This window comes from Jaculus jaculus, chromosome 6 (assembly GCF_020740685.1).
Source record: "Jaculus jaculus isolate mJacJac1 chromosome 6, mJacJac1.mat.Y.cur, whole genome shotgun sequence".
Lineage (NCBI taxonomy): Eukaryota > Metazoa > Chordata > Mammalia > Rodentia > Dipodidae > Jaculus > Jaculus jaculus.
Window position 1 is genome coordinate 155445006 of NC_059107.1, and position 138654 is coordinate 155583659.

General features: G+C 51.2%; 6 protein-coding genes and 1 pseudogene across 7 annotated transcripts; 3 read left to right on the forward strand and 4 right to left on the reverse strand.

The window, feature by feature from the left end:
* Positions 1-1365: 1365 nt before the first annotated feature.
* Positions 1366-14633, reverse strand: Ankrd54 (ankyrin repeat domain 54). Its single transcript, XM_004650296.2, has 8 exons — positions 14253-14633; positions 11508-11555; positions 5899-5997; positions 3844-3915; positions 3322-3369; positions 3121-3245; positions 2853-2960; positions 1366-2417 (listed from the first exon to the last, which is right to left on the reverse strand). Exons 1-8 carry the CDS (start codon positions 14575-14577, stop codon positions 2343-2345), a joined length of 900 nt encoding a protein of 299 aa, XP_004650353.1. The 5' UTR covers positions 14578-14633; the 3' UTR covers positions 1366-2342.
* A 4999-nt stretch (positions 14634-19632) lies between these two features.
* On the forward strand, positions 19633-40910 carry Eif3l (eukaryotic translation initiation factor 3 subunit L). Of its 2 annotated transcripts, XM_045152339.1 has the most exons (13): positions 19633-19754; positions 20198-20246; positions 20948-21158; positions 25319-25398; positions 28089-28150; positions 29433-29502; positions 29978-30051; positions 31794-31965; positions 35247-35401; positions 36581-36751; positions 38413-38910; positions 39911-39991; positions 40727-40910. In XM_045152339.1, exons 1-13 carry the CDS (start codon positions 19722-19724, stop codon positions 40763-40765), a joined length of 1695 nt encoding a protein of 564 aa, XP_045008274.1. In that variant the 5' UTR covers positions 19633-19721; the 3' UTR covers positions 40766-40910. The 2 variants fall into 2 exon arrangements, with proteins under 2 accessions (XP_045008274.1, XP_045008275.1); XM_045152340.1 differs by lacking the exons at positions 19633-19754; positions 20198-20246; positions 25319-25398 and having other exon boundaries at positions 21080-21158.
* Positions 40911-57834: 16924 nt separating this feature from the next.
* Positions 57835-102498, forward strand: Micall1 (MICAL like 1). The gene is made up of 16 exons (XM_045151424.1): positions 57835-57980; positions 66007-66055; positions 66430-66571; positions 75072-75160; positions 76793-76935; positions 82547-82986; positions 84497-84554; positions 85693-86060; positions 87061-87503; positions 91584-91718; positions 92245-92371; positions 92484-92574; positions 92722-92795; positions 95060-95174; positions 95365-95411; positions 97746-102498. Exons 1-16 carry the CDS (start codon positions 57835-57837, stop codon positions 97865-97867), a joined length of 2589 nt encoding a protein of 862 aa, XP_045007359.1. The 3' UTR covers positions 97868-102498.
* Positions 78904-80293, reverse strand: LOC105943874 (annotated as a pseudogene).
* Positions 99920-107432, reverse strand: C6H22orf23 (chromosome 6 C22orf23 homolog). The gene is made up of 7 exons (XM_004650297.2): positions 107321-107432; positions 107041-107155; positions 106340-106402; positions 101657-101839; positions 100801-100932; positions 100539-100639; positions 99920-100434 (listed from the first exon to the last, which is right to left on the reverse strand). Exons 1-7 carry the CDS (start codon positions 107411-107413, stop codon positions 100363-100365), a joined length of 759 nt encoding a protein of 252 aa, XP_004650354.2. The 5' UTR covers positions 107414-107432; the 3' UTR covers positions 99920-100362.
* Positions 107433-107493: 61 nt separating this feature from the next.
* Polr2f (RNA polymerase II, I and III subunit F) lies at positions 107494-117767 on the forward strand. Its single transcript, XM_004650298.2, has 5 exons — positions 107494-107614; positions 109912-109981; positions 111314-111444; positions 117327-117398; positions 117600-117767. Exons 1-5 carry the CDS (start codon positions 107595-107597, stop codon positions 117688-117690), a joined length of 384 nt encoding a protein of 127 aa, XP_004650355.1. The 5' UTR covers positions 107494-107594; the 3' UTR covers positions 117691-117767.
* A 3337-nt stretch (positions 117768-121104) lies between these two features.
* Sox10 (SRY-box transcription factor 10) lies at positions 121105-130727 on the reverse strand. The gene is made up of 4 exons (XM_045153727.1): positions 130536-130727; positions 129492-130018; positions 124952-125220; positions 121105-122868 (listed from the first exon to the last, which is right to left on the reverse strand). Exons 2-4 carry the CDS (start codon positions 129941-129943, stop codon positions 122165-122167), a joined length of 1425 nt encoding a protein of 474 aa, XP_045009662.1. The 5' UTR covers positions 129944-130018; positions 130536-130727; the 3' UTR covers positions 121105-122164.
* Between the last annotated feature and the right edge of the window lie 7927 nt (positions 130728-138654).

Here is a 138654-nt window from a genome sequence, read left to right on the forward strand (position 1 = left end):
CCCCAGCTGCCCAAGTAGGGGAACCCCTATCAGACCTGGCTCTTTGGTTGTGGGCAGCAGCAGAGGTAGGAGCTAGGCCCACCCAGAGCAATCCCAGTCAGAGCCAGTGCTCAGTCAAGACTGCTTGCGGGAACACAAAGTGAGGGCGAGAGCAAGGGCTCTGTGCCCAGGCGCAGTGGTCATGGCCGCCGAGCAGCTGGCCACAGAACCAACCTCTGAGGACAACTTTGGCTGAAATCTTTTATGCCTCCTGCCTAGTCCAGCGCCCAGGGCCCACTTGTGTGTTTTCTGACTCACTCCAATGTCTGGGGCCAACTTTATCTGGCTGGCTCTTCAGACGTATTTGGGTTTAGAGGAAAAACACCCTGGCTGGAAATGAGACTGGGTAGACCTGGGCATTTGTCGGTCGATGCCTGACCTAGAAGCCGCCTTCCTGCATGGGGCCCCCTTCGCTGTCTGCACAGATACAGAGCAAGTTAACAGTGTGTACCACAGCCAGGGCCAAGGGTGCGTTTGTGACCTCGATCACAGCTCCAGGGGTGCAAGGTGCCTTCTCTCTCACCCCCATGTCCCCACTACCTGCTGTCTGGGAAATGCAGGATCATCTGGGGCAATCCCAGTCCCAGCACACCCTCTCCTCAAGCTCACAGCAGCAGCCTGGAGAGAAGGAACCCGCAGCCCCCACCTCTCCTGCTGCCGCCACGCCTCTGAAGCAAGAGTTCCCGACTTGTACGAATGTGGGTGCCACTACCGAGGAGCACTGCGCACTTCTCAGAATGCAGGCGCTTGGATCCAAACCCGGCCTATTTTGGAGTTTATGCCCTTCCCTAAAGGCCTGAGGGCCAGAAACTGGCCCCACTCACCTAGGTTTGTGAGGTGAGAAGCGCAATGAAGCAGGTGCTCAAGGGGGTCACCCTGAGTTTGAGACACCTTCCCTCCTACTCAGCCACTCCTCTGCCCTGGGCTCCCCCCTGCCATGTCAACCCCAGGTCATGGGTACACTCCTGGGCCCCAAAAGGACAGGCTAGCCTGGGGGGACCTGAGGCACCTGGGCAGACACGGAAAAAAAGGCTCCCCTTGCTGCTCCGGGAACAAGCTTGAGATGGTGGGAACACGTGAGCACTTCCGATGGTCCCTCTCCAGGCTTGGGGCTTCCTGCCCCAGCCCACTTTGGGGTCCTTGGGCTTCCTTCCCCACAGGGCACTGGAGGTGGATGCCATGTTCCTTCCTTCTTTTAGGGTCTGGGGAGTTGTTCTAAATTCAATTCAGACCTGAATGGTACCAAGCTGGGGTCTGGGGACAGGTTCTCCTCCTCTCTTTGGTATCACTCTGCTTACAAAATAAATAAAAAGGCACCACAAACAGTGGCTTAAAACAACAGATTTATTCTCATGGTTCTAAAAGACCTTAAACCAGTCCTGCTTAGCTTAGGTCCAGCAGAGCCCTTCCTGCTGGAAGGTCTGAGGCGGATTCATTTGCTCATCTTCTCTGCCCCCTGGAGGGGCCTGCACTCCTTGGGTGTGACCTCTCCAACCTTTCACACCCACCTGGCAGCAGTCTCCTACTTCCTCTCTCACAGGTTCCCTGTGGCTGCATCCAGAGTACCTAGATACTCCAGGACCATCTCTCCTCTAAAGATCTCCAACACATGCACAGTGCCTCTGATTTACCATGAGGTTCACAGGCTCTTGGAGCGAGGACCTTGCGCCTGGCCTACTACGCACCTATGACAACTAGGCAGCAAAATGCACCCCCGGGGGGTCAGTGACCAGGAGAGAAGGGTTTGGAGATTTTCTGCTTTGAGCTCAGAGGGTCCTTCCTAACTTGTGAAGGCCTCTTGAGACCACAGGAACCCATGCAGTGTCTCCTTGAAGGTCAGGCACTGAGCTACCCTCAGTCCTGGTGAGAGGGGCAGGGCTGGCCTAGAGGCTTACAGCAACGCAGGTGACCTGAGGGTGACTGGCCAAAGCCAGCCCATGGCAACAAGGCCGTGGCTGGGACAGAATGCAGAGAAGGCTCTGGGGCCTGCAGAGGGCACGGGGAGACCTCAGGAGGAGAGAGGATTGCGGGACAGGCAGGCCAGCAGAGCTGCAGTGAGGCTGCAGAGGCCAGCCTAGCACAGCAGGGGATGGGGCTGTGAACCAGTCCACGGAGGTGACAGACTGCTGGGAACAGTTCTGAGTTTGTAGAGAGCACATCTGGGCCCCCAGCATCTGAGGGTAAGCGCAAGATTCTCCCCAAAACAGTGGAGCCCCAAAGCCTCCTGGGCTTTTTCCTTGTAAAGAGAGAGCAGAGGGGGCAGGGCAGGAAGGGCAGCAGCGCAGGAAGCCAGAGCCTCTCTGCTACCTCTTCTCCAGGCTCTGCATGTGCAGGCTGAGAGACGTGAAGCTGGCCAGGAGGTCGGTCACTTCATCCACCTGCAGGACGACACCCGGGCTGTTGTAGGAGGCCAGCACCCCAGGCCTCCTATCCCACAGGCAGGCATTGCCTTCCCTCCCAGGACATGCAAAATGGTTTCCCTGCTCCTAGGTCTGAGTGACAGAGGGGAGGGGCTGGAGAGGTCTGCTTGTGGTTCTGCAGGGTCCTTCCTTGTAAAGGCCTAGGCATGAGCAACCCTTTCCTGACTTCTCTCTGCTACAGGACAGGTTCACCCTGGATGCCAGTTGGTCTCAGATTACCCCAGAGGGCAGGGCTGTGAGCACACACTAGCCAAGCTGACTTCAAGGAAGTGGACAGGAGCTGTGAGGACTGTGGTGGGCTGCAACCCTACAGGCGCAGCCTATGATACGAGGTGTGGCTACACTGAAGCGGCTGGACTGGCCCTGAGGCTCCCGCTCGAGGCTGCGGCTCACCTGCTCTTTGGTGCTCGTCATCTGGAGGCGGGTGCAGAGGTCATCCAGCCGTTCCCGCTGTTCATGCCGCCCTAGGCGCTCCAGGTACTCCCGCAGCATGTGGATGATCTGCAAGGAGAGTGGGCTGAGCTGCTGGCTGAGGCGCACACAGAAGCCCGACACACAGGGCGCGGGGCTGTGGAGGTCAGTGTGAGCTCAGGGAGCAGACAGGCAGTCTGTTACGCTGTGTGCACGGGCCAGGGCTCGGCGAGGGTCGGGTCGAGCTCACCTGCTTCACCTCCAGGCGCACGGCCTCCAGGCAGTGGGAATGGCCCTCCTGCAGGATGTGCAGCTTTGACTTGGCCAGGTGTAGGGGTGTGCGACCAGCTCGGTCCAGGGCATCGACGCGAGCCCCTGTGGGAACAGGCCGGGGGCTGGAAGCATGGTGGGGATGAGGATGAGGGGGGAGGAAGGAGAAGGAGCCACATACCTCCTCGAAGCAGTGTGGTGATGACAGGGACATGGTTGGTGCAGGCCGCTGAGGAAGAAGAAGAGACTTAGGACACCAGGAGTGCAGGGACGAGGGAGCAGGGCTTTCTCTAGCATGCTGGCGCCACACCACCTCCTGGGGATGTGTCACTAGCACAGTGTGCTCTACTGGGCAGGACTCAGCAACCAGTTCCACTTCCTCCTCATACTATGGGGAAACTGAGGCCTGTAGAGGGACCTCACTCACCACAATCCATGGTGAGAGTCAGTGGCAAGGCTAGAGCCAGCCAACGGTCTCACAAGGCATTTCCTAGCAGAGGTGCTTTAAGGCAAGTCCCGGCTGCTCGAGCAGCTTTGGTGAGGAGGGCACAGCTAACTGCTGAGTGGCTAGACAGTGCACGGGGCCCAGGCTGGCGGGGAGTGGACCTGGGGCTCAGGCTCAGGCTCCATGGGGTGCTGGGAGCCAGCAGAACCCCAGGCTCTACGTCCTAGAAGACTGTTCTGATGGCTTCTGAGGACGTACCCAGGTGCAGTGGTGTGTTGCCCAGGCCATCCCGCTGGTTGGGGTCAGCACCGTGGTCCAGAAGCAGCTGCACTGGAGAAAGGGAACACAGGTGCACCGTTGGAGGTTTGCCCCAGCACGAGCGCCCCCAAGCCAGCTCCACGGCTTGCGACGAGCAGCCTAAGACGTGCAAGTGCAGTGCTGTTCTTCCTCTCACGCACCCCGAGGGGTTGTGAAGGGCCAGGAAGTGACGGCTCCAGAAAGGCTTCCTGGCCTCTGCAGGTGCTATGCAACTGAGGCCTTAAGGTCAAGGAAAGAGCAAGCAAAGGCTCCTAAACGCATTTTCTACTCCTCCCATGGTTAAAAGCCACCATGAGAACCAGGCCACTAGACTTCCTCAGGATGGGCCATGCTATTGCCGGGGTTGCCCATGACCCGGCTGGACCACACCCGGCTAACGGGGGCTGACGGCACTGGACGGGGGGGCAGGGCTGGGGTCACACTCTCTACAGGGGCGTGCAGGTCACGCAGGCCACTGCTAGTCAACAAACCACTTGTGCTGAGAATGTGTATAGAATTCCTACCAGTCCGTGAGGAAGAGACAACTTGCTTGGAAAAATGGGCACAAAACTTGTATGCTGCACAAAAGACAACATAAAAATGGCTGGTCTATGCATAGAGGTAGGTGTTCAACATCACTGACTATCACAGGAATGCAAGTTCAGCCGCAGTGAGATACTACAGAATGGCCAAATGAAAAAGAACCAACACTCAGCATGGACACAGGGCAACGTGCAGAGCTGTGGCACGGCTGGCGGGAGGTGTGGCACTGGCATACCCTCCGTGGGACCTGCTGTGACTAAACATGCGTGTTCCCAGGCAACCCAGCAATTCCACTCCTACTCTATGCCCACACAGAAGAGTGCTGCCAGCCACCAAACCACAGGTGCAAAAATGGTCACAAAAGCTGTGTGAATAATGCCAAATCCTGGAACTGTGCAAATGTCCATCGCCTGGGCTGGAGAAATGGCTTAGCAGTTAAGGTGCTTGGCTGTGAAGCCTAAGGACCCAGGTTCGATTCCCCGGTACCCCTGTAAGCCAAATGCACATGGTGGTGCATGCATCTGGAGTTCATTTGCAGTGGCTAGAGGCCCTGGTGTGCTCATTCTTTTTCTCAAATAAATTTTTTTTTTTTTTTTTTTTTTTGAGGTAGGGTCTCACTCTGGTCCAGGCTGACCTGGAATTCACTATGGAGTCTCCGGGTGGCCTCAAACTCATGGCGATCCTCCTACCTCTGCCTCCCCAGTGCTGGGATTAAAGGCGTGCGCCACCACACCTGGCTATAAAATATTTTTAAAAGCCCATCACCAGGAAAGGTGCTGAGTACACACGGTGAGATGCTAACCAGCATTGGGACCAGTGACAAATCCAGACAGCACTCACTGTTGAACCCAGGTATGTAACTTTGAGTGAATTCAGAGTATTCACAAAGACACACATACCACGTGCTTCCATTTATGAGAAACAAGAGAGCAGGCAACCCTGTCTCTGGTGAACAGGCCCAGAAGGAGGTGAGTACTGACAGGGCGGTGGCGCTGCGGGAGACCCCCGACCTGTGGGGGCCACGCCCTGTCAAGCCACATGCACCGCTCATCGTCTGGAAGCTATGCCTCAACTTAAAACCATGAAGAAAGCTAAAGAAAGCGCTAGGTCAGCCTGGGCTAGAGTGAGTCACTACCTCAAAATAAAATAAAATAAAATAAACAAAAGACACACACAACAAACAAAATACTACAAATAAGGTTGTCCTGGCGCTGTGGCTGGGACAGACTGAGTCATCTGCCTGAATGTCTCAAAGGCCTGGGCCTTGCTATCTCCAGCTCGTTCACTGGAGGCTTCCCTCACTTGGAATCAAATGCATTCATTTTCCACCTGGCAGTGCTGGTCCAGTGGCCAAGGTGCAGGAACCTGTGAATAGAGCCAAGCCTCCCTCATCCTGAAGTTCACAGACAGCAATTCTAACCCTGTGACTGCTGGAGATGCCAGCTGCCTTGCCCTGCTCCTCCAAAAACTCACCAATCTGGTCATTGCCATTGCAGGAGGCGAAGTGGAGGGCTGTGCGGCCCTTGTCATCAGCTGCGCAGGGGTCCGCACCATCTTCCAGCAGCTGCTGCACTGACACCACCAAGACAGGGGAGAAAGGGTGAAAGAGCCGCGTGAGCTGTGCTGCGGTCCCCAGGGATGGGCGGGGAGGCGCAGGGCTCCCTCCTGGATGCTGGCCCCACGGAGACCACGATCAGGGATTTGTTCTCCTGAGGACCATGAATTCACTGTGTCTAAGGACTGAACATTGGAGCAGGCTCTTGACCCTCAGGGTCAGGAATTCCAAAGTCATGTAAGTCCCCAGCATGTACCATGGGCCCCTCTCTCCTGAATCCATGCCCACTCAGCTGGATACAGCTGCCTAGTTACTAGCAGGTACTTATCTGGCTCCCTTTAGAGAGACAGAGCCCAGGCTCTGGGGGCACACCATGTCCCAGGCAAGAAGTGAAAGAACGCGCTGCCATTAGGTGAGGCAGTGGCAAGGACTGCGCTGGGCATAAGCACAAAGGCCTGGACTTGGGCCACAGCTCACTGGCAAATGGGCATCACCTCTGGCCTGCCCATCTCCAGAGTGGCTGTGATGACGATAATGGATGCGCAATCCCTTCTCTGACAAGCACAGAGGCACTGGAGAGTGGAGGTATTACGCATTAATGTACATGTCTAGTAGAAGTGCAGAAAATTGCTGCCCAATGGCATTTTAGAGGCACAAACATTTTAGTCACATTCCCAGCAAACCTCTCAAAGATATGAAGGCGGCTGTAAGAAGTCCTTCCAGCCCAAGTCCAAAATTTTCCTCCAAGCAGCTCTTCTCAAGCTAAGCCAGCCCCTTCCCTTCTCTCACACACCTCGCCAATATCCTGCTCTGGGACAGCAAGAACCTGTACCATTCTAGAATGATCCTTGTCATACTCTGGGCACCAACCAGGCATCAGGCACTTGACTGGATAGTTGAGCCTTACAACAGCTATGCAACCCAGAATGACCTTCAGCTTGTTTTTTACCACATATGTACGTACACACACACACACACACACACACACACACACAAGATTTAAGAGAGAGACAGAAAGAGGCAGGCAGAACGAGAGAGAGGCTGAGTATAGGCATGCCAAGGCTTCTTGTCACTGCAAACAAACTCCATACGCATGAACCTTTTTGTGCATCTGGCTTTAAGTGGGCACTGGGGAATGGAACCTGGGCAGTTCGGCTTTGCAAGTAGCATCTTTAATCACTGAGCCATCTCCTCAGCCCCTGTTGTTCTCCATAACCAATGCATTACTCTTAATCAGTAGAAGTTATGCCATTCAATTTCACTCCCAAGTTAATTTTATGAGAGACAAGATGGAATTGATCTGACCTAAGGAAAGAGAGGGAGTCATTGGCTCCCTTCTGCTCTCTTGTTCATGCAGCCCAGGGCTGGGGTGTGGCTCCCCTCCCAGGCCTTCAATGTCCCCTTAAGCTGACTAGCCATGCAGAGCCCTGAAGACAGACTTGGGGCCACCACCCCACCCCACCTGGAAGTGCCTCTTCCTGGTGCAAACACGCTCCAGAGAAGCCAGCAGTGGTGCAGTGAACCCAGCCCCTGGCTAAGAGGAGACCAGCCTAGAAGCCTCTCCTAAAAAGCCCTTGGTCCTGCTGGCTCAGACTGGCCTCGAACTCACGGCAATCCGCCTCCCTCTGCCTCCTGAGTGAAGGGATTAAGAGCATGTGCCACCACACCTCACCTTGTGTCATGATAAAAAAAAAGAAAAAGCTTGAATTGATCTGAAATCCTATTTCAGGGGGAACATAGGATGTAGGAAAATATAGAAAAACATTCAATAACAGAATTAATTTACTACAATATTCTAAAATGTGAGATAGAATGATAACACAGGTGTTAGCTTTCACTTAACTTATTTTTTATTTGAGGCAAGCCCAACAGACTGGCCTTTTTTAAAAAATGTGTGTGTGTGTGTGTGTGTGTGTGTGTGTGTGTGAGAGAGAGAGAGAGAGAGAGACACAGAGAGAGAAAATTGGCACACCAGGGCCTCCAGCCACTGAAGTCCAACACCAGATGCGTGTGCCCCCTGCTCACACGTGTGACCTTGTGCACTTGCATCACTCTGTGTGCCTGGCTTACGCAGGACCTGAAGAGTCAAACACGAGTCCTTAGGCTTCACAGGACATCTCTCTAGCCCTCACTTAAGTTTTTATTTTTGAGAATCAATCACAGCTGCCCTACAGGACTGGGGTTACAGACATGTGTGGCTATGTCCAGCTGTTTAGAAGGGTCCTGGGGACTGAACTCCAGTGGTCACTCAGTCTTCCTCAGGCATTTATGCCTCACAGAAGTACTCTTAAAAGCTGAGCTATGGGGCTGGAGAGATGGCTTAGCGGTTAAGCGCTTGCCTGTGAAGCCTAAGGACCCCGGTTCGAGGCTCGGTTCCCCAGGTCCCACGTTAGCCAGATGCACAGGGGGGCGCATGCGTCTGGAGTTCGTTTGCAGAGGCTGGAAGCCCTGGCGCGCCCATTTTCTCTCTCTCCCTCTATCTGTCTTTCTCTCTGTGTCTCTTGCTCTCAAATAAATAAATAAAATATTTAAAAAAAAAAAAAAAGCTGAGCTATTTCTCTAGCCCTCACTTACCTTTCCCATGCAAATCCAGTTCCATTTTTCTAGCCCAACATATCATGTTACAAACATATTTCTCAGGCTGAAAAGATGGCTCAGCAGATAATGCATTTGCCTGCAAAGCCTGACAATCCAGGTTCAATTCCCCAGTACCCATGTAAAGCCAGATGCACAAAAGGGCGCATGCATCCAGAGTCCTTTTATAGCAGCTTGAGGCCCTGGCATGCTTATTTTCTTTATCTCTCCCTCTTTTCTCGTCTGCTTGCAAATAAATAAAAATATTTTTTTTAACCCAGTGTGGTGGCGCAATCCTTTAATCCCAGCATTTGGGAGGCAGAGGTAGGAGGACTGCCGTGAGTTCAAGGCCACCCTGAGACTCCATAGTGAATTCCAGGTCAGCCTGGGCTAGAGTGAGACCGTACCTCAAAAAAACAAAAAAAAATTTTTTTTTAAATTTAAAGTCTGAATTAGGGGCTGGAGAGATGGTTTAGCAGTTAAGGTGCTTGCTGACAAAACCAAAGGACCCAGGTTGGATTCCCCAGGACTCACATAAAGCCAAATACACAAGGTGGCGCATGCGTCTAGAGTTCATTTGCAGTGGCTGGAGGCCCTGATATGCCCATTATTTTTATCTCAAATATATAAATAAAAATATATTTTTAAATTTTATTATTTATTTATTTGAGATAGAGACAGAGAGAGGCCTTAACTCAGCTATTCAACAAGGACTTTTTCAGTTGACCTTGAACTTCTGATCTTCCGGCCTCCACATTCTGAGTACTGGTGTTATAAAAACACACCCCCATACTTGCTTTTATGCAGTGCTGGTGATCAAACTCAAGGCTTGGCACATGCTAGGCAAGTGCTCTACCAACTGAGATGATCCGAGTCCATGATGGTTCATCTTGACTGTCAACCTGACTGGACTGAGGAGTGCCAAGGGAGATACGGATGAGGAGGGCTCCCAGAGAAGATTAAGGAAGTGGGGAAGAGCCACTGAGCATGGGCAGCACCATCCCACAGGCTAGGGGTCCAGAGGGAACAGGAAAGCACAGGCATGCTCTCTACTTCCTTGCCACCATGACCTGCTCTGCTCGTCTCTACCTTCCCAGCCAAGACAGATACCTATGACATCTGCCTGCATTTTGTGTTGCTTGAAAAAGTCTCCCTGTGTGGCTCAGTCTGTTCTAGAACTTAATGTGTAGGCCTGCCTCTATCTCCTGAGTGCTGGGATTATAGGCATGTACCACCATGCCTGGCTAACAACTGGAACCTCTGAAATCATAAGCCAAAATAAATCTTTTTTCCCTTGGTTGATTTACTCAGGTCACAGTGACAAGAAGCTTGACAACATAGCAGCTACAACAAACTGATACATCACTGTTTCCTGACTTAAAGGAAGATTAAGCTTAGCATGGTGGTGCACACCTTTAATCCTAGCACTTGGGAGGCAGAGGTAGGAGGAGCCCTGTGAGTTAGAGACCACCCTAAGATTACATGGTGAATTTCAGGTCAGCCCGGGCTAGAGTGTGACCCTACATTGAAAAATTTAAAAAAAAAAATTTTTTTTTTTTAAAAGGCAGGGCATGGTGGCTCACACCTTTGACCTTAGCACTCAAGAGGCTGAGGTAGGAGGATCGCCATTAGCTCAAGGCCACTCTGAGACTACATACAGAATTCCAGGTCAGCCTGAGCCAGAGACCATACCTTGAAAAAAAAGAAAGATTAAGTTAGTGGATAAATTTTTTTTTTTTCCTAAAAGCTGTCCTTGTACCTTTAAAAAGATAAATTTTAAACTGGGCATGGTGGTACACACCTTTAATCTCAGCACTTGAGAAGCTGAGGTAGGAGGGTTGCTGTGAGTTTGAGGCCAGCCTGAGACTACACAGTGAATCCCAGGTCTGCCTATGTTAGAATAAGACCTTACCTCAGAAAAACCAAACAAACAATTTAAGTTTTGTGTACTTTGCTATTTACTTTATTTTGTTTATTTTCCTACCTCTGCCTCCCTAGTGCTGGGATTAAAGGCATGCGCCACCACGTCCGGCTATTTATTTATTTTTGTAAAGAGAGAGAGAGAGACAGAGACAGACAGACAGACAGACAGACAGACAGACAGACTGTGGCCATGCCAGGGCTCTTACTCATGCAAATGAACTCCAGGCACATCCGCCACTTTGTGTATCTGTTTTCACATGAGCACTGGGGAATCGAACCCTGGCCAGAAGACTTTGCAAGAAGCACCTTTAGGGCTGGAGATATGGCTTAGCAGTTAAGCGCTTGCCTGTGAAGCCTAAGGACCCCAGTTCAAGGCTCAATTAGGACCCACGTTAGTCAGATGCACAAGGGGGTGCATGCATCTGGACTTCGTTTGCAGTGGCTGGAGGCCCTGGAGCACCCATTCTCTCTCTCTCTCTCTCTGCCTCTTTCTCTGTCTCTCTTAAATAAGTAAATAATTTTTTTTTTTTTAAAGAAGAACCTTTAACTGCTGAGCCATCTCCCCAGCCTCTGTCCTTGTACTTAATGCTATTATTACTACCTCATCATTGGGACAGCATTAACAGAAAGCCAAGGTGCCCTGTATGGAGCTCCGCCCACGCTTCTCAGATGCTCTGTCAACTAAACAGGTGTCAAATGATCACCTGGCAGGCAAGGTGGAGTGTTCACTCCTGGTAGCCAGAAGTTCCAAAATGAGCACTTGCTTCTTGCCTAGGCTATGCAGGGTGTCCGCCATACAAAAGCGGACATGGTCTCCCCATAGGCAGGTTCCCACAGTGACGACTGCTATGACACCAGGAGGTTCAGGGTGACACAGGACGACAGTGTGTGAGTACTTAAGTCTAGACCTTCTGCAAGACGCCAGCAACGTCAGGGAGGAACTATAGCTAGCTTACTACCAGGGGGCAGGTACGGATCACCTGCCTCTTTTCTTCCCCACCTGCCCATAGGTACCACTGAGCACACTCACCTGTTTCTACATCATTGGCATTGGCAGAGTCTCTCAGCCTCTTCAGAGCTATGGAGAGACAAAAAAAAAAGATGACCATAATGAAACAGAAGATGAGTGGCTTCCCAGCTTTCCCTGTTAACCCACCCTTGGGTCACCACAGCATTGAAAGGTAAACAAAGGTACTAGGATAGAAGACACTGCCCTGGGAATAGGAAACTGGAGCAGGGCGTGGTTGTGCACGCCTATAATCTCCGGAGGCAGAGGCAGGAGGATCACCATGAGTTTGAGGCCACCCTGAGACTACATAGAGAATTCCAGGTCAGCCTGGGCTATCTCAGAAAAATGAAAGAAAAAAAAAAAAGATGAAACTGGAGCTGGACTCCAGCTCAACTAAAGTCCACTTTCTGTAGCAAATCTGACTTGTACAGCAGGATCTGATTTCTGCTACTTGTAGCTGGTGGCCTTGACCAAGCTAGTTACCCACTCTGGGCCTCAGCCTATCATCTCTGAACAAGGCTGGGTTGTCCTGCCAGCTGAGATTAAGACAAAGAAAATCCCCAGAATGTGGTTTGAATAGACGCTGATACTCCTCTACTAGTCTCCAGTGACTTCCCAGCACTTGGTGGTTCCTACACAGAAACTTTCTTCCTGTCTAATGTCCCTACCTCTGTATTAGAGCTAACCAAAAGCATACCTTTGTGGTCATAAAAACTGCAACTCAGGAATAACAACTGTATACATCTATACAGGGTCTCGCTCTGGCCCAGGCTGACCTGGAATTCACTCAGTAGTCTCAGGGTGGCCTCGAACTCATAGTGATCCTCCTACCTCTGCCTCCCGAGTGCTGGTATTAAAGGTGTGCACCATGAAGACATGGAGTGACTCCAAACTCACTGGAGAAGAGACCCTAAAACTCCCCATTCTTAGTCCTTCAGAGCCTCGTTTTCCATGCATAACCTGTAGAAGACAACACAGTAGCCGTACCAGAGTAGGAATCTGAGCCTGGCTGACCAGGGTTCTAATACTAACACAACCACTTTGCATGTGACAATTCCTCTGAGCCTCAGTTTCCTCATCAGCAAAATGGAAACAATATCTGTAACTCAAAGAATTCCTGCCATTATGGCCATTCTCACTCTCCCCCCTCTGTCCCTAGTAAACAAAATCTTAAAAACAACAATGACAAAAAAGCAAACAATAAGCATAGGAATTTAAGCCAGCCAATTTACTTGATGTGTTTCTGCAGAAATTTAGAAACAGCTGGCAAAAGTGATGCCAAGTCTTAAGGTCAATTGAAGTCATTACTGTCCCTCAAAATGGCAACAATATAATGCTCAGGTGATTGAATACGACTTTAAATTTTACTGGGGGCTGGAGAGATGGCTCAGCGGTCAAGGCACTTGCCAGCAAAGCCAGAGGACTCGGATTCGATTTCCCAGGACCCACATAAACCAGATGCACAAGGTGGTGCATGTGTCTGGAGTTCATTTGCAGTGGCTGAAGGCCCTGGTGTGCTCATTCTCTGCTTCTTTTCCTTTCTCACTCAAATATATACATACATATATTATTATTATTATGTTTTTTTTGGTTTCTTGTGGTAGGGTCTCACGCTAGCTCAGACTGACCTGGAATTCACTATGTAATCTTAGAGTGGCCTCCAACTCACGGCAATCCTCCTACCTCTGCCTCCCGAGTGCCGGCTAAAATGTATATTTTTAATTACTGTCACATACCTGGGTGTGCTGGCACATACTTTTAATCCCAGCACTCGTGTGGCAGAGGTAGAAGGATTGCCGTGAGTTGGAGGCCACCCTGAGACTACACAGTGAGTTCCAGGTCAGCCTGAGCTACAGTGACACCCTACCTTGAAAAATCAAAAATAAAAAGTTACAGTAACTTGTTCTAAGATTATGAAACTTTAAAAAGTTAATAGACTGCATGAAAAAAAAATGTAGCTGTCACACCATATCTCTCACAAGGAGAATAAAAATTAAAGGGGTCGGGTGTGGTGGCCTACTACACCTTTAATCCCAGCACTCAGGAGGCAGAGGTAGGAGGATCGTTGTGAGTTCAAAGCCACCCTCAGACTACATAGTGAACTGCAGGTCAGCCTGGGCTAGGGCCAGACCCTACCTTGAAAACACAGGGGAAAAAAAATTAAACGGGAGAGGGCAGAAATCTCATAGCCCCCAGCACTGTTTGAAACACCTCAAAGGCAGCGTAACACTACACACTCACACCCCTGTCAAGACAAGTAATGTCCCCACTCTACAAATCGAAAACAGTCGCTTGAGTTAGCCTAAGGGCTAAGCGTGCCGTCTGTGCATTCAAACAAGTTGGTGCAGCTTGGCTGGGCTGTGGCCTCCCTTCTGAAATAATGAGTATTCTCCAGTGCCCTACACATTGCTACCTACTAATAAACACCCACACTCATGGAAAGTTTCTGTCCAGGAATCACCAAGTGCACGGTCCTCAGCAGCTGCAGTAGTAACAATTACTACTAGCCAGGCGTGGCGGCGCACGCCTTTAAACCTCAGCACTCGGGAGGCAGAGGTGCGAAGATCACCACGAGTTCGAGGCCACCCTGAGACGACATAGTGAATTCCAGGTCGATCTGGAATACCAATAATAATTACTATTAGTAGTAGTCATTATTACTATTACTATCACTGAGAGGAGACCCAGGCCTGGGCGCGGATGTGGGAGGAGCCCCGGTGGCGGGGCGGGGCGAGACCGGGAGTGGGCTCCCGCAGGCCAGCTCACCGTGCACCTCCTTGCCCGTGGGCCCGAGGCGGCGGTGGGGCCTGGCGGCGCGCCGGAGCCGCCCGGCGGGGATCTTACAGCGCAGCTCGTCGCGGGGCTCCGCGTCCTGCTGCCACAGGACGTGCAGGTAGCGCAGCGGGGACTGGGCCCCGCCGGACGCCCGGCTCGGGAGACTCGCGCCGCTGCCCAGAGCCGCCCCGAGGTCGGCGAAGGAGAAGAGGCCCTCGGCTTCCGTCAGCGGCTCCGGCGCCACGGCGCACTCGCCGTCCGAGCTCGAGCGGCCCGAGCGCGACTCATCGTCCGCGCCCCCGGCGGCGGCTGCCATGGCAACGGCTCTGCGCGGGCCCGGCAGCCCGAGCCTCGTTCCGGACCGACCCACGGACCCTCTTCCCTCCTGCCCGAGTGTCGCTGTCAGCGAGCTAGAGAGCGAGGGAGCGAGAGAGCGAGGGAGCAGGCGGGTGGGCGGGTCCGGCCCGCTACCACGGCAACCGAGCGGGAGGGCGGGAGCTGGCGCGGCTAGACCAATGGAAAGCCTCCATCCCTGCACCAATCGAAGAGGGAAGGCAGAATACGAGCTCGAGGATTGGACAGCGTTTCCAGCAGTATGACTGACGGACGTATGAACCAATCAGAAATTGGAAGTGCCAGCCGACCCTCACCGAGTGTCGCTAGCGGAGCCAATAAGTGAGCAGAATTTTTTTTTTCTTTTCCATTTCTTCCCATCGGATCATGGGAAAGACAAAGGCAAGTGCTTTAGCCAATCACGTTGAGCCGACCTGCAACCAATCGGGAAACGAAAGGAAGAAGCCTCACTACGCATTTATAAATGTGTTTTTGATCAATGAGCAAAAAGAAGAGAAAAACCAGGCGTGGTGGCGCACGCCTTTAATCGTAGCACTGGGCAGGTAGAAGAAGAAGGATGACTGTGAGTTCGAGGCCACCCTGCGACTATATAGTAAATTCCAGGTCTGTCTGGGCTAGAGCGAACTCTACCTTGAAACAACAGTTGATGGTAACACCATGAACTGGGCAGTAATAGCTTCTAAATGAAATCGATTTCCTTTCGTCAGGGTTCTCGTTAATCCCGCATTGATTACTAGCTAACCAAGAATTGTTTTGTAATTATACCCGAGCAATCCTGCAGTATGGAGTTTGACGCAGTTACTGCTCAAAACATGTTAGCTAGCCTAGCTAGTGGTGGCGCATTCCTTTAATCCCAGCACTCGGGATGCAGAGGTAGGAGGATCTCCGAGTGTGTGAGGCCACCCTGAGAATATATAGTGAGTTCCAGGTCTTTCTGGGCTAGAAGGAGACTCTACCTTGAAACCGCCTCAACCCCCTCCCCATTATTTTTATTTTAATTTTTTGCAAGCAAAGAGAATGGGCCCACCGAGGGCCTCTTGCCACTTCAAATGAACTCTGGACTCATGTGCCACTTTGTGTACCTCGCTTTACATGGATCCTGGGGATTAAAACCCATCAGGCTTTGTTTGAAAGCAAGGGCCTTTAACTGCTGGTCCATCTCTCAAGCCCAATTTTTGAGACAGAGTCTTGTGCAGAGGCTGGTCTCAAGCCCACTATGTGACTATGACCTTGGAGTTCTGATCCTCCTGCCTGTACCTCTCAAGTGCTGGGATTACAGGCTGACCTGGAATTAGTCTCAGGCTGGCCTTGAACACACAGAGATCCTCCTACCTCAGCCTCCAAGTGCTTTGCTTTTGATAAAAAGGTCTCAAAAAAAAAAAAAAAAAAAAAGAATTCAACCGGGCGTGGTGGCACATGCCTTTAATCCCAGCACTCAGGAGGCAGAGGTAGCAGGATTGCCATGAGTTAGAGGCCAGCCTGAGATAGCATACTGAATTCCAGGTCAGCCTGGGCCAGAGCGCGGCCCTACCACGAACCCTCCCCCCCCAAAAAAAAATTCCAGGGGTGGAGAAGATTGCTTAGTGGTTAGGGCACCTGCCTGCAAAGCCTAAGGACTCATGTTCTCTACAGATCTCATGTAAACCTTCTGGAAGCACAGAGGTTAGGCAAGCGCAAGGTCTCACATGCCCACTAGATGGCACAAGCATCTGGAATTCAATTGCAGTCCTGAGACCCTGGCTGTGCCAATTCTCCCTCCCTCCCTCCCTCCCTATCTCCCTCTCTCTCTTTCTCTCTAAAATAAAAATTTAAAAAAGCAAAACAAAACCCAGACAGAAAAGTGGACAGTTTATTTGTGACCAAAAACAATAGTTTTCAATGTCCAAAGACAGAATGTAAGATGCAGTCAGGATACAGCCTATTCCTTCACTGGCCTTTTTTTTTTTTAATTTATTTATTTGAGAGTGACAGACACAGAGAGAAAGACAGATAGAGGGAGAGAGAGAGAATGGGCGCGCCAGGGCTTCCAGCCTCTGCAAACGAACTCCAGACGCGTGCGCCCCCTTGTGCATCTGGCTAACGTGGGACCTGGGGAACCGAGCCTCGAACCGGGGTCCTTATGCTTCACAGGCAAGCGCTTAACCGCTAAGCCATCTCTCCAGCTCTGGCCTTTTTTAATATCGAGAGTGCCTCATTTTTGTTTGATGGATCCTACATCAGAGGATCCATAATGAGGCTTCTAGCTGTGATGTGAAATGTGCAGGTGCAGTATGGCAGGTGGGAAGGGGCTTGAGAGATTGCACTCAAGAGAGAAACAAAGCCGGGCGTGGTGGTACACGCCTTTAATCCCAGTACTCGGGAGACAGAGGTAGGAGGATCACTGTGAGTTCGAGGCCACCCTGAGACTGCATAGAGAATTCCAGGTCAGCCTGAGCTAAAGTGAGACCCTACCTCTAAAAAAAAACAAGAGAGAGAGAGAGGGAGAAACAAATAGGACAGTAGGTGAGCTACAAGCCAGCCCCACACTCATGAAAAGTGCAACTTCATAGGCATCCAGCTGAATAGCCCGCACAGGCTAGCAACTGTGACTAATGGCGTTCCTGAATGAAGCAATTTCCTACCTCAAACCCCAGGCAAAAGATCAAGAGAAAAAGGCATTTCAGCGGCTCAGACCCTCTTCCAGCAGCTCTGGGCTGCTCGGTGCCTTCTCCTTTGAAGTCCTGCTGTTCCATGAACAGAGAAGCCTTGCCCAATCAAACATGCTGTCATCAGACATTTCATAGTCTGTAATGGGCTTCTGTCCTAATGGACTTAATGTGCTGCCAAGCAGTGGACCAAGTCTCAATACAAATGCAATCTTGAAAATAGGGTTACAATAGAAACAGGAAGGCCAAGGCAGCTGTTTTGATACAGGTAAGCTGACAGGGGCCTGGACCAGAATGGCAGAGATGAAGTGCTAAGACCTGAGAGGGTGGGAATATTTCTGGAGGTAGATCTGACAGGATTTGTAGATGCATTTATTGAAAATGGGGTATGGTGGCACACGCCTTTAATCCCAGCACTCAGGAGGCAGAGGTAGGATGATCACTGTGAGTTCGAGGCCACCCTGAGACTACACAGTGAATTCCAAGTCAGCCCCTACCTTGAGAAACCAAAGTGGGGGGGAGGTCATTTTCAGGGATTTTACTATTATCTGTATTGTAGTTCTCTAAAGTGTATGTTGTTCTAGAAGAGGTTAAAAGTGACAGCAGCCAACTGAAAAGATGGCTCAGTGGTTAAAGGTGCTTGCTTTTAAAGCCTAACTGTCAGTGTTTGATTTCCCCAGGACCCATGTAAGCCAGATGCACAAAGTGGCCTATGTGTCTGGAGTTCGTTTGCAGTGGTAAGAGGCCCTGGTGCGCCCGCACTCCACCTATCGTCTCTTTCTTTCAAATTAAATAAAAACAGTTTAGAAAAAAGAAGTGGGGACCAAAGAGATGGCTTGGCAGTTAAGATGCTTGCCTGAAAAGCCTAATGAGTCGGGTTTGACTCCCCAGCACCCATATAAGTCAGGTGCACAAAGTGGGGCATGTATCTGGAATTTGTTTGCAATGGCTGAAGCCCTGGCATGTCTATTCTCTCTCTCTCTCCTATCTCTTTCTGCTTGCAAATAAATAAATAAAAATTTAAAAACATGATACCTATGTAAATATTTACTAGCTAGATTGTTACAAGTAGGGATCCAAGTTTGTGATGATTGATGCATATATGAAGAACAAAAAGCTGGATGTGCACACTAAAATCCCAGCCGAGGCAATTTAAAGTTGGAAGCCTACCTGGGTTATACAGTGAGAACTTATCTCAAAAAAAAAAAAAAAAAGCGGGGTGGGGGGGGAAGAAAAAAAAAAAGCAAAACAGAGGGGTTATGATAGACAGTGGAGTTGGGATAGGGAAAATGGGGGGGGGGTTAAATTATGGAAGTTGTCAATAAAATAAAAACAAAATTTAAACCGGGTGTGGTGTCACATACCTTTCATCCCAGCACTTGGGAGGCAGAGGTAGGAGGGGTGCCAGGAGTTCGAGTCCACTTTGAGACTACATAATGAATTCTAGGTCAGCCTGGGCCAGAGCAAGACCCTACCTCAATAATTTTTTTTGGTGGATGGAGCTTGTTTTTAATCTTTTGTGATGATCATGTGGCCAGTCTGCCTTCTTTAAAAAAATTTTTTTTAATTAAAAACAAAAAGCTGGGCATGGTGGCACATGCCTTTAATTCCAGCACTGGGGAGGCAGAGATAGGAGAATCACTATGAGTTCGAGGCCACCATGAGACTACATAGTGAATTCTAGGCCGGTCTGGACTAGAGTGAAACCCTACCTCAAAAAAAAAAAAAAAAAAAAAAAAGGATTGGGAAGATGGCTCAGTGGGAAAGAGGGTTTGCTTTGCTGCCCAAGCATGGGGACCTGAGTTTGATCTTCAACACCCATGTAAAAAGTCAGGCATGGCCGCACAAGCCTGTAACACCAATGCTGAGAGTAGCCAGGGGGATCACTGAGGCCCACTGGTCAGCAAGTCTTACAGAAAAATGGTGTATGTTCCAGGTTCAGTGAGACTCTGCCTCAAGGAAATAAGGCAGAAGAGGACACCTGCTGACATTCTTTGGCCTTTGCACCCTGGCGCACAGGGTGTACACATCCGTGCTTCTATACAGACACACACAGTCCTAAGACAAGTTGGGACTATAGCTCAGTTTTATAGTACTTGTGGTAGGATGCTTGCCTAGTGTGTGCAAGGGTCTGGGTTCAATTCCCAACATGGGGCAAAAAGTCACAACCAACACAACCAAACCAAACAATACTAGGACCTGAACCTGGGCCTTCACAGGTGCGGGGCAAGCACTTTATCCACTGAGCCATCTCCCCAGCCTCTCACCCGACTTCTCTAGCCCAGACTAGCGGCTAGTAGGTTTCATTACTTCCTCGTAGCAACCTCAGATGGCCTGCGGCCCCTTTAAGACTTTCGGTTTCCCGGCAGGCCTCGGCGGGGCGGAACTTCCGGTCTGTGCTGCCAGGCCTGCGCGGAGTGTTCCTTCCTCCCTCTCCCGCGGGGTCTGGAGCGCCGCAGCCATGTCTTACCCCGCCGATGACTACGAATCTGAGGTACTGTGCCCGTAAGCACCGGGTGGGCTCCGCGCCGGGGGCCCGGCTCTGTGGCTCCAGGGCCTCGGGGTGACGCTGGTCGGGACGTGCCCCGGCCTCGCCTGGGCCGCGATCCTCCCTCCCGGCCTGCCCGCCCCCACGGCGTGGGCCTTCGATGCCCGAGACGGCGCGGGCCAAAGAGCCTACCGAGCGTTTCAAGCCGAGCTCTTTGGGGCCGGGCTGCATCCGGAGCAACTTCTCCGGTCCTGTGCGTTGCTTTGTCCTCTCGGTCGCAGCCGTGATGCCCTGTGGTCGTTGTCTGTGTCCCCTCCACTCGCAGGCGCGCGAACTCCCCCCGAGGTAGAAACTTGCCGTAGCTGCGTTTGTATCTTTAGCCGTAGGGCAAGCGTTTGGGGTTCGTCAGTTGGAGACTCTTGCCGACTGCGTTTTTCTTTGCTTTATAGGCAGCCTACGATCCCTATGCCTACCCGGGCGACTATGATATGCACACAGGTGAGCTCAGTCCTCCCAGGGGTGGGCACCGCTTGCAAAGTCTCAGAACCAGCTCTGACAGGCACCTCTTCAAAACTGCTCCGAGTGGAGAAGTGGGAGAGGTGTTACAAAGCCCATAAACCAAGCCTTTTTTTGTGGTTCACCTTACAATTTCAAAGGGGGAAGATTACTGACCTGGCTGTGTTTTATGTATGTATTTAACTTTTTGGTCTTTTGAGCACCACCATACCTGGCTGTATCGGTTTTTAAAATTTTATTTCAAGCAGAGAGAGAATGAGAATGTGGGCACACAGGGCGTGGTGGCACATGCCTTTAATAACCAGCACTCAGGAGGCAGAGGTAGGATGGCTGTGAATTGTAGGCTACCCAGAGACTAGTGAATTCCAGGTCAGCTTGACTACAGCAAGACTGTACTTCAACAAGCTAGAGAGAGAGAGAGAATGTGGGCAGAGCTTCTTGCCACTGCAAATGAATTCCAGATGCATGCCCCACCTGGTGCATCTGGCTTTATGTGGATATTGGGGAATGGAAATTGGGCCATTCCTTCCTCCCTTCCCTATTTCCAGTACTAGGGATTGAACCCAAGGCCCTGCACATGCTGGGCGAGTGTTCTATCACTGAACCGTGTTCCCAGCCCTGTGTGGCAATCCTGTCCTTGTGTTCCATCATATGCATGGACTCTTTTTCATTGTCTACCTTAGGAGATCCAAAGCAGGACCTTGCTTATGAACGTCAGTATGAGCAGCAGACCTATCAGGTGATTCCTGAAGTGATCAAAAACTTCATCCAGTATTTCCACAAAACCGTGTCAGACTTGATAGACCAGAAGGTGTATGAGCTTCAGGCCAGTCGTGTCTCCAGTGATGTCATTGACCAGAAGGTGTATGAGATCCAGGACATCTATGAGAACAGGTATGGATCATAGTGATGTCTTTCTGGGTAGCGCTGGTCTGGTTATACACCTCCTACAAAATGTGCAATACTTTTCTGTAAGGAGGAATAGGGGGAGCTTTGATTCCTTGGGACTAGGGACTTACTACTTAGTTATTCTTGGTACCACTAGAAACTTACAGAAGGCATAAAGTAATGTCTTTATTCACAATTGTAATCACACTTAGCATGTGTTGTCAGTATATCTCAAACAGTATTCAGAGTGGTTTTTTAAAATATATTATTTGTTTGCAAGCAGAGAGAGACAGAGAGAATGGACATGTCAGCCAGGGCCTCTGGCTGCTGTAAATGAACTCCAGATGCATGTGCCACCGTGTGCATCTGGCTTTATGTATTTACTGGGGAATCAAACTTAGGTGGATAGGTTTTACAGGCAAGCACCTTAACTGTTAAGCCACCTCTCCAGTGTTCAAAGTGTTTGTGTGTTTTCTGTTTTGCCCTTTACTCTAAATCACATTGCTAATTAAGTGCATGTGCTGAGTTCTGAACCTGACACCAGAGCCTGATTTTTTTGGTTGTTGTTGTTTTTCAAGGTAGGGTCTTGCCCAGGCTGGCCTGAAATTCACTATGTAGTCTCAGGATGGCTTCGAACTCACAGTGATCCTCCTACCTCTGCCTCCCAGGTGCTGGGATTAAAGGCATGTGCCACCATGCCCGGATAAGTAGAGCCTGATTTCTAAACTGCTGTACAACTTCTCAGTGCATTCAGTGTGAATCAAGCTCTGGAGTGTGCACTAGATTCCACACATCAGCCAGGGATGAGACAGAAAAGACCAAATTCAGGCCACTTCTGCACATAACCAGATACCTGGAGGATCCGTGACTAGGAGTCGATCTCACCTGTGTTACAGATTGCTGGGGTTTTTCTTTGTAGTCTGAATACTCAAGAAATGAAGCAGGGGAGTGGAGAGGTCAAGGCCCAAGTGTGAAGTGGAAATTTATCTATTTCTAGAGTTTGGGATGGTGGTACATACCTGTAATCCTAACACTCTGCAAGGTGAGGCAGGGGGATGGCTATGAGTTTGAGGCCATCCTGGGCTACACAGCAAGTACCAGGCAAGCCAGGGATCTATAGTAAAACTTTTGTCTCAAAAAAAATAACTGAAAATTGTACAGGTAATCAGCGTTTAATATTTGTTTTGTTTTATTTTACTCTAACCCAGGCTGACCTGGAATTCACTATGTAGTCTCAGGGTAGCCTCAAACTCATAGCAGTCCTCCTACCTTTGCCTCCTAAGTGCTGAGATTAAAGGCATGTACCACCATACCCAGCTCTAATTTTTGGTTTTTGTTTGTTTTTTTACATACTTTATTTAGGAGAATGGGCATTTCAGGGTCTCTAGCCATTGCAAACGAACTACAGATACATGTACCACCTTGTGCATATTGCTTACATGGGTACTGGGGAATTGAACCAGGGTCCTTAGGCTTCTCAGGCAAGCACCTTAACCACTAAGACATCTCTCCAGCCCCTATTTTTTTTGGGGGGGGGTATTCTCTTTTATGATTTTTATTTTATTTTTCATGGAAAGAAAGGGTTTAAATAAACTTACAGCTTTTTTTCCAACCTCCATAAATACAGACAATATAATATCATAATCCGCTTCTACCGTCTTCTTTTTTAACCTCCTGAATCCCCCTCCACTGAAACCCTTCGGTCCAGTTAGTCTCTCTTCTATTCTGACGCCATTGTTTTCTACCTCCTATCATGTGGGTCTTGTGTAGGTAGCATCAGCCACTGAGGTCATGAATACTCAGCCATTTTGTGTCTGGAAAATAGTATTGTAAAGCATTCCTTCCCTTCCTGAGACTTTTACATTTGTTGGGAGCTATGAACCAAACCTCGGCCATGTTAACAGAAACCGCCATATAGCAAGTTAAGTTCCTACTTCCTCACCTAATATTCAACTACCAGAAACAAAGGGATCGTACGCTTGGCTGAATACTCCCATGCTTCACCATGCTGATGAAGAAACAAAGGCATTGCGGCTTAACCAGTAACTCTGTGATCTTTGGCCTGATTACATCCCCTTCCCCCTACAACCTTATATAAACCTACATGTAAAAATAAAATCTCGAGGCCTTGACAAACACCTAGCATGGTCTCCTTGTGTCTGTTTTCCTTCTCCCATTCAGGTTAACTTCTCTCGGGTCCTTGTTTAACTCCCCGCTGGCCAGGGCATACATTCTTTTGGCAATGATCTTTGTCATATTTTTTTCCCCCTGAGGTATGGTCTGGCTATAGCTCAATCTGACCTGGAATTCACTATGTAGTTTCAGGGTGGCCTTGAGCTCATGATGATCCTCCTACTTCTGCCTCCTGAGTGCTGGGATTAAAGTCATACACCACCACATCTGGCCTTCGATTTTACTGGTTTTTTTTGTTTGTTTTTGTTTTTTTAGTTTTCTATTCAGCAAATACAGGCAGTTTGTTACCATTATTAGGCTCATCTGTGGCCTACCACCTCCCCATTGACCCTGCCTTGTTGAGGTATATGGGTCGTGCATTGTGGAGTTAGCCCACAGTTATTGGTACGATAAATGTCTCTGCATATCAAGACCCAACATGTGGCTCTGACATTCTTTCTGCCTCCTCTTCCGCAAAATTTCTCTGAGCCATGTTGGATTCATTTTTGGTCTGCTTCAGTGATGAGCTGTTGGGGGCCTCTGGGGCTCTGGCTCTCTGAATTGGTAGGAGTTGATTTTTCTCTGTGTTGGTCTTCCCCCTTGTGCTGGTATCCGGTTCATCAGGAAAACAGCACCCTTGCTTGTTTCGCCAATTTTCCTTAGTTTCAGTCGGGGCCCTTTTGAGGTATGATGGGGTGGCTCTCTCTTTAGGATCTGCATCTATCTTTCTTTCCCCGGGATTTGCAGCGCAGCTAGGTGGTCACCATCTTGGCTGGAAGTCCCTATTTTACTTCTTGAGAATGGTCTCATTCTGTAGCCCAGGCTTGTCTGAAACTTCCCATCTCCCTACTTCTCTCTACTGAGTGCTGGGATTACAGGCATGGACCACCACATGTGATAACATAAAACTAACTGAGCTGGGCATGGTGGTGCATGCCCTTAATCCTAGCACCTGAGAGGCTGAGCTAGGAAAATTGCCATCAGTTTGAGGCCAGCCTGATCTACTACATGAGTTCCAGGTCAGCCTGGGCTAGAGTGAGACCATGCCTCAAAAACAAACAAAACTAATACATTAAAGATCAGCTCTTGGAGGCTAGAGAGAGATAGCTTAGCAGTTAAGGCACTTGCCTGCAAAGCCTAAGGACCCAGGTTCAATTCCACAGGACCCACATAAGCCTTGCTGGGCATGGTTGTACATGCCTTTAAATCCCAGCACTTGGGAGGCAGAGGTAGGTGGGTGGATTGCAGTGAGTTCAAGGTCAGCCTGAGACTACATGGTGAATTCTGGGTCAGCTTGGGCTAGAGCAAAATCCCATCTCAAAAAGGGGGGGGGCAGTTAAATTGGGCAAATTATAAAGGTTCCATGGTAACTTTTGTAAGGTCTTTTTCCCTGAAATGCTGGAAGCAACAGCCAGGTGGCAGAGTTGAAAAGGACTTGGTAAACATAGAGCCTGACTTGGCCATTGGGAAAGTAATAAAGTGGCTCTTCATTTTTTGGGAGGGGGATACAGTTGTTAATGTGGCGGACAACTGTTCCTGCCTTTTGACTATATGCTGTCATGCTAGTGCCCAGGTTTCGGGTTTTAGAGCATTGAATTTCTAGATCGGAGTCTTCAAACCATGTATCTGTGGTATATATGTACTTACGTAGTTACACAGATTTGTTTTTGTTTTTATTGTTTGTGTGTGTGCATGTGCTATGGCATGCGTGTGGATGTCAGAGGACAACCTCTAGGTATTTTTTCCTCTCCCTCCACCTTTTAAATCTGGGCCTTTTTTGTCACATTGCATACATAGACATAGACAAACAGTAATAAGGAAGGTAGGTAGGCCTGAGGGCCGAGTCAGGATGAGGAATGTTGTAGCCTTTGAGAGATGAGTTCTGTTTCTGTAACATCTTCCCATCTCTGAGCCTGGGTCTTGGTCAGTGAAACATGAAGGTTGGTCTAAAGGTCTTCTTTTAGAGTTGTAGAATGTTTCTGTTTGGTTTTCAGCTGGACCAAGCTGACTGAAAGATTTTTCAAGAATACGCCTTGGCCTGAGGCTGAAGCCATTGCTCCGCAGGTTGGCAACGGTAGGTATGAATGCTTGGTCTCGTATGCTGAATAGGATGCTGTGACCTGTTCATTAAACAGAAGTTCAAGAAGGCTCGGCTGTGCTTTGCTCAGCGTTTCATCTCCCCAGAGCTTAGGATGTAGTTGGTTGTTAGTAAATTGCATATCAAGTGAAGGCTGTATAATTTGGGAGAGGAAGGAGCTCTCTCAGGTATGGACAGAACTAAAATTGAGCTTTGTCCTAACGCGTTTCCCTTTACCCCTAATTGGGGTCTGAGTTTCATTACAGCTTGCTAGCCTCTTCATTTTTGTAGATGGTGCCCTTTTTCTGTAACAGATGAGGTCAGCATATGTCTTACTTTTTTTAAAGTATACTTTTTATTGATAACTTCCAGAATTGTCAACAATATCCCATGGTAATTCCCTCCCTGTCTGTCTTATTTTTTGTTGTTTATTTATTTTTATTTATTTGAGAGCTACAGATAGAGAAAGAGGCAGAGAGAGAGAGAGAGAGAATGGGTGCGCCAGGGCTTCCAGCCACTGCAAATGAAGTCCAGATGCATGGGCCCCCTTGTGCATCTGGCTAACGTGGGTCCTGGGGAATCGAGCCTCAAACCAGGGTCCTTAGGCTTCACAGCCAAGCGCTTAACCACTAAGCCATCTCTTCAGTCCTGTCTTATTTTTTATTTGATTTTATTTTTAATATTTCTATTTATTTGAGAGAGAGAAAAAATGGGCATGCAGGGCCTCCAGCCACTACAAATGAACTCCAAACTCATGTGCCACCTTGTGTATCTGACTTATGTGGGTCCTTTGGCTTGGCAGGCAAGTGCCTTAACCACTAAGCAATCTCTCCATCCTGTCTTTTAAAAATTTTTTTTCAACTTTATGCCCATCCCACCCTTGTGTGCCATCACGCCCCCTCTGGATCCCCAAGTTGCCCTGCTCCTCACCAGCTTGAATTGGTTGTTGACTCAGACTACTTCCTTCCGTGCGCCCCTGGGGTGCCAGCTACCCCACCAGATGCTTGCTCTGGTCCTCCTTCCTCCTTATCATCATCATCATCATCATCATCATGGAGGACAAACTGCAGGGTGTTGGGTCACAGGGGTTCCTGGCCACCCTGTTCCCCTTTCAGCCTCTGGAGGATCTGGCGCAGCATAGGACCTAAGGATTTTCCATCTGGGACGAGGGAGAGCAGAAGAGTACCAGTGTGCCTGTGCATCCGCGACAGGCTGTGCCCATCTTTTATTTTTTATTTTTATTTACTATTATTTTTTTTTTGTTTATTCTTATTTATTTGAGTGCCACAGAGAGAGAAAGAGGAAGACAGAGAGAGAGAGAGAGAGAATGGGCACGCCAGGGCTTCCAGCCTCTGCAAACGAACTCCAGACGCATGCGCCCCCTTGTGCATCTGGCTAATGTGGGACCTGGGGAACCGAGCCTCGAACCAGGGTCCTTAGGCTTCACAGGCAAGCGCTTAACCGCTAAGCCATCTCTCCAGCCCTACTATTATTATTTTTTGTTTAGTTTTTCGAGGTAGGGTCTCACTCTAGCCAGGCTGACCTGGAGTCTCAGGGTAGCCTCGAACTCGCAGTGATCTTCCTACCTTTGCCTCCCAGCGCTGGGATTAAAGGCGTGTGCCACCACACCCAGCCCCATTTTTATTTTTTAAATTGTTTATTGAGAGAGAGTAAGAGAAAGAGAATGGGTGAGTTCCAGATGCATGCATCAACTTGTGAATCTGGCTTACATGATTACTGGGGAATCAAACTTGGGTCCTTAGGTTTCACAGGCAAGCACCTTAACCACTAAGCCATGTCTCCTAACAGGTGTATCTTGCTCTTACCCTTTCTTCCCTCCCTCCCTCTAACCCAGGTCTGCACAGATGCTAGGCAAGCACTATAACATTAGGCTATTCTTCCAGAACCCAGCACTCTATTTATTTATTTATTTTATTTTTGTTCTTTAAAGGTAGGGTTTCACTCTAGCCTAGGCTGACCTGGAATTCACTGTGTAGTTCCAGGTTAGCCTTGAACTCTGCCTTCCAAGTGCTGAGATTAAACGCACCAACCTTCAGTTTGAAATGATTGTTCTTTTCCTCCATTGAATTATTTTGGCATACTTGTGAAGTTAAGTGATCCTATACTTTTCGATTCATTTCTCTTTCTTTTAAATAAATTTATTTATTTGAAAGAGAGGTCGAGCCAGGCATGGTGGCACACACCTTTAATCACAGCACTTGGGAGGCAGAGGTAGGAGGATCATCGTGAGTTGCAGGCCACCCTGAGACTACATAGTGAGTTTCAGATCACCCTGGGCTAGCGTGAAACCCTACCTCTAGAAACTTTTAAAAAAGAGAGAGAGAAAAAGAGGCAGATAGAATGGAAAGCCAGATTTGGTAGCATGTGCCTGTAATATCAGCATTTGGAAGGCTAAGGCAAGAGTGAAAATAAGTTTGAGGCCAATCTGGGATACATAATGAGCTTCTCATCAACCTACGTCCAGAAGCCCTATCTTACACTGAGACTAAGGTGAGGGCACAGAGTAGATGAGAAATGACCTCGCCCCCTGTGTGTATTCTTGGAATTCAAGCCTAAAAGCTTAGATGCTAGTTAGTCTCTAAGGGTCTCTCTTCCCCCAAGGTGACAGCTCCAGAAGACCTCCATTGTATGATGGACTCCTAGTGTCTCTTTGCCATCTCTTTCAGATGCTGTGTTCCTGATTTTGTACAAAGAATTATACTACAGGCATATATATGCCAAAGTCAGTGTGAGTATCTTCTACAAATGTTTTTAGCACTTTTGAGATTTTAGTTAATTTATTTTTTAGAGAGAGAAAGAGAGTGGGCACATCAGGGCCTCTAGTCCCTGTAAACGAACTACAGATGCATGTACCACCTTGTGGACCTGGCTTACATAGGTATTGGGGAAGTGAACCTGAGTCCTTAGGCTTTGCAGGCAAGTGCCGCTAAGCCATTTCTCCAACCCTTAAATGATTTTTGATTTTGAGGGTTTTTTTGAGTCAGGGCCCCACATTACCCCACGCTGACCTGGAATTGACATAATCCCCCTATCTCAGTCTTCCAAGTGCTGCGGTTAGTGGCAGATGCACCATCCCCAGCCGCTTTTTAAACTTAAAACAAAAACCCTTTCATGCCTAGAACGTAGTCACTGGTTTGTTTTTTAATATTTGTTTATTTATTTGAGACAGAGAGGAAGAGAATGTCCATTCCAGGACCTCTAGCCACTGCCAACCAACCCCACATGCATCTGTCACCTCGTGCATCTAGCTTACATGGGTACTGGGGAATCAAACATGGTCCTTAGTCTTCGCAGGCAAGCGCCTTAACTACTAACCATCTCTCCAGCCCAATGACTATAATTTTTATTCAGTCCATGTCCAAGAGGGGTTGTTGAGCTTCCTTTGAAGAACCGGGGCTCTCAACCCCAAGGCTGCTTGTACCTATCCCAAATGCATGGTTTGCATGCATATTGCTCTCCTTCAACTGTCAGTTTCCTCAGCAGTAGAAACTCTAAATCAGGCTCAGGAGCTGTGTGGTGGGCCAGCTAATTAACTATGGAGCAGGTAATGGAGTGCATTTGTTGATCTCTGGGATACTTATCTTTGGCACTGTAAAACCTCTCTAACCCCGGCCCACTTCAGCCCAGTGCAGCCTTGTCTCTACTTCCTGACCTCCAGGTGCCGCAATTTGACCTGTCATTGTTAGTGCAGTTTTTCCTGAAGTACCTTCCCTTCTCTGTACCAGATCTATCTGCACACCTGTTCTTTGTCGGTTAAGGTCTGTGCTCATAATCCCTGGCCCTGTGGCCAAGTGTTCTGTGCCCCTGCGGCTGTAGCACCTCGCTCTTCTTCAGTGCTCTCCCATGCCAAAGGACAGCCCCTGTTCTCAGCAGTCTCCCATGCCAAAGGACAGCCCCTGTTCTCAGCAGTCTCCCAATCCAAAGGACAGCCCCTGTTCTTAGCAGCCACGGTAGGCCGCGAGCGGAGCGTCAGTTAGCTGTGTGTCCTGAAGTCTGTGTTCTCTTTACAGGGCGGACCTTCCTTAGAGCAGAGGTTTGAATCCTATTACAACTACTGCAATCTCTTCAACTACATTCTCAGTGAGTCTGAGTTTGGGCCAATGGAATGAAGTTAGGAGGGCTCCCAGGTTTTAAGTTTTGGGTTTTTGGGGGGAGGGCAGGGGGGAGGGACTCACTCTAGCTCAGGCTGACCTGGAACAAATTCTGTAGCTCCAGGCTGGCCTTAAAATTCCTAACTCAGTCGGACGTGGTGGCGCCCACCTTTAATCCCAGCACTTGGTAGGCAGAGGTAGGAGGATCACCATGAGTTTGAGGCCACCATGAAACTGCATAGTGAATTCCAGGTCAGCCTCGGCCAGAGTGAGACCCTACCTTGAAAAACAAAAACAAAAAACTCCTAGTTCATCTTCCCCATTGGGTTACTGTGCCCGGCTCTCCCAACTTGTTTTAGGAGGATTTTATGTGCAGGTGGTAAGGGGAGAGAGCTTGTGATTCATAGGCCTACTGAAATGGCAAAGTCGTTGCCTTGAATCTGACATTCCTGTGATCTGTACAGATGCTGATGGACCTGCTCCCCTTGAACTACCCAACCAGTGGCTCTGGGACATCATTGATGAGTTCATCTACCAGGTATCTGACCAGCTTCGGCCTTAATTTGAGATAAGTAGTTCAGCAAGGAGCAGCCATAACCATTGTGTGACAGTATCCCCAGCATAGTGTAAAATGCCATGGCAGTATTCTTCTGTGTCACGTGGTTTTTCTGAAGCAAATAGTAAAGCCTTAGTCCTCCAGCCGTGAATTTAGATGTCATAGAATTGAATTGAGCAACTTGATTCCACCAAGTTCATATCTGACCTTGAGAGCTGGCCTAGCAGGCACATAGACCCTAGGTCTCTATCAAAAATAAAGTCGCATGCATCTGGAATTCATTTGCAGTGGCTAGATGTTCTGGCATGCCTTCCCTCCCTCCCCCCAGCCCTCTCTCCCTCCCTCTTTCTCATAAATAAAAAGTAAGCTGGGTGTGTGGTGGCTCATGCCTTTAATCCCAGCATTTGGGAGGCAGAGGTAGAAGGACTGCCATGAGCTCAAGGCCACCCTGAGGCTACATAGTGAATTCCAGGTCAGCCTGAGCTAGAGCAAGACCCTACCTTAGAAAACCAAAAAAACCCAAAATGTTATTTGAGGTCCACACACTCAACTTTGTGAGTCCAAAGTGCTTGTGAATTGTGGTTAGTGAGCTGAGACATCTTCATAGGGCTTTTTTTTATTGGGGGGTGGGGTTCAAGGTAGGGTCTCACTCTAGCTCAGGCTGACCTGCACTTCACAATGTAGTCTCATTGGCCTCAAACTCACAGAAGTCCTCCTACCTCCACCTTCCAAGTGTGGGGATTACAGGCGTGCGCCACCACGCCCGGCTTCATAGGGCTCTTTGAGAGTCATGCTCAAGTGGAGGTTTCAGTGCCATTCATGGTGGAAGCCACGTGCCACACTTGCCTTGCTTGGCCATCTCTGGCTCCTTGGCTGTCAGTCTCCTACTTGACATAATTTTAGATAGTTGGCAGCCCTGTGATCCTCTGCAGATCTTCATCCCTCTCAGAATAAGCGTAATCCCCCGCTGAGCTGGTGTTCTCTTATTAACGAGCTTATAGGCTTTGCAATCCATAGTGGCTGACTGAGGGTCAGTAAGCACCTGTGTGTGTCTTCTGGCTAAATAGATGGCTCACAGGGTAAGGGGCTCTTCTTCCCCACTCTTCTTTTACATTTGCTGGTTTGTTTTGTTTTGTTTTGTTTTTCAAATTAGGACTTCACTGTAGGCTGACCTAGAATTCACTACTTAGTCTCAGGGTGACCTCTAAACAGTGATCCTCCTACCTCTGCCTCCCACGTGCTGGGATTAAAGGTGTGCGCCACCACGCCCGGCTTCATTTCTTTTCCTTGATGCAAATACTGTGTGGACGTGCTGTTAGTACCAAGAAGTTTTGTTTTCTCAAACTGCGGATGAAGTGAAAGTGCCTGTTCCCTTGCTTTGCAGGCTCTTCAGATCGTATCTGGAAGGAAAGTCAGGCTCCACATTGGTTCTTGGGAGTTCGTATAAACCTGTGCCTATAGAGACATTACTTAACAATGCCGTGCTCTGTCCTGTGCCATTTGCTGTGACTTGGAATGCTTAACCTTTTGGAGGCTGAAGCAGTTAAATGGAGAGGTTGAGGATGGCCTGGGCTCCATAGATAGACTTGGCTCAGGGTTTAGAACAGGAAGTGAAATCCTACTGTCACCCTTGTCCAGACAGAACTCGGGTGTCACCTCATTTCAGGCTGTGCCCCTGGATTTGCCTTTGTGTTAATGTCCCGGCTGCATTTTTTTTTTAACAGTTCCAGTCATTCAGTCAGTACCGCTGCAAGACTGCCAAGAAATCAGAGGAGGAAATTGACTTCCTTCGTTCCAATCCTAAAATCTGGAATGTTCACAGTGTCCTCAATGTCCTTCATTCACTGGTGGACAAATCCAACATCAACAGGCAGCTAGAGGTGTACACCAGTGGAGGTGAGTGTGACGGACTGGTTGTGAGAGTCCAGCTGCTTGTGTGGTCTCAGTTAACCACTGGATCACTGTGAGGTTACGGGCTACTGATGTTCCGAGGTGTGCGGGTGTGAACAAGGAGCTCGGTGCTGGTGCTGGTGCCTGCAGACTGAGCCTCGTTGACACCTGCATTTGTTTCTTCTGTTTCCAGGGCTTTTGCTTGGATTAGCACATCTCAAACTTTTTGTTGTTAGGAACACTTACTTTGACTGATTATTTTGAGACAGGGTCTCATGTAGCCCAGGCTGAACTTAAAACTCACTATGTAGAGCCGGGCGTGGTGGTGCACGCCTTTAATCCCAGCACTCGGGAGGCAGAGGTAGGAGGATTGCTGTGACTCCAAGGCCAACCTGAGACTACATAGTGAATTCCTAGAGTGAGACCTTACCTCAAAAAAAAAAAAAAAAATATATATATATATATATATATCACTAAGTAGCTGAAGATGACCTTGATCTTTGGGTCCTCTTGCTCTCACTACCTGAGTGGTAGGATTTCAGGCATACACCATCACGCTTGATTTATTCCGTGCTTGTTGGGTGAACCCAGTACTTAGTACATGTTAAACAAGCACTCTACAAATTAAGCCATATCCCTAGCTCTTGTTTTGTTTGTGGTAGTGTTTTATTGTGCGGGGGGGAGGTGGTATGGTGAGCAGGAGTCCTTGAGATCACACATACTAGGCAGGAGTTCTCCTGAGCTTAATCCCAACCCCTGTTTGATTTTTTTTTAATTAGTTAATTTATTTATTTATTTTGGTTTTTCGAGGTAGGGTCTCACTCTAGCCCAGGCTGACCTGGAATTACTATGGAGTTTCAGGGTGGCCTCGAACTCACAGTGATCCTTCTACCTCTGCTTCCTGAGTGCTGGGATTAAAGGCATGCACCACCACGCCCGACAGTGATTTTTTTTTTTTTTATAGCAAAATATGCACTTTGTACATCTGGCTTTATGTAGGTACTGGGGAATGAACCCAGGTCAACACTGCCAGCAAGCATATTTAACCTCTGAGCCATTCCCTGTTTGTGGTTTTGAGACTGGGCCTAATTATTTAGCATAGACTGGCTTTGAACTTGCAACAAGCATCTGTAACCCCTAAATTTTACTTTTTGTTTGTTTGTTTTTCAAGGTAGGGTCTCACTCTAGCCCAGGCTGACATGGAATTCATTATGTAGTCTCATGGTGGCCTGAAACTCATGGTGTTCCTCCTACCTCTGCCTTCCAAGTGCTGGGATTAAAGCTATGCACCACTGTGGTTTAAATCTTACGATTTTTAGTTTTGCTTAATTCAATTTTTTTTGTTAATAGCTAGACGGATGTCAGTTTTCTTTGAAGTCTTACAGATCACTTTTTAAAAAAATTATTTATTTGACAGAAAGAGGGAGAGGAAGAGAGAGAAAGAGAGAATGGGTGTGCCAGGGCCTCTAGCCACTGCAAACAAACTCCAGACACATGCGCCCCAGTGTGCATCTGGCTAACATGTGTCCTGGGGAATTGAAACTAGGTCCTTTGGCTTTGCAGGCAAATGCCTACAGATCACTTTTTTTGTTTTTGAAAAAGTATGCCAAATACCTAAACTTAGTAACCATGGTTTTCCTTCCTTTTTTCTTTCGGTTTGCTTGTTTTTAAAATATTTTATTTATTTGAGAATGAGGTAGAGAAAGGGAATGGGCATGCCAGGGCCTCCAGCCACTGTAAATGAACTCCAGACGCATATACTACCTTATGCATCTGGTTTAGGTGAGGAATCAAACCTGGGTCCTTAGGCTTCTCAGGCAAGCACCTTAACTGTTAAACCATCTCTCCAGCCACTATTTTTGTTTTTCAAACAGGGTTTCATGATATATACTAGGCTGGCCTCAAATTTACTATGTAGCTGCGGCTGGCCTTGAAGTCCTGATCTTCCTGCCTCCTCTTCCCAAATGCTGGAATTACAGGTATATGCCATTATGGTTTTGTGTCATTTTTCTTTTCTTTTTTTCATGTGTCATGCATTTAAAAAAAATAATTTTGTTTGAGAGCTGGGTGTGGTGGCACACGCCTTTAATCCCAGCACTTGGGAGGCAGAGGTAGGAAGATTGCTTTGAGGTCAAAGCCACCCTGAGATTACATAGTCCAGGTCAGCCTGGACTAAAGTGAGACCCTACCTCAAAAAGTGTGTGTGTGTGTGTGTGTGTGTGTGTATACACATACATCATACATACATACATACAGACAGACAGAAAGACAGACACACACACACACGTATATATTAGAAAGAGAGGGAGTTAGGGCCAGGTAGGTACAGAGAGATTGGGTGTGTCAGGCCCTCAAGCTACTGCAGACAAACACCAGGTGAATGTGCCACCTTGTGTATCTGGCTTACTTGGGTCCTGGGGAATTGAACCTGGGTCCTTTGGCTTTGCAGGCAAATGCCTTAACTGCTAAGCCATCTCTCCAGCCCAGTGTGTCATGCATTTAAGTAAAAATGGTACAGGTGGTAGCCCACGCCTTTACTCCCAGCACTCTGGAGGCAGAGGTAGGATTGCCGTGAGTTCAAGGCTACCTTGAGACTACATAGTGAATTCCAGATCAGCCTGAGCTAAAGTGAGACCCTACCTCAAAAAACAAAAAAGAAGAAAAGAAAACAAAAGGTACAGGTATGTTGCAGAGTGCAAGCAATGCAGTGTGGTGTCTGGTATGTCACTGCCTGGTTCAAAGATGTGTGTGGCTCTGCCCAGCCTCATGTTTGCATTGTCAGTGCAGTTTGACAGGGACTATCGCCTGATTAGGAAAATAGCTTTGGCTTCCTGGACTCCCCGAAAGTTGCTGCTTGGAGTAACTTATGAGAGGCCTGTCTCCTAGTCGAAGTAGATTGAGACAAACAAGTAAACTGCCACCCTCCAAAGCCACCATTAGCAGTTTAGCAGACCAGGCACTGTTTCTTCATCCTGCTTCCCAGGTAGGTATTCTGTCTTCAGGGAACTTAAAAGCTGACCACAGGGCTGGCGAGATGGCTTAGAGGTTAAGGCCCTTGCCTCCACAGCCTAAGGAACCAGGTCCACTTCTTCAGTACCCACATAAAGCCAGATGCACAAGGTGGCGTTTGAGTCTATAGTTCATTTGCAATGGCTATTCTCTGTCTCTCTCTCAAATAAAGGAGAAAAAAAAAGTTGACCCCAGGTGAGAAGATTTCTAAATGATATTGAAAGGTCAGGTGTGCCCTCAGTGACCTCCTCCTGCTGAAGTGTATTTGTTCCTCTCAGGTGACCCTGAAAGTGTGGCTGGGGAGTATGGAAGGCACTCCCTCTACAAGATGCTCGGCTACTTCAGCCTGGTGGGGCTGCTGCGCCTGCACTCCCTGTTGGGGGATTATTACCAGGCCATCAAAGTGCTGGAGAACATCGAACTGAACAAGAAGGTAAATGACCTGTCCCCTCTGGTATGACTCCCCAAGGCTGAAATGCCTGTCTGCTTTCAATGGAACTTTGATTTCTCAGGACACAGGTTTCTAGGAAACAGGATCTTTCCTCCCCACCCCCAATCCAGGCAGGTTAAAAGTCCAGTGTGAACCTGTGCAAACCACTGAGGTGTAACTGGACATGACTGTTGGTGGTTAGTGATGCTGAGATTACTGCAAATTGCAGGCTAGCCTTGTTTTCCTAGCAAGTCCCAGGCCAGCCAGAGCTCTGTCTCAAAGAACAAAACGAAACAAACAGCAACAACAACAAAAACAAAGGCTGAGTTCTGAAGTGTGTATCTGTTGATACATGATTAGTGTGATGTTTTCCCTGGCCTCAGGAGGAGGCACTTCTGTGTGGGGTGGGGGTGGCACACGTGCCACACATGTGCCACTTTGCTTTCAGCTTTATGTGAGTGCTGGGGAATCGAACCCTATTGGCAGGCTTTGGATGTGAGTGCTTTTTTGTTTGTTTTGAGGTAGAGTCTCGCTTTAGCCCAGGCTGACCTGGAATTCACTACGTAGTCTCGGGATGGCCTCGAACTCATATCAGTACTTCTACCTCTGCCTCCCGAGTGCTGGGATTAAAGACATGTGCCACCACACCCAGTGCAAGTAAGTGCTTTTAACTGCTGAGCCATCTCGCCGGTCCCAGGAGGAGGCACTTTTTAATTTGCCATTTGATTTGTTCACAAGTGTGTGCTTCTGTCCTTTGTCCATTTCTACATAGGGCTGAATTGGAAGAAGCAAGGAAGACACAAATGTTGAAGTGAAGAAGGTTTTAGGGGTCACTTGATCTGGTTTCTTTGTGTCACATTTAAGAAAGTAGGGCCTCTGCTGGGCGTGATGGCACGTGCCTTTAATCCCAGCACTTGGGAGGCAGAGGTAGGAGGATCACTGTGGGTTCGAGGTCACCCTGAGGCTCCATAGTGAATTCCAGGTCAGCCTGAGCTAGAGTGAGTGAGACCCTACCTCCAAAAACCAAAAAAGAAAAAGAAAAAAGAAAGTGGAGGCTCTGGGAAGTTCAGGGTCCTGCATGAGGAGATCTCCATTTCCACCCCAGCTGCCACTAAACCCCACTGACTTCACCCTGTCTGGAGCGGGCTCAGGACTCAAGGATGTTTCTTCCACCTTCTGCAGAGCATGTACTCCCGTGTGCCCGAGTGCCAGGTCACCACATACTACTATGTTGGTTTTGCCTATTTGATGATGCGTCGCTATCAGGATGCCATCCGTGTCTTTGCCAACATCCTCCTCTACATCCAGAGGACCAAGAGCATGTTCCAAAGGACCACATACAAGTATGAGATGGTAAGGAGAACTCTGCTCATGGCCTTCACATTGCTGAGTCCTTGGTTCCTATGCCAACTAATTCATGTGATGTGGTATTGTATGGTGTGTGGTGTACCCAAGTATGAGCAGATGAATGGGTCTTTATGGCAGAGACCAGGGGATTAGGATGGATATCTGCCTCTGTTACTAGTCCCCATGCCCTTGAGATGAGTGTCTCACTGAAGCCAGAGCAGCAGTTTTCGTAAGTCTCAGCGATTCTTTGATCTCTGCCCCCCCCCCCCCGCCCGTCCCTACTCATCAGGTTGGAGTTGTGTATGGTCATGCCCAGCTGCTTTCATTACATAGGTGTTGGGGAATGAAACTCCGAATGAATGAGCCCTAATGCTTGCAAGGCAAGTGCTCTTATCCATGGAGCCTTCTGCCCAGCCCCAGCTTCGCAAGTGTTTTTTTTGTGTGTGTGTGTGTTTTTTTTTGTTTGCTTTTTTGGTTTTTCATGGAAGGTTCTCACTCTGGTCCAGGCTGACGTGTAATTCACTATGTAGTCTCAGGGTGGCCTCGAACTCACAGCGATCCTTCTGCCTCCCCAGTGCTGGGATTAAAGGCGTGCACCACCATGCCTGGCCATTTGTATTTCTTTGTGTTGGAAATCGTCAAACTCCTTGCATCTAGTTCTTTGTCCATATAAGTTGATATAAACTGTCCCTCTGTTCTGCCTTTGAACACCTAATTCTTTTTCTTCCTATCTATTTGGTGCCTGTTCTCTGATCTACTCTCCCCTGCACCTTGTGACCATTATTCAAGGTCTTGATAGGCAGCTCTAGCTGGCCTAGTACTCATTGCTAAGACCGGCTTCTAAGTTGTGGCATCACCCTGCTTCAGCCTCCCTCCTGCTAGCGTTACAGGCAGGCAACACCATGCATGCCCATTACTCTGCATTCGTGTGTGTATATGTGCGTCTTTGAACCTAGGGCCTCGTACTTGAATGTATGGTGGTACTATAGCACTGTAAATTGGCTTAGGTGAGTGGCAAGGAAGAGTTGGGAATTGTGGCATTAGGTTCTGTAGTAACTTCTTTTTTTTTAATTTTTAATTTATTTTTATTTTTGGGTTTGGTTTTTTGAGGTAGGGTCACTCTGGCTCAGACTGACCTGAAATTCACTATGTAGTCTTAGGGTGGCCTTGAACTCTTGGCGATCCTCCTACCTCTCTACCTCCCTGAGTACTGGGATTAAAGGCGAGTGCCACCATGCCCTGCTTGCCTGAGTTTTTTGTTGTTGTTGTTGTTTGTTTGTTTTCTAAGGTAGGGTTTCACTCTAGCTCAGGCTGACCTGGAATTCACTATGTATTCTCAGGGTAGCCTCGAACTCTCGGTGATCCTGCTACCTCTCTGCCTCCCGAGTGCTGGGATTAAAGGCGTGCGCCACCACGCCCGGCATTGCCTGAGAGTTTTGATAACTGATCTTAGCTTGTGTAAAAGAATTGACACTCCAGTTACATGTGGTCCACACTGGGTAGCTGAGGCACCAGAGTGGGGTTCTAGAGAGCTGGGGAGGACTGTGGGCTACCCTGGGAGAGGTCGGTGTACATTGTGTGTGCAGGACAGCATGAAACATGGAAGCTTTATGCAGCTGGGAGTGCAGTGGGGCCTCAGTCAGTGCATCTCATTGCTCTCCCCTCAGATTAACAAGCAGAATGAGCAGATGCACGCGCTGCTGGCCATCGCCCTCACCATGTACCCCATGCGGATTGATGAGAGCATCCACCTGCAGCTGCGGGAGAAGTATGGGGACAAGATGCTGCGCATGCAGAAAGGGGACCCGCAGGTCTACGAGGAACTTTTCAGCTACTCATGCCCCAAGTTCCTGTCACCTGTAGTGCCCAACTATGACAACGTACACCCCAACTACCACAAAGAGCCCTTCCTGCAGCAGCTGAAGGTGTTCTCGGACGAAGTGCAGCAGCAGGCCCAGCTCTCCACCATCCGCAGCTTCCTCAAGCTGTACACCACCATGCCCGTGGCCAAGCTGGCCGGCTTCCTGGACCTCACAGAGCAGGAGTTCCGCATCCAGCTTCTCGTCTTCAAGCACAAGATGAAGAACCTGGTGTGGACCAGTGGCATTTCGGCCCTAGACGGCGAGTTCCAGTCCGCCTCTGAGGTTGACTTCTACATCGACAAGGCAAGGCCCCGCGTACTCTGCTCAGCGCTCAGTGAAGGGTGTGACAGTTACGACAGCCACGTGGTACATAGGTGTTGCCAAGTACTGCACTGAGGAAGGCAAGCAGTGTAGGAGACACAGCTTACACACAGAACATGCTTAGGGAAAAAGAAAAGAGCCAGGTGTGGGGGGCGCATGCCTTTAATCCCAGCACCAGGGAGGCAGGGGTGGGAGGATCACCGTGAGTTTGAGGCTAGCCTGAGACTCCGTAGTGAGTTCCAGATCAGCCTTGGCCAGAGTTGAGACCCTACATCAAAAACAAAACTGAGTCAAGCATGGTGACACACACTTTTGATTCCAGGTCAGCCTGGGCTAGCATGAGACTCTACCTAAAACAATAAAAAAGACGGCTGGAGGCTGGGTGTGGTGGCACAGGCCTTTAATCCCAGCACTCAGGAGGCAGAGGTGGGAGAATCACTGTGAGTTCAAGGCTAACCTGGAACTACATAGTGAATTCCAGGTCAGCCTAGGCTACAGTGAGACCCGACCTCAAGAAAAAAAGAAACGTAGAAAGAAGGCTGGGGGACTAGAGAGATGGCTTAGTGGTTAAGCACTTGCCTGTGAAGCCTAAGGACCCCAGTTCGAGGCTCAATTCCCCAGGACCCACATTAGCCAGATGCACAAGGCGGCGCACACATCTAGAGTTCGTCTGCAGTGGCTAGAGGCCCTGGCGGGCCCATTCTCTCTCTCTCTGCCTCTTTCTCTCTGTCTGTTGTTCTCAAATAAATAAAAAATAAACAAAAAAAGATTTTAACAACAAAAAAAAAGAAGGCTGGGGACGTAGCTGAGTGGTTGAGTGCTTGCCTAGCTTGCGTGAGACCCTGTGTTTAACTCCCCATAGTGCAAGTAAGCGAAGGAAGGGTCTTCTGTAGCACAAGGCACATGTGATTTGCAAGGAAATGCTTCTGGGCCTGGTGGTCCTGCGGCTCCACATGCCCTTCACCGTCTGCTCTCCCCACAGGATATGATCCACATTGCGGACACCAAAGTTGCTAGGCGCTATGGGGATTTCTTTATCCGTCAGATCCACAAATTTGAAGAGGTAAGAAATCTGAGAAAGTGGCTTATTGGCTGAAGATAGGGATGAGAGCTATTGACTTTTTCATTCCTCATGTCTGTTTTTAAGAAAACCTGTGATTGCCTTTTAAGTTTCTGAGCTAGGCTGTCTGGCAGCTTGGGGGTGGGGTGGGCCTGTAGGAGTTGCTGTGTCAGCCCTCTCTGGGGCATCTCTTTCCAAGATCTCCATCTGCCTCTGCCAGTGGCTGTTCTCTTCCCTCCCTGGTTTTTCCTAATATGGGTGGATTTGATCCTGTCCTCACAAGCCTCCTCCCTCCCCCTTGGGTTGTTCTGCAGCTCAGACAGGTCTGGCTGGTGCCTGCGCGCTGGGGAGCGGGAAGCTCTGTAGCACTCACTGTCCTATCCTCGGAAAGGTCTGAAGAGCTCGGGTGTGGGACCTCCTTATGGCTGTCACTAGTGCTGGGAATTCGCCAGCAGAGGTCAGACTCCTGCAGGATTGTGACCAAGCCCAGAGCTGTTTTTACCTTCTAGCCATCCAGGGAAAGAAAGAAGAAAGCTAAGACTCAAGGCAGAGCGGAGTGAGGTGTGGGCTCCTGAGTGTGAGGGCAGATGAACAGCGCAGAGCTTAAGGCTTTCCACACACAGTGGACACCTCCACAGTGCCCTCCCTGACCTCACCTCACCTCAGCAGGGCTGCTGTGTGTCCATAGCAGTGATCATGGAAGACCCCATATTTAATTTTGCTTTTCTTCCCTCCTAGCTTAATCGAACCCTGAAGAAGATGGGACAAAGACCTTGAGGGCATTCATAATTAGCCAGGGACCTGCTTGGTTATTGTACGTGGGAAGCGTTCTTGTCACCATGAAGCCTTTTCTCAGATCAGCCATCAGCTGCTCAGGACTATAATGTTGTCAGGTGACGTCAGTAAAGCATCTTTGTTTGGAGCTGGACTCATCGTCTCTTTATTGTGGGGGAATCTGGACCTGACAACCAGCCGTCATTTCCCGTGCCCCGTGCTGTCGTGGTGCCTTTCTGTTCTGTATTTCCTTGAGTTCATGTAGTACCACGTAGCTTACAGGGCACTTGCACAGTCTTGTGTCTGAAAATCCCAGGAGATTTAAATATCCTGCCATAATTTACTTGCCAATTTAGTGACAGTGCAGGATCCTGAGAAGAAACTGTTGGGGACATTTCCTACTGCCAGGAATTTTCCAGAGACCTCCATAAATAGGCTCTCCCTTTACAACCTGGTCTCACATTTGTAATCCTGCCTTGGCTTGGTGATTGTGGTGACTTCTGATGGTTGACAGGGACTGGAGTTGGGCTAAGTGGCTTCCCCCTCCCTGGGTTCTAGTGATGTACCCGTTACACTAACATGGACATCAGAATCCCTTTTGGAATAGAAACCTTGTTTAAAAGTCAGTGCCCCTGAGCATGGTAACTGTTCAGAGTGAGTGTTGGCATCCCTCTCCTTTCTGAGCACTGGGGTGGAATGTTTGGTGCCATGCGGTGCCAGGCCTACCTACAGTGGATGATCGCTTGTTTATCCCTCCCCACACATTCTCATCTGTGTCCTTGTTTCCCACGGATTTGCTGAATGCTACAGGAGATGCCAGCAGTGATCCCTGGGAAGACAGGGCTGTGTCCTGACCCTGCAAGCTGTCGATGGATGAACAAATGAAGATTTTTTTTTTCTTTTAAAGCATTAGAAAAGCTGTGGGTAGATATTTTTATTTTTATTTATTTATTTTTTTTTGAGGAAGGGTCTCACTCTAGCCCCAGGCTGACCTGGAATTCACTATGTAGACTTAGGGTGTCCTCAAACTCATGGTGATCCTTCTACCTCTGCCTCCCAAGTGCTGGGATTAAAGGCGTGTGTCACCATGCCTGGCTAGAAAAGCTGTTTATTTTTTATTTGGGTGGGTGGGTGGGGGGAGGCATACTCATGCCTAGAGGTCAGAGGCAACCTCAAACTGTCTGCACCATTTACTTGAGACAGGGTCTCTTACTGCAATGTGCAAACCTCAAGCTTCAGATTCTCCTGACCCTGTCTCCCATTGATACTCATCTTAGGTTCACAAACACGTGTGACATCTTTACATGGGTGCTGTGGAATTGAACTTGTGATAGCAGGCTTTGCAAGCAAGCGTCTTCCCCCCACCCCCAGGTAGGGTTTCACTCTAGCCCAGGCTAACCTGGGATTCACTGTGTAGTCTCAAAGTGGCCTCGAACTCCCAGTGATCCTCCTACCTCTACCTCCCAAGTGCAAGATTTATATTTATTTATTTATTAGAGAGAATGGGCATGCCAGGGCCTCTAGCTATTGCAAAAGAACTCCAGACGCATGTACCACCAGGTGCATCTGGCTTATGTGGGACCTGGAGAATCAAACCTGGGTCCATAGGCTTCACAGGAATGTGCCTTAACCATTAAGCCATCTCTTGAGCCCTAAAGGATCTTCTTCATAATTTGCAAGCAGAGGGCTGGGGAATGATCCTGACAGGGCCTCTTGCCACTGCCAATGAGCTCCAGATGCATGTGCCACTCTTTGTGTCTGGGTTTACATGGGTCCTGGGGAATTAAACTCAGGACATCCGGCTCTGCAAACTAGTGTCTTTAACTCCTGCTAGAGTGAGACCCTCACCTTGAGAAAAAAAAATAAATGGATCTTGCTTCAATGCTTGCTGGCATGGGTTCAATTCCCCAGTACCCACATAATACTAGGTACACAGGGGTGTACACGCATCTGGAGTTTGTTTGCAGTGGCAGGAGACCCTGACGTGCCCAGTCCCCCACCCCTTTCTTGTAAATAAAATATACTTAGTTTGGCCTTTAATCTCAGCACTAGGGAGGCAGAGGTAGGAGAATCCTTGTGGGCTTGAGGCCAGTACAGAGCAAGTTCCAGGTCAGCCTGGTCTAGAGTGAGACCCTACCTTGAAAAAAATGAGAAAAAAAAAAGTTAATGACCATAGATTATCTAAAGGAACTCTAAATTCAATAACAAGTATCCTTATAGGAGCCTCACTAAGGAGACCCCCCCCAAAAAAAAAAAACTGGGTAAGACAGGAAGACTTTCCTCTAGAGCTGACTGCCATCTTGACTTTGTCTTTTGGCTTCCAGAACAATGAGAAGATTTCTGTTTTAAGCCACTAAGTCCATGGTTAGTTACAACAGCCCTATTGTGTATTGGGGACATGGTGAGATTTATTTATTGAACAAAGACTGGATCCTTTTTCTGTGAGTAAACCAAGCTGGTGCTGTTAGGAGTGGGGGAAATCATCGTGAAGATAAGCCAGATTTCTATCTCTGAAGGGTGTGTAGATAAATGGGGATGAATATGTTTACTTGAGTGATTGAGTGATGGCATGTGCTAGGATGAATAAAGGTACTGTTAACAACCACAAGTAGCTTTGAGGGGCTGGAGAGGTGACTCAGCAGTTAAGGCACTTGCCTGCAAAGCCTAATGACCTAAATTTGATTTCCCGGTACCCTCATAAAGCCAGCTGCACCAAGTGGCGCATGTATCTGGTGTTCTTTTGGAGTGACTAGAGGCCCTGACATTCCCATTATCTATCTATCTTTCTCTGTGTGCAAATATATTTTTTTTTCTTTTCTTTTTTTTTATTAACATTTTCCATGATTATAAAATATATCCCATGGTAATTCCCTCCCTCCCCACCCCCACGCAAATATATTTTTTAAGTAGCTTTGAGTCTGCTGTGGTGGGCACATCTTTAATCCTAGCACTTGGGAGGCAGAGATAGGAGGATCACTGAGTTTTAGGCCACCATGAGACTACATAGTGAATTCTAGGCCAGCCTGGGCTACAGTGAAACCCTACCCTCAAAAAAAAAAAAAATAGCTTTGAGCCAGGTCTGGTGGTTCATACTTACAATCCCAGGACCTGGGGCAGGAGGATTGCCAAAAGTTCAGGGCCAACTTAGACTACATAGTGAGACCCTGTCTCAAGAACTGGAGAGATGGCTTAGTGGTTAAGGCCCTTGCCTACAAAGCCAACAGACCCAGGTTCGATTCCCCAGGGCCCACATAAGCCAGATACACAATGTGGGGCATGTGTAGTGGCCCGAGTCCCTGGTACACTTGTTTTATTTGCCTGCCCCCCGCACTTTGAACTAAGTTAAAAAAAAAAAAAAAAACAAAAAACAAAGCTGCTGGGCATGGTGGTAAACACCTTGAATCACAGCACTTGGGAGGCAGAGATGGGATCACTGAATTCGAGGCTAGCCTGGGACTGCAGAGGTTCAGGTCAGCCTGAGCTAGAGTGAGACCCTATGTTGAAAAAAAAAACAAAAGAACACCTTTGGTGTGGTGCACACCTTTAATCCCAGCACTCTGGAGGCAGAGGTAGGAGGTTTGCTGTGTGTTTGAGGCCACCCTGAGACTACTGAATGAATTCCAGGTCAGCCTGAGCTAGAGTGAGACCCTACCTTGAGAAACCAAGAAAAGAAATTATATATATACACACACACATTTATATATAGAACTGCAGGGTGTCATTTGAGCAGAGGCCTGAAGGGAGAGAGGAGACAGATGTGCAGGTTTGGGCCAGGATTTTCCCAGCAGACAAGTGCGCTTGGTCCTGGGGCAATGTAGAAGGGCAGATGGGTCAGTGGGAAGGGGAAGAGATCGAGGCTGGAAACCGGGTGAGATTTCTAGATGACAGTTTGAGTGAGGGAAGAAGCCATTCCTTGCCTGAGAGATCCCAAGAGCAGGATGGGGCCAGGCTTTGAACCCGGATCAGCCCAATTCTAAAGTCTATGCTGTCTCTGGACTACAGCCCCATTTCCCAAAGGAAGAAAGAGCTAAAGTATTCTCTTCCTTACTGTGGACTATGTCCAAACTAGTGAAACTTGGTGATTTTCCAAGCACTTCACCTGTGGCTATTGAGATCTGCCAGTTGGAGTTCCTTACCTGACAACCCCCATCCCCTGTGTCCACTGCTGTTTTCTGGCTTAAAATACGTCCTTGGTCCCATGGTGTCCTTCCATCAAGGCTGGCTCAGGAATTCACTCACCTGAGCAGCCAATTCCCTGAGTTGTTTTCAATAAATACAGGAGTTTCACAGTCCATCAAAGTCTTTCTCCTAATAGAGAATTTAGCCCGATTGAAGTGTGCTGTCTGAAATGGCTTCTCAGCCTTCCTTTTGCTTTGCCCAGGGTCACACAGACCCAGTGTGTGTGAGTGCCTGGCTCCAGGCCATTGCCCAACCCCACGGTTCTACTTGGCCTCCAGCAGCCCTTGTGGGGGGCAGGCACAGCTGAGCTCTGCCTGGCACCACAAAGAATGTAGCGTATTCACCAGCTGCGGCCAACTCGCGAGGGCTTGATTTCTGTCTTGCCCAGAGCAGAGCAAGCAGGCTCAGAATCCTGCCTTGCACGCCCAGAGCAAGGCTTGTGCTGTCAGAATGGGGAGCTCTGGGTGGAGCTGCTTAGTTCCCGAGTCAGTAAGCGGGAGCATAGCCTAGCGTGGGTGTGGTCAGACCTGGGTCTGAGCCCCTGACTACCTCTTGCTGTGTTGACTGGCCCAGGTTACTTTCAATGCCTACATTTCTTATCAATAAAATGGAAATGGCGCCTGCCTCAGGATTATTCTGATTAGATTACATAAAGCTCTTAGCACATGAGCTGGAGAGATGTCTTAGCGGTTAAGCGCTTGCCAGTGAAGCCTAAGGACCTCGGTTCGAGGCTCAATTCCCCAGAGCCCACGTTAGCCAGGTGAACAAGGGGGCGCACGTGTCTGGAGTTCGTTTGCAGTGGCTGAAGGCCCTGGTGTGCCCATTCTCTCTCTCTCTCTCTCCTCTTTTCTCCCTCTTTATCTCATTCTGTCACAAATAAAAATAAACAAAAAAAAATTTTTTTTAAGTTTTTAGCACATCATATAGTGTCTAATTAGGAAGTGAAGGCCACTTGGCAGAGTCCTAGCTGATCACGGTGTGCAACTTGGTGGTGGAGCTGGGACTTGAAGCCTCCAGACACCACCCAAAGCTTTATCTACTGCCTGGTCCTCTGTGGACCAAAGGGATGGACAGGGCCAGAGGCCCTCAGCGGTAGAGTACATGCTATCTTGGTTCCAACCCCGGCACCAAATGGAGGGCCAGAGCTGAGGCTGAGGTACAATCTAGAACAGCCCAGCAGAGGTTGTGGAGAGAACCTGGGGAATCAGGTGGTCTATTGTAGAGTGTCAGAGGACCTGCATGGTGGGGGGGGGGGCGCTGTCCGGTGGGAGAAAAGCCCGGTTCTTTGGCTTGTGCAATGGGGTGATGGTGGAGCCAAGGAGCTGGAGATGATGCTGAGACGGGATGGGAACAGGCAGCCTATGCGGTGGTAGAAAGACCATAGGAGATCAGGGCCAGGCGCCCAGGGTGTCATCACAACTTGACGAGAGGCAGTGAACATCTGGGGCTGAAACCCTGATTTTTTTTTCCCACCTCCTCACCCTGGGCTAGAGCTAGATTCTAAACACATAGCCTGGTGGCCTTGATTCCTTTCCTCATGATTTTTCTCCTTTTTCCTCTCTCTTCCTTCCCCTGCCCACTCACCCTGTCCTTTATTTATTTATTTATTTATTGGTTTTTCAAGGTAGGGTCTCACTCTGGCCCAGACTGACCTGGAATTTATGGAGTCTCAGGGTGGTCTTGAACTCACGGCGATCCTCCTACCTCTGTCTCCCGAGTGCTGGGATTAAAGGCGTGCACCGCCATGCCCGGCACCCCGTCCTTTTTTGATACTGCACTGTGAACCTAAGATGGGGCTTTCCTCCCAACATGGCCCAGACCCCCGTGGTCCTGATTGCCTCTTCTGCCCGCGAGGCGGTGCAGATGTGTTCTTGTCTGAGGACAGTGGTCTTGCCGTTCTAGAATTCTGGGTAACATGAGGATCTAAATGACCCCCGCAGCCCTGTGAACACCTGACGAAAGAGGCAGCACTTGGTAGAGGGGCCCAGGCAGGAAGAGGTCTTGGTGAATGAGTGACTGAGGATATACAGGGGAGAAGCGAACGAGCCAGTATCGGTGGGAAAGTGGTGGGTGCCTGAGGGCCACACTGCCCGTCCCCATCGCGACCCGCCCTGCTGGAGAGGCCCCTGAAGCTGGCCTTGGGTGGCGGACAGGCCTCAGGAAGAGGCCAAGAGGGAGGCAGGGAACTGGCCAATGTCAAGGTCCAAGGCCTGACCAGCAATTTCCTGAGGTTTTCCGGATGGAGTGGGTATGGGAAACAGCGGTGTCCTGCAGTCTGTCAGTGCATTCCTGTCCAGCGGGTTGTAAAAACTAGGTTTTTTGCTTATTTTCTGACCCCACCCCGTCCTTGTCCAGATTCCTACCTCTTGCACTTACCGACCCCACCCTCACATCTTGCCCTGGGGCCTTTGGATCCTGAGCGATAATCTCCTCCCCTGGTCGAGGTCGGGACGCCTCCCTGCCTTCAGAGTTCCTGACACTGCTGCCTCGCACTGGCATCGACTTCACTGAGCCGCTGCTGCCACCACTGAGCTGGAAAAATGGAGCCGCTAAGCCCCCTCACCTGGGCCTTCCAATCAGCACCCAACTCCAGAAGGGGTGCTGCAGCTGTGAGGTGTTCCTCACATCCCACAGGTGTGTCCCAGGTCACCTGGAAAGTGCCTGGCTAACGCCTGCCCCATTTAGGGGAGAAGCAACTCCTGGCTGTTTGTGACAAGAAAGATCTACTGGCTCACGGTGGCATACCCAGGCAGGTACCTGGGAAGCAAACAGGCCTTTTCCGGTGTGTGACAGCCCCTTCCATTGTCACTCAGTCCTCAGAGAGGGCCACCTTCCTGTGTTGAGAAGGTTCGGAAACCATTTCCGCTCTGCCTGTTATTAGACTTGTGGAGGGGCCAGGTTATTTGGAGAGGGAGAGGGGATACCCCTGGGCTCCCTCAAACTATAGGCAAAACATAAACAGTGATCTTGCCATGCGGTCTAAGCCCAAGTCCTTCTATCCTGCCACGTTGGTGCCCCAGATTCCTTCTGCAGAATAGTAGGAGCCCAGCTCTTAGGACCCTGAGCAGAACACTGCATTCGTCCCAAACATCATTCCTGCCAGCTTCAAAGGAAAACCCATTGCCACGAGACTGGAAGCTCATGGAAGACCAAAGCTGGAGGCGCAGCTCACGCATCCAGGGGCTGTGGAGCAGAGACTCTCAGGTCGTCTCTCATTCATCAACTCCCAGGAAACTAGCAATGAATGAAGTCTCCGTGACCACCAGGTAAAATGGTAGACACAGTCTGCCTTAATTCACAGGAAGAGATCTTGGTGGTGAAGAAAACTTATCTTCTTTTTTCTTTATCCAGGTAGGGTCCTGCTCTAGCCCAGGCTGACCTGAAATTCACTATGGAGTCTCAGGCTGCCCTCAAACTCATGGCGATCCTCCTACCTCTGCTTCCCGAGTGCTGGGGTTAAAGGTGTGAGCCACCACGCCCAGCAAGAAAGCTCTTTGTGAGGTCTTAGAGGGTGACCTGAATCCTGACTGCAGTGCTGACAGCTATGTGGCTCCTGACAGGTCTCCCAGGACCTCACCCCCTCATGGGTAAGTGATGGGGATGGGGTATGTGGTGGAGTCTGACTTCCACAGCCATTTTGATGAATCAGCAAGGTAGTGCATGCTGACAGCAAAAACTAGAATTGGGGCTGGAGAGACGGCTTAGCAGTTAAGGCATTTGCCTGCAAAGCCAAAGGACCCAGGTTTGATGCCCCATGTAAGTCTGATGCACAAGGTGGCACATGCACCTGGAGTTCCTTTGCAGTGACTGGAGGCCCTGGTGTACCCATTGATTCTCTCTCTCTCAAATAAATAAATAAATAAAACTTAAAAAACAGCCAGGTGTGGTGGCACACACTTTTAAGCCCAGCACTCAGGAGGCAAAGGTAGCAGGATCGCCATGAGTTCAATGCCACCCTGAGACTACAGAGTGAATTCCAGGTCAGCCTGAGCTAAAATGAGACCCTACCTCGAAAAACAAAAACAAATAGACAAACAAACAAAAACTTACCTCCCCCCAAAGCTAGCTGGGCATGGTGGCACACTCTGGAGGTAGGAGGGTCACTGTGAGTTTGAGGCCAGCCTGAGACTACATAGTGAATTCCAGATCAGCCTGGGCCAGAGCAACACCCTACCTCAAAAAAACAACAAAAACAAAACAAAACAAAACAAAACAAAACAAAACAAAACCCGAGTTGGTACCCAGTAAGGATTAGCTGTATTAGGCATCTCACAGTTTGGTGGGCAGAAACCCCTATGTACAAATCATGCCATGCAATGTGAGTGACTGCTTGAATGCCTTCTCCATGCAGCCCTCTGGTTGACCCTGAATGTCATGCAGGAGAGGACCTGACAGGACCTCTGGAGCACTCTGTCCATCTCGCATGTCGCTCATCACCTTTGTGTGAAGGTTGGTTGTGATTGCTTACAGATCTGTCTTCCACGCCTGCGGCCAGTCCCTCCAGAGTAGGTGTGTTGGGAATCCCTCCCTGAACTCAGTAAGAACGTTCCCTCGGGCCCATCTCATTCTAAGGGTGGGTTCTGTCTGCTCCTGTCACAGAAGGCTTCTGGGAGGAGGTGGCATCTGAACCGGGTCTGAGAGCCAGGATACAGTTTGGAAAAGCAGCGATAGGCTTTTCATTGCAACTAAAAGTGGGGAGACAGGGCTAGAGAGATAGCTTAGCAATTAAGGCGTTTGATTTTCCAGGACCCATGTAAGGCAGATATACAAGGGGGTACATGCATATGGAGTATGTCTGCAGTGGCTGAAGACCCTGGCACGCCCATTCTCTCTCTCTTTCTCAAATTAAAAAAAGAAATTATATATCTAGTGGGGAGACAGTCTGGAGCACCCAGAACACACGCCATTCCTCCCTGGGCTCAGATTCTCAGTAAGTGGAGGGCGCTTGCTACATCAGGGAGGTGGAAGGTTAGACCCATCAGGAGATTCTTTGACCTGACAGTCCTGGATGGCTTAGTCAGTGAGCATCCTGCCTCCCTACGACACAGAGGTGGTCCTTCCTCTCCTGTAGGTTTGGTTCTATATGCCCAGTCTCAGGAGCATGTTCTGGAACATGCGCAGGTGTGGGAGGCTTGTTTCAGAACAGCTGCCTGTCTTCAGGCACAGCTAGGGTTCCAGAACCCAGGGCTCCTAGCAGGGGCTGGCAGGTGACATCCTTGCACTCTCAGGAGGATGATGGGAGGGAGATGGCTGCCATTCCTATTGTGGAGCTTCCCACATGCCAGCCTGCTGCTGGCCCCCGCCTGATCCCGAAGGCCCCACAGGGCTCCTATTGTCCATTACTGTGCCAGTCTGCCCCCACAGGGAGAGCAGTTCAGAGCCCAGGGCCTGGGCACCGCCTCATTCCTGGGTACAGCCTGGATGGAAAAGCTGAGGAGGCATACCACACAAGAAACTGTGGAACTTGGAGAATTCTAGGCAAGAGCCTTGGAATCTGAGGGTCAGGGGCACTTAGAAGAATGCAATACAGAAGCCAGGAGTGGTGGCGCACGCCTTTAATCCCAGCATTTGGGAGGCAGAGGTAGGAGGATCACCATGAGTTCAAGGCCACCCTGAGACTACAGAGTGAATTCCAGGTCAGCCTGAGCTAGAGTGAGACCCTACCTTGGGGAAAAAAAAAAAAAAAAGCAATACAGGAATTTGAGAGACGCATCAGTTCTTGCTTGAAAAAATGTAATATTTGTCTGGAGAGATGACCTAGTAGTTAAGGTGCTGGCCTGCAAAGCCAAAGGACCCAGGTTCAATTCCCCCAAACTTAAGCTAGATGCACAAGGTAGCTCATGAGTCTAGAGTTCCTTTGTAGTGTCTGGAGGCCCTGGCACGCCCATTCTTTCTATCTATGTGCCTCTTTCTGTCTCTCTCTCTCAAATAAATTAAGAAGAAAAAAAAAAGCAGCTGGGTATGGTGACTCACACCTTTAATGCCAGCACTTGGGAGGCAGAGATAGGATGATTGCTGAGAGTTTGAGGCCAGCCTGAGACTACATAGTGAATTCCAGGTCAGCTTGGGCTATAACGAGTCCCTACCTCAAAAAAAAAAAAAAAAAAAGAAAAAACCCAAAAAAAGAAAAAAAAATCAATATCTACTAGAAGTCCACAGGTGCCCTTCAGTCTGTCCAGCCAGAGGGACAGCGGACAGCGGGATGCTTCTGTGCACATGGGTCCACTCCCTTCTTTTTTTTTTTTTTTTGGCTTTTCAAGGTAGGGTCTTCCTAGCCCAGTCTGACCTGGAATTCACTATGTAGTCTCAGAGTGGCCTCAAACTCACAGGGATCCTCCTCCCTCTGCCTCTCAAGTGCTGGGATTAAAGGCGTGCGCCAGCATGCCTGGCCCCTGTCATTCTTTTAAGCAGCTTGTGGTTTTGTATTGTCTGCTTTACTAACACTTGACTGCCCAGGCCCCGTGTAAATAACAGTCAGGTCATTTCCAGTGCTTACTTTAGTGAGCCATCAACATGGCTATGTGTCCTTGGGTCCACCCTGGGGTACCGCTTCTGGAAGCCATAATCCGGGAAACAGGCCTGCTGAATCACAACCAGCAAATCCTCACCTACGAATGTTGACGTTGGACCTCGGGCAGGTGACATATTTGCCTAGGGACTTTCCAGCAAATCGTGGTAAAATAAGCAGGTGGTAGGTGAATGGGCCAGTCAGGTGCCTGCTCTCACCCCCAGGAACAGACATATGCACCTTTGGCATTGAGATAAAAGGAGCCTCTGAGCAGCCGCAAAATCAGGGGGCAAAAGGTTCTTGTGTGGTAATGATAACCTTTGTCTCAAAACCCCTCCTTTCCAGGCCTCCATGAAGTTCCTCTCCCTTTTCTCTCTCTATTTTATTATTTATTTGTTTTATTATTAATAGTTTTGGTTTTTCAAGATAGGGTCTCATTCTAGCCCAGGCAGACCTGTAATTGAATTCACTATGGAGTCTCAGGGTGGCCTCAAACTCACGGCAATCCTCCTCCCTCTGCCTCCCCAAGTGCTGGGATTAAAGGCGTGCGCCACCACGTCCGGCTTTTCTTTTCTTTTTTTTTTTAAATGTGTGTTTGGCTTTTGAGGTAAGTTCTCTCTCTAGCCCAGGCAGACCTGGAATTCACTAGGTAGTCTTAGTCTGGCCCTACCTTGTAAAAAGCAAACAAACAAAAACCAAATAGGCTCTCTCTTTCTCTCCGGAATGGGCCCTCATGCTGGTAAGATCTCTCTCTCCCACCCTGCCTGGCAGCTATGCTGGGTAGGAAGAGACACTTTTTACTTTTAAAAATCTTTTATTTAACTTAACTTATTTATTTACTTATTTGAGAAAAAGAGAGGCAGATAGAGATGGACGGAGAAAGAATAGGTGCACCAAGGCTTTTAGCCACTGCAAACAACACCAGACACATGCGCTGTCTTGTTCTGTCTTATGTGGGCACTTTAGAATTGAACCTGGGTCCTTAGGCTTCACAGGCAAGTGCCTTAACTATTTAGCCATCTCTCCAGTCCTAGCTACTTTTTTATTTGTTTATTTATTTTTTAGTTTTTGAAGTAGGGTCTCACTCTAGCTTAGGCTGACCTGGAATTCACTATGTAGTCTTGGGGTGGCCTTGAATTTACAGTGATCCTCCTATCTCTGCCTCCCAAGTGTTGGGATTAAAGGTGTGTGCCCCCATGCCAGGCTCCACTTTTTATTTTTATTTTTTCAAGGTAGGGTCTTACTCTAGTCCAGGCTGACCTGGAATTCAGTATGTCTCAGAGTGGCCTCGAACTCACAGAGATCCTTCTACCTCTGCCTCCCCAAGTGCTGGAATTAAAGGCGTGCGCCATGACACCTGGCTGCTTTTTACATTTTATTACTGTCTTCATTTTAATCTTTTTGGATCCATGTTTGTATCTGGGCCCCTGGGCTCCACAATCTTCCTTCTCTCCAGCTTCCCTTCCCATCTTCAGCCCTTTTCATTGTGACATCTGAATAAAGTGTGTTATTTTATTTTAAATATTTTTAATTATTTATTTGAAAGAGAGAGAAAGAGGAAGGGAGAGAGAGAGAGAGAATAGGCATACCAGGGCCTCCGGCCACTGCAAACAAACTCCAGATGTATGGGCCACCTCGTGCATCTGGCTTTATGTGGGTCCTGGGGAATCGGATGTTTGGCTTTGCAGGCAAGAGCCTTAACCACTAAGCCACCTTTCCAGCCCAAGTGTGGTATTTTAAAAATAATTCTCTTGAATGTGGAATTGTCAATTCCTTGGTTAGTTTGCAGATATGAAATCAGGTGTTGGGGTTACAGGAAGGATCCAGAACCCCAAATTCCCCCACTATAGAATGGAGGTCCCAGGGAGATGGTTTGAGAATGATTTTTATATAGTCACTTTTTTTTTTCAGTTTCCCCTTACTAAAACTTCTATGGGCCACCTGTAAATACCCTCTGCCACTTCTATCTGCTGTATGGACACTTCATGCCATTCGGGGGGAAAAAAATCAAATCTCCAGATTCCATATAAAGCAGCTGGGCATGGCCATGGGTGTCTGTAACCCCAGTGCCCAAGAGGGCAACAACCCAAGAATCCTCACAGTCTGCAGCCCCCGGTGAGCTCTGGAGTGAAAAGAGACTGCAACTCAACTCGGGACCCAGTGAAGAGTGAACTCCAGATGTATGTGACACCTTGTGCATCTAGCTAACATGGGTCCTGGGGAATCGAGCCTGGGTCCTTTGGCTTTGCAGGCAAATGCCTTAACCGCTAAGCCATCCCTCCAGCCCTGGCATAAAGCTTAATTTATTTTGTTTTTCTGAAGTAGGGTCTCACTCTAACTCAAGCTGACCTGGAATTCACTCTGTAGTCTCAGGGTGGCCTTGAACTCATGGTGATCCTCCTATCTCTGCCTCCCAAGTGCTGAGTAAAATTTTTAAAAAATATTTTATTTATTTATTTATTTATTTATTTATTTATTTATTTATTTATTTGAGAGAGAGACAGAGGAAGGGGCAAAGAGAAAGAGAGAATGGGCACACTAGGGCCTCTAGCCACAACAAAAGTAGCTGGTGAGTCAGGCATGGTGGCTCACACTTTTTTTTTTTTTTAGGCTCACACTTTTTTTTTTTGTTTTGTTTTGTTTTTTCGAGGTAGAGTCTCACTCTGGCTCAGGCTGACCTGGAATTCACTATGTAGTCTCAGGGTGGCCTCGAACTCTCAGCGATCCTCCTACCTCTGCCTCCCGAGTGCTGGGATTAAAGGCATGCGCCACCACGCCCGGCCCTAGGCTCACACTTTTAATCCCAGCACTTGGGAGGCAGAGGTAGGAAGACTGCTGTGAGTTCGAGGCCATTCTGAGACTACCTAGTGAATTCCAAGTCAGCCTGGGCTACAGTGAGACCCTACCTTGAAAAACAAAACAAAAGTAGCAGGTGAATTCTGTCTTTCTTTTCATCTTGCAGTTATCCCTTCCTCATAGCCCTCCTCCTGCGAGAAATGTTGGCTGGCAGAATGGGCAATGGAAGGCACATCCCTGCCCAAGTCAGTGTGGGGGGGCTCTGTTTCTTTCTGCTTGCCCTCCCCAGGCCAGCCAGCACTTCCCTGCCCACCATGCCCCACTGTGGGGACCCCAGCTCATATCCAATTTGTTTTCTTGGCAGATCAGGGTCATTCAGTTCCATGTTGTAACACAGAGTATCCCCGCGAGCTCTCAAAGCACTTTTTCTTTTTTCTTCAGTGCTCAGGGCCAGCCTGAGACTACATAGTGAATTCCTAAGCTGCCTCAAAAACACAAAAAATTAAAAAAAAAAAAACCAGAAAACAATGGAGCTGGGGGATGGCTTAGCGGTTAAAGGGGCTGGCTTGCAAAGCCTGTCACACACACAAACAAAAATAAATAAATAAAAATGGAGCCAGCTGTTGTGGCGCACATTTTTAATCTCAGCACTTGGGAGGCTGAGGTAAGAGGATTGCTGTGAGTTCGAGGTCAGCCTGGGGCTAGAATGAATTCCAGGTCAGCTTGAGATAGAGTGAGACCCTGTCTTGAGAAAACAAAATAATAATAAAAAATAAGTCGGCTGTGGTGGCGCACTCCTTTAATCCCAGTGCCAGGGAGGCAGAGGTAGGAGGATCGCTGAGAGTCTGAGACCAGCCTGAGACTACAGAGTGAATAATTCCAGGTCAGCCTGAATTAGAATGAGACCCTACCTCAAAACAAACAAACAACAACAATAACAAAAAACCCAAACCAAAAACAAAATAAAATACAAAACATGGGCCTGGGATGTAACTCGTTGTTAAAGTGCATTCATCACATGCTTCGAGGCCCTGGATTTGATCTCCAGAAATACAAAAACACATATCCATGCATACATAATCAAAAACATTAAAGACCCTCAGCCCTGATCCTGAAATCATGGCCTGACTTGGGCCAAGTGGCTGGATCTGCCCATCTGTCTGTGGCTTCTGAGCTCACCTGTAAACACGGGCGCACCCTCCACCTCACCCACCATTATCTCACCTGACTACCCACAGCCCTGGAACTCAGGCAGAGCAAAGATTACTGTCCCACCTTACAGGGTGGGACATTGGGGCTAGGGAGTGAGGTGTCTGGCCTGCAGTTACCCAGCTCTGGTCATGCTGGTCCTCCCTTCACAACGTGATGAGCTGACCCAGTGCATGGGTTTAGGAAGCCCACAGATGGCTGATGGGGGACCAAGGGCTGTGCTGTGTAAACTTACTAGGGTAGTGGGAGAGACCAAGGTCAGATCCAGAATAGACAGGAGCCCCTGGAAGAGGAGTCAACCATGCCTGGGATTCTTGTTTGGTATATTTATTTATTTATTTTCAAATTTTTATTAACAACTTCCATGATAATAAAAAAATCCCATGGTAACACCCTCCCTCCCCCCACTTTCCCCTTTGAAATGCCATTCTCCATTATATCCCCTCCCCCTTCTTGTTTGGTTTTGAACAGGGTTTCTCTTCCTAGCCTAGGCTGACCAGAAACTAAAGATCCTCTGGGGGTGGGGGTTGTTTGCTTTTGTGTTTTGGAAGTAGGTTCTCACTCCAGCCCAGGCTGGCCTTGAACTCATGTTGATCTTCCTACCTGTCTGCCTCCCAAGTACTGAGATTAAAGGCGTGCACCACCACGTCCAGATTGGTTTTAATGTTTTATTTCATTTATTTTATCTCTTTTTCAAGGTAGGGTCTCTCTCTAGCCCAGACTGACCTGGAATTCACTATGTAGTCTCAGGCTGGCCTTGAACTCACAGTGATCCTCCTACCTCTGCCTCCCGAGTGATGGGATTAAAGGAGTGTACCCACACCTGGTCCCCCACCCCCACCCCGGTAGGGTTTTAGTGACAACCCTGGAAGACATTTGAAGGCCAAAGCGGCTGAGTCAGGATCCTGAGCCCAAGACCCTGATTTAATGTAGGTGCCCATGACCCTGATTTTCTGGAGGGGCAGGAAATGGAAATGGTGGATCAGGGCTGGTGGAGAACCAAGAGCGCTGGACAGGTAATTGGGCCCTGGCAGCCCCTCCCCAGTTTCAAGATGTGTAAACCAAGGTTCAATGACTCAGGGAGCATATGGCTGGGGAGTGGGGGAGCTGAGATTTGAGCCTGGGTTGAGAGGACTCCCAAACCCTGTTCCAGATGACTGGGACTCCATCCTTCCCTCCAGGGGCAGCCCCATTCCTACCAGCTATTGCTCCAGTCAGAGTGATGTCACTGCCGCTGCAGCCGAGCCAAGGCTGATTCATAGGCCTGGAGTGAGTTAGGGGAGGCCTCTGGGGGAGGGGTCCACAGGTCAGTCTTGGAGGGACCAGCAGATGGGCAATGAGGCTGGTGTGGGGGGGGTATTCCAAAGCCACATGTGTACGGCCTATATTCCCCACCAGAGACAGAAAATGCTGGTTTCCCTTGGTACTTCCAGTGGGCACCCAGCCCTGTGCTATTACGACCAAAGGCTAAAAGGACAGGGTCCCAGAAGAATGTGTAACGGGGGGATCCCCGAGTTTACGCTGTGGGTGCAGGGGAACTGGCCACGATCAGCGGGCTAGTCTCCATCCTGTCACCGCATAGGTGTCTGGTCTGATGGTGGCGGCAGAGGGGTTGGTGTGTGTCGGGGGTGGGGGGGAGAGGGCTGGAGCTCAGGGGTGTTGTAGCATGTAGAGTGGGGTGATCCTGGTGGTCATTAGGGGAGGAGGACTTGGGGTCTGCAGGGGAAGCACTATGACACGTTCAGGCCCCGGGGTGGGGGTGGGTGGATTAGTTCAGCAAAGTCAAATCTTGGAGGGGCCCAGAGGGAGGGGGAGGGCTCCCGGGGAGCCGCCGGGTGGTGGTCACGGGGAGGGGCCAGCTTGCAGTGGGCCGTCCCAACTTTCTTCCAGGGGTTTGCCTCCAGGGATCGGGGAGGACAGAGGGGTGATGAGACGCCCGCCGGGGAGGATGGCGGGGTGGGGTGGGGTGGGGTGGGGTGGGGGGTGGGGGTCCGCGGCGGGGGCGGGGCCAGCGCTGGGTGGGGCGCCGGCTCCCCCTTCCCGGCTCCCGGGCGGCGCGGGCGGGTCCCGGGCGGGGTTGGAGGCGGCCGGCCCACACGGAGGGCCAGCGGAGCCGCGGTGAGTAAGCGGCGGCCGGGCCGGGCCGGGCCGGGGCCACGCGGGCGGGCGGCGGCTGCACGGGCAGGTCGGGGCAGGCCGGGCGGGGGCGGCGACGAGCTCAGCCCGCGAGCCCGCAGCCCTCCGCCGCGGCCGGGCGAGGACAGCCAGGCCCCGCCCCCGGCCGCCGGTGAGCGTCCCCGGGAGCAGCCGCAGCCGGAAACCGGCCCCCGGGTGCCGGAGCGGGAGCCCGGGCGTCGCCACCCACCTCGGAGCCCGGGCCATGGCGGGCCCGCGGGGCGCGCTGCTGGCCTGGTGCCGCCGCCAGTGCGAGGGTTACGGCGGCGTGGACATCCGCGACCTGAGCGGCTCCTTCCGGGACGGCCTGGCGTTCTGCGCCATCCTGCACCGGCACCGGCCCGACCTGCTGTGAGTGCCCGGGGCGCGCGGCGGGGCGGGCGGGGCGCTCGGGGCTGGGGACCGCCGCCCCCCTCAGTGACGCGGTGCCCGGCGCCGCCCCGTGGGGGTGGGGGTGGGGTGGGGGGGAACCGAGACCCCCGACCCACGCAGCCACCCTTCCCCCACCGTGTTGCCCTGACCTCGCCCACGCCGCCTCCAACCCAGCCCGACCTGGGGGAGCCTGAGCCCGCCGTGGGGACACTGATTTTCCGTGCCCTCACCTCTTCGAAGGCGCACTGATCAGCCCCCCCACACCGCACCCCTTTTGGGGGGATCCTCCTAAGTTAACCTCTCCAAGCAGACACACTCGAGGCCCCCCCCCTCTTCTGCCATGCAACCCCAAATTTGTAGAGGCTTTGGGTAAGACAGTCCAATAGACTTGACACTTGAGCTGGTGTGAGCAAAAAAAAAAAGACCCATCCCGTGCTTTGGTGAAAGAAATTTACATCTGTAAGGGAAATCTACTGGAAAGTCGCAGAAAGAATGCTGCCCCAGTTAACTTACTACCTGAGAGACCTGCCCGTCTAGCCAGCTTCGGTCCCCTCCCCCTGAACCCTAAACTCCTGTTGCCTTCTTTGGGCCTGGATTCTGTCATCTGACTCGCCAAGTCCTATCTTTTGTGGGACCCCCATGGGGACGTGGATCATTTTTTTTTTCTTCTTTTCAACTGCTTTACATCCGATTCATAACCTAGCCAAAGGACCTAGAAGGGTGGAGGGACGTCAACCCTACAGTAAGGCACAGAGGGGTTGGTTATTCTGTGGAACCCCTTGCTCTGTGAGGACAGTGAACCCTTACTTCTGATTTCCTACTAGGGCACTAGCCCCGATCCTGGTAGGGAGGAGCCCCTAGATTCTGGCTGCTGAATGGTGGGGGGTACACAATCTCCCCTGGCACCTCCTTGATGTGTGCCATATCATGGCTCTGCTGTCCCTAGTGGGGCATGGAAGTGGGACAGGGAAGAGGAGTCAGGCAGGGTGGCACGCCAGAGACTCAATCCCATCGAAAACCACCAATTTATTGCTTCAGGCTGGGAAGTGACCCTTTCCTGTCTGGAGCTGCCCAGTGAGATTCTCCTGGGGAAAGGTGTTCATACTCCCAGACCAGTGGACATGGGGGGGGGGGCCTTCTATCTCTGTGCTGTGCCCTGGGTCCTGGAGCCTCATTCATTCATTCTTCTCATTCACTCACTCATCTACCCTTGAAAGCTCACTGGGCACCCGCTGGAACCTTTCCCAGGACACAGCATGTGGGGGTGCTTTAAAAGGATTGCCCCATTTCAAAGCACCTGGTTTACCTTGTGTTCAGTGGTACAGTGTTGGTGGGGCTCTGAAGAGGGTTTTGGGGGGTGTGGATATAGAGGGGAACCAGGTGACATTAGGTAGGTTGTTGCCTTCTGAGGAGCATGTGACCCTAACTACTAAGGGAGGGAGGCATGGGGGTGGGGCCGCAGTAGAAGAGGCCTCTGGGATTGTACCCTGTATTGTACCTCAGGCTTTAAGGGTAAGGGGTCTTTTTTTTTGGGGCTGAGGACCAGTGCTGAGGTAGGAAGCAAGTCTCCAGGGAGATGGCGTCAAGGTTGATGTCGAGCTTTTGTGTCCTGAACCCTGTAAGCCCCAAGTGCAGGTGCCCTGGTGCTTAGGTTTGAAGCCTGGGGCAAATCACTGGGTCCCTGTAGGCGTCTGGAAGACCTACCTGGCAGCAGAGGGGCAAGGAGGACTGTAAATGGGGTAATCAGCATGCAATTACCACTAGCTAGTATAAGAGGCCCTATTAAGCAGTAGGGGGAGGAAGACTGTGTAACCCCTTCATCTTCAAGGAGTGCTCAAGTCACTGTCCTGTGCTGGACATCGTGTCCAGCCATGCAGACGGAGATAGAAGACAACAATGTAGTATCCTACGCACTGTCCCACACTTGTGGGGCGCCCAGGTGACTAAACAATGACGCCTGGTCAGAATGACCAGAGGGCTGCCCAGGGGAAGACCTTCAGGGAGAAGAGGTGAGGGCTAAGGTCAGCTGAAGGTCCCACCTGAGCAGAGACCCTCAGCCTGAGGGGTGTACAGAGAGCCACAGGTTGTATTTTTTATTTTTATTTTTTTAAAGGTGTGCACCACCACGCCTGGCTCTGATTCTTTTTTTTTTTTTTTAAGTCGGGCAAGGTGGCACACGCCTTTATTTTTTGTTTATTTTTATTTATTTATTTGAGAGCGACAGACAGAGAAAGAGGGAGAGAGACAGAGAGAGAATGGGCATGCCAGAGCTTCCAGCCACTGCAAACGAACTCCAGACGTGTGCGCCCCCCTGTGTATCTGGCTAACATGGGTCCTGGAGAATCGAGCCTCGAACCAGGGTCCTTAGGCTTCACAGGCAAGCGCTTAATCGCTAAGCCATCTCTCCAGCCCAGGTTGTATTATTTTTTGTTGAACCCAAGCACCAAACAACCAGTCCACTAATAGGTTGGACATGTTGTTGAGGGCCTCGATCGGTTGGCTAAACGGGGTGGTGGAGCCACCGAGAGCCGCGTGGGTTTGGACCCAAGAAAGAATGCGGCTGGCGAGACTCTGGAGGGCAGGGTGCTCCTCTCTGAGTCAAGTCCAGGCATCCATTGGCCAAGGGGGCGGGTGCCTGGTTAGACTGCTGATTGAATGGAAGAGAAACAAGCCTAGTTCCTACAGGAGGGTTAGGGAAGGCCTCAGTGATAGGGAGGGAGGGGTGGATTTCTTACTTTTTTTTTTCTTCTGGGATTGAACCTTGGGCTTCATGCATGCTAGGCGAGCACTCTATCTCTGAGCTCCCCTTAGGAGCAGATCTTCATGATCACATGTGACCACAGTGAGGTAAGAACCACCTTGTAAAGTGGTTCAGCCAGGGAGGCCATAGGCTCTGCCAGTGAGGCCCAGTGCTGGCCTAGGTGTTTGTGGGAAGCCGGGAGAGTTCTGTTATGGTGGTGACAGGCTGGTCCATTACACTTCCAGACCTTTTTTTTTTTTTTTTTTTGGCAGGGAAAGGTCTCACTCTAGCTCAGGCTGACTTGGAACTCACTCTGTAGTGTCAGGCTGTCCTGGAACTCATGGCAGACCTCCTACCTCTGCCTCCCTAGTGCTGGGATTAAAGGAGTGTGCCACCACACCCGGCTTTCTTCCAGACATTCCTAAGCTAGCCTTTTTTGGTTTTGGTATTTTTTTTGTTCATTCATTTATTCATTTATTTATTTGAGAGCTCCAGACAGAGAGGGAGAGAGAGAGGGAGAGAGAGGGAGAGGGAGAGGGAGAGGGAGAGAGAATGGGCGCGCCAGGGCCTCCAGCCACTGCAAACAAACTCCAGATGCATGTGCCATCATGTGCATCTGGCTTATGTGGGTACTGGGGAACTGAGCCTCGAACTGGGGTCCTTAGATTTCCCAGGCAAGCGCTTAACCACTAAGCCATCTCTCCAGCCCCACTTTCTTTATCATTTATTTATATGCACATATATGTGTGTCTTGAAGCTGAAAATGAACAGTGCTTTTGTGTGCCACTTTGCATCTGGCTTTACGTGGGTGGCTTGAGAATTGAACTCAGGCCAACAGACTTTGCACACAGACTCCCCAGTCCCCATTTCTCTCGCTTTCTTGAAGTCATGAACCATGTAGCTTTCATTTTTTTTTTCCCCACAAGGTAGGGTCTCTAGCTCAGGCTGACCCTGTCATGTCAGGGTAGCCTCAAATTTACGGTCATCCTCTTGCCTCTGCCTCCTGAGTGCTGGAATTAAAGGTGTGCACCACCACCGCCCAGGTCTAGCTTTCATTTTTATTTATTTGAGAGAGAGAATGGGCATGCTAGGACCTCCAGCTGCTGCAGATGAACTCCAGATGTATGCGTCCCCTTGTGCATCTGGCTTATGTGGGTCCTGGGGAATCAAACCTGGGTCCTTTGTCTTTGCAGGCAAACGCCTTAACCACTAAGTCATCTCTCCAGATCCCCCCCTTTTTTTTTTTTTGGTTTTTTGAGATAGGATTTCACTCTAGTCCAGGCTGATCTGGAATTCACTATGTAGTCTCAGGGTGGCCTCGAACTTACGCTGATCCTCCTGCCTCTGCCTCCCAAGTGCTGGGATTGAAGGCGTGCACCACTGCACCTGGCTTGCAGCTTTCATTTTTCTGCCTTCATCTCCCCTAGGACCAGACATAACTATGCAAGCTTCTGCAAACTCAGAAAGATCTATGTTACCAGCACCTAGATCTTAGGGAAAGACTGAGATGGCGTGGGAGGAGAAGTTGGAGGCAAACTGTAGTATCCTGTGGGTTTTCACAGATTCACAGCGTTTGTCCCACTTCTTCATTCAGCATGCATTTGTAGAGGAACTGTACTGGCAACTCTGTAGTGGAGCAAGGCAGGCACCATATGATTCCCGCCTTCGAGGAACACGTCTGAGGAGACCAGACAACCAGCCCAGGCAGGTGGCTTTGGGTCAGTCTTGGGACCAGCCTATGTCAGGCTGGTGTGTCTCTGGCTCAGTGTCACACACCAGGAGGCTTTAGCACAGAGAGGTTAGCTGGCTTTCTGAAGGTCACTTTAGGCAGTGCGGAAGCGAGGGCAAGGTGGGTTTGCTTGTGTGCCCCGTCTTGTTCTGGAAGCCTGCCCTTTACCACCGCGCCCAAACGCTGCAAGCAGGGGCCAGATGGGGCAACAGAGGTGGGAAAAAGTGCTGACCTGGCCAGGGTCTTGGTGACAAAGCCCACCTTGGAAGAGCAGGCCTGGGATCCAGGCCTGCAGGTGCCCCGCCTGCTTGTTCTCCAGCCAGCTCACTCAGCTCTCTTGGCTGCCGTTTTTGGCCAGAGAAAGGGGGGAAGGCTGCAGGCTGGACTGTGTACCCAAGAGGCCTTGGGGAGGAGGGCTGAGCTGCCTCCAGGAGAGGGGGGTAGATAAAGCCAGCACCCTGTGGGAGGTCCCGCTGCCACTCACCTGCCCCACTTTAGAAGCTGGAAAACCCCTCAACGCTCCCACTGGGGAAGCTGTCTCCAGAAGTGGCCTGGCAAGGCAGAACAGCCATCCTGCACCAGCAGCTCTGGAATATATTCCATTTCCACTCTGGTTCCAACCTGTTCTTCTATTCATGGCCCCATTAAGAAAAACATTCACAGGCCGGGGAGATGCTCAGTGATGTAAAGTGCTTTCGGTATAAACATGAGGACCTGAGTTCAGATCCCCAGAATGCGCATCATGTGGTGCTCACGCCCGTGATTCCAGCCCTGAGGAGGTAGGTAGGGATTCCCTGGGCCTCATTGGCTAGCTGAATCTCTGAGCTGTGAGTTCAGGTAAAGATCCTGTCTCAAAGAATAAGGTGGAGGGTGATTAAGGCAGTTGGGCTGGAGAGATGGCTAAGTGGTTAAAGCACTTGCCTGCAAAGCCTAACAATCTACATGCACCTGGAATCCTTTTGCAGTGGCTAGAGGCCCTGGCGTGCCCATTCTGTCTTCTCTCCCTGCTTGCAAATAAATAAGTAAAAATACTAAAAAGGGTGTGGTGGCGCATGCCTTTAAATGCAGTACTGGGGGGGGGGGTGGGCAGAGAGATAGGAGGATTGCTGTGAGTTCAAGGCCACCCTGAGTGTATACAGTGAATTCCAGGTCAGCCTGAGCTAGAGTGAGACCCTACCTTAAAAATCAAAATAACTGGGTTGGAGAGATGGCTTAGCAGTTAAGGTGCTTGCCTGCAAAGCCAAAGGACCCAGGTTCGACTCCCCAGGACCCACGTAAGCCAGATGCACAAAGGGGTACATACATCTGGAGTTCCTTTGCAGTGGCTGGAGGCCCTGGTGAATTCATTCTCTCTCTCCACCTGCCTATTTCTGTATTTCTCTCTCTCAAACAAATAAAATAAAAATAAAGTGTTTTAAAAAATCAAAATAATGATATTGTATATATGTAAGTACAATGATTATGATGGGGAGATAATATGTTGGAGAATGGAATTTCAAAGGGGAAAGTGTGTGTTGGGGGGAGGGAGGGAATTACCATGGGATGTTTTTTTATAATCATGGAAAATGCTAACAAAAATTTAAAAAAAAAATCAAAATCAAAATAAATAACTAAATAAAAAGGCAGCCAATGCTGACCTTGGCCTTTGCATGTACATGCACCTATCTACACACACACATACAAACATGCCCATTACAGGTGCATGAATGTGAAAAGAATTATCCTGGGGCTGGGCTGGATTTGGATTCTATGCTTGGCATGGCTTGTGTGGGTCTGTGACATGCAGTGGAAGGGGCAGAAGTAGGGGCTCCCGGGGGGGGGGGCATGGCTTCCCCTTTTGAGTTTCAATGTCTGTATTTGTGAAACGAATTGCTGTGAAGATGTAGGCTCAGCTCTGGTCTAGGTAGGATGAGGCCAGTCTACAGATCCCTTGTATCGCAAGTATACATCTTGGTCTTGTGGCCTGTTTGCCTCTGACTCCTGGGAAAGTGTGTAGAATCCCGGGGGGGGGGGGGCTTGGGGTAATCTGGGACTTGAAAGCTTCCCAGTTGGATGCCTCAGGGCCAGGAGCTAACTCCTGCCTCCTGCCTGATGGCCCTCGCTCCATTTGCAACAGCTTGTTACCTCAAAACCCTTTCTATCCTTGCACTTGTAGCCTAGGCTGACCTGGAATTCACTCTGTACTCTCAGGGTGGCCTCGAACTCATGGTGATCCTCCTATGTCTGCCTCTCGAGTGCTGGGATTAAAGGTGTATGCTCCCACGCCTAGCAATAAAAATAAAATTTTTAAGAGGTGCTTGCAGCTGAGTGTGGTGGCGCATGCCTTTAATCCCAGCACTTGGGAGGTCAAGGTAGGAGGATCACAAGTTTGAGGCCAGCCTGAGACTACAGAGTGAATTCCAGGTCAGCTGGGCTAGAGTGAGAGACCCTACCTTGAAAAAAAAGAAACAAAAAACAACAACAACAAAAAAACAAAAACAAAAAGCCGGGCGTGGTGGCGCACGCCTTTAATCCCAGCACTCGGGAGGCAGAGGTAGGAGGATCACCAAGAGTTCGAGGCCACCCTGAGACTACATAGTGAATTCCAGGTCAGCCTGAGCCAGAATGAGACCCTACCTTGAAAACCAAAAAAAAAAAAAAAAAAAAAAAAAACAGAAACAGAAACAACAAAAACACCAGAATTTATTTATGAGAGAGAGAGTGGGAGAGAATGGGCACACCGGGGCCTCTAGCCATTACATACAAACTCCAGATGCATGCATCACCTTGTACATCTGGCTTACGTGGGTTCTGGGGAATCGAACCTGGGTTCTCAGGCTTCGCAAGCAAGTACCTTTAACTGTTGATTCATCTCCCCAGCCCTGACCCATCCTTTTTTTAAAAAAAATTTTAAATTTTTATTAACATTTTCTATTATTATAAAAAAAATCCCATGGTAATTCTTTCCCTCCCCACCCCCACACTTTCCCCTTTGAAATTCCATTCTCCATCATATTACCTCCCCATTACAATCATTGTACTTACATATATACAATACCAACCTATTAAGTACCCTCCTCCCTTCCTTTCTCTTCCCTTTATGTCTCCTTTTTAACTTACTGGCCTCTGCTACTGAGTATTTTCTGTCTCACACAGAAGCCCAATCATCTGTAGCTAGGATCCACATATGAGAGAGAACATGTGGCGCTTGGCTTTCTGGGCCTGGGTTACCTCACTTAGTATAATCCTTTCCAGGTCCATCCATTTTTCTGCAAATTTCATAACTTCATTTTTCTTTACTGCTGAGTAGAACTCCATTGTATAAATGTGTCACATCTTCATTATCCACTCATCAGTTGAGGGACATCTAGGCTGGTTCCGTTTCCCAGCTATTATAAATTGAGCAGCAATAAACATGGTTGAGCACGTACTTCTAAGGAAATGAGATGAGTCCTTTGGATATATGCCTAGGAGCGCTGTAGCTGATGACCCGTCCCTTTTGACTGCGCTCATGCCTGTCACTTCCTCTGTTGACCAGTGCTGTCCTTTTCTGGCAGAGACTTCCATTCACTCTCCAAAGACAATGTCTTCGAGAATAACCGTTTGGTGAGTACTCAGACAGATGGAAGCCCAAGGGCCGTGTGGGGGTGTGGAGGAGGGCAGGAGTCACCCTAGGTTGCTGCCTTTGAAGTGTGTGTGTGTGTGTGTGTGTGTGTGAGAGAGAGCGTGTGTGTGTGTGTGTGTGTGTGAGAGTGTGTGTAGGTCCTAGAAACGGTCCTCTCCCCACCCCACACTTCCCTTGCCTGGAGTAGCAGGCTTGCTCTTCTAGGCCTTTGGGTGGGGCCTGGGGAGGTCCTGAAGCCAAGGGGGAAGTTCCAGTCTCCCCATCTTGGGGCGTAAGTCCTTGGGGAGGTCTTACTAACACCGCCTCCTCGCCACGGTTGTTTCTGCTCCCATCCTTGTGCCTGCCTCCATCCCAGGCCTTTGAAGTGGCTGAAAAAGAGCTGGGGATCCCTGCTCTTCTGGACCCTAATGACATGGTCTCCATGAGTGTCCCCGACTGCCTCAGCATCATGACCTACGTGTCTCAGTACTACAACCACTTCACCAGTCCTGGCCAAGGTGAGAGGGGACCCAGCCCTCAGGGAGCCTGCTCTGCAAGTTTCTCCTCCTTGGTTCTGAGCTGCAGTGAAACAGCCGAGGAAGCAGGCTGTCATTCCTTAGCTGAATATTGATTCACTTACTTCAGTGTTTATTGAATGAGATAGCTCTGGCTGGGTGGGGTAGCTCATACCTGCAATCCTCATACTTGGAGGCCAGGCCAGGGGAACTGCTTGAAGTTTGAGGGCAGCCTTGACTACATAGTGAATCCCAGGTTAGCCAGGGCTACAGGATGAGACCCTGCCTCAAAACAACAACAAAGGGCTGGAGAGATGGCTTAGTTAAGGCGCTTGCTTGCAAAGCCAAAGGACCCAGGTTCAATTCCCCAGGGCACCTGTAAGCCAGATGCACAAGATGGTGCACGTGTCTGGAGTTCATTTGTAGTGGCTGGAGGCCCTGGTGTGCCCATTCTCTTTCTGTCTGCCTCTCTCTCTCTCTTTAAATAAATAAATAAATAAATAAGTAAATAAATAATATATATATATATATATTTTTTTTCTTTTTTTAAAAAATTTTTAGTAGCATTTTCCATGATTATAAAAAAATATCCCATGGTAATTCCCCCCCCCCCGCACTTTCCCCTGTGAAATTCCATTCTCCATCATATTACCTCCCCAAAAAAATATTTTTTAAAAGAGGAAAAACAAGAACAACAAAGACAGCACTGCGCTGGACCTTAGGGATACAGCTGGGAATGTGGTGGCTACTTTACCCTGGGGGGAGATGCGTAACAAGCTCAGATCTCAGAAAACGAACCAACTAAAGCCAGCACAAACGGTGAGCACATTGGTTGTATGAGGTCACCGCCTGTGCCACCTGCATTTCCTGACTGCAGTCATGTCCTAGGACTTTTTCCTCTAGCAAGATGGTGGCCTCTCCTGGGTCTGTTGTATACCATCTTCACAGAGCTGGCCTGTGGGAACCCAGATTCTAGAGCCACTGTGTGTAGGAGGGTGTGTCACAAGGCTCTGTGCTGGAGTCAGGTGGATGGCTGTCTTGGAGCAGCTGGGGCTCCCATTCTGCAGACAGGAAATGGGCCCAGAGAGGGGAAGCGACAAGCTTCAGAGACACCGCAGGGCTGGAGAGATGGCTCCAAGGCTAAAGTGCTTGCCTGCAAAGCCTAGCGGCCCAGGATCAATTTCTCAGTCCCCATGTAAAGCCAGACGTACAAAGTGGCATGTATATCTGGAGTTTGTTGGCAGCAGTTAGAGGTCCTGGCACACTCTCCCTCTCTGTCTGTCTCTCTCTACTTGCAACTAAGAAATAAGTAAATAAATAAAGAGCACACAGCAGAGAAGCTGACGAGCTGGGATGAAGATCCAGGAGTCCTGAGTCCTAAACCCTGGGTTGCTGCTGCCTGCAGGGCCCAAGTGGCCCCACTGCTCATGTTCCCTGCCTCTGGGAGAACCCCGCCTGCCTCTTGAAAAAAAAAAGTATTCTATGGCTGGGGAGATGGCTGAATACTTAAGGCACTTGCCTGCAAAACCTAAGGACCCATGTTTAATTCCCCAGATCTCACATAGGCCAGACGCACATGTACACAAGGTAGCATGTGTGCCTGTAGTTGGATTGCAGTGGCTGGAGGCCCTGGGGAGCCAACTCTCTCTGACTCACTCTTGCTTTCTCTCATAAAAAAGCCGTTCCGGCCAGGCTTGGCACACACCTTTAATCCCAGGATTTGGGAGGCAGAGGCAGGAAGATCACTGTGACTTTGAGGCCACCCTGAGACTATATAGTGAATTCCAGGTCAGCCTGGGCTAGAGTGAACGCCCCCACCAAAAAAAAAAAAAAAAAAAAAAGTTTGCTTCAACAATGACCAGATTCTGCTCTGTTACATGTAAGGTAGCTGTCTCATTTTTGGCATCTTAAGTCCAATGTTTAAAATTTCTATGGCACATAAAATCAATTGCTATTAAACAAAATAAAATAAAAAAAAATAGCTGGGTGCAATGGTGCACACCGTTAATCCCAGCACTTGGGAGTCAGAGGTAGGAGGATTGCCATGAGTTCAAGGCCACCCTGAGACTACAAAGTGAATTCCAGGTCAGCCCCTGAGCTAGAGTGAGACCCTACCTTGGAAAACCAAAACCAAAAACAAAACCAGACAAAGCCATTCTGTTGGGCTTGCTGCCAAACAAACAGAAACCCATGGTGTTCTGGTGGGCAACCAAGAGCCTTGGCAGTGCAGTGGCCTGTAATGTTTTGGGGGCATCAGGAGCCTCCCTGGCCAACAATTCATTGGGATGTATCCCACCTCTGGCACTGAAATCATGTGTAGTTAAAAAAAATTTTTTTTTAATTTATTTAAGAGCGACAGAGATAGAGAGAGAGAGAATGGGCACACCAGGGCCTCCAGCCACTGCAAATGAACTCCAGACGCGTGCTCCCCCTTGTGCATCTGGCTTATGTGGGTCCTGGGGAATCGAGCCTCGAACCGGGGTCCTTAGGCCTCATAGGCAAGTGCTTAACCGCTAAGCCGTCTCTCCAGCCCTCTTCTTTTTTTTTTCTTTTAAATATTTTACTTATTTTACTGAGAGAGAAAGAGGGAGAGTGAGTGTGGATACACCATGGCCTCATAACACTGCAAACTAATTCCACACACATGCACCACTTTGTGCATCTAGATTTACCTGTATACTGGGGAACTGAACCCAGGCCTTGAAGGTTTGCAAACAAGTGCCTTTAACTTCTGAGCCATCTTTCCAGCCACTAAGCCTTCTTGCTGGTCTTCCTGTCCTTGCTCATTTCCCATCCACTGGCCTATTCTATCCTGCTTGCTTTCATCTATGCAATAGTTTCTGCCAGGCCACCTACCCTGCCTCTCCAGGGCCACCTGTAGCCCCCTACCTCCCAGGGGGAGAGAGGGACCAGAGGTTGCATTGTGTGATGTGGAGGGAGACAGGGACCAGAGCTTGCATCATGTGATGTGGAGGGAGAGAGGGACCAGAGCTTGCATCGTGAGATGTGGAGGGAGAGAGGGTCCAGAGCTTACATCGTGAGATGTGGAGGGAGAGAGGGACCAGAGCTTACATCGTGTGATGTGGAGGGAGAGAGGGACCAGAGCTTGCGTCGTGAGATGTGGAGGGAGAGAGGGTCCAGAGCTTACATCGTGAGATGTGGAGGGAGAGAGGGACCAGAGCTTACATCGTGAGATGTGGAGGGAGAGAGGGACCAGAGCTTGCATTGTGAGATGTGGAGGGAGAGAGGGACCAGAGCTTGCATCGTGAGATGTGGAGGGAGAGAGGGTCCAGAGCTTGCATCGTGAGATGTGGAGGGAGAGAGGTTCCAGAGCTTGCATCGTGAGATGTGGAGGGAGAGAGGGTCCAGAGCTGGCATCGTGAGATGTGGAGGGAGAGAGGGACCAGAGCTTGCATCATGAGATGTGGAGGGAGAGAGGGTCCAGAGCTTGCATCGTGAGATGTGGAGGGAGAGAGGGTCCAGAGCTTGCATCATGTGATGTGGACGGAGAGAGGGTCCAGAGCTTACATCATGTGATGTGGACGGAGAGAGGGACCAGAGCTTGCATCATGAGATGTGGAGGGAGAGAGGGACCAGAGCTTACATCCTGTGATGTGGACAGAGAGAGGGTCCAGAGCTTACATCATGTGATGTGGACGGAGAGAGGGATCAGAGCTTGCATTGTGAGATGTGGAGGGAGAGAGGGACCAGAGCTTGCATCGTGAGATGTGGAGGGAGAGAGGGACCAGAGCTTGCACCGTGAGATGTGGAGGGAGAGAGGGATCAGAGCTTACATCATGTGATGTGGAGGGAGAGAGGGACCAGAGCTTACATCATGTGATGTGGACGGAGAGAGGGTCCAGAGCTTGCATCATGAGATGTGGAGGGAGAGAGGGTCCAGAGCTTACATCATGTGATGTGGAGGGAGAGAGGGACCAGAGCTTACATCATGTGATGTGGACGGAGAGAGGGTCCAGAGCTTGCATCGTGAGATGTGGAGGGAGAGAGGAATCAGAGCTTACATCATGTGATGTGGAGGGAGAGAGGGACCAGAGCTTACATCATGTGATGTGGACGGAGAGAGGGTCCAGAGCTTGCATCGTGAGATGTGGAGGGAGAGAGGGTCCAGAGCTTACATCATGTGATGTGGACGGAGAGAGGAACCAGAGCTTGCATCGTGAGATGTGGAGGGAGAGAGGGTCCAGAGCTTGCATCGTGAGATGTGGAGGGAGAGAGGGACCAGAGCTTACATCATGTGATGTGGAGGAAGAGAGGGACCAGAGCTTACATCATGTGATGTGGACGGAGAGAGGGTACAGAGCTTGCATCGTGACATGTGGAGGGAGAGAGGGTCCAGAGCTTGCATCGTGAGATGTGGAGGGAGAGAGGGACCAGAGCTTACATCATGTGATGTGGACGGAGAGAGGGTACAGAGCTTGCATCGTGTGATGTGGAGGGAGAGAGGGACCAGAGCTTACATCATGTGATGTGGAGGGAGAGAGGGACCAGAGCTTACATCATGTGATGTGGACGGAGAGAGGGTACAGAGCTTGCATCGTGTGATGTGGAGGGAGAGAGGGACCAGAGCTTACATCATGTGATGTGGAGGGAGAGAGGGACCAGAGCTTGCATCGTGAGATGTGGAGGGAGAGAGGGTCCAGAGCTTGCATCGTGAGATGTGGAGGGAGAGAGGGACCAGAGCTTACATCCTGTGATGTGGAGGGAGAGAGGGACCAGAGCTTGCATTGTGGGATGTGGAGTAAGAGAGGGACCAGAACTTACATCATGTGATGTGGAGGAAGAGAGGGACCAGAGCTTACATCCTGTGATGTGGAGGGAGAGAGGGACCAGAGCTTACATCGTGTGATGTGGAGGGAGAGAGGGTCCAGAGCTTGCATCGTGAGATGTGGAGGAAGAGAGGGACCAGAGCTTGCATCATGAGATGTGGAGGGAGAGAGGGACCAGAGCTTGCATCGTGAGATGTGGAGGGAGAGAGGGTCCAGAGCTTGCATCGTAAGATGTGGAGGGAGAGGGTCCAGAGCTTGCATCGTGAGATGTGGAGGGAGAGAGGTTCCAGAGCTTGCATCGTGAGATGTGGAGGGAGAGAGGGACCAGAGCTTACATCATGTGATGTGGACGGAGAGAGGGTCCAGAGCTTGCATCGTGAGATGTGGAGGGAGAGAGGGTCCAGAGCATACATCATGTGATGTGGACGGAGAGAGGGACCAGAGCTTGCATCGTGAGATGTGGAGGGAGAGAGGGTCCAGAGCTTGCATCATGAGATGTGGAGGGAGAGAGGGACCAGAGCTTACATCATGTGATGTGGAGGAAGAGAGGGACCAGAGCTTACATCATGTGATGTGGACGGAGAGAGGGTACAGAGCTTGCATCGTGACATGTGGAGGGAGAGAGGGTCCAGAGCTTGCATCGTGAGATGTGGAGGGAGAGAGGGACCAGAGCTTACATCATGTGATGTGGACGGAGAGAGGGTACAGAGCTTGCATCGTGTGATGTGGAGGGAGAGAGGGACCAGAGCTTACATCATGTGATGTGGAGGGAGAGAGGGACCAGAGCTTACATCATGTGATGTGGACGGAGAGAGGGTACAGAGCTTGCATCGTGTGATGTGGAGGGAGAGAGGGACCAGAGCTTACATCATGTGATGTGGAGGGAGAGAGGGACCAGAGCTTGCATCGTGAGATGTGGAGGGAGAGAGGGACCAGAGCTTACATCATGTGATGTGGAGGGAGCGAGGGTCCAGAGCTTGCATTGTGAGATGTGGAGGGAGAGAGGGACCAGAGCTTGCATCGTGAGATGTGGAGGGTGAGAGGGTCCAGAGCTTGCATCGTGAGATGTGGAGGGAGAGTGGGTCCAGAGCTTGCATCGTGAGATGTGGAGGGAGAGAGGGACCAGAGCTTGCATCGTGAGATGTGGAGGGAGAGAGGGACCAGAGCTTACATCCTGTGATGTGGAGGGAGAGAGGGACCAGAGCTTGCATTGTGGGATGTGGAGTAAGAGAGGGACCAGAACTTACATCATGTGATGTGGAGGAAGAGAGGGACCAGAGCTTACATCCTGTGTTGTGGAGGGAGAGAGGGACTAGAGCTTGCATTGTGGGATGTGGAGTAAGAGAGGGACCAGAGCTTACATCCTGTGATGTGGAGGGAGAGAGGGACCAGAGCTTGCATCGTGAGATGTGGAGGAAGAGAGGGTCCAGAGCTTGCATCGTGAGATGTGGAGGGAGAGAGGGACCAGAGCTTGCATCGTGAGATGTGGAGGGAGAGAGGGTCCAGAGCTTGCATCATGAGATGTGGAGGGAGAGAGGGTCCAGAGCTTGCATTGTGAGATGTGGAGGGAGAGAGTGTCCCGAGCTTGCATTGTGAGATGTGGAGGGAGAGAGTGTCCCGAGCTTGCATCATGTGATGTGGAGGGAGAGAGGGACCAGAGCTTGCATTGTGAGATGTGGAGGGAGAGAGGGTCCAGAGCTTGCATCGTGAGATGTGGAGGGAGAGAGGGTCCAGAGCTTGCATTGTGAGATGTGGAGGGAGAGAGGGTCCCGAGCTTGCATCATGTGATGTGGAGGGAGAGAGGGACCAGAGCTTGCATTGTGAGATGTGGAGGGAGAGAGGGTCCATAGCTTGCATTGTGAGATGTGGAGGGAGAGAGGGTCCAGAACATTAAGCAGAATCATTTCTCAGGAACTCAGGGAGATCATAAAATAATGAAAAGTGGAAAGGAACAGCCACTGTAGATGTGCTGTCCAGGATGGCTTTTGAAGAGGGGATATTTGCACTGAGCAGGAAGAGGCAGCCTTGTGAAGATGTGGGATGTTTCACAGGCTCAGGGCAGCATGGTGTCGTGCATTGCCTGGTTAAGGTGGAAGGGAGGAGGAAAGGGGATGCCTTGGGGAAAAAATTGTAGGGACTTGCCTAGCTGCTGGTCTTCCAAACCTTCTGATCATGACTCAGTAAGAAATATATTCTCTGCCACACTCAAGTTTGTGTACATATATGTAACTAAAGCAAGTTTTAGAAAATAATTCTTCCCCATGTAAGATTTTTTTGTTTTTGTTTTTTCTTTTTTTTTTTTTTTTAAATATTTTTTGTTCATTTTTATTTACTTATTTGAGAGTGACAGAGAGAGAGGGAGAGAGAGACAGACAGAGAGAGAATGGGCGCGCCAGGGCTTCCAGCCACTGCAAACGAACTCCAGACGCGTGCGCCCCCTTGTGCATCTGGCTAACGTGGGTCCTGGAGAATCGAGCCTTGAACCGGGGTCCTTAGACTTCATAGGCAGGTGTTAACCGCTAAGCCATCTCTCCAGCCCTGTTTTTGTTTTTTCAAGGTAGGGTCTTGCTCTAGCCCAGACTGACCTGGAATTTATTCTGTAGTCTCAGGGTAGCCTCAAACTCCAAGAGACTCCTCCTACCTGTGCCTCCCAAGTGTTGGGTTTAAAGGCATGTGCCACCACACCTAGCTTCCATATAAGATGTAATATCCTTTACAGTGAGCAGATGTTTTCTGTTTCGCTTAAATGGGCTGGGTGCTATTTACCACATGAACTCAGCACCATTCATGGACTGGGAATTGAACCCTGGTTAAGTAGTATTGCAGACTACAGTAAGGAACTTGTGTTGAATAATAATAATGTCTATTATTATTATTATTTGGTTTTTCAAGGTAGGGTTTTGCTCTAGCCCAGGCTGACCTGGAATTCACTATGTAGTCTCAGGATGGCCTCAAACTCACAGCAACCCTCCTAACTTGGCCTCCTGAATGCTGCAATTAAAGGTGCATGCAGCCACACCTGGCCAGGGACCTTTTTTTTTTCACGGTAGGGTCTCGCTCTAACTCAGGCTGACCTGGAATTCATTATGTAGTCTCAGGGTGGCCTCGAACTCATGGTGATCCTCCTACCTCTGCCTCCGAGTGCTGGGATTAAAGGCGTGCGCCACCACGCCCGGCCCAGGGACCATTTTTGAAGTACACAAGTCTTTGGAAGTTGGGTTTTGTTTTACTCCTTTGGTGCAGAGGCGCTCAGCATTTTACATGCTGTACCAAGGACGAGGGAGCTGGTCTCAGGGGAGCTCTGGAGAGGGGGGTATGGGTTTCCTCTGTTGAAGGCCTGCTGACAGGGCTCACTTGGGGACAGATAGGTGACCCTAGGGTGCAGGCCACTTTCCTGAGTCTTCAGGTCAGCACCTGTGTGTTCTTCTCTTTTTCTGCCTTCACCCCTCTTCCTGGGTGGGAAGGAAGCTGCCACATGCTGGGAATTCTGTTGTGCGTGAGCGAGCACTCACCCTGTGCCACAAACTGCCCACTGTCTCCCTTGGAGGGAGGCTCAGCAAGGTCGAATGGCTTGCCTTTGGCACGTGGCTTGAGAGTGAAAGTGTCCCTTGGTCTGGGTGACCGGGAGGCTGCAAGCTCTGATTTTGGGCCAAGCTGGTGCTTCCAGGGCTTGGGGATCTGCGCCTGTCTCAGGGTCGTCTTCCCTGTTCTTGCAGCTGCCATCTCACCACCCAGAAATGACTCAAAGCCCCCTTCCTCACCATCCGCAGCACCCACTGTTTCCGAACCAGGAGACAACGCTCAGGTAGGCAGGCAAGTGGGGTGGGGAGGACGGGCTGGGGACAGCTGTCACTGCAATGACTATCACAGGAGGAAGCTATGTTGTCTGTCTGCCCCATTGGCTTTGTGACCTGGGGCTCCCCGGCCAGCCCAAGGCGGGAGCTGGACGCCAGTGTCATTCTGCAGCTGGAGTCCTCATTCCTCTCCAGCAACCCAGTGGGCCTGGGGCAGAGAGAGAGAGGCCTCCCGCTGACCTGACCACCATGGGGCTGTCGGGAGGTGTATGCATAATCCTTGAGTCAGTGATCTCTCATTCCTCCAGCATCCTAGGCCCTGGTGTGCAGATAGGAAACTCTGGCTCAGGGAAGTTCCAAGGTCACTCAGCAGAGAAGTTGGGGATCCACCCTGCCCTAAAGACGTCAACTTTTCACATGCTTTAGAGAGGACCAGGGCTAGTGACGAGGGAGGCTGAGTGGACTGAGGCTGGCCGGGGTTAGCCAGTGGGGAGCCGAGGGCCTGAGATGTGTTCCCAGTCAGAGCACCAGCCACTAGAGGCACTGTAATTTAGCTGCAGTTTTTATTTATTTGTTTATTTTAGAGAGAGAGAGAGAGAGACAGAGACAGAGATGGGGGAGAGAGAATCGGCGCACCAGTGCCTCAGCCACTCAAATTGAACTCCAGACACTTGCGCCACCTAGTGGGCTTGTATGACTTTGCGCTTGCCTCACCTTTTGTGTCTGGTTAACGTGGGATCTGGAGAGTCAAACATGGGTCGTCCTTAGGCTTCATAGGCAAGCACCTTACTTAACCACAAAGCCATCTCTCCAGCCCTTAACTGCAGTTTTAATTAATTAATTAAATTTTAAAAATTTAAAAATTAAATTAATTAATTAATTAATTTGAGAGCGACAGACACAGAGAGAAAGACAGATAGAGGGAGAGAGAGAGAATGGGCGCGCCAGGGCTTCCAGCCTCTGCAAACGAACTCCAGACACGTGCACCCCCTTGTGCATCTGGCTAACGTGGGACCTGGGGAACCGAGCCTCGAACTGGGGTCCTTAGGCTTCACAGGCAAGCGCTTAACCGCTAAGCCATCTCTCCAGCCCTTAACTGCAGTTTTTAAGGGAGGTGGACCTAGCAGGACATAGTCCACAGGGAGGCTATGTCCCAAAACAAAGTTAAGGAAGTTTGGCTAGCAGCCACTGGGAAGAACTGTACAACCAAGAATTGCTCTTCCTGAGCCGGCCGTGGTGGTGCACGTCTTTCTTTAATCCTAGTACTTGGGAGGCAGAGGTAGGAGGATTACCATGAGTTCGAGGCCACCTTGAGATGACTATATAGTGAATTCCAGGACAGCCTGAGCTAGAGTGAGATCCTACCTCGGAAAACAAAAAAACAAAAACAAACAAAAAAATTGCTTTTCCTGGGACGCTTGGAAACTGGAAATCTGAGCTTTCACGTTTCCTTCCTGGCCTGGTGACCTTGAGAAAATCCTTCCCCTTCCTGGGTTTTGGCTTCCTCATCTGGGGGAGACAGTCTCCCATCCTCTGCCCCTCCTAGGGTGCTGATCCTTGTATGTTACACCACCAGGAAGGGGAAGAGGGAGTGTGTTCTGTGGTGGTGTGACTGACTGGTGATTGTACCTCATTCCCCGCAGGGTAAGGAGCTCTCCTCAGGCAGCCTGTTGGAGCAGGGCGCCCCCCAGCCCCCCAGCAGCATGTGTGCGGCCTGTGGGCAGCGGGTGCACCTGGTACAGCGGTTCCTGGCCGAGGGCAGGCTCTATCACCGGCACTGCTTCCGGTGAGTGGCCCCTGGCACCTGCCACCCCAGCACCAGGGAGGGCGCTCCCCTGATGTCAGCACCCATTGTCTCCATTTGATTGAACTGCCTGCTATGGCTTATCTGCTGGGTCACAGGTGTTTTCCCTCCCTTCTTCCTGCCTGCCCCTGTCCTTCCTTCCTTCCTTCCTTTTTTTTTTCCTGAGGTGGGGTTTCGCTGGAGTCCAGGCTGACCTGGAATTTACTATGTAGTCTCAGGGTGGCCTCGAACTCACAGCGATGGCGACTACAGAGAAATTTTGAAAGCCATTGAAAAAAGAATTTTCTTAAATTCATTGTAACAATGTGCTGGTAGTGTTGGTCTCTGGGGAAGCCAACTTTTTGTTTGTTTTCATGTTTCTGGGACTTGAACCCAGGACTCCGAGCCTGCTAGACCAACTCCGTGCTGCTCATTGAGCTATACTCCCAGCTCTAGGAAACGAGGGTTTTGTTTGTTTTGTTTTCACGGTAGGGTCTCAGCGGGCATGGTGGCCAATACCTTTAATTCCAGCACTGGGGAGGCAGAGGTAGGAGGATTGCCTTGAGTTTGAGGCCACCCTGAGACTACATAGTGAATTCCAGGTCAGCCTGGGCTAGAGTGAGACCCTACCTCGAAAAACCAAAAAAAAAAAAAAAAAAAAGTTAGGGTCTCATTCTATCCCAGACTGACCTGGAACTCACTCTGTATTCTCAGGGTGGTCTCGAACTCAGTGATTCTCTTACCTCTGCCTCCCAAATGCTGGGATTAAGGGTGTGTGCTATCACACCAGATTTTTTTTTTTTTTTTTTCGACGTAGGCTCTTGCTCTAGCCCAGGCTGACCTGGAATTCACTATGGAGTCTCAGGGTGGCCTCGAACTCACGGCGACCCTCCTACCTCTGCACCACCATGCCTGGCCCAAGATTTTAAGAAAGTAGAGTAAGACGGCTCAGTGGGTAAGAGTGCTTACTGCATAAGTATGAGGGCCTCAGTTTGATCCCTGACACCCACATAAAAAGCCTGGTGTGCCTTTGTATGCCTGAAACCCCAACACTAGATGGGGCAGAGACAGGAGGATTGTGGGGGCCTACTGGCTAGCCGGTCGGACTGAAAACAGGAGGAGCTCCAGGGCAGTGAGAGACAGTCGGGAAACAAAGTGGAAGAGGACACCCGACTTCCTACTTTGGCCTCCACATGTGAACACATAGGTGTGTATCTTCAGATGCACATGTGTACACTATATAGACATACATCATCGCACACATACCCCAAGAGATAAAACAGAAAGCTGAGTAAGAGGCAAGAAATATGTAGAAACTTAAAAAAAAAATACCTTTTGTTTGCTGTTTTTTTGAGGTAGGGCCTCACTTTAGCCCAGGCTGATCTGGAATAGTCTCAGGCTGGCCTCAAACTCCCGGTGATCCTCCTACCTCTGCTTCCCTAGTGCTGGGATTAAAGGCATCTGCCACCATGCCTGTCGATGAAAACTTTTTGTTTGGTTTTTTGAGGTAGGGTCTCACTCTAGCCCAGGATGACCTGGACTTCACTCTGTAGTTTCAAGGTGGCCTTGAATTTATGATGATCCTCCTATTTTAATCTCAAGGGGATTAAAGGCGTGCACCACCACGCCCGGCCTTTTTTTAAAAATTTAATCATTTAACGTTCTTTTCTTAAAACTGTATTCCACTCAAGAATGACAAACCCCAGGATGTATCCTCTTACACTGACCAACATGACTAAGTACAAATGAAGTCAATCGTGTGCCCATTAGCATGCTGCGGAGTCTGTCAATAAAACAAGCCCTCTCGCCCCAGCCCTGGCCCCTGGCTAACATCAATGGATAACGACTGGGCACTGCGTGCTGATACCATTAGGTGAGAACTTTGGTTCATGCAGTTGGCTGCCACAGAGTTTGCACCCAAAACCCACAGCCCTGGCATCTAAAGTCAGTCGGTGGTAATGGCTCATGGTGTCAGCCGTGTGCCTTCCACACCACCAGGTGAATACTGTGGTCAGGCATGCTGGTGGCAAAAACCAAACCCGTGTCATTGTGCCCATCCAGTCCATCAACCAGGATGCTTTGCCTGCCAGGAAGCTGGAGCCTCTCTCTGATTTCCTGTACCCTGGCAGAGGCCAGCGGCCAATCGGGTTCTCTGTCTTCAAGTCTTCAACCACATCTCCAAAGCCAAGCAAGGCCAAGGTTGCTACCTCGGGTGTCTTGATGACCCTGAGAATATCCTAACTGGCAAAGTCCCACTGGTAGAGACCAAGGGCCGAACTTCAGACAATGTTTTTATCATCAAAATGAAGTCTCAGCTGCAGACAGATACTTCTGTCTTCAGAAGCAGACAGTGTCTTTAAGCACTTGCAGTTGATGTCCCTCCCAATTGGCCAAATCTTTATTTTTTATTATTATTTTTAATTTTTGTTTTTCAAGGTAGGGTCTCGCTCTAGGCCAGGCTGACCTGGAATTCACTGTGTAGTCTCAGGGTGGCCTCGAACTCACAGCCATCCTCCTACTTCTGCCTCCCTAGTGCTGGGATTAAAAGCATGCAGCACCACTGCTGGAGAAATCTTGGTTTCATTTGTTCTCCTTTAAGAGGATATAATGTCTAGAGCTGGGTATGGTTGTGTACGCCGCCTTTAATCCCAGAACTCAGGAGAATTCAGGCCCTGAGTTCAAGGCCACCCTGAGACTACAAAGTGAATTCCAGGTCAGCCTGGGCTAGAGCGAGACCCTACCTTGAAAAACAAAACAACAAACACAAATATGTATATATATATAAAACTGTGCAAGAAAGACTTGCCTTTGCTTCTCTGCGAAAGTACCTCGGTTACCCACTTCGTATGCCCAGTGAGTGAGTCTGGCATGTCCCAGCAGACAAAGCCCATACAAGTGTGAAGAGCCACTCACCAGGCTATCCAGTTCATCAGTGGAGTCCACACTAAACACCGGCCGGTGTGCCCTCAGAAGGCTGGGACCTGGCTCCGAAAGCCTGTTCCCAGCAGGCCACAGTGTTGTCAAAGGAGCCCGTCACACGCTCCTGTTCGTCAAACTTCATCGTTGCACAAGTGTGGGTCTGGATGCCATAAATGCACTGCCCTGTGCTTACATCCCTTAGTTTGCCGACAAGTCATCTGACCCTGTACAGAGAAGTCCATCTGTATAGTGAAGTCCAGTTGATGATGAGTTCTGAAAGGCTTCATGGTCCTCCAGGTGCTTCATTCTCAAAATAGTCTTCAAAAGCCTTCTTCCTGGGCAAAGCGTCCTGAACAGAATCATCTGTCTGCCAGCCCAGATTTCTACATGCAGTGTGGCACACCTCTGTACAGGCATTCATCACCATGTTCCCCTGCTCATGAATAAAGTCAGAGGATCGAGCCACTTTAACAAATAAAAACAGCCGGGCTTGGTGTTGTATGCCTTTAATCCCAGAGCTCAGGAGGCAGAGGTAGGAGAATCACCGTGAGTTTGAGGCCACCCTGAGACTACATAGTGAATTCCAGGTCAGCCTGGAGTAGAGAGAAACCCTACTTTGGAAAACCAAACCAAACCAAAAGAAAGATGGAAAGAGAGGACAAAAAATACCCAAGGTTATCCTCTGACTTCCACACATGTGCCATGGCACATGCCCCTCCCCCCAGCCCACATACACACATAGAAACGCACTTGTTGGGCTGGAGAGATGATTCAGCTGTTAAGGTGACCCTGGTTCAATTCCCCAGTACTCACGTAAAGCCAGATGCACAAGGTGGTGCATATATGTCTGGAGTTCGTTTGCAGTGACTGGAGGCTCTGGCATGCCTGTTTTCTCTCTTTGCTTCTTTCTGTCTCTCTCAAATATAAATAAGCAAATAAATTAAAAGAGTTGGGTGTGGTGGCACATGTTTTTAGTCCCAGCACTTGGGAGGCAGAGGTAGGAAGGTTGTCGAGAGTTCCAGGCCAGCCTGAGATTATATAGTGAATTCCAGGTCACTAGAATTCCAGGTCCTGGGCTGGAGTGAGACCCTACTTCAAAAAACTAAAAAGAAAAAAAAAATGGGCTGGAGAGATGGCTTAGTGGTTAAGGCACATGCCTGTGAAGCCACGTAAGCCAGATGCACAAGGTGGCGCACACATCTGGAGTTTGTTTGCAGTGGCAGGAGGCCCTGGCACAACCATTCTCACTCTCTATCTCTCCCTCTTTCTGTCTGTAATAAATAAATAAATAAATAAAAATCTTCTTTTTTTTTTTTTTTTTTTTTGGTTTTTCGAGGTAGGATCTCACTCTAGCCTAGGCTGATCTAGAATTCACCATGGAGTCTCAGGGTGGCCTCAAACTCATGGTAATCCTCCTACCTCTGCCTCCTGAGTGCTGGGATTAAAGGTGTGCGCCACCATGCCTGGCTTCATTTTTTTTTTTTAAAGAAAAACTAAAAAGAAAAGAAAGGCACTTGCCACTGAGTACCTGTGTGTGAAATGAAACCCATGTCAGTAGATGCACAGCTGGAACAAGTTCATGCGGCTGCGTCTATCCTCACGTGCACGATTCACGCTGATAGATCGTATTTTATTGTTTTACTGACAACAAAGCGAAATAAGAAACCAAACTGATCCGGGGCTGCAGGTGGGCTCAGTCGTAGGTGCCCTTGCCTGGTATGTGCAGCACCCTGGCTTCCATCCCAGCAACGCAAAATGGACGTGCACCAGCAAGTACACTGTGACCACAGCTCAATTGCAGAGCGTGGTTTGTTTTTTAGTATATCTTATTTATTTACTTGAGAGAGAGAGAAAGAGGCAGAGGGTGAAAGAGAGAGAGAATGGGCCCGCCAGGGCCTCCAGCCATTGCACACAAACTCCAGATGCATGTGCCCCTTGTGCATCTGGCTAACATGGGTCCTAGAGAATTGAACCGGGATCCTTTGGCTTTGCAGGCAAATGCCTTAACCCTAAGTGATCTCTTCAGCCCCTAAAGCATATATATTTTTAAATTTTTTTGTTTATTTTTACTTATTTGAGAGCAACAGAGAGAGAGAGAAAGAGGCAGATAGAGAGAGAGAAGGGGTGCGCCAGGGCCTCCAGCCACTGCAAACTGAACTCCAGAGGCATGCGCCCCCTTGTACATCTGGCTAACGTGGGTCCTGGAGAATCAAGCCTCGAACCAGGGTCCTCAGGCTTCATAGGCAAGCGCTTAACCACTAAGCCGTCTCTCCAGCCCCATATATATACATCTACATCTACATATACATATACATATACACATTTTTTTTAACAATTTTGAGGCAATGGCTTTGATCCCTGACCTTGCGGGGGGGGCACCTAAACAAACCTTGTTGTAGAAAACCACCACATTGACTTCCGGGTGGCAGCTCTTTGTTTGGATGCAGCGCTGGGCAAACCTCTTATTTCTTCCTGTTGCAGCCCAAACTGAAGGCCTGTTTCACAATTTCTGTTGCTGATTGCACGTGGTCTTATGTTCTGCCGTGTGTCTGACAGTTGCTGTTTTCCTTTTTTTCTCTGGGCAGTCCTGGGTATGGAGCCAGGATGTGCCTGGCACCTGGGAGGCTGGGAGGGAGGTTAGGAGAGCCTGGCTGAGGGGACCTTGCTAAGGGGACCTCCACCCTGTCCCTCGCAGGTGTCGCCAGTGTTCTAGCACGCTGCTCCCGGGGTCTTACATATGTGGGCCCGAGGAAGGCACCTTTGTGTGTGCGGAGCGCTGCCCCAGGCTGGGCCCGGGGGGCCGGCTGGCAGGCAGGCCCCTGTCACAGCGAAAGCCGCAACAAGTCGCCGGAGAAGCCAAGGATGGCGAGGGAGGTGATCCCAGCCCGAGTGTGGCCTCAGGGGCTGAGGCGGAGAGATCCCAGGCTGGCCCTGAGGCCCGGCCCCAGATCCCCAGCAAGCCTGTGGTTCCTGGCAAACCCCAGGAGCTGGCCGGCCCCGCTGGTGGTCGGCCTACCCCGGCACCCCGGAAGGCTTCTGAGAGCTCAGCCGTGACGCCCCCCACGCCAAGGCCCCGGTCCAGCCTGCAGCAGGACGGTTCACTGGAGCAGGGGACCGGCAGCGGTCTCGTGAATGGTGAGCATGGGGGTGGGGCTGGGTGGGGTGTGCTGGGCGAGTGCCCCCTCCTGTATGGGCATTTCAATGGCTGTGCCCTGGGAATATTTATGTATGAGCAGACAGACACCTCAAGCCTTGCTGTGCCATGTTTTATACTTGAAGCTCACCACAGATCCCCCCCCCCCAATTCTGTGTGTGCATTTGTGCCCTTTTTTTTTTTTTAATTAATATTCTTGAAGTAGGGTCTCACTGTAGTCCAGGTGACCTGGAACTCACTCTCTGTAGTCTCCAATCCAGCGATCCTCCTACCTTTGCCTCCAGAGTGCTGGGATTCAAGGCGTGTGCCACCCTGCTCAGCTGCGTGCTTTTTTATGTCAGCTTTGTTGTTGTTTATTTTTATTTATTTGAGAGCAAGCGCGAGAGAGAGAATGGGAGCGCCAGGGCTTCCAACCACTGCAAATGAACTCCAGATGCATATATACTACCTTGTGCATCTGGCTTACGTGGGTCCTGGGGAATCGAGCCTAGAACCAGGGTCCTTAGGCTTCACAGGCAAGCGCTTAACCGCTAAGCCATCTCTCCAGCCCTTGTGTCACCTGTTTTTTAATTTGTTTTTTCCTTGTGTCATTTTTGTGTTAGGGTGTAGTGAGTGGACATCTGATTATAGCTGTGTGTCTTTAGTGTCTCTGGGTCTGTATGTGTTGGCGTCATTGCTGTGTGTCCTGGCTCATCGCCAGGTTTGCTTCAAGGTGACTTTCCACACCCAGCCTGTGTGCTTGATTCTGTCTCTCCAGGGAGAGCTCAGGGGCAGGAGGAAGGCAGGCTCTCCTCTGATGGACAGTGACTGGGGGCTTCATCCATCCCCTCACTGAGGACGTTCCCAGGGGACCTCTGTGCTTGCCGTGAGCTCGTGGGAACCGGCTCCTGGTAACTTGAGAGGAGCTGGGCAGCCCTTAACATTCTGTCAGGGGAGACACTGGAAGCCTGAAGGAGGAGAGTCCAAGGATCTCCCTGGGACTTGTGCCAGAACATTCTGTGGGTTTGGTTTCACTCAGCACTTCTGGAGGCTGGCCTAGGGGGTCAGGTTCTGTGTGCCTTCTTGGAGGTGCCAGTGTCCAGGGGAGGCAGGCACAGACACAGGCAGGCGGGCAGTTTGATGGAGCGTAGGTATGAGGTGGAGGGGTGGAAGGAAGTCAGGGGCACTCACAGGGTACTGCCTAGGCTGAACTGAGCTGTGTTTCCTACCCGCATGGGGGAAGTACCTTAAAGGCCTCCGCCTAGGACTTCTCAACTGAAATGCAAATGGGATCCCCGGAGGTCTGGTCTTGGCCTCTGACCATACTCCCAGAAGCCTTTGGTGCTTATCTAATCTCCCTGAGGGCTGGGCAGGGGAGGCGCCATGGCCACCTTGGGCCTGTGACCGACAAAGTGAGCAGCAAGGACTCCTTGGCGAGGCAGGGGCTCTGGCTGGCTCCCGGTACCCTTCTGTAGTCCATGAAGGCCTGGCTCACTGTCCTTTCTCCTCCAGGAAGATTGCAGGAACCCCCTGTCCCTAAGCCAAGAGGGACGCCCAAGCTGTCAGAGAGGTATGCTGGCCCCTGAGTTGCCTTGGTGGTGTGCTGGAAGCCCATGGGGCCTGGGTGGGACTGGTCTTCCCTGGGAATAGGTGGGCCTGGGCTCCTGGGAGGCTCCTCTCTAGGTAGGAAGGAAAGTTGCCTCCCTGGTTCTTTCTGTGGCTCCCCTGGGCTTCTTGCTCTCACTGCTTGCCCTGCTTGGCAGGTGGGGACGGGCGCCTTCAGAGTCACTTCAGTTTTCCACGCCTGTACTTAGGACGTGAGAGACGGAAGTTCTGGGAGAAGCCTAGCTGTCACCCTTCTCTTAGCTTCCCCTCCCTCGGCAAGGTGGTGGGGGGCTGTTTCCAGCATTGAGAGCTGTGCTCCTGCTGGCTGGTCTGTGAAGGGACAGGAGACCACAGCGTCACAGTAGTGAACATTGGTGTGGCATGAGACCATGTCCGGGGCAGGACATGGAACTTGCTGGTTCCTTGTCACAGCTCCGTAAGGCAGGGGTTGTTATGGTCAGGTCATTTAGCAGATGAGGACACTGACATGGACGGGGCCAGGTGGCTTTGTTCAAGTGCCACGCCCCTTCTTTTCCTGGGCTATGTGACTTAAAGGTTTTGCTCTGTTTGGGCCTCAGGGTGTCCTGTTGGGATGTGACTGTCACAGTTCAGTCTATTTCAGCTTTGGGCCCAGCTGGCCATCCCCCTCTGGTTTTTTTTTTTTTTTTTTTTCCTAGGTAGGGTCCCACTCTAGCCCAGGCTGACCTGGAATTAACTGTGTAGTCTCAGGGTGGCCTCGAACTCACAGTGATCCTCCTACCTCTGCCTCCTGAGTACTGGGATTCAAGGTGTGTGCCACCTTGCCCAGCTTTTTTTTTTCTTTCTGATTTTATTTGCAAGTAGAAAGAGAGAAGGAGAGAAGAGAGACAGACAGAATGGGTGTGTCAGGGCCTCCAGGCACTGCAAGTGAATTCCAGATGAATGTGCCACTTTGTGCATCTGGCTTTATGTGGGTACTGGGGAGTTGAACCTAGGTCCTTTGGCTCTGAAGGCAAGTCCTTAACCACTAAGCAATCTCTCCAGCCCCATATTCCCCTTTGGAAACAGACTAGAAGCTGTTCTTAGAGAGCAGAAGGTTGACCCCTTGCCTCACCTCTTTCTAGGAAGCCGGCCCCCAGGAAAGAGCCCCCATGGATCACACTAGTGCAGGCAGAACCGAAGAAGAAGCCGGCCCCTCTGCCCCCTGGCAGCAGCTCCGGGCTGCCAAGCCAGGCCAGCAAGCAAGTGGAGAATGGAGGAGTGGACGAGGGAACCCGGCAGAGCCCAGCGGCCGGCTCGGAGCCCAAGCCCTACAACCCCTTTGAGGACGACGAGGAGGAGGAAGAGTCATCCCCAGCAGTGCCCAGCCCTGCCCCGGTACCCTCAGAGTCTACACCCAAGTCCTTGCACCCCTGGTATGGCATCACCCCCACCAGCAGCCCCAAGACAAAGAAACGTCCTGCCCCACGAGCACCCAGTGCCTCCCCGCTCGGTGAGTGCCTGACCTGGAGTCCCTCTGACCCTGCGGCTTGCAGAGGTGCTGGGCCAGGGTGGTGCAGGAGCCTCCCAGGCTGTGCGCCGTGTGTGTATGGAGGCGTCATATCATCCTAGACAAAGGCTGGGAGAGGGGGACATTATTGCCACGTTGCAGGTGGGGCACAGAGAGAATTAAGGCGTTGCCCTGAGGCCTTGGTGCTGAAACAGTGGAGGCAGCATTTGAACTCTGCTCTGGTTTAGAGTTGTACCCTGTCCTGTCACGCTAATGCAGCAGGGGATGCAGGGAAGTGCTTGGTACCTTCCCACGCCTGGGCTCTGGCTGCGTCTGAGAGCTCAGTGCGCCCAAGAGCCGCTGGGGACGATCACAGACGGGCTCTGGTGATCTGGGCCCCGTTGTCAGAGTAGGGAAGGACCATGGGCTACTGAGTGGGGCACAGCTGGGTTGAAGGCTAGCCTTAGCTGGGGAGACTGACCTTTCCTGGGTCTGGCTTCATGTGGGAAGTGCGGATGACGGGCTTGGGGACGTGGGCCATGCCGTGAGCAGGAGTATGAAGTGGTGCCTGGCTCAGGGTTGGCTGCGGCTGGCACTGCTGCCTCTCTCCTGTTCTGTTGCCTCCCTTCCACTTCTGGGTGGTGGTTGGAGAGGGCCAAGGAGGCCTGGGGATGACCTCCCCCAGTACCAGGGTTCCCCAGAGCCTGTGCAGGCAGTTTGCCTTTGGGTGGGATTGGACTATGGGCAGGTGGAGAAGTGGAGGCAACATTCCTACTGGGTGAGCGGTGTTGGCTGTAGGTGTGGCACGAGGTGGTACCCCAGAGCACGAGGGCACAGGGACTGAACAGGACATGCTTTGTGATGTGGGTCCTGGCATGCATTTGCTGTCTGGGCCCTTGGAAGGGGCTTAGTTTCCAGGGCCACTTGCAGCCCTGGAGAGTGGGATGTCGGGCGAGGGCAACACCCTGACCACCCCTTTTGCTCTGCCCACTTGTCTGCACAGCTGTCCATGCCTCCCGTCTCTCACACTCAGAACCTCCCTCTGCCACGCCTTCTCCAGCTCTCAGTGTGGAGAGCCTGTCATCCGAGAGCTGCAGCCAGGCTGCTGGTGGAGAGCTCCTGGAGCCGCCCGCTGTGCCCAAGAGCTCCTCAGAACCTGCGGTGCATGCCCCCGGCACCCCTGGGAACTCCGCCAGTCCTTCTGCCAACTCCTCGCTATCCTCTTCTGGGGAGCTGGCGCAGCCTGGTGGGGAGCGGGTGCCGCAGGCCAGGTCCAGGGGCAGCCCAGGTGCCCCGACCACCAGGCCATGCACTGGTGCGACTCCCACCCCACTCTTGGTAGCTCCTGGCCGGAGCCCTGCGCCTGCTCCAGGAGTGCCTGCTCCAGGGGCACCTGCTCCAGGGGCACCTGCTCCAGGGGGCTCGTCCCCACAGCTACAGGTCAAGGTGAGTGCACACACAAGTGACCAAAGCCTGTTTTGTCTAGTGGGTGTGGTCTTGTCTCAGGGTCTTCCACCTGCTGTCCCTGGCTGCTGCTTTTGTTTTTTTCAAGGTAGGGTCTCACTCTAGTTCAGGCTGACCTGGAATTCACTATGTTGTCTCAGGGTGGCCTTGAACTTATGGCAGTCTTCCTACCTCTGCCTCCCCAGTGCTGAGATTAAAGGCGTGTGCCACCATGCCTGGCTTCCCTGGATTTTTTTTCTTTTTTTTGTTAATATTACTTTAAATGTATTTTTTATTCATTTGAAAGAGAAAAAGGTAGGTAGAGAGCGAGCGAGAAAGAGAGAATGGGCACGTCAGGACCTTCAGCTGCTGCAAACAAACTCCAGACTTATGTGCCACCTTATGCATCTGGCTTACATGGGTCCTGGGATGTCAAACCTGGGTCCTCTGGCTTCGCAGGCAAGCGCCTTAACCGCTAAGCCATTTCTTCAGCCCCTCCCCTGGCTTCTTGAGCTGACATACTGATCACTGATGGGTGCTGGCCCCGGCCCTGCAAACTGAGGTGAGGCACAGATCTGTCTGCTGACTTCTGGCCCGTTATTCACTGTCCTCCCCTCAGCCTTCCTTGCGTTGTACCTTCTCCCACCCATCATCCACACATCTGCCCACCCTTACTCACTCCAGCTCTATTGATGCCAGGCCCTGGGCTCAGTTGCATTAAGACCCTGTCTTTACCTGCCAGGGACTTCTAGTCTGTACAGGGAGACACGCATCTGAAGGTTCTAGAAGGTGATCTGGACTATAGCACAGAGGGGAAGGATGGGTCCCTTCAGCAGAAGTCATGAGTCCTGCCAGAGTATGAGGCAAGGCGGCTGGCCCTCACTGACTACCTCCTGTTTGTGGGAGTCACGTGGGCTCCAGAGGTCACATGAGCCAGGTAGTTCCTATTCTTTAGAGAGAGAGAGAGAGAGAGAGAGAGAGAGAGAGGGGTAGATAAAGAGATTGGGTGTTCCAGGGCCTGTAGCTGCTAAAAACAAACTCCAGGCATGCGCCACCTTGTGCATCTGGGTTACGTGGGTCCTGGAGAACAGACTCTGGGTCCTCTGGCTTTGCAGGCAAACACCTTTACTGCTAAGCCATCTCTTCAACCCCAGGACTGAATTTTTTTTCTTCCAAATTTTTATTAACAACTTCCATAATTATAAAAAATATCCCATGGTAATACCCTCCCTTCCCCCACTTTCCCCTTTGAAATTCCATTCTCCATCATACCCCCTCCCCATCTCAATCAGTCTCTCTTAATTTTTATTTTATTTTATTATTTATTTTTTGATTTTTTGAGGTAGGGTCTCTAGCCCAGGCTGACCTGGAACTCACTATGTAGTCTCAGAGTGGCCTCAAACTCATGGCGATCCTCCTACCTCTGCCTCCCAAGTGTTGGGATTAAAGGTGTGCATCACCACGCCCAGCTTAGTCTCTCTTAATTTTGATGTCATGATCTTTTCCTCCTATTATGAGGGTCTTGTGTAGGTAGTGTCAGGCACTATGAAGTCATGGATATCCAGGCCATTTTGTGTCTGGAGGGAGCACGTTGTATGGAGTCCTACCCTTCCTTTGGCTCTTACATTCTTTCTGCCACCTCTTCCTCATTGGACCCTGAGCCTTGGAAGGTGTGATAGAGATATTACAGTACTGAGCACTGCGGTCATTTCTTTCCTTCACCGTGATACCTTCTGAGTTGCCAGGACTGAATTTTTGAGGTGCCTATTCCTGAGGTGCCTGTAGTCAGGTTGGGAGGCATTGAAATGACTGTCTGCTGTTGAACTAACTGGCTTATAGGGCCAGAGTCAGACCCATCGGACTGAAAGGCTCAGGACACATGCTTCAAGGGGCTCTTCTGTTGTGGGCTCTGGAGAGTATTTACAAAGGAGGAGGTCAGGCCTAGCGCCGTCCTCAGACCCCTCCTCGGTCCTTGCTGGGCACAAGGAGGATATGCCTGGCTCCCTGTCCAGGCTTCTGCAGGGTCCTATGGCTGGAGGCTTACTTGTTTTTCTGCCCCATGCCAAGGATCTGGAGCCACCTGGGGTCAGGACGTTACTCTGGCACCACATTTGTGCCTCTTGTGGCCACAGGACCCAGTGTACAGGCCTTCCAGTGCTTGTCCAGCCCTGGCTGGAGGGTGACATGACCACTCACTCAGGCACCTGTTACGGCCTGATGTTGGTCCAGCCCTTCTTGTGTGCCCTTCAAGCATCATTTGACCTTATCTACTCAGATCACCTGCTGTGTGACCTTGAGAAGACCTTGCCTTTCTATGGGCCTCAGACTCTACTTGATAGTGCGTGACTGGGCAGTGCCAAGTTCCAGACTATTCTGAGAGCCTTTAGGCTCCTGGGTGGGAGGAGGTGTGGTAGTGGGTCGGCTCCCTTTTATTTTTTATTTATTTTTTAAAATTTTTGTTCATTTTTATTTATTTGAGAATGACAGAGAGATTGAGAAAGAGGCAGATAGAGAGAGAATAGGCATGCCAGGGCCTCCAGCCACTGCAAACAAACTCCAGACATGTGCACCCCCTTGTGCATCTGGCTAACGTGGGTCCTGGGGAATCGAGCCTTGAACTGGGGTCCTTGGGCTTCATAGACAAGCGCTTAACCGCTAAGCCATCTCTCCAGCCCATCAGCTCCCTTTTATACGCCTGCTTCTTCCCCTGTGTGAGATTGGTTTGAGGCTGACAAGCCTGGAGGAGGTCAGAGGCTTTGGAAGGTTTGCCTCTGCTGGACACCTGGTGTTAAGAGCTAGAAGGCAGAGAGATGGCTTAACGGTTAAGGTGCTTGCCTACGAAGCCTAAGGACCCAGGTTCCATTCCCCAGTACCCACATAAGCCAGATGCACAAGGTGACACATGGATCTGGACTTTGTTTGCAGTGGCTGGAGGACTTGATGTGCCCATTTTTTTTTCTCTCTCTCTCTCTGCCTCTTTCTCTCAAATAAGTAAGTAATTTAATATTTTAAGAAAAAAAAAAGGCAGAATCCAAGGGGGCCTTGCTTTTGGGGATCCCATCTCACCTTCACCCCAGAATTAGGAGAGAATTTCAGAGGCAGTGGGGCAGGAAATGGGGTTCTGGGCGGCTATGCTGACCCTGTCCCACTGGGCCTGTGCTACCTTGAGGAATTAGACACCAGCTCCCTGCTAGGCTGGCTCTGGCCCAGCCCCCCCCCCTTTTTTTTTAAACTTTTTTTGTTAGAGAAGTCCCTGTTAGCCCCCTGCCTGGGCAGGTGAGGGCAGGGACTGCTGTTCTGGGGTACAGGAGGGCTGCGAGGGCGACACTTTGGGGAGCACCTCAAGCATGGTGTAATGTCGGGTTTCATGAGTGGGGCTGGGGGGTCACTGATGCCCACGTGGCACGCAAAGCCCTACCTTGCCCAGGGCGGGGGGCTGCTTAGCCGTGTTGGCCTCATAGTGGGCAGGGTCTGGGTGTCTGTGGTGGGCTGGGCAGCAGAGAGTAGAAAGGGGAGAACTGTCTCCGTGAGTTTACTGGCCAGAGGGAAGGTAGGATTCTGGCTTCTGTACTTTCTTCTCAGCCGCTGAGTCCCACTAGGGAAAGGTTGGCTGTGAGGTCGGAACAAGGTCCTGTAACAAGTGTGTTCCGGCCTCACGGCCTGACTGCTGCCCTTCAGCGCTGGGGGTTGCTGGGTCCCTGGGAAGTGGGTGGCTTTGAGCTGAGTACCAAGCCTCTCTGACCTTGCCTGCTACAGCTGTAAATGGGCATTCCAACAGCCACTCTGCAGGTGGTGTGAGATTTAAGCTGTGTGTGTGTGTGCTGGGGATGGTAGACCTGCCCTCTGCCACTGGGCCAGACCCTGGACCCTCTTTGTGAGAGTTAACAGGAAGATTTGCATATAAAATGCAGCAAAGTGCTCCGGAAGGAAATGGAAATGTTTGTTGAGCGACTAGAGAGGGATTCTGTCCTTGCCTGGGCCTCCCACAACTGGTCTTCATACCACCACAGGGCCTGCCTTCCATATTCCCACTAGATCAAGGTGCCCCGTCCCAGACTTAACCCGTCATGCCCTTGCCCTCAGTCTTCCTGCAAGGAGAACCCTTTCAACCGCAAGCCGTCCCCTGCAGCATCGCCCACCGCAAAGAAAGCCACCAAGGGAGCCAAGCCAGCGAGGCCACCTGCCCCCGGCCACGGCTTTCCACTCATCAAACGCAAGGTGCTGGCGGGGAGCCCCTAAGACCCAACTGGCCTGGGCCTTGTGCTCTTTCCTGGTAACTGTAGGCTGGGCATCTTGGAGGGGGGTGGGGGTGGTGGTGTGGCCCTGCTAGAAGGCTGAACTCCCAGGAACTGGGTCAGATCAGCCCTGCCCAGCGAGGAGCACGGAGGGAGGGAGGGTTGGGTTTGTTGCTAACAGTAGCTCAGGTGTCAGGTACCCCCCCCCCAAGCTCCTGCCTGTCTGTGGGGAATTCTCAGGGCTCTCCTACCCATCACATCACGTTGCACTCGTCCACTGAGGGTCTCTCCTGAGTGACAGAGACAGGAAAGACTTCCGCAGAGGTCAGGACCTGAAGCCTCACTGAGGAGCCGGCGTCCCTCATTTCGCACACCCTTGCTGCAATATATATGGTCGTGACCCGAGTTCCTGGAGCCTGTGGTGGCCAAGGTCCTCAGACAGTGTGGGTTAGTGTGAAGTGGATGGGAGAGTCAGCTGCCCTTCAGGTGACCTGGACGCTGTTGGGCAGGTCCAGGCTGACCAGTACATCCCTGAGGAGGACATCTATGGCGAGATGGACACCATTGAGCGCCAGCTGGATTCCTTGGAACACCGTGGGGTCGTGCTGGAGGAGAAGTTGCGCGGTGGAACAAATGGTATGGTTGTCACAGGGAGGGGCTGGCTGCGGGACTAGGGCTGGCTAGGTGGCCCTCGAGCTGAGCTGGGAGAGGGTGCCAGCCCCAGCCTCAGTGGGCATCTGGTTTCCAGAGGGCCACGAAGATGACATGCTGGTGGACTGGTTCAAGCTCATCCACGAGAAGCACCTGTTGGTGCGGCGGGAGTCTGAGCTCATCTACGTGTGAGTCGTGGCTGCCCTGCCCTCTTCTACCTGGGGTCCATGGAGCACTGGGGAGACAGTCCCCCTGCCCTTCTGGCTGATGGCACAGGATGGGCCAGCCAGGTGCCTGGCACGTAAGCTCATCGTTGCCTCATTCCCGTCCTGTAGCTTCAAGCAGCAGAACCTGGAGCAGCGCCAGGCTGACGTGGAGTATGAGCTGCGGTGTCTACTCAACAAGCCCGGTAAGCCCGCCCTGCCCGCGCGTGGGAAGTGGGGGCGGGAGGATCAGGGATCCAAGGCCAAGCTGGGCTACAGCAGCCCTGTCTCAAAAACAAGCAAAACAAGCCTGATGAGCGTGGCTGAGTTCACCCCGTACCAGCCCAGGCCTGGCTGGAAAGAGGGGTAAGGAGGGATTATCCAGGTCAGTTTAGGACTGGACGGTGGACTGAGGACCGCTTGAGTAGTGCGGGGGTATGGATATTGTGGTGTCAGGAATGATGGACTCAGTGGGCATCAGGACCAGGAGCAGCCTGATCCCTTGGAAGCATGGTGTCACATAGTTCACGCACTTGCCCTGCAACCTTGGGCAGGTTACTTTGTCTTCTTGGGCCTCTGTGTATAAGGCGGGAGAGAAGGGACCCTCAGCTAGACTGAAGTCTTGAGTTGGGGTCTTGGGTAGGAAGGTTCCTGCCCTGCCCAGAGGCTGTGGCATGCAGTGAACCAGAGCTGCCACAGAGATACAGAACCATGGGAGGGCAGAGCTGCATGAGGATCCCCCCCCCAGGTAGGGTCTCACTCTAGCTCAGGCTGACTCTGTAGTCAGTTGCAGGGTGGGCTCGAACTCCCAGCAATCCTACTACCTTTGCCTCCTGAGTGCTAGGATTAAAGGTGCGTGCCACCATGCCTGGCCATGAGGCTTTTTAACCTCATTCTTATGGCTTGGCATAGTGCCAGCTCTGTGCTATGGGCCACTGAGGCTCTTTTCTAGTTGAGGAAATAGCCTCAGAGGCTGGAGGCCTGCTCCCTGGCGTTGGAGCCGCTAGTTACGTCTCTGCCCTGTGCCTGACCTCACACACAGCCCTCATGATTCTCTGTGACTTTGGTCTTGCTTCTCCATTGACTAGGGAACTTGGAAGGGTGGACTGGCCGGGAGGAAGTCACAGAATGTCCCAGGCCTCAGCTGCCAGCTGTGATTCACTCCCAATTTGGCAGGAGGCTGGGGTGTGGCTGCCAGTCAGGAGATACAGTGACATCTTGTGGCCAGAGTGGGTATAGACCCTTTCTGACCAAAGTTAACTTGGCCCTGGGTTCACTGCAGCTGCACACCCCTAATGTGGGGTACCTGGCTTGTCAGCCTGTCTCCAGTTGCTTTTGAAGCATGTGGCTGGTTTACAGGGCTTCAGAGGAGTTGGGGATCTATAAGATACTGTGAAGGCCACTCTTTGGGGTGCCAGGCTGCCAAGTTTCAATTATTTATCTGGGTGATGCTGGCTAAAGGCTTAGTTTTCTGGAGCCTTAGTTTCCCCACATGAAAACTGGGAACACGGATCACCCAAGGGGCACATGAACTAGGCTGGGCTGCCTGCTCTTGAGTTCTGGCCATGTGAGGTGCTAGAGTAAGGGGGATAGCAACTGGTTGGCTTCAGGATTTTTTGTTGTTGTTGTTTGTTGAGGTAGGGCCTCACTCTAACCCAGGCTGACGGGATTTTTTTAATTAATATATATTTTTAATTTTATTTATTTTCAAGAAGAGAGAGAATGAGAAGGAATGGGTGTACCAGGGCCTCCAGCTACTGCATTTGAACTCCATATACATATACCACTTTGTGCATGTGGCTTTATGCAGGTACTGGGGAACTGAACTCTGGTCTTTAGTCATTGCAGACAAACACTTTAACTGCTAAGCCATCTCTCCAGCCCTGCTTCAGGATGTTTTAATGCAGGATGTGTAGCAGATGCCTGTGGGGAAGGGGGGAGGGCACCTAGTTCAAGCCCCTATCTCTGGAACCTACAGATGGGATGGAGGGAAACCAAGATTCAGGTGAGCCCCTGAGGGTGGCCCTGTAGGACAGTTCTGGTCATGGAGAGGAGGCTGAGGGCTGGCAGGTGTGCATGGACCAGAAACCTCTTGGGCTTCTGCTTTCAGCTCCCCCCATCCATGGCCTGAGGTAAATGTCCCAATGTGCCGTTTCGGCCACATTAGCTCAGTCTTGTCCTGCCTCCTGCAAGAAGCCACTGATATGTCTGTTGCATGAACACACGCAGCCCTTGAGGAGAGCTGGCTCTGCAGGGCCCCTTGAAGGTTGTTTTGGTCAGGCAGCCTGGCATCTTTGGTCTCTTTCATTTGTCATGACCTTCATTTCCCCCAGAACTTGTGGGCACACTCCTCCAGTCCTTCCAGGTGCGGCTCAGCAGCTAGCGTGGAACGGCCTGCCCATGGCAGCAGAGGCCTCCTTGAAGAGGAAGGAGGCCCTCACCACTCACACTCTGGCTTTCTCCCCTGCAGAAAAGGATTGGACGGAGGAGGACCGGGGCCGAGAAAAGGTGCTGATGCAAGAGCTTGTGACCCTCATTGAGCAGCGCAATGCCATCGTCAACTGCCTGGATGAGGACCGGCAGAGGTGCCGTGCCTAGGACCCCAATGTGCATAGCAGCTCCCTGCAGAGCCTGGGCCCAAGCCAGCCCTGCCCTTACTGACTGCTTTTCCCGCTCACCCTTGCCCAGCCCCATGGGGACCTGAAGGCTGGGAGGTCTTCACAGGCGACCCAGTCCTTTCTGTGGTGGGTGATCAGCTTCCCTTTCTCACTTCAGGGAGGAAGAGGAAGACAAGATGTTGGAAGCCATGATCAGAAAGAAAGGTGAGGCCCATCTAGGGGCAGAGGTGGTGCCTGACATCTGGCCCACTCAAACTCCTGTGTGTGCAGCTTGGGGATGGGGGTTGAGCAGGCACTGCAGAATGGATGCTGTGACCAAATTCCCGAGCCCAGTTTTGTTGGAAAGGCCTTGTGAAGTGAGGGAGGCCAGCTGCAGCCAGGTGGCTGTGGCCCATGCTCAGTGGGTGTCCACTTGTGCTCACAGGAGGACTGTGGTCCATGGGGGCCGTGACTGCCCAGAGTGTGTTTGTCTTGAGTGAGTCCTCCCAGAGTTCTACAGGCTGGCTTTTGATGTCAGAGGGCCCAGATCCCGTTCAGATTAGAGTTAACTGACTACAGAGGGCTGGCCTGAGAGTCAGGGTTAGGGTTTGACCTTGGTTTTACCATGAGATCACTGTGAGGCCTTTTGGGTACCCCTTGGCCTAGGCTGGAGTCAGGCTGCTTGGATCTGGTCCTAGTTCTATTGTTGATAAGCTGGGTGACAGAGCCAGCCCCTTCAGCCCTCACTCACTCCTGTGTCTGACAGTGGTCTCCCCTCCCCTGCGTGGGCTCAGGGTTACATTGATGTGTGTGAAGCACTCAGCCCTGGGTCTGGCACACACCAGGAGCTCAGCTGGTATTAGTTCACTTCAAAGGCCCACAATGTCTTTGTTGGTAAAATCACTACTCAGGCAGATGGTTTCTGGTATCCTTGAGTTCCAGCAGTTGGTGTTTGTTTTGTAGCCTACAGAGCTATATGCTCTAGTCTAGGTGACAAAAAGCATGTGTATTGCGCTGTGGAGGCAGAGGTAGGAGGCGAATTCAAGACCATCCTGAGATACATGGCAAATTCCAGGTCAGCCTGGGCTAGAATGAGACATTACCTTGAAAAAAGAAAAAGTATGTGTATTACTTTCTTATTGGTGGGACAGATACCTGACAAAGATCAGTTTAAAGGCGGAAGGGTTTTTTCAGTTTACAGTTCCAGGTCACAGTCTATCAGGGCGGGGAAGACATGGCAGCAAGATTTTGAGGTAACCTATCACATTGCACCCACAGTCAGCAAGCAGAGAGCGAGTGATGGATGCTGGTGCTTGTTGCTTAACTCAATTCTTTTTTCTTTTTTTGGTGTTTCATTTTTCAAGGTAGGGTCTCATTCTAGCCCAGGCTGCCCTGGAATTTATTATGTAGTCTTAGGGTGGCCTCGAACTCACAGGGATCCTCTTACCTCTTCTTCCCAAATGCTGGGATTAAAGGCCTGCACCAACACGTGGGCTTTTTTTTTCTTTTAATATTTTTATTTGCGAGCAGAGAGAGACAAACACAGAGAGAATGGGCACACCAGAGCCTCCAGCCACTGCAAATGAACTCCAGATGCATGTGTCACCATGTGCATCTGGCTTTATGTGGCTACTAGGGAACCAAACTCAGGTTGTTAGGTTTTGCAGGCAAACACCTTAACCAATGAGCATCTCTCCAGCCCTCCTTTTGTTAAAAAAGTAAGTAAAAAATTAGAAAAAATACTTATGGGATGGGGGAAGAGAATGGGCACACCAGGACCTCTAGCCATTGCAAACGAACTCCAGATGCGCGTGCCACCTTCTGCAGCTGCTTTACGTGGGTCCTGGGGAATCAAACGTGGGTCCTTTGGCTTTGCAGGCAAGTGCCTTAACCGCTAAGCCATCTCTCCAGCCCTGGTTTCCTTCTTATATAATCCAGGACCTCAGCCCATGGAGTGGTGCCACCCGCAGTTAAAGCAGATCTTCCCAGGGCTGGAGAGATGGCTCAGAGGTTATGGCACCTTCCTGCAAAGCTCAACTAACCCTGGTTTGATTCCCCAGTACCCATGTAAAGCCAGATACACCCTGGTGTGCTCTCATTATCTCCCTCCCTCCCTCCATGTCTGTATGCTTGCAAATGAGTAAATCAGTATCTATCTTGTCTGTCTGTCTGTCTGTCTGTCTGTCTGTCTATTTTTTAAAGGCAGGTCTTCCCATCTCAATCAACCCAACTAAGAGAACCCCTCGCGGGCATGCCCAGAGACTCTCCTAGTCTAGATAATCCCTTGCAAGTGATTCTAGGTGGTCACACTGACGGCAATGTAAACCATCCAGTGGACACACCTCGGTGGTCCTGGGCTGATTCAACAGCTATGGATCTTCTGGTCCTTTCCAAACACCCAGGAGAAAAGGGAGGCTTGGCATGATGAAGCCATCCCTCCTACCTTCACATGTATGGACGGGTACTTGGGCCGAGCGCTTGCTAGCCACACATCTAGTCAGTGACCTGGGTCATTACTGTGGCCTGCTCTGGTGACACCTCATCCCCCACCCCCCGCAGAGTTCCAGAGGGAGGCGGAACCCGAGGGCAAGAAGAAGGGGACCTTCAAGACCATGAAGGTGCTGAGGCTGCTGGGAAACAAGCGTGACACCAAAAGCAAGTCCCCCGGTGACAAGAGCTGACAGCCAGCAGACACGCTGGGCAGAGCAGCACTCAGCTGTCCTTGGACTGAGGGGAAGATAGATGACCTTGGGAGGGATCCTCTGGGTGAGCCTTGCCCTGGGGGTGGGGGTTCACTGGTCTGGCCAAAGTTTTCTTCCCTCCTCTCTGTGTCCCAGACTTCTGTGACTTGGCCCTCAGTTGGATTCTGATGACTTGGATGCTGTGACAGGTCCAAAGGGCAATCCCCAGGGAGGGGCTTCTTTTTGCTTGGCTCTGGCCCTGAGTCCTGGTCCTCCTGTCCGGGGCAGGTGCCCCCGAGATTCTTGTCCCCTCACTCAGGAGCTCTGTTTATGAACCCTCCAGCTCTTCACTGAGTGATCTGTGTCGTCAGATGGGAACAGACGCGATGGGCAGGTCCCACCCTCTCTGCCTCAGATCTGGTGGCCCTTCCCTTATCTCCCATGTTCTGTGGGAAGCCTTGTCCACTACATCGAGCGCTCCCTGATGGCCATGTGAAGCAAGTGGGTGCCCTGTTCGCCACCTCAGTGCCAACTCCCCAAGAAGGGCCTCTGGGGAGCAGCTCCAGTCAGTCTTGGTCCTGATCAGCTGAGGGAGGTGCTAACCCTGGTTCTCTTAATACTTTGTAGTCTGACCTCTCAGGCTTTCCTCCCCACCCTGCTACACCCGGGGGAGGGCTTGTCCCTGTCTGTGGTCATTGCCAGTCTGTGTTTTCTGTTGTCTGTCCTCTCCTTGACTCGTTCCCACCCAACGACTGCTGGCCACTCACCTTCTGGGTGCTGGAGAGGAGTGATGGGATATCCCTTTTCCCTGGCGAATGTGCCTGGCAGCTCATGGTCAAACACTGCTCTCTCAAGGCCTCTGGGCTCCTCCCCCAGGGAAGGAGCACACTGTATTAGCTCACCAACAATAAATGGTAGCACCCTCAGCTGCCAGTGCCCCACAGCCTTGGGCACGGCCACATTTGCCTTCCTCCCTGCCTCCGTCATACCTCGTGGCCCAGACATCTGGTCTCCAGGGAGGATGTGAGCTGTCTGCCTAACGGGACCTTGACTCTCGATGCCTGGCGTTGGGTAGGACTCCCTTACTGTTCAGGGAGTGGCAGCTACATGTGCCTGGGTTGCCCTTAACAATCTTTCCCTATACACTGTTGGCTGGGAGGTGAGGTCAACATCTCCAAGCCCTTTTAGGGGACAGGGATCATCGAAGGGAGGACTCCAACAGGTTGTTGCCTTTGGGAATGAATGTGGGCTCCATTTCCACAGTATTTTCCAGTTTTCAAACACTTGGAAGTTTAGATTTTGCATATGCTACTTTATAAATGTTGATAACTCATGCGAATTTAAGGTGGGCTAAACTTGTCATGGGGGGATTTCCAGTGTGCTAGGGCATGGGATGGGTCTTGAAAGTGGAAGATGTGTCCTTGCTGAGTCCACTCTTATCTGTTGGCTGCTGCACAACCATGTATATTCAGCAAACTAAAACACAGGTCATATGACCTATTAGGATCATGTGATTCCCAATATATGCAGAAGACACCACAATGTTTTGATTTGTGGCACAGGAAATGATAGACTACTGGAGAAGGCAAGGATGTTATGTCAGAAGCCTGAAGGAGGTGACTGATGGACTGTGTGTCCTGCAGAGAGCTGGGAGGCTGCTTTCTCTGTCAAGTGACCTTCAGGTCAGGGCCTCAGACATGACCAAATGGAACTGGAGCCATCCAGCATAGTCCGGGCCCTTTCAGCTTGGGCCCTCCCATCCTGTTCTATTGCTTCCTGTGGCTTATGTTTTGTGGAAGACATGAAGGTGGCTTGTCACCCTGAGTGGGCTGCTTGCTGGGTAAAGACTCTTGGGTGGAGTCTAGTCTCTTGGTGAACCTGAGTTTGTTCACAGCATTCCGTAAGCTTAACAGCTACCACTGCAGCTGACCACAGGTGCTCAAGGTCTTTGGTTCCCCTTTGCTCTTGAAATACTCGACAGGCAGCTAGAGCCCATCTGTGTGGATTAACTCTAACTCTGAGCAAATAAGCATTATTCCTGTGAAAACAAGGTAGTGTGTGTAATGACCAAGTTAATGTATTTTATTGGCTAATGAATTCTTGTGGTTAGACACCTTCCCAAGGCTACAAGAAATCATATAAGTAAATCCTAAGGCATAGGAAGGAAGGTAGGAAGGAAGGAAGACATCAGCTTCACTTCTAGCCTCAGAAAGGAAAGGAGCAGGACACCAGAGGTTGGTGGTGGAAGGACGAGAGCCTAAGTGTCCTTAGATGTATGTCCAAGGTGGTGAGCCTGGCCTTCACCTTGCTGTGCTGGACTCTTTTCCCTAAAAAAGGCCGAGGCTGTGGCTGTGGGTGGCTTAGGGGCACCAGCAACTCTGGGCAGTGCTGTTTGTACCCTAGGCTTACTGAAGGCCAAAACAGTGCCTTGACACTTGGCTCTGATGTGGATGAGTGGACCTGGTCCAACTGAGTTGGCCTGTCACTATCTCACATTAAGTGGTGGCAAGAGCCTTCTTAAGAGCCTCGCTCTTCTTTCGGTCAATGTCCTCCATTTCCCGTAGTTTCTGAAATGGGCCATCAGGGAAAGCTGGTGTCAGGATCAGCCACCATGGTAGAATCTCCAGTCCTGGCAGGTCCCACCTGTCCCCACTTCCCAGGGTTCTCCTACCTGGGAGATTTCAGCCAGGATGATCCCTCGGTATTGCTTGTCCTGACCCAGGGACTCCATGGCCGCCAGGAATTCTTTCCTGTCTTGGATTTCCTTTACCACTGCACAGAGGGGAGGGCCTCAGTGGACAGGGCTTGGGAGAAGGATGCAGAAGGGGTGGGCAGCGCATTGTCTCTTTGCAGGAGAAGCAGGGGTTCTGTGTCAAGTCATGTTCCACTCTTGCTACCTCCAGTTCTGCACATACCAACCCCCCATTACTCACGCTCTTCAAACCGGTCCAGCTCAGGGCCTGGGTCCTTCTGTGGCACAGGGGGAGCTTTTTTCCCCCATTTCTCTGGGTCCTTCCCAGTGGCAAAGATACTTTGGAGTCTCCGTTTCTCCTTCTCCAGATCCCCTGTAGGGCCCAGAACTGGCCTTGTTAAGGTGCCAAGGGTGCCCCATTCCTGAGTCTTTGTTAGGTGCACATGCTGTGGGGTGTCTGGTCTTGAGGAGAGGGCTTCTGCAGACATGGCACCTGGCCTGGGTGCTCCTTGTCAAAATAGCCGTTGAAAACTGAGTCAGGCATGGTGGCTCATGCCTTTAATCCCAGATCTTGGGAGACTAAGGTAGGAGGGCCACTGTGAGTTTACGTCCAGCCTAGGTTAATGAGACCCTGCTTAAAACAACCACAACTACCACCACATAACACATTGCTTTGGTGCAGACTGAGTTACGAGAACTCAGGAACATGGGCCTCTACGGTTGCTGCCTCTGTACAGGGAACTGTGGGGAGATGTCTGGGCCAAAAGTGAAGTCAACGCCAGGAAGGAAGGGGAAGAAGTGGGCTGGAGTGCAGAGGAGCTGGATTCAGAGGGATCAGGAGAGTAAGAAGACAGCAGCCATAGACCTGACAACCACGTGTCCCTCAGGAGTTGGGAGAATTCAATGAGTTGGCAAAGAGAGTTCTGGAAAAACAAACCAAGATGGCTACCTAACTTCCTTGCTCAGCACCCTCAGCACCTCACACGAAAGCACAAGGATATGATGAAATACCGGCTCCCTGATGCAGGGGCTGCTAGCATCCCACCCCTGTGTCCCCTGAAGACAGGAGAGAGCCCCTAGCCCAGGTGAGCACTTACTGGTAGCCTGAGGCTTGAACTGCTCACGGCTGTAGGCCCCGTTGGCTTGGCACTTGCTGGCTGGCCGGAGGTGGGAGCGTGCCGCCAGGATGGGAGGCAGACAGATGGCTTTGGCTGGCTGCTTGGATGCACACTGCCTCTGGCTGGATGTCGGGCTGCACTGTAGGGGCAAAGGGGCTCCTCCTGAGGAGAAAAAGGCTGGGTGGGTGCACATGCCTGGCCTTTTCAAATAAAAGTGATAGCTGCCTATTATAGTGAAAAAGTGTGGGGCTCCAGCCCCCCACTCCAAGCCTGCTCCTCTACAGTAAGCAGTAGTAACAATTTGGTGGTCTCACTCTTTTTTGTTTATTTCGAGATGTGGTCTCGCTCTAGCCCAGGCTGACCTGGAACTCATTCTGTAGTTTCATGCTGTCTTCATACACACAGTGATCCTCTTACCTCTGCCTCCTGAGTGCTGGGATTAGAGGTGTGCACCACCGTTCCTAGCTAAGTGGTCTCACTTTCTGATGCTTATATAAACATGCTCAAAGATGTGTGTGCACATAAGATTCTTTTTTCAGACACTGGATCATGATGTATTAATGGTTGATAACAGACTCTTTTCATTTATCACTTTATCATGGCCATCTCCTGAGAAAAATCCATTTATATATAACTTATTTTTATAGCTATATACTAGTCATTAGAATGGTTATATTATTTATTCACTATTAGTTCCAGAAATTCAGGTTGTTTCCAGGCTTTTGGTGTTTTTTTGGGGGGGGGGATGTTTGTTTTTTTTTGTTTTTGTTTTTACTATTTTACTACTTCAAGCAGTGTTGCAATAAACATCTTGTACACCATGACTTTGTGCAGTGCTTTTATTTCACCTTCTGCTTAGTCCACGGCTGGGAGGGTCTGCATGGCAGCAGACGCCCTTGTCTCTTACGGTCCACCCGTGTCTGGGACTCTTCATCCAGGCCAGGCCCGCCAGGGGTGTCTTATTCTCTCTCTCTTTTCTTTTTATTCTTCTCTTTTTTATGAGAGAGAGAGAGAGAATATGGATTGGTGCGCCAGGCCTCCAGCCATTGCAATTGAACTCGAGACGTGTGTGTCCTCTTATGCACATGTGCGATCTTGAGCTCTTACATCATTGTGTGTCTGGCAAACGTGGGACCTGGAGTAAACACCTTAACTGCCAAATCATCTCTCCAACCTCAGGTTTTCAGTTTTAGCAGGGCGGCCTGGGACTGAAGAGTGATGAGCTAGCTGCACTTACGTTGGGAACAGTTGAGGTGGAGTGTACCTAGAGTGTCCAGGGAGTAGCCCGGAAGTTAAGGGGAGAGGAACATGGTAGCAGACAAAGGCCAGAGGTCCTAGAAGCTTCTGGAAAGATGCTTTTATTCTGTGTAAGGTTTTGAAAACCCAGTGGAGGGTTTAAAGAAGAGTGACCCCTTTGGTTGCTGTTAAAAGTCTCATGCATGGTGGGCTGCAGAGATGGCTTAGTGGTTAAGGTGCTTGTCTGCAAAGCCAAAAGACCCAGGTAAGCCAGATGCATGAGGTGGCCCATGTGTCTGGAGTTCTGTTTGCAGTGGCTAGAGGTCCTGGCATGCCCATTCTCTATCTGTCTCCTCCTTTCCCTCTTAAATAAATAAATGAATAAACTAAAAAAGTCTCATATATGGGGCATATACAAGAACAGGACCAAGCTGGGCGTGGCAGCACATGCCTTTAATCCCAGCACTTGGGAAGTGGGGGTAGGAAGATTACCATGAGTTCAAGGCTACCCTGAGACTACATAGTGAATTCCAGGTCAGCCTGGGCTAGAGTAAAATCCTAACTCAAACAAACAAAAAGGACAGGACCAGAGAGATCAGCTGTGAGGCCACTCAACATGGAACACAAGGCCCTGGACAGGACAGTAGTGGAGGATGGTCAGGGTCAGAATGTGGCTGGAAGGAGCAGCCAGGGTTGCTGACAGGGTGGACATGGGATTTGAGAGACTAAGGGGCACTAAGCATAATGAGGTATCTGTTCTGGGGAAATGAAGCAAGGACCTTCCATTATTTGCCCACCATCCCCCTTCCTAGACCTACAGGCCCCTCTTTTTCCTGAGAAGACACTGCTTCCCAGAGTGACCCCACTCTCCAGTCCTAGCTCCTTCCCAGGCTCACTGTCAGCAAATAACTGTGGTCTAAGTAATGCTGGCCATCCACTGAGGGGGACCTGGTGCCGTCAACACTTGAAGGAAGCCTCACATCAGCTGTAGGAGTTGGTTAAGAGAATGGAGTGGGCATTCCCAGAGAAACAGCCAAAGGCAAAAAGACTAAGGCTTGGGGCCTTAGTTTTGTTTGTTCACATTTTTATTGTTGTTTTTTAGAGGTAGGGTTTCACTCTAGTCCAGGCTGACCTGGAATTCACTGTGTAGCATTAGGGCGATCCTCCTACCTCTGCCTCCCGAGTGCTGGGATTAAAGGTGTGCCCACTACGCCTGGCTCTTTTTTGTTTTCTTAATGCAGGGCCTTGCTCTAGCCCAGGCTAGTCTGGAATTCACTCTGTAGTCTCAGGGTGGCCTTGAGTTTACAGGGATCCTCCTACTTCTGTCTCCTGAGTGCTGGGATTAAAGGCATGTGCCACCATGCCTCACTCGGCATCTCTCTCTCATTTGCAAGCAGAGAAAGAAACAAGATAGGCAGAGAGAATAGGCACACCAGGGCTTCCAGGTGCTGTAAACAAGTTCCAGATGTGTGTGTCTTTTTGTGCCTCTGGCTTTACATGGGCACTGGGGAATCAAACCCAGGCTGTCAGGCTTTACACACAAGCACCTATAATCACTGAGCCATTTCTCTAGTCTCCATCTTATTTCTGTTAGTTTAGCTATGAACGAGTAAAACTGTACGAGATAATATGCCTTTCCTTTGATGGGCTCCTATGAGGATGACAGGGAGGGACTGAGCGCCAACACCACAGTGTTGAGACCATGGTGATCGGGGAGGAAGTCTTGTCTGGGCCATGATTTCTTAGGAATGTCACTAGAGCCAGACAGTAGAAGGCTTATTGAGCCAGAACCCATGTCCTTCCAACAAGGTCAACTCTCCAGGACTAAGGTTCAGAATTAGTGCATATCCAATTCTCATTCTTTCTCTCTTCCTCCTTTTCCCCCTCTCTCTGCCTTCTTTCTGTGGTCCTGGGGATGGGCATTGAGCCCTTCAGCACTGTAGGTGACTGCTCTACCACAGCTATATCCTCAGCCCCTTTTCTCTTTTCCTTTCCCTTTCTCTCTCTCCTTCCTTCTCTCCCTTCCTTTCTTTTTCCCTTCCCTCCTCTTTTCTTTCTTCTCTTCTTCTCTCCCTCCTCCCTTTCTTTTGCAACATCTCACTCTTGCCCAGGCTGGCCTGGAATTTACAGAGATCCTCCTACCTAAGCATCCCAAGTGCAGGGATTAAAGGGGTGTGCCACAATGCCTGGCTGCCAACAACCCTTTTCTTTTGCTTTTTTTTTTTTTTTCCTTTTTGTTTTTTTTTGAGGTAGAGTCTTCCCCAGGCTGAGCAGGAATTCACTTTGTAGTCTCAGGATAGCCTCAATTTATGTCTCAGCCTCCTGAGTGCTGGGATTAAAGGCATGCCCCACCACATGCCCGGCTTTATTTTCTTTTAATTAATTAATTAATTAATTAATTAGACAGAGAGAGGAGGGACAGAATAGGCAAACCAGGGTTTCTGGCCATAGCAAATAAACTTTTTGGTTTTTTGGAGGGCTAGCTCAAGCTCTTTGGCTTTTTTGGTTTTTTGAAGTAGGGTCTCGCTCTAGCTCAGGCTGACCTGGAATTCACTATTTAGTCTCAGGATGGCCTTGAACTCTCCTACCTCTGCCTCCCAAGTGCTGATATTAGAGGTGTGTGCCACCACTCCTGGCCTGTGTTTTTTTTTTTAATATATTTTATTTTTATTTATTTATTTGAGAGTGACAGACAAAGAGGCAGAGAGTGAGAGGGAAGGGATGTGCACCCATTAGGGCCTCCAGCCACTGTAAATGAACTCCAGATGTGTGTGCCCCTTTGTACATCTGGCATATGTGGAATGGGGAGTTGAACTTGGGTCCTTTGACTATGTAGGCAAGTGCCTTAACCGCTAAGCCATCTCTTCACCACCCCCTACTTTTAAAATATTTATTTATTTGAGAGAGAAAGTATTGACATGCCAGGGGCTCTTGCAGCTCTACAGGAACTCCCGAGACATGCACCACTTTGTGGCACATGGCTTTACATGGGTACTGGGGAATTGAACCTGGGCCAGCAGGCTTTACAAGCAAGTACCTTTAGCTGCTGCACCATCTCCCCATCCGACCTGTGTTTTGAAATGAGGTTTCCTTCCCCTTAATATGGAGGAGCATTAAGAATGTAGGTTCAGGGGCTGGAGAGATGGCTTAGCGGTTAAGCGCTTGCCTGTGAAGCCTAAGGACCCCGGTTCTAGGCTCGATTCCCCAGGACCCATGTTAGCCAGATGCACAAGGGGGCGCACGCATCTGGAGTTCATTTGCAGTGGCTGGAAGCCCTGGGGCGCCCATTCTCTCTCCCTCCCTCTATCTGTCTTTCTCTCTGTGTCTGTTGCTCTCAAATAAATAAATAAATTAAAAAAAAAAGATTCTGTCTACATTTAATTAAAAAAAAAAAAAGAATGTAGGTTCAGGCCCTCTGCCCCTTACTTTTTATGGTGTCCATGATGTGGCGCTGTTGGAAGTTAGTCAGTTTGGACTCCTTCATCATTTCTGTAAAATAAAGCACTTCTGTGAGCTGCCCTGAGGTGTGTGGAGCCCACCCTGTTGAAATGCCAAACTAGCACCTCTGACTCCATTCTGCCCTGAGCAGTCCTGGTTCTCCTGCTTCATTTTTCTATAAGCACATGTCACTCATCTGTCCTTTTCTTTTCTTTCTTTTTCTTTTTTTGAGGTAGGGTCTCATTCTGGCCCAAGCTGACCTGGAATTCACACTCTATTCTCAGGGTGGCCTTGAACTCACTGCTGGGATTAAAGGCATGTACCACACCCGGCTCTCAATTGTCCTTTTATTTTAGGCGTGCTAATGTAGCATGCCTTTAGTTCCAGCACACAGGAGGCTGCGGTAGGAGGATCACTGTGAGTTTGAGGCCAGCCTGAAGCTAGAGTGAGTTCCAGATCAGCCTGGGCCAGAGTGAGAGACTCTTCCCCCCCGCAAAAAAAACAAACACTGTAAAGGGTGCCCAGGAGTTTTACTACTCTAGAATTGTAGTTCTTTGACTCTGGCCCCTGCACTGTTCCGAGTCCCAGGCTGTTTATCTGCAAGGAACCACAGCCACAGTATAAAGCACAGTGAGTCACAGACGGTACCCGTCGCCACCCTCCTCTCCCGCATCGCCCATCGCGCTGACCTCGGAGCAGCTCGCAGGTCCCTGGGGTGCAAGCAGCGGCCGGGGTGGGGCAGCGCCAGAATCGCCTTCTTTTGGTTACCGAGTCCAGGCTGTCCCGCGAAGCCATGGGAAGACCCTAGGCGAGACAGTCGGTGACACCCCCCTCATCTCTTCCCCGGTCCCGGGTCCCTCACCCCTAGTGGCCCGGGATTCCGGGAGGGCAGTTAACACAGCGAGGCTCCGATCCCCACCGCGGGGTCTTCACCCTGACCCCCCCTTCCCCCATGGCGGAGGTCCCAACCTGAAACCTCACTCGAGGGCTCCGGGACCCCGCCGCGCCAACTCCAGACTGTCCAGGCTGGAGGAGCCGGCAGCTAGCGGCGCTGGCTACCATGGTAACAGGCACACGCCAGGAGACGCATGCGCGCCGGGCCGACAGTCTCTCGCCTGACTCCCGGAAGTGATTGTCTGTGGGTCACGGCGCAGGCGCGGAACGCGCGCGCGCGTCTGCCGCGGGAGGCTGAGGCGCGGCGTTTGCGGCTCTTCCTGGAGTCGGGGCGGCGGGCCGGGGCGTCATGTCGGACAACGAGGACAAGTGAGTGCGGGAGGCGTCGGGGAGTGTCAGAGGAGGCGGGTGCGGGGGGCCTGGAGCATAGCCTGGGCCTGAGGCCGACGCGGCAAGGCTCAGCCCCGAGTCCAGGTTGGATCAGGCAGGAGGTCTTCAGCCAGCTTTCGCCCAGCCGGCGTCTGTGTTCAGTAATGGGAGCAGCGTGTTGAGAGGAGTCGGATGTAGCCCCTGGCGCTCCAGGCACCCCCTTTCTGGAAGAGGGGACCGGTCCATGAAACTGGGTGTGGGAGTAGCTAAGTAGACGCAGTCCTGGAAGGCTGAGAGAAGGCATGCGTGTGGGGTAGGTAGTGAGAAGAGGATTTGAACTCTGCATAATGCAGTTTTCTGTGAAACAAGGCTCACTAGCCTGGAATTCACTAGGTAGCTCATGCTTGCTTTGAGTGTACCATGATCACTCCTGCCACAGCTTCCCGAGGGTCGCTATTAACAGGCATGAGCCACTAAGCTCTGCACGATTCTGTGTATATATATTTTTTATTTTTAAATATTTTGTTTATTTTATTTATTCATTTGAGAGCTACAGACAGAAAAAGAGGCAGAGAGAGAGATAGGGTGAATGGGCGCGCCAGGGCTTTCAGCCACTGCAAAGGAACTCCAGACGCGTGCGCCCCCTTGTGCTTCTGGCTAACGTGGGTCCTGGGGAACCGAGCCTCGAACCGGGGTCCTTAGGCTTCACGGGCAAGCGCTTAACCGCTAATCCATCTCTCCAGCCCTCTGTGTATATTTTAAAGGAAGAGTCAAAGAGATCTCCTGATGGTTCACATGTGTTCAGTCAAAGGAGAGATCTGTTCTAAAGATAAAAATAGAGGGAGTCCTGATAAATATGTCAGTCAGAACTAAAGAACAAGCTAGGAGTGATGGCACATCCCTTTAATCCTAGCAGAGGTGGTGTTGCAGAAAATTTCTGGAAATACCACTCTAATGCCAGTATGAGTGAAAGGAGAGGAGTTTTATTTCCCCAGGGACCAAAGAGCTTGAGCTAGCCCTCCGAAGAAGCTCTGGCCTCAAGTTGAGATTTTATTTTATCGTTTTCATAGCTAAGGGGAGGGGCAAGTGAACAAACAAGACATAGCACTTTTCTTTTTTTTTAATGTTTTTTAAATTTTTTATTTCTTTATTTGAGAGTGACAGACATAGAGAGAAAGACAGATAGAGGGAGAGAGAGAGAATGGGCGCGCCAGGGCTTCCAGCCTCTGCAAACGAACTCCAGACGCGTGCACCCCCTTGTGCATCTGGCAAACGTGGGACCTGGGGAACCGAGCCTCGAACCGGGGTCCTTAGGCTTCACAGGCAAGCGCTTAACCGCCAAGCCATCTCTCCAGCCCAGCACTTTTCATATCAATCACTTTGTAGTCAGGCCTCCCTATCAATGAGCTCCATTTTATTTATTTATTTATTTTAATTTTATTTGAGAGCATGAACGAGGCAGAGAGAGAGAGGAAGAGAATGGGCATGCCAGGGCTTCCAGCCACTGCAAACGAACTCCAGATGCATGCGTCATCTTGTGCACCTGGCTCACATGGGTCCTGGGGGATTGAACCGAGGCCCTCTGGCTTTGCAGGCAAGTGCCTTAACATTAAACCATCTCTCCAGTCTCTCCCTCCCCCACCCCTCACACACACTTTTTAAAAAATCGTCTTTCTGGACAGTTTTCTCTTTAGGAGTTTTCCAAGGGCTGACAAAAGCTCTGGGCGTGGTGGTGCATGCCTTTAATCCCAGCAGTTGGGAGGCAGAGGTAGGATTGCTGTGAGTTTGAGGCTACCTTGAGACTACATAGTGAATTCCAGGTCAGCCTGGGCTAGAGTGAGACCCTACCTTGAAAAACCAAAAAGGGGAAAAATAAAAGTTTAGCTCCTCAGCAGTTAACTCTTCCAGTAACTCAGTGAATCAGTTTAACTTTTAGCTTCTTTTCTACCACAGTAGGAGGATCACTGTGAGTTCGAGGCCACCCTGAGACTACACAGTGAATTCCAGGTCAGCTTGGCTAATTGATAGTTGTTTTTTTTTTTTTTTAAAGACCTATGCTGTAAAAACCAAATGGGGAAGCATTACAAGTTTAAATGCTGGCTAGGCTAATTCATAGAGAAGGAAACAATGATGAATGAATCTTAGCAAAATCTGAGTAAGGTGGGACAAGGTGAGGGAGTACATACCTCAGTCACGCAGGGTGTTTTTCCTGGGTCCTTTTACTTTGCAACAGCTGTGACGTGGCTCTGTCTCTTTGACTTTGGTGAGCAGTCCTTTAACTACGTTTATCTTAACAGTTTTGATGGTGATGACTTTGATGACGTGGAGGAGGATGAAGGGCTAGATGACTTGGAAAATGCCGAAGAGGTCAGTATTCAGCCTTAGGCCACTGGTCTGCAGCCCAGATGTCGGATAGTGAGACAAATGATAATTAAATATTCATGCTGTTCCCATTTCCACACACATTTCCCATAGATAACACACATGGCTTGCTGCCTCACCTTCTTCAGGTCTTAAGATGTCACCTCAATGAGGCCTTGGGATTGCTACTTTTCATTATAATGTGAGCCCTATAGGAGAAACAACTTTTTAATTAATTGACTATGTTTTGGTTTTTCGAGATAGGGTCTTGCTCTAGCCCGGGCTGACCTGAAGTTCACTATGTAGTCTCAGGGTAGTCTTGAGAACTCATGGCGATCCTCCTACCTCTGCCTCCTGAGTGCTGGGATTAAAGGCGTGCGCCACCACGTCCCTCTGAGAAACAACTTTTGTCTTCCTGTGCTTTCACAAGCACTTAGGACAATACTATCTGACAGATAGTTAGCACTCAACAAATATTTGATGATTTCATTTCTTATTACACAATTTATTCTCCTGCCTTCAACCCTATGTGCACGTTTGCTCTCATCATTAGACAGTTGTCCAGACCTATCACCCTGTCCTCCACCTCTGTGACTTTGTGCTGCTATTCAGCCTGCCTGGGGAGCCCTTCCCTTCCATGGTGGGTTCACACAGCTCTTACTCATGCTTACGTCTCTTTTCCAACCTTCGGTGTGAGTTAGCTCCCCACTCCCCCCATCTTGCTCACTCTTATCTCTAGGCCATGACTGCTTTGAGGTTAGAAACATTTTGTATTGTGTGTGTGCACTTACTGCGATGTTTGACATGGAACATGTGCTTTTGCTTTTGTGGTGCTGGGGATAGATGCCAGAACCTTGTAGGCAGGCTCTCAAGCACTGAGCTACAACCTCAGCCAGAACAGATCCATAGCAAGCAGTTGCTCAGTGTGTGACTATGTGACTGCCCTTACCTTGACTTTCCCATTGGCTTCGTTATCCTGTTGAAAAATGGGATGCTTAAGCCTAGCTTACTGCTAGGGCTGTGCTCATGGCTTATAGGGCCAGCATTCTAGGATCACCCCATCTCGGAGCTTCCACTTTCTCTCTCTCTGGGGCAAGGTAGCTGGCTCTGGAATCCTGATCACAGTCCCTTCTGAGGTCTGAGACTTTGGCCATGTTAGCTGACTCAGCCCCTGGGATGTGAACTGTAATCCTGTATCAAGGCTGTTGTAAGCACTACATGAGATGCTCCCTGACACCCAGTAAGTATCAATGGTGGTGGTTGCCGTTGTTGTCACCGTCCTCCCTTACCCAGACAAATACCCTCTGACATTTCCTTCTTTGTTTTCTTGGTATCTAGGAGGGTCAGGAGAATGTTGAGATCCTCCCCTCTGGGGAGCGACCACAGGCCAACCAGAAGCGAATTACTACTCCGTACATGACCAAGTATGAGCGAGCTCGTGTGCTGGGGACTCGAGCTCTCCAGATCGCGTGAGTGTGTGTCCCTTTGCCGTCTTTTCCATCAGTCAGGCCACTGATCCTACCCCTTCCCTGTTCTCATTCTGAACAAAGGTAGTGCCATGACTGTGTGCCAGGCATTGGGCTAGACCCTGGGCGAAGCCTGTGATGTAATGTAAGGAGGAGGACATGAGAAGTAACCTAGAAGTCAGAGAACCTGTAGGAGAAAAGTAACAATAAAAATAGGCTCAGCCAGATCTCATGGCATAGACCTGTAATTCCAGCTACCCAGAAGCAAGGGGCAGAAGGATCGTAAGTCCATGACCAGCTTGGCTGCAGTGTAAATTCAAGGCCAGCCTGGGCAACCTAACAAGACACCATCTTGAAATAAAAAGAAGAGGGCTGAGAATGTAGTCAGTGGTAGAGGGCTTGCCTAGCGTCTGTGAAGCCCTGGGTTCAGATGACTGTCACGCTGGTGAAACAAGAGTGTGAATTCAGAGCCCTAGACCGCTGTGTGTCTGTGCCATCAGAGCTGCAGCAGCCCCCTGCCAGCGTCCGACAAATGGGGAGAGCCCATGAAGGGAAAGCCCAGAGCAGTGGTGTTTTTGGTTTTTTTTCCCCGAGGTAGTCTCATTAGCTCAGGCTGACCTGGAATTCACTGTAGTTTCAGGGTGGCCTCGAACTCACAGCGATCCTTCTACCTCTGCCTCCCGAGTGCTGGGATTAAAGGCATATGCCACCACGCCCATCTGGCAGTGGTGGCTTTTGGAGACTCAGAAATAAGCAGCCTCCCAAGGTTTATTTATTTATTTATTTATTTTGGAATTTCAGGTAGGGTCTCACTGTAGCTCAGGCTGACCTGGAATTCACTCTGTCGTCTCAGGGTGGCCTCCAACTCATGGCGATCCTCCTACCTCTACCTCCCAAGTGCTGGGATTAAAGGTGTGCACCACCACTCCCAGTCTATTTATTTATTTTTAAAAATTTTAACAGTCATTCTTTCTTTCATATCTTATTTATTTGAGAGAGAGAGAGAAAGAGGCAGAGGGACAGAATATAGGTGCGCCAGGGCGTCCAGCCATTGCAAACGAACTCCAGACACATGCCATCTTGTGCATCTGGCTTATGTGGGTGCTAGGGAATCGAACCTGGGTCCTTTGGCTTTGCAGGCAAATGCCTTAACTGCTAAGCCATCTCTCAAGCCCCTATTTATTTATTTTTAAATATTTTATTTATTTATTGGTCTGCAAGCAGAGAGAGAGAGAACAGAGAGAAAGGGGGGATGAGAATGAATTGCCATTACCAATTAATTGCCAAGGCCTCCAGTTGCAGTAAACAAACTCCAGATGCATGTGCCATTGTGTTTTAAGTGGCTTCATGTGTGTTCTGGGGGATTGAATCCTGGTCATTAGGTTTTGCAGGCAAGCATCTTAACCACTGAGCCATCTCTCCATTCCCTTCTCTCAAATTTTGAAGACCAAATGTAGGAAGAGACGGTAGACAGGCAGGGCTTAGCTACCTGGTGATTGCAGTGAGAGGCGCAGTGTTTGTGGTACTCCTAGGAGGCTTCCATGGGAAGATCCGAGGCTGAGGAAAGGCTTACCCTTATTAAACTTCTTATATATGAGTATAAGAAATGTTGGATGTCTGAAGGAGAGGTGGCTCAAGAAAGGACTAGGGAGAGTGTGATAGGCTAGACAGACGAGAAAGATGAGGATAAACAGCCTAGCACAAGGTATGTGGAGGCCTGCGTGCTGCAGGACCAGCAGTGCCATCTGTGCATTCCCTTGCTCAGCTTCACATGGCACTGGATGCTTATCTGCTGTCCTGGGGTAAAGATGACCGCCCTGCCTGCTTTGATAAAGGGTGTTTTGGGTGGGCAAGTTTGTCTCCCATTCCTTAGCAATTATGACAGTTAAAGTAAGGAGGACAGTTTCAGGGGTGTGGTGACACATGCCTTAGTTCCAGCACTTAGGAGGCTGAGGTAGGAGGATCACCATAAGTTCAAAGCTAGCTTGGGAGTAGAGTGAGTTCCAGGTCAGACTGGGATAGATTGTGACCCTACCTCAAAGACAGCTTCAGTCTCCCTTGGCACATTTCAGGTGCTTAGTGCACGTGGCTCATGGTTACTATGTTTAGTTTCTGGACATTTCCCTCATTGCTGAAAATTCTTTGGGACATGAATATCCAGGCTAGAAATAGCCTACAAGGAAGAAGAATAATTCCTAAAATGCTTTTTAGACAAATAGACTGTATACATGTCAAATAGCCTTTCTTCAGTGAGGTGCCATGGGGCACCTACTGGGGATACAAAGGTGTATACGATGTGACCTGTTTTGCCAGATGTCTTCTGATGGGAGAGGTGGACTATGCACAGGCACCTTGAACTCATGCAGATGGTGGGGGGCGCCGTGCGTTACAGAGGTACACAGAGAGAGGGGCGGCTTCATGAAGGATTAGTTGGAATCCCCATGGTGAGACATGAAGCAGTGGTTTTCTGGGTATCCCAGGTGCTTGAAACAGTGTGGGGAGAGGTCCAGGCGGAGCAGGTGACTGTGGGTCATGGTAGAGGATTGCTTGCTGCACAGTGCTGGCAGAGATGTTACCAGAATCTAGTGTGGCAGGTTCAGGTTGGTCTTCATGCCTCTTAATGGTCAATGTTCAAGAGCATGTACAAGCTCTGAGGCTGACATAGAGACCACTCCAAGTGTCATGTTTGTCTTAGGGAGTGAGGTGGGGTCCAGCAGAGTCCAGTCTGTGTGCTCTTCCCACTGAGGGAAGCCCTGGCTGCTATAAGCTCATGCATGGCCCGCCTGGCTTATTCCTAGCACTGGACCTTGTGGCTTTGTACTCAGGTGCTGAATTAACATTCTTTTTTTTTTTTCCTGGTTCCAAATTTTATTTTTTTATTATTTTTTTAATTTTTATTAACATTTTCCATGATTATAAAATATATCCCATGGTAATTCCCTCCCTCTCCAGCCCCACACTTTCCCATTTGAAATTCCATTCTCCATTATATTACCTCCCCATTACAATCATTGTAATTACATATATACAATATCAACCTATTAAGTATCCTCCTCCCTTCCTTTCTCTACCCTTTATGTCTCCTTTTTACCTTACTGGCCTCTGCTACTAAGTATTTTCATTCTCACGCAGAAGCCCAATCATCTGTAGCTAGGATCCACATATGAGAGAGAACATGTGGCACTTGGCTTTCTGGGCCTGGGTTACCTCACTTAGCATATGAATTAACATTCTTCAATAGGGTTTGATTCTTTGTGGCTCATTAGCACCACCTGGTGGTTGGTGTGGTTATCTCTACCTCCTAATTATTTGAGACGGCTGTTGGGGGGCAAAATTGCTCACTCTTGTGGCCCAGTGGTTAAGGCCCTTGTCTGTAAAGCCTAAGGATCTGGGTTTGATTGCCCAGTACCCGTATAAGCCAGATGCACAGAGTGGTACATACATCTGAAGTTGGTTTGCAGTAGCTAGAGGCCCTTACTCTCTTGTCTCTGTCTGTCTGTCTGTCTCTCTCTCTTTTTTTCCCCAAAGTAGGGTCTCACTCCAGATCAGGCTGACCTGGAATTCACTTTGTAATCTCAAGGTAGCCTTGAACTCATGGCAATCCTCCTACCTTTGCCTATCAAGTGCTGGGATTAAAGGTGTGTACCACCACACCTGGCTTTCTGTCTCTTTCTATAACCTCTGCTTACAAATAAATAAATTTTTTTTAAAGCTCACTCTTGCACTTTGCGTGCCATGTGCACATGGGACACTCTGGATAAACGGATACCCTGTAGCCCTATCTTGAGAAAAAGAAGGCATGGGCAGACTAGGCAGTCATTTTGACACTTTCTGTAGAGCTTTATATTTGGGGACAGTTGTCTTCTTAGCATTAGAGATTAAACCAAGGGCCTTACAGGTGCTCAGCATATGCTCTACTGCTGTGCTGTACCCCAGGCTGGGGATTTTACTTACCGAGAGAGTATATAGGGAAAGTTAAACACTAGGCCTTTACACATGGGAAATCTTCAAACTTGTGTAGCAGAAATCAGAATCTTTAAGCCGGGCGTGGTGGCACACGCCTTTAATCCCAGCACTTGGGAGGCAGAGGTACGAGGATTGCCGTGAGTTCAAGGCCACCCTGAGACTACATAGTGAATTACAGGTCAGCCTGGGCCAGAGTGAGACCTACCTCAAAAAGCCAATAAAAATAAAAATAAAAAATCAGAATCTTTATTGTTGCATGTGTGATGTGCATAAGGGCCAGAGACATCAACATCAGGTGTCTTCCTCTATCTCCACCTTAGACCATTATACCATATCTAAGTATCATTATATTAATTTGGGGACACTTTAAAACTATTGCACTAGGAAAAGAAGTAGTTTGGCATGGCTTGAGCATGAGGTCAATACAGGGAGATAGAATAGGAAGGTGCTAGAAATGAGAATAGGAACAAAACTGACTTCCGGAATGATGGCCACGGGGATCGGATGAACACCCTGACCAGAGGCCCATCTGGAAGCTGGGCAGGGAGCCAGGCTGGAAGAGTGAGACCCCTGTGACAGGAGGAACATGAGGTGGTAGGCGCTGAAGCAGGGTTTGCTGTGGGCGTACGGTGGTGAGAATGAAGGACCCTTCTGTTGGAGTGTTATTACAAGGGGCATGCCCTAGCATAGGATTAGGAGCAAATCTTTTGACTTTTCAAAAATTTATTTACTAGAGATTAAGAGAGAGAAAGAATGAGTGCACCAGGGCCTCTAGTCACTTACCAACGTGGTACTGGGGATTGAACCTGGTTGCTTAGGCTTTAAAGGCAAGTGCCTTAACTGCTAAGCTATCTCTCCAGCCCTCTTGATTTTTTTAAAGCATTTTATTTTTATTTATTAGAGAGCGAGACAGAGAGGGCAATTAGGGCCTCTAGCCATTGCAAATGAACTCCAGATGAATGTGCATCTGCCTTACATGGGTTCTGGGGATTCAAACTTGGGTCCTTAGGCTTTGCATGCAAGTACCTTAACTGCTAAGCCATCTCTCCAGCCCCTCTTTTTTTTTTTTTTCCCCCCGGGTAGGGTCTCACTCTAGCTCAGGCTGACCTGAAATTCACTATGTAGTCTCAGGGTGGCCTTGAACTCACAGAGATCCTCCTACTCCTGCCTCCTGAGTACTGGGATTAAAGGCATGCGCCACCACGCCTGGCTCCCAGCCCCTCTTTCGTGTTTCTTTTTTATTTTTAAATTTGAGGTAGGGTCTGTCTCTAGTCCAGGCTGACCTAGAATTCACTATGTAGTCTCGGCATGGCCTCAAACTCATGGTGATCTCCTGCCTCTGCCTCCCAAGTGCTGGGATTAAAGGAGTGTACTACCTTATCCAGCACCACTTTATGCATCTGGTTTACATGGGTCCTGGGGAATCGAACCTGAATCCTTTGGCTTAGCAGGCAAGTGCCTTAACAACTAAGCCATCTCTCCAGCCCTCTGCCATTACTTTTTGATCATTACTGGCTCAGCGAGGTAGGATTGATTTCTTTTCTTCATTTTCAAGTGGGGACAGAGATTTGGAGAGAAGTTTAGTAGTGTCTCACTCTAGCTCAGGCTGACCTGGAGTTCACTAGTCTCAGGCTAGCCTCCAGCTCATGGCGATCTTCCTACCTCTGCTCCCCCAGTGCTGGGATTAAAGGTGTGCACCACCATGCCTGGCTTCTAGAGTCACCATTTAAATCCAGTCTGCTGGGCTTCCTTACTCAGTTGGATAGGTCTCCAGTAGTGCCCTGGACATTGCTGCTACCACACATGCCTGTCTAGAAGGTGGCCTTACTAGGTGAGGACCGGGGTGGCAGCCCCACTCTGGTTGCCTGCTGAATCTTCCCCTATGCTGCCATCTCCAACACCTGTCCCTGTCCCTGCAGGATGTGTGCTCCTGTGATGGTGGAGCTGGAAGGGGAGACAGACCCTTTGCTCATCGCCATGAAGGAACTCAAGTAAGTTCCAGGATCGCGGCTCCTCTCTCCCGAGCCCCCGGCTGAGGGACTGGCGCTTATTCCCATAGGTCCCTGGCTCACTCATGGTCGCCACCCAGGAGTTGGGGGAGGGAATTGGTACAGCGTGGACCTTTGCCATCTGTTCTGTGCTCAGAACTGAGGCAGCAGCCCTCATGGCCTGTGGCTTCTTTCCTGCCACAGGGCCCGAAAGATCCCCATCATCATCCGCCGCTACCTGCCAGACGGGAGCTACGAAGACTGGGGCGTGGACGAGCTCATCATCACCGACTGAGCCGGGCTCTGAGGCACCCGCTTCTCTTTTCTGTGCTCACTTACAATGTAAATAATAAACCCGAACTTTTCCAGCTAGCTGTGGCATTGCTACTTGCTTCTTCCTGCTCTGGTCCTGAGGGGAGTGTGCGCGAGTCGCGGTGTCCCTGTAACTGTCAGCTTTTACAAAGCACCAGGGGCCCTTAGGTCCCTGTGATACCCCACATCCCTCCCTCCATCTCCCCAGGCTGCTGCAGGAGCGACACCTCAGCTGCTGTCCCAGCAGACAGATGAGTCTTTGTGCCCAGGGACTGGTTGCCATGGAAACCCTCAATTTCCTTTCCAGTGGGGGGACTGGCTGCAGGGGCTTCTCCCTTCTCAGGAGTATCACAGAGCAGGTCTCATCAAGCCACCCATTGTTTCCTAAGGACCTGCCTCGAGCTCTTATCGAGGGCTCAGATCCCCTTTCAAGAGCAGTGCCCTAGCAGGAAGCGTGGGGGGTGCGGTGATCCCCACTGTCCCCAGACAGAGCCCTGTTGGTCAAGTCAGAAGCTGGAGCAAACACCTGTCCACCCCTTTCCACATTCTGTCCCAGGCCTATGCCATACACTGCTCTGCCGACTGTGCCCTCTGCTGCCCAGACCCTGTTAATGTCCTTTCCTTTTGCTCCCGTGGGATCCCTGATCCTCAGGTGTGAACTGGCATGGGTGCAGGGGTGACATGCTCCTGGATTGGGCTGGAGTTGGAACTCCTCTTCCGGTGCCTCAGGTGCCAGTGAGCCTCTATTCTGTGCTCTGCCTCTCCCCCCCCCCCATGTGAACTCCTCCCTCATCCTGAGACAGAAGGTGTATGTGCGGAGCCAGGCATAGTGTCACACGTCTGTAATCTCTGAAGGTGAAGGCAAGAAGATCAAGAGTTCAGGGCCATCCTTGGCATCGTAAGTCTGAGGCTAGCCTGAGCTGTGTTAGGCCCCGTCTAAAGAGGGGGGAGAATGGTAGACGTGGACACCAGCATCTATACCAAGAAAGACTGGCTCCTGGGTCGTGCAGCCTGACCGTCCCACCTCAGCTCCCCGGAGGAAGAGGAGCTTCCTCTGTTCTGCAGTAGGGAGGGCGTCCCACCCTGCACCCTGGACAGGAGGGAAGGATGAGCAGTCACAAGAGAGGGAGGGGTGTTTGCTGCTCCTGATAAGGGTTAACTCAGGGAGTGGTGGACTTCGCACCCCTGCCACCCTCCTCCAGGCCTGTGGAATCCTTTAATCAAGTTGGGTGCTGAAATTTCAGCTCTGAAATGCCGCCTTTGTGCTGGCATCCAGGCAGCCGCCCCAGAGTGCGGGGGTCACTTTCTCGGCCCCATTTCTCTAAATGGTCTCTTTGTTCCCTGCTGGGCTGCTCAGTATCAGATGTGATTAAAGGGAGATGGGGTTGGGGCAGGAGGGAGGGTTAACCCTTAGGGGATAGGGTGTAAGAGAATGGGAGGAGGGGGTGCTTTTCCTCCTAACTCCTCCTTCCCATTCTGCTCCTCTTGAGGAGCTCCTTAGTTTGGCTGGCCGGGCCCAAGTTTGACTTCTCTAAACAGAAATCATCTGCCACCACTAGTGAGTCCGCATTTTCTTAGGTTCAGGTACACCCAGTCATTTCCACCAACACTTGGCTGCTGTCTTTACAGCAGAGCTAGTGCCGCAGCAGAGCCCGTCCGGAGCCTGTGCTCTAAGGGGTGACGACGTCCAGCTCGGACTTCTGTGCCCTCACTTGGGGCCATTTCTCCCTCCATGCACACCCCTGGTGATCTCACAGCCATGAGGTGTCTTGTCCTAGAGGTGGCTTCAGTGTCTGAGTGGGACCCCTTCCCCTATTCTTCAGGCTCCATGCTCATATCCGCCCCCCATGGCGCAGGGCACAGACTGGAAGTGGCAAGTTTTAAGAATTGTGAGCATGTAAAGTTAGCATGAACAGATCCCTCATGGAGCAGGTTATCACATATTTTGACAGCATTGAGACAAAGTAGTGGGTTTCCAAGAGTTCATATTGCCAAATCGGGTTTTCTTTTCTCATCTGCCTTGGTCTGGTGGGTGTAGAGCATGGCCCGGCTCAGGGACATTGGCTTTACCAGGCTATCTGGCAGTCCCAGCAGCGGTGATGGGTGGAGACAGGTGCACTCCATGGTGCTGCAGTGAGATGTATTCTCTGGGTGTAGAGAAGAACTGACCAAGTGCCCAGTGCTGTACGCAGGGCCCTGTCTCTCTTCATTTCTGCTTTTGTTAGTGACTTAAGTGAAGATGTTCAGGTTTGCAGGAACCTAGCTCCGAAGGAAAGCTGGACCCAAGATTTAATAGTGGTGGGGAAATGGACTAAATCCAGTCAACGGAATTTGTTCCAGATGAGCATCGAATCCTGCACTCACACCAAAGCCAGCTTACACGTTGTGTGGACTGACTTTGTAGCTGGCACTGTCTGAAAGAGCAGGGGGAGGTCGTCTGAGGAGCTTGATGGCTGCAGCATTCCGGTGGAGAAAGCCTGGCCACTCTGGGAAGTCTGGGGCCTGCCTAGGAGGCGGGGGCTGCAGAGCTGTGGAAGGGAGGTATGGAGCGGCAGGAGCAGAGTTGAAGCGGAAGTGAAGCCTGGACGTCCCGGCCAGTACATGGTAGTGGTGGGGAATGGTCAAGGGAAACAGCTTTGGAGTCAGAGCTTCTTAGGCTTGATCTCCTGAAGCTCAAGTCTCTCCCTGGGGATAATGATGGGACCTATTTCCCCGGAGGCCTCAATGACCTGCACCACCTGGCAAACCTGTGGTCGGGGAAACATTCTGGAACTTCCAGCCACTGGAGCTGCATGTAGTCAGAGCATATTATTAGATTTCCCTTGACCTCAGGACTGTGGGCTTGTGCGGTGGCCTAGGTCCTGGCCCCTTCTGAGGACAGAGCTCTGGGGGAGTAAGCACTGCTTGTCTGACATCTGTGGCTTAGGCTTGGAAACAGGCTGCTGCTGGCATGGGCTGGTGCGTGCGTGCATACACGTGCACATCAGGGGAAGGCAGCAGGTGGACGGTTGTAGCAACATGAGGCCCATCCACATGCCTCCTAAGGGACAGGGCCTGACTACTTACTTCAGGAGTCAGACTCTGCCCACCTGTCCCCTTCACATAGTTTTCTCTTGAATTTCTGGCAATCTCTGCTGAGCAAGCAGAGCAGAAGGCAGTGAGCTCCAGCCGGGCCTGAGAAGGGTGACAAGCCCCTGCACGTGGTGCTACCTTTAGAATCTTCAGTCCCTGGGCACCAATCCACCCATTGGGAGGCTGCATGTCCTGATGCCCTCCACTGTCCCCACAAGATGGGAAAGAGCCTTGGATCCTCTCTCCTTTGCACACCCTCCTGGCCTTTGAAGAAGCACAGGTAGGGGGTAAGAGACCAAGAGACAGGCCAGGTCAGGCCCACCAAGCGGGTAACTGGAACCTTTAATTTTATTTCTTGGAACGCTTAATGCAGAGTTAATAGGAGCTGGAGTAGCTAGGACAGGGGATGGAGCAAGGGGACTACTGAGATAAATAAGGGGACAGCGATGCGTTACACGTGGACTGTGGGCTGCAGAACAGGAGATGGGGCAGACAGAGCTACGTACTTTATTCAGATACCACTGGGGGGGGGGGGGGCGAAGGGCTTTCAAAAGGCCAGGGTGGGATGTACGCGGAGGGGTTTTAGTGTCCAGCCTGCTTCAGCAGCCTGGAGCCCAGGGCCGAGATCCCGGCAAGTGCTAACTCTCTGGGCCCAGGGAGGCAGGGCTGACAGGAAGTCAGGAGAGAGGGGGTGGCCCGGAGCCCAGAGGGGAGGACTGACTTGTCGTGCCGCCTTCCCTGCGCTAGGCCTCTAGGTCTGGGAGATGGTGGGAAGAGCATCTAGGGGCTCTCCTCAGTTAGATAAGGGATGAGGTTATTGACACAGGCCTGGGGACCTCTGGGCCCGTTCCTTGCTGTGTTCGGGTGAGAAGGGGACACTGAAAGGAACAGAGCTCCTCCTAAGCAGCCCCCGCCCCCGCCACCTTCTCAAAAGGCTGTTCACTCAGTGAGTCCTGAGCGACAGGACAGAGCCAGCTCGGGCTGTGACGCAGGTCCCCGGGTGGCTTAGCTCTCAGGCACCTGACACACAAGCCCCTCGATCTCTAAAGAGGAAACAGGAGTGGCGAGGCCTCCAATGCCCATCCAACCCTTTCATTTCTTCCCTCCAAGAGGGTGAGTGGTCCTCAGGTCCTGGGATAGAGGGGCATCTCTGGGGAATGGGTGGCCCCTCATCCTCAGTCTAGGGGCAGCCATCAACCTTCTCCTCTGCCCAGCTGTCAGCCGGTGCTGGGCCTCTGGAACTAGCCTGGGGCAGTGGGTCATCAGGGCAGGAGCTGGCAGGAGCCTTCCCACCGCTGTCAGCCGCCGCCACCACTGCCAGGGCACACAGACTGGGGGAAGGGACCCAGGGGTTTGGGCAGGGGCTGGTGGTGACAAAGTCCCCTTTAAGGTCGGGACAGAGTCGTGTATACTGGCTGCTCCCAGTGCGTGGGGCTGTGGGACTGGGGCCCTGAGGGGCTAGGGTCAGCGATGGCCGTGTACAGCGGCCGCTGAGAAGGCCCCATGTAGGAGAAGGCCGAGTAGAGGCCGGAGGCCTGGCTGGAGTGGCCATAATAGGGTCCTGAGGGCTGATGGTCAGGGTAGTCAAACTGGGGGCGGGAGATGGAGGGGAAGGCGGAGCCGTAGTGGGGCAGGCTGAGGGAGGTATAGGCGATCTGTGAGGTGGACGGCTGGTCAGTGTAGTGCGGGGGTCCCTGGGGGCCTGCGGTCTCTGTCTTCACCTGGGTTTTGGCATCCACACCAGGGGGTGAGACCGTGGGCAGAGCCACACCTGGAGGCTTGGAGATCCAGGCGGAATGTCCACTGGCCACAGCGAGGGCACTGCCCAGCCCATAGCCTGCTGCCGAGTAGCTACCCACGTGGCCTGGGTGCCCATTGGGTGGCAGGTATTGGTCCAACTCAGCCACGTCAAAGGTCTCCATGTTGGACATTACCTCGTGGCTGATCTCGCCGATGTCCACGTTGCCGAAGTCGATGTGGGGCTTCCCGCCCTCCCCCAGGGAGCGCCCATCCCGCTTGGGGTCTGCCTTGCCCGACTGCAGCTCTGTCTTTGGGGTGGTTGGAGGGGTGGGAGGGCCATGGCTCTGGCCTGAAGAGAAGAGAGACAGAGAGAGGAGAACAAGGAGGAGCAGGTCAGAGACGGGTGGGCCCACTTTCAGGTAGCAGGATGCTGACACCTGGTCAGATTTACATGTTTTGTCAGCAGACGCGGGGAGGGCCTCTAGTCTGGATCGGATTCCCGGATCTCAGGGAATGGGTCCTGTCCCTCCCTCTCACCTGCCTGGAAAGGCCTGCTTCACTCTGTTTCCGGTTCTAAGTACTTCACATGGGCATGGGCTCTCCCTGCTGAGTCCTGTCCACCCTGGACTGTCTCAACCTACACGCGCCTGCTTCCCCACGCCGGATCCCCAAATAGCACTGAGGCTTCTCCAGCGCCACCCCACCCCCAAGCCTGCTACATCCTACCCCACTGGCTGTGCCCGGCACAGTCGCAGGGAGTGGTGACATGCCGCTGGTCCTCTCCCATGGTGGCGCCTAGATCCCTGGTCCCTGCTCCTTTTAACTTTCTCCTCAACACATCCTCATAGCAGTCAGGACACTGGGCCACATGTTAGGGACATAAAGGGAAATAAAACGAGGCCTTGTCCCCAGAAGGTCATGATCTAGGAAGGATTAGAGGCCCACAGGGCCTGGAGCAGGAAGTGCTCAGTGATGGATCGGGCAAGGGACTCAGGGGACCAGAGAAGGAAGCCACCTACTGCCTTGGGGCATCTGAATAGGGACTTGAGGGGTAAGAACAAGTCCGTACTGATAGTTTTATCCTGTGATTGTTCTGTGTACAGTGTAGGGTCCCTGCGTGTGTGCGCGTGCATGCGTGTGTGCGCGCTTGTCCATGTCCCTGAGCTCTGAAGGTGGGGAGGCTCCGTGTGTGGGGAGGGTGCTGGACAGGGTATCCCATCAGAGAAAAACATGTCTGTGGTCTTATGAGACCAGGAGCTCCTCGAAGCAGCTGGTGCCTCCATCAGACCAGAGGCAGTGGCAAAGGGCTCCGGGCTTGCACTCTGGCTCAGTCCCCCACTGTGTGACTGTGGGCAAAACCCTAGTCTTCTCTTAGGCAGTTTCCTTATCAGTAAGGCAGAGATGAGATTTGGGGTGTGTGTGTGTGCCTGACACTGCCTTCTTGAGTGCAGTATAGTGGGGGGTTGGGTATTTCTGGAGACCTGACTGGATGGATGGGTGTGTGGAAGGCTCCTCCCGATGGCCTTCGGCCTCTGGATCTCTCATGTCCTTGTCCTCTCCTAAACCTCATTTACATGCTTTCATCCCTGCTCCTCGCTCAAACTGAGCTCCTGAGGCCAGGGTCCACGGGCTTTTCTTGGTGGCCCTCCTGGGTGTCCAGCGCCTGACATAAAGTAGGACTCTACCTGCCTTCTGATGGCAGGCTCTGCTTGCTGAGCCCTTCCTGCCTGCCTGACAGCGGCCCTCTGTGTATGAGGAACACAGGGAGGCTCGAACGCCTGGGCTCAGACCTCAACTGCAGGGCAAGCTCCTCTTCTATCTCTTCACCCTAAGAGGACAGTGATCTGCCACCCACAGAACCGAGCCCAGGTGGCTGGGCACCCAATCACCGTTTCAGGCCGACAGGATGACTAAGGAATAGGTATGTACAAGGCAGTCAGCTCAGGCCTGGCACACTGGAGATGTCCGCTGTCAGCTCACGCGATCTTTAGTGAGAATTGAACGGCAGCGGACCACGTCTGGCCTACCCACGGCCCATGCTCAGCGTCACACGCCACACTGCCTCCGTCAGCACGTTTGGCTGGGAAGAGGCAGTTTTCCCTCTCCTGCATTTGATCTGTTTCTCAAAAGCACGCCTCTGCCTTTTCCTCATAACTGTTGTGGCCTCCTTCACCCCAGGGTGCCACGGCTTCCTGAACTGGCTCTCTTTGCCCAGAGGCACAGTGCCTCCATCAGCCCTGGCCACCTTGCTTTCCAGCCGAGTCTCCGCTGAACTGTGCGTGGCCCCTGTGCTCTGCTGGGACGGCTGGTCCCTAGCCAGCTCTTGGGGGTGGGGGGCATCAGGGTCCCTGGCCACAGCCTCTCCTTGCTCCTGGTCTGGCCTCCCCACAGCTCTTCCACCAGCGTGCCGCAGCGGCCAGCCTAGCACTCACCTGAAGGGTGCTCCGGGTTTCCGTCCGACATGGGGGAGCCTTCTTCTGGGTGCCGGTGGTCCAGGTGGGCATTCTTGTAGTGGGCCTGGATGGTGGCGGCCCCGCCTTGCTCGGCCTCCCCGCCTGGGCACTCTGCTTCCCCCTGGGCGGCCTTCCCGTTCTTCCGCCTCCGGGGTTGGTACTTGTAGTCCGGATGGTCCTTCTTGTGCTGCATCCGGAGCCGCTCGGCCTCCTCGATGAAGGGGCGTTTGTCACTTTCATTCAGCAGCCTGGTGTGCGTGTGGGGAGAGGACACCGGAGCCAGCGTGAGTGCGCGGGCATTTGAGCTGGCTCCCCCTCTGGGTGTGGGCTTTGGGATGGGGACCCCAGAGGGCAGGACCAGGGTAAGGCTGAGCCTTGAGGTTGGCATCCACAAGATGCCAGTCCAAGAGCCAACGGTCTCACAGTGCTGCCATCTCTATCCCTAAAGTGCTCAGGGGCTGGAGGACCCCAAGCACCAGCTACCACGAATGGGGTTAGAGGTAGGAATAGGGGCCACAGGGGGCCAGTGTCAGTTCAGGGAAAGGGAAAGCCTTCTCCAAGTAGAATTGGCTGCCTCAGGGGGTGACCCCCTGTGCAAACAGAACAGCCCCGTCTCTAGCTGTGAGACCTTGAGCAAGGTATTGCTGGGCCTGATTTTCTCCACCCACAAAATGAGGATAAAGTCTATTTTATTGGCCTGTGGCATCACCAGAAAAAAAGGAACCAGAAGTGAGGGTGAGATGAACAGAGGAGCCTAGGGAGCCCTTCACTCTAAAAACTAATTTCTTTTCTTTTCTTTTGAGGTAGGGTCTTACTCTAGCCCAGGCTGAACTGGAATTCACTATGTAGTCTCAGGATGGCCTTGAACTCACAGCGATCCTCCTACCTCTGCCTCTCTAGTGCCAGGATTAAAGGCGTGGGCTGCCATACCTGGCTTAGAAAACTACTTAAAAAATTTGTTTTTTTGTTCATTTGAGAGAGGGAGGGAGGGAGGAAGGGAGAGAGAGAGAGAGAAAGAGAGAGAGAGAGAAGACTGGGTGTGCCAGGACCTTCAGACACTGTAAATAAACTTCAGTTGGATTCACCACATTGTGCATCTGGTTTATGTAGGTATAGGGACTCTAACCTGGGTCCTTAGGCTTCATGGACAAGTGCCTTAACCATTAAGCCATGTCTCCAGCCCTAGAAAACTCATCTGAATTCTAGTATGTCCTGACTGCGGTGGCCAGTGTGAGCCCTCCTCAATGTAGGAGACACTGTCTCCTGGGGGACAGCCTGCATTTCCTACCCCCGGAGAAACAGAAGGTAGAACAAGTTTTCTTCCCAGAGCCTGGCACAGGCCAAGACCAGCCTGAGGTAGAAGGAAGCCCTGATGGAGCCTTACCCACCTGAGTCTAACGTCAGGTCAGGGCTGGAAGGCAGAGGCGGTGCCAGGACTAGAGTGAGCAGAACTGAGTGGCGTGCCTCCCAGAGGGGATCATACACAGATCTGTAGACTCCCACACACAAGGGCCGGGTCCGTTAGAGCTTCGGAGGGCCTCTCTCTCCAGTGGCCCTGCTCACATGCCCAGTGGGTACCCTCTTCCCCTGAGGCTGAGTGGAAAGCTGAGCCCCCTCCCCGGGCTGGTCATGCCAGGCACTTCCTAGCAGGCAGCAGCATTCCTCTGCATCTTAGCCTCCCTTAGCCAATCCTGTCCCCGCCTAGCATTCTCTAAGGGACCACTAGCTGAGCCAGACCCCATCGGGGTCAGTGCACACCCTGGGATCAGGGCGGGATGCCGGTACCTTTTTGGAAAGGACCATGTGTGGGGCAGAGCACAGAGGCTCTTTGGGATGGTTGCAAATGTTGAACACACTCTTCTTTCCTGCACTGTTCCTAGACCCCCCCCTACCCCACTTGCCTGGCCAAGATGGCAACCTGAAATCAGTAAGAAAAGGACAGGGGTGTGGAGGCTGCAAGACCCTAACACTGGATCCCACCGTCATCTCACAGGCTGGTTCTCAGCACCATAGATAACCCGCGGAACCCTAACCTAGGATGCTGCGGTCCTCTGTGCTAACCTCAGCTCTGATCTCATGTCATCAGCTCTGTAAAGGTCTTTCTTCAGCCCACCCCACGCCGTCTTCACAGCTAACCTTGACTCCCACTCCAGCTGTTACTGGGCCCCCAGCTCAATCCTCATTAGCACTTTTGTCCTTCCTGCCTCTGGGTGCGCAGTGGGCAGGACTTCCCCGCCCAACAGGGGATCCTAGCAGGGTGCTGGCGGGTCTTACCAGGCCAATAGTGTGAAGGTGACCGCCAGCAAGGGGCCTGTGGGACTGGGGGCAGGAAAGGCAGGGTGAGCCTCCCATGAAGGAGAAGGTCCAACCTCTAAACACCCCACCAGATCATTATGTAAGGTTTCCTCCCCAGATGGCATCCAAGGTTGGCGTTCCATGCCTAGCCAGGGCCCACACAGCTTAGGATCTGTGTTCAAGTACAGTTAACCCCACAGCACACACACACCCCCTTCAGTCCACCTGCCTGTGAGGATTCTTGTTTTCCAACTCTTTCTATACCACTTCCTGTCCTTATGTCCCGGGGAGTCATGAGTTTGGGAAGACTGCGTTCAGGAGAGGCCCCTGAGTACTTTGGCCAGCTTGGCCCCCATCCTGTGTCTCTGAGCACCCCCACCAGAGGCCCAGGTGGCCATCACCTGTTGGCACACTTTTTTGCCATTGTCCTGCCACACCTCCTACCCTCACAGCTGGGTCCTCAGACAGCAAGGGCTGTCCTGTCTGCTCTGCCCCAGGTAGCCCTGTGGCCACAGTCACAGCGGTAGCCAGCGTCCTGAGAGGGGCTCAAGCCCAGGGTCCTGGCGTGGGAAACAGGACAGGGACAGTGGAGGGACTTCTGGCAACTAAGGGTGGTGGAGTGTGGGGGTCTGTCCTGCTGAGTGTCTCGTACTGGTCATCTCTCTCACTCTTCCTCGTCCTGTGGCCTCAGAGGCACTGGCTGTGGCGAGGCTCACCAGGGCCTGGGTGAGCCTTTGGCAGAGGAGCTAGCTGCTATCACCATTCTTGAGCAGAGCTGGGCTCTCTGGGCCCACACAGTGACAGGCCACTGCTGTCACTGCTGAGGGCAAGCCTAGGCTAGGGGGCTGCATGCCCGGCTCTCAGGCTCTCGGGCAGCCTGCTGCGCCTTCCACTACTCCTTTGGTCTTCCTTTGGTCTTCATGCTGGCCCAGCCATGGGGAGACAGTGGCTTTCCTCTGACACACCCCAGACTTCTTCAAGCCCCAAGTGACCCCGTTGTCCTCCTCTCTGCTCCCCCCCCCCCCACCATCTCCAGACCACTCCTGAGAGTGAAGGGCGATCCACCAGCCACCAGGGACAGTGCGGGGATGGTTTCTGACAAGTTGGGTTCATCCACCAAGTGCTATGTGACCTAAGTAGTGCCTGTCAGGCCCTGTCTCTTGGGCAGTCGTGGGGGGATGGGGGGGGTGGTCAGGTGGCCTCTGTAGGCTGCCATCAGCGGAGCCTCTGTTCTGTCTGGGAGCTGCCCAGGATCCCGCATCTGCAAAAGGCCAGGCAATGGCCAAGGTCAAAGGTTGCAGACTTTCTCTCTGGGAAAATGTTACCCCAGAAGAGTGAGCTGGACTAGGGCAGCCTCAGGCTCTGAGGGACAGGAAGGGAACAAGGCTTCCTCCTGGCCAGGGTGCTCAGTTCAGAATCCGGGGCTGGGGAAGCGGTTGCTCAACCATTGGGTGGAGCCCTGAGAGGGAAGATGGCGCCAAACCTGGAGAGGGTGGAAAGGAGAGCCGGACTAGCTTGGTGGCTCTAGGACAGGGTTGGTGGGTGGGTGGGGGAGCTCCTTTCTGTGTGCTCTCCCCAGAGGGTGAGGTCAGGAAGGTTTCAACAGACAGCTACTTTCCAGGAATCTCCTGTAGATTCCTTGTTTTCCTCCAACCTCCACCAGTTCTCCATCTGGCTACCTCAGTTTCCCAGCATCTTGAGCCAGGACTTCAGTTCTGTCCCCACCCCCCACCCCCCAATCCCCTCGCGTCCTTCGGACATGGTGGTAGTGACGCCCAAAGTGTGTGGGAATGTGGGACGGAGTCCGCTGAAGCCTCTGTCCGGGAAGCTCTCCACCATCAAACTCCTTTGGGGGTGTGGGGGACCCCCCAGCCACCGACAGGATTCCAACCACGAGGGGGCGCCTTCCCGCCCGCCGTCCCAGGGTGTGTGTGGGTATGGGGGGGGGGCGAGGAAGACCTGGCCTAGGCCAATGGGGTTCTGAGCTCCAGAGTGGGCAAGCCAGGGGCCACCCCACGGTGGGCACTTTGGGCACATGGGCGAGCGTCGTTTCCCTCCACCCCCCTCCTCCTCCACTTCCCCCCCACCCAATCTGGTCTTGTAAAGGGAGATAGGTGGCTGCCCCTAGGAGAAGGGTTCCAGGTGGCCCTGCTCTGAGACTCCAACCTACCACCCCCCGAGTGCCGGGGGGGGGGGGGGATGCCAGGGCAGGGCGGGCGCTCACCTCCACAGCTTGCCCAGCGTCTTGCTGAGCTCGGCGTTGTGCAGGTGCGGGTACTGGTCGGCCAGCTTCCTGCGCGCCGCCTGCGCCCACACCATGAAGGCGTTCATGGGCCGCTTGACGTGCGGCTTGCTCTTGCTGGCCCCGTTGACGCGCACGGGCATGGGCACCAGCGTCCAGTCGTAGCCGCTGAGCACCTGGCTGACCGCCTCGCGGATGCACACGGGGAATTTGTCGTCGTCCGCCTCGCCCCCGTCCTGCTGTTCCTTCTTGACCTTGCCCAGCTCGCCGCCGCCGCCGCCGGGCCCCGGGCTGGCTCGTAGGCCCGAGCCGCCGCCGCCGCCGCCGCCGCCGTCGGGTCCCAGCGAGGGCGCGCCGCCCGGGGTCAGGCAGCGGGGCTCCTCCGAGCCCACCGGACTCAACTCCACCTCCGACAGGTCCTGCTCCTCCGCCATGTCGGCCCCGGCCGCCGCCTCGGCTGTCTCCCCCGGGCCCGCCGCCGGGGTCCTCCCGAAGAGCCCAACGCCCACCTGGACGGGAAGGAGGGCGCGATGGAGCGATGGTGATGGTGATGATGGAGCGACGGTGATGGACAGCGGGCGGTCCGGAGCGCGGCCCGGCCACCTCACTGCCCGCTCTAAACCCTCTGGCCCTCGGGGAAAGGGGGGGGCCCTCCCCCAGCTCACATGCCAGGCCCTAGGTGGCTGCGTCCCCGCCTCCGTGTCTTCCCACCTCCTGATCCCAACCGTCTCTCGTGGTGTGGGTGGCTCTTTTTTTTTTTTGTTTTTTTAAAGCCTCCTTTTGGGTGGAGGTTTGTTGATGGAAAGGAAGAAAAACGGACCCTTTATAATGCCCTAATCCCAGCCCCTGGAATTTCCCACCTTTTCTCCTCTCACCTCGCCCTTTTCCCCTAGGTCTGCCCCCACACAGTCTAGAGAAACTGGATGGGGGGCGCGTGCCCGCCTGCGGGGTGTCAGCCTCTCCCAGGCCGCAGCAGGGGCCCAGGCCCGCTTTTGCAAAGTGGAGCGGGGCTGCGCATTCACTCACCTCCTCCGACCTCTCCTCCAGTCTGGGGCTCGTCCTGAGGAAGTGGAAAACCGTGTCCCAAGGTGTGCGGTCCAGCTCGGAGCTGGGGGATGACGCTGGTGGGCTGGGAGGGAGGGGCTGAGGGGTCCCCCCGAGCCTTAGGCCACAGCCTCCTTGGACGGAGCCTGTATCCTCACCACCAACCACCCTGGACAGCCTGAGACTGACTGAGGGACTGAGCTGCTGCAGACGGCTGGGGAAGGAAGGAGGGGGAGGGGAGGGGGGAAAGGAGGGAGGGAAGGGCAGAAGGTGGAGCCTCCAGCGCTGCCTTCATCCTCAACACCCGCCCAGGCCCCCCCCCCCAACTCACCCTGTGCTCAGGCCTATCTCCTTGGGCTGCCCCGGGTTTGGGGCGGCCCACGTAGGAGTGGGGGATAGCTTAGGCCAGGAAAGGAAATGCAGGTGGTAAGGTCAAAACCTGCTGCTTAGAGGAAAAAATGGAGCCCACCTGGGACCCCAGACCATGGCATGGGCAGCCCAAAAAGGACTGGGGAGAGGTATGAGGAGAGTGGGTGACAGTCTTGGTGACCTGGAAGGTTGAAAGCCTGGGTCGGGGCATTTGAGAAATGCTCCTGACTCCTACTGTGTGCCAGGCCCCTCTGCCAGCTGGTCTCCTCACCCCTCTCCTGTCCTCTCAGACTCAACTCTACAGTAAGAGGTCCTGACAAGGGTAGGGACGCTCCTTGCTCAGTGCAGATGTCCCAGCCCAGCTCCCGGGACCTTCTCTGCAGACACCCACCATCTGGAAGTGTGGGCTGACCCAGGGCAGAGACCCAGGAAGCTAAGGTGGGCCGGTAGAGGGGGTTAGGTGGTAAATCCTCTTCAAGAAGGATCCAGAGGCCTACTTCCACACTAGGATCCTGTGATAGGGAGACAGTGAAGGAGTCTCCTGCTCCCTGACCCCTAGAAAGGGCAAGAGCGGCTCTGCTTCTGGCTCCCCTCCTCTCTGCCCCCCACTCTTCTCTCTTATTCTTCCTGCCAATCACCCCAGGGCTCTTTCCTAAGGCTCACTTCCTCTGATTACAACCCCTTTCTTTTCTCAAGAAGCCAACCTTTTTTTGCTTGTGTGGCTAAGTAGTAGTGGGTGCTAATGGACAGACAGACAGAGGAGGCTGGGACACACTGGTGACCATGCATGGCTCCCTGTCCCTCTGTAGCTGGGCCAGGCCCCAGGCCCACCCCAAGTGGGTACTGTCTGAGGGGCTGAAACGGGTATGGAGAAGCAAGGCCTCATGCTTGGGAAGGCCCCAGGGTAGGTAATGGGACACAATGAGGTAGTCACACGAGGCAAAGGCATGTTGGGGGGGGGTGGCAGACATTGGAACACACACATACACACACACACACACACACACACACACATGCTCGCACATACACAACCAGCCAGACAATCGGGCCAGTGTGTCTGGGGCTGCGGAGCCCAGTGAATTAGGAGTTTGATAAGGGTTTTCTCTTTCTCTCGCTTGCTGGCCTTGGACAATCTCCCCCCAGTTTTCCTCGACGCCACCCCCGGCGCTGCCAACCCTCCTCCCCCCGCCTCCCTTCTCTTCCCTGTGCCCAGACTCTTGTTCGGGGCCTTGAAACAGTGAGCTGTCTTTGTTCGAAATACAGGTGAACGGCAATCATGTGATTAACACACACACACATAAAAAGCTTTTTAACAGCGCCCGCCCGGCCTCAGAACCGCCCGGAGAGGAGCCGCCTTGGATGGACAGAGGGACGGAGGGACGAGCATCCAGTCTCCAACGCCCGCTGCTGCCCGCCCGCTGTCCGCCTGCCCAGCGCCTCTCTCTCTCGGTGGGTCTCCACTCATCTTTCCACCCCTTGGTCCCTCCTCTCGAAGGGAAAGCCCTCCCTGCTCTCTGCGTGTCTGTGACTGAGCCTGAGGATTCCCCCCCCCAACCCCCGTAGGAAGGGAGGGGTGCTATGGAGAGAATGGGGTCTCACAGCTGTTCACAGCTCTAGTCTCTTGCCCCCCCACCCTGTCTGGCTCAGCTGCCAGGAAGGGGTGGGTGGGTTCTTGAAGGGAGCCACACCTGGGTCCTGCACTGCAGGGTTCTCCTGGGTGCTGTGTCTACCACCTATCTTCTGAGAGGTGCTGGTGATGCAGGCGGGCCTCCAGGGTGCAGGGGGAGGGGCTGTGGGTAGGTTGGGGGTTACCCACTATGTACACATCCATACCCATCAGGCTGGCAATAGAATTCCCCCCCCCCCATCCCATTCCAGGCCTCAGCACTCAGTTTCCTCCAGCAGGGGAGGGTAGAGGTCTCCATTCTCCCTGCAGAGTAGGGGCTTGGTTTGGGAGGGTCCCTGCGGAAGGCCTGTGCTGCGTGGTCTGTTCCTTCCCTTGCTTGGAGTGACAGGGTTGCTTTACCTCCGTTTCTGACTCAGGGATGCTCAGGACTCCTGCCCCACCCCCTCACCAAAGCTCTGCAGAGAGGAGGGCTCCTCCCACCACAGTGAGGGGGGCTGCTGGTGTGTGCTCCCCAGCAGAGGGCTCAGGCCTGAGCATGGTGGAATCCAGGATTTCTGCTATGAGCAGGGGCCTGTAAGAACTTCCTGGGGTCCAGCTTGGCTCTTGGGAGGAGGCAGGGTACTGAAATCTGTCAGTCAAATTTAAAGCCCACAGGGTGACACCACCAAACAGCAGTGACCCTTAAACCCTCTTCCTTAGAGTGAGAGTGGTCCTGCCTGACTCCCTTCAGGCTTCCTTCACAGTCACCCAGCCTGAGCCCCAGAGCCCTCACCTGTCCCAGGATGCATAGCTCTCAAGCCTCCCAGCCTGTCCCCAAGGATACCCTGAAATCAGGTCAGGAACTCTACTGTTAGGAAGGGTCAGGGGCCCATCAGGAGTGAGGATGGCTCTGAGCAAGGTGAGCTTTTATCCAGTCTCAGTGTTCCTGCATGGGCATAACGCTCTCTTCCAGACCCCTCCATAGGACAGGGCATAGGTGAGATGAGGAGACACAGGGCAGGCATTTACCATCTCTGAGAGCAGCGTGGACCCAGACCTGGGGGCTCTGTTATCCTTTCAGTTTTCATCTGAGGTCTGTGATCCTGCTCTTTCTGGGCCCCGAGGGACCTCATAAGGACTGGATTGGTGTTTCTCAGACACAAGGGGCCCTGTGTGTCTTCAGCTGGGGGCTTGAACCTCTGCATTTCTGCCAAGCTCCTCAGCACCTGCCCAGGACTTCTTCCCTGCTTGCTGCATTTTAGAATCGCGCCGGGCGGTCTCACTATGCGGCCTCAGCTGCCTTTGGACTCTCCACAAGCAGCTAGGATTACAGGTGTGCACCACCATGTGTGCTTGTGGAGTTTTATTTTATTATTTTTAATGCTGAGGCCCAATCCTGCCACAAACTAGTTAATTTTGGATGTCTAGGCAGACCTAGAACTTTTTTGTTGTTGTTGTTCTTTTGTTTTCTTTGCAATTACCTGGCAAGCTTTGCCTTCCTTAGACCTTTAGAGGGTCTCTGGGAAGAGCCCAAGGTAGAGTCAAAATCGCCCAGGAGAGGGGACAGGGTTTAGACTCTGGACAAGAGAGCTGGCGGCCAAAGCTGCAGGTTACACTGGGGTCTAGGGAGTTTGGGGCGTATGTGTGACAGGGGAGGGGCTGTGTAACGGGGAAGTGAAGAGCTGAGGATCGGGGTTACACGCCAAGGACAGGTGTTTCCATCCAGCCGTTCTCAGCTTGCTCTGAGGAGCGTGTGACGGTGTGTGCCCTCATACATTCCTCTAAGCTGTTCCACCTCAACAAGGATGTATCTTTTTATATTTTTAAAATTTATTTATTTTTAAAATTTTTATTTATTTATTAGAGTAAGGGGGTGGGGAAATGGGCGCTTCAGGGCATCCAGCCATTGCAAACGAACTCCAGACACATGTGCCCCCTTGTACATCTGGCTAATGTGGGTCCTGGGGAAGTGAACCTACGTCCTTTGGTTTTGCAGGCAAGTGCCTTAACCACTAAGCCATCCCTCCAGCCTGGATGTGTATTTTTTCTCTTTCTTTCCTTTTTTTTTTAATTAAAAAAAACACATTTTATTTATTGACAGAGAGAGAAAGAGGCAAGTACAAACAGAGAGAATGGACATACCAGGGCCCCTAGCCACTGCAAACCAACTCCAGATGCACGTATCACTTTGTGCATCCAGCTTTATGTGAGTACTGGGGAATCAAACTTGGGTCCTTTGGCTTTGCTAGCAAGTGCCCTAGCTACTAAGCCATTTCTCCACTTCCCCCCCTTTTTTTCAAGTCCAAGCTGACCTGGAATTCACTATGTAGTCTCAGGGTGGCCTCAAACTCATGGTGATCCTCCTACCTCGGCCTCTCAAAGTGCTGGGACTAAAGGCGTGTGCCACCACGGAGGCTAACCTGTGTCTTCTTCAATCTGGAAGCAGCGGAAAGTGACTCGGAGTCAGGAGATTCCAATTTAGTATACATGTTGCCTTGGGTAGATTACGCTTTGACTCTGAGAACTTGGTTTTGCAGGTGTTAAATGCTGACAGTTTCATATACTTACCATCTCTGTCTTCAAGTGTGTAAGAGAATAGGAACACCACCCATAAGCACCTAGCCCAGTAACTGTGCAATTAGTGGTCACTGGAGAAAACAGTGTAGGTGTCAGTCCAGTACTAGGAGGTGTGGAGGGCGCTTCCTTCAGTTCCAATGCACAAGTGTTTCACTGCGGACTCACCTTCCGGAGTTTTGGGTTCATTATTATTATTATTATTATTATTATTATTATTATTATCATTATTATTACTTTTGTAGTGCTGGGGAATAGGGAATGGAACCCAGGGCTGAAGGACGTGCACATGCTAGGCATGTGCTGTGCTTGTGAGCTCCACCCTAGCCCTCCCCCTAACGAGCATCTGATCTGTCTCTCAAATCCCATATCAGGCCAGTGTGGTGTGTAAGAAGCACCCCCCTGTGGGTGGGCCTCCTATCTGCACCCCATTAACAGTAAAACTGATACTTCCAGAGCCTCTCCAAGCTACAGAGGTGCATCCTGCCCTGTTCTGAGGACTCCTGTCTTTTGATCCCACCCTCTCAACAAACCCCTGCCTAAATCTGTTCTTTTTTTTTTTTTTTTGAGGTAGCTCTAGCCCAGCCTGACCTAGAATTCACTATGTAGTCTCAGGTTGGCCTTGAACTCACAGTAATCTATTATCCTACGTCAGCTTCCTGAGTTCTGGGATTAATGGCATGCACTGTCACGCCTGGCAGGATATGTTATTCTTTTTTTTTTTAAAGTTCCCATAGTTTTTATCAATCATAATGATGTTCAAACATACCCATAGTATGACATCTTTTAACTGAGCCATAATACCAAAAAAATCCCACAAAACTCATAATGGCACAGACTAAACATTCACAGTGCACAAGATGGCATTGAGAATAGCAAAGTTGTTTTTTTTTTTTTTTTGACGTAGGGCCTCTCTCTAGCCCAGGCTGACATGGAACTCACTAGGTAGTCCCAGGCTGGCCTCGAACTCATAGCAACCCTGTCACCTCTGACTCCTGAGCGCTGGGATTGAAGACATGCACCACCATGCCTGGCTCTCTCTTTATCTGCCTCTTTCTCTCTCTTTCTCTTGATTAAAGAAAATTAAATATTTTTTTAAAAAGAATAACAGATCTTGAGCAGGTGTGGTGGTGCATGCTTTTAATCCCAGCACTCGGGAGGCAGAGGTAGGAAAATCACCTTGGATTCAAGGCCAGCCTGAGACTATATAGTGAATTCCAGGTCAGGCTGCGCTAGAGTGAGACCCTACCTCAAAAAAACAAAAAAAGAAAAAGAGAGAGAGAGAGAATGTGCCAGGGCCCCCAGCCCTGCAAACGAACTCCAGAAGCATGCACCACTTTGTGCATCTGGCTTACACGTGTCCTGGGGAATCGAACCTGGGTTCTTTGGCTTTGCAGGCTAGCGCCTTAACTGCTAAACATTCCCCTAGCCCCTAGTCTTTTTCTTAAAATTAATTTATTTTTTTATTAACAACTTCCATGATTGTAAACAATATCCCATGGTAATGCCCTCCCTCCCCCCACCTCCCCCTTTGAAACCTCACTTTTCATCATATCCCCCCCAATCAGTCTCTCTTTTATTTTGATGTCATGATCTTTACCCCCTATTATGATGGTCTTGTGTAGGTAGCGTCAGGCACTGTGAGGACATGGATATCCAGGCCATTTTGTGTCTGGAGGAGCATGTTGTAAGGAGTCCTACCCTTCCTTTGGCTCTTACATTCTTTCCGCCACCTCTTCCGCAATGGACCCTGAGCCTTGGAAGGTGTGATAGAGATGTTTCGGTGCTGAGCACTCCTCTGTCACTTCTTCCCAGCACCATGATGCCTTCTGAGTCATCCCAGGGTCACTGCCATCTGCAAAGAGAATGTTCTCTACTAAAAGTGAGAGTACATTCATATATGGGTGTGAACATGAAGAGAAGCGCTTACTGCAGCCCCTACTCTTACTCTTGAAGGACACTAAGGCACAAAGAGGTTCTGGGATGGGCCTGAGCTCACTCAGCTAATTATGAAAGTGCGTGGACTGGGACTCAGGGTTTACTTGTCTCCAGCTCAGCCACTGACCACTGTCAGCTGCTGCCAGCCCCCAGGCCCAGCCACAGAGCCTGTCCCTTCTTCTCTCTGGCTGGGCCTTTGCACTTGCTTAGCCCTTCCACTGGGTTTGTCTTGCCCTCTGCCTGCTAGAGGTCTAATCCCTGTTTGCAAGCTCAGCCCAGCTGCTCTCTCCAGGGCTCTGGGAAGAATTCCTAGGCCCCCTCTTTCCTCCCGTGGAGAAGTTGAAGCCTTCCTGTGTGTTCTTCCTGGTGCCCACCCTTGTGTCCAGACCCCTTTCCTTTTGCTGTTGCAGCCCCCTGAGGGCAGGAGTGTGTCTCCCACACAGGTCTTGGTATCCAGGGCCCAGCATGAGCTTAGTTGTCCCTGAGTCACTGCCCGAGGAGGAAGAAAAGACAGGGAGGCTGGAGCAGGCAGTCACGGCTTCGTGGAGGCAGAAAGCCTGCATTCTGGGCACAGAAGGAAGGCATTCCAGGGCTAACCCCTTCCTGTTTCTGGTTGGAGCTGGAGGCTGTTCCAGGAGCCCCAATCTTCCCTCTCCCAACCCCACCCTCTCCAGGAACAAGGAAGCTAGGGTTGGTGCCCAGTGCTGCCTGGGGCAGCCTGGCCTCTGCCCTCTTCTCAGAAGCCCTCCGAGAAGGAGACTGCCCGTTCCTGTCCTCCAGACCCAGCCGACCAAAAGCCCTTCCTGCTCTGTGCTCCGAGCCTCTCCGCTGCTGTGGACGCTTGTAACCGTGCCCTGTGTACCCGGCCCCGAGCCAGGAGCTGGGGTGGGAGGTGATGGAACCAGGCCTGGCTTTGGGACTTTCAGGGTCTGATGAACCCCACTGGCCTGAAACCCAGAAACTGTCCTGGCCAACTCCACAGCTGTTGGAGGCTGGAGCCTAAGGCCAGGGTCGAGTTCCAACTGCTGCAGATTCCCTGAGGTATTTTGATGGCCTTCCTCCCTTCCTGGGCCTCAATTTCCCCATCTGTAAAACAAGGGGCAAACTCCCCCGCCCCTGGAAGGGTCTCATGGTGACCAAGTGCTGGAATTAAAGGCCTGAGCCACTATGTCAGGCTTGAAGATATTTTTAGCCCATCATACTTCTTGGCAGGAGGCCAGCGCCTGCCTGACCCCCTCTTCTATGGAGACCCCGTCCATCTTCGGTACTCCTTAGGGTGCTCCTGGTCTCTCCCGAGGAGCAGGCTCATGGGGACATGCTGCTTTCTAGAAATGCTGTAGAGTGTTTCTCCCAGGGTGTTCGAAACTCTGCAGTTAAGAAATCACCTTTTGCTTAAAATATGAACCTCAACTTGTCATGTTTTAAAGATTTTTTAAAAATTAATTTATTTATTAGATATAGAGAGAGGTAGAGAGAGAGAATGAGCATGCCAGGGCCTCTAGCCACTGCAAACGAACTCCAGATGCATGTGCCACCATTGTGCGGCTGACTTAGGTGGGACCTGGAGAATCGAACCTGGGCCCTTAGGCTTCACAGGCAAGAGCCTTAACCACT

Coding starts and splice junctions, on each gene's coding strand:
- Eif3l (XM_045152339.1), top strand. CDS start 19,722: ATGTCTTACCCCGCCGATGACTACGAATCTGAG. Junction 28,151..29,432: donor ATATATATGCCAAAGTCAGT/GTGAGTATCTTC, acceptor TTCTCTTTACAG/GGCGGACCTTCCTTAGAGCA. Junction 39,992..40,726: donor AGATCCACAAATTTGAAGAG/GTAAGAAATCTG, acceptor CTTCCCTCCTAG/CTTAATCGAACCCTGAAGAA.
- Sox10 (XM_045153727.1), bottom strand. CDS start 129,943: ATGGCGGAGGAGCAGGACCTGTCGGAGGTGGAGTTGAGTCCGGTGGGC. Junction 125,221..129,491: donor ACGCTGGGCAAGCTGTGGAG/GTGAGCGCCCGC, acceptor CACGCACACCAG/GCTGCTGAATGAAAGTGACA. Junction 122,869..124,951: donor AAACCCGGAGCACCCTTCAG/GTGAGTGCTAGG, acceptor TCTTCTCTTCAG/GCCAGAGCCATGGCCCTCCC.
- Polr2f (XM_004650298.2), top strand. CDS start 107,595: ATGTCGGACAACGAGGACAA. Junction 107,615..109,911: donor ATGTCGGACAACGAGGACAA/GTGAGTGCGGGA, acceptor TTATCTTAACAG/TTTTGATGGTGATGACTTTG. Junction 111,445..117,326: donor ACTCGAGCTCTCCAGATCGC/GTGAGTGTGTGT, acceptor CTGTCCCTGCAG/GATGTGTGCTCCTGTGATGG.
- C6H22orf23 (XM_004650297.2), bottom strand. CDS start 107,413: ATGGTAGCCAGCGCCGCTAGCTGCCGGCTCCTCCAGCCTGGACAGTCT. Junction 107,156..107,320: donor GCCCTCGAGTGAGGTTTCAG/GTTGGGACCTCC, acceptor TGTCTCGCCTAG/GGTCTTCCCATGGCTTCGCG. Junction 106,403..107,040: donor GACCTGCGAGCTGCTCCGAG/GTCAGCGCGATG, acceptor TTTATTTTACAG/AAATGATGAAGGAGTCCAAA.
- Ankrd54 (XM_004650296.2), bottom strand. CDS start 14,577: ATGGCAGCCGCCGCCGGGGGCGCGGACGATGAGTCGCGCTCGGGCCGC. Junction 2,961..3,120: donor TGCGCCTGGAGGTGAAGCAG/GTGAGCTCGACC, acceptor CTCTCCTTGCAG/ATCATCCACATGCTGCGGGA. Junction 2,418..2,852: donor TGACGAGCACCAAAGAGCAG/GTGAGCCGCAGC, acceptor GTCGTCCTGCAG/GTGGATGAAGTGACCGACCT.
- Micall1 (XM_045151424.1), top strand. CDS start 57,835: ATGGCGGGCCCGCGGGGCGCGCTGCTGGCCTGGTGCCGCCGCCAGTGC. Junction 92,372..92,483: donor GTTGCGCGGTGGAACAAATG/GTATGGTTGTCA, acceptor TCTGGTTTCCAG/AGGGCCACGAAGATGACATG. Junction 92,575..92,721: donor GAGTCTGAGCTCATCTACGT/GTGAGTCGTGGC, acceptor CCCGTCCTGTAG/CTTCAAGCAGCAGAACCTGG.